Source organism: Tamandua tetradactyla, chromosome 20 (genome assembly GCF_023851605.1).
Source record: "Tamandua tetradactyla isolate mTamTet1 chromosome 20, mTamTet1.pri, whole genome shotgun sequence".
Taxonomy (NCBI): Eukaryota; Metazoa; Chordata; class Mammalia; order Pilosa; family Myrmecophagidae; genus Tamandua; species Tamandua tetradactyla.
Window position 1 is genome coordinate 24021992 of NC_135346.1, and position 144179 is coordinate 24166170.

Genomic DNA, 144179 nt, shown 5'->3' on the forward strand with positions numbered 1-144179 from the left:
ATAAATCATGGACTATAGTTAATAGTATAAATATAATAATATTCTTTCATCAATTGTAACACACATACTACACTAATGCAAGGTATTAATTATAGGGTGCGTATATGGGAACTCTGTATTTTCTGCATTATCTTTCTAGGAACTTACAACTTCTCTAATAAAAATTTTTAAAAAAAGAATTGATATGGATTGAGGAGATAAATTGGTCTATATATGGACCATATTGAGAATGGACCATTAACAGGTTCTTTTGGAACCAGTAGCCTCCAAAAATTTAGAGGTAGTTTAAAGTTCAAGACCTTCTCCTCCACAGCTTTGCTACCAGGTTATAATGCAAGCAAATCTTAAACCAAAATATTCCATAAATACAGAATTTATTAGAAAACATATACAAAAGGGTTTAGAACCTATTTGGCAATCTTCTTGAATCTCAACCCTGTCTTTTTAGTATCACACTTTGCATGAAAATGCCTCTGGAGGCAAATGATAATATTCTGGGGGCCTGAGATGGTTAATCTCATGGTTTCCATCAGGCCAGGACCGAGGGGTGCTCCAATCAGCAACCTATGGGCCCAGCTTTGGCCGCCACTCCAAAGGTTCAGATGGAGTTGCCAACAACTCCAGGCAGGTTGGAGTGGCTTATAGCAAATTATCACTTCCACTGAGGACAACTAAAAAATCCAGATAACATTAAAAAAAACAACACAAACACCTGTTTAAAGGCCTCAGATTTCTGCAAAACCAAAGAGGACAACAGGGCAAAAATTCCAGGAGGGGAGTAGGTTGCTCTGCTTTCACAGCTTTTTCCAGGAGGATTTGTCAGTTGGGTATAAGGTCAAAACACTGAGAAGGGAACTTTGGTCCCAGCAGAGCAGGCTGCTGGATAATGGAAAAAAGCAACAGAGATTGTGGTGGCTGTGTAGCCCTGAGGCGACCAAAACTGGTTTCTCGAGTGGTTTTCCCTTCAGACATTTGATGGATTCTGAAGCTGTGCAGGATGGGTGACGTGGGAGCTAACTGAAAGATCACTGAAAAACAGAGCAACATTTTCCTTAGGTTCCTGGTTTTAAGGAGAAAAGCCCTGCTTGTTAACGTAGTTACCAGGGAAAAGAGGTAATGATGAGCTGACCCCTCTGTGCTGCCTTTCCTCAGGAGCAGTTGCTACTGCTGGGCATGGCCAGGAGCTCAGAATCTCTCTTAGCCCAGTTGGAGTCCCTGCACTGGTGGGGTAGTGCACAAAGGAAACCAGACATTTGGCAGTCATGTGGGGCTGGAATGACAAAATTGGAGATGCAAGAGGCCTCAAATACACAGCGGGTTTCTCCTCAAGAGGTGTGTAGAATTCTGAAGCTGCACAAAACAGGAAGACTAAAATTTAAAAATACCTGCAATTTCAAATGGGCAGTTGAGGAGGTGAATATGATGGTCTGAGCTGAACATCCATTGACCTTCTAATCTCTGAGCAGCAGAGCTCATCTTTAATCACTATCAAGGTGTATGGCAAATATTGCATATTGTCCAGATTACCTTTGATAACTCGCTAGGTATATATCAGCCCAGCACAGCCAGTTTTCCTCTATTGTCCAAATATATTTATGCTTCTTTGGATTAGTACCAGAGGGAGTGGTTGGCTTGCATTTCAGGACCATATTTTAGGGGAAATCCTTTAAGCACAAGCACCACTTTCAGTGTAGAGAGAGGCCCGTGCTAGGCAAGGGGCATCCTGCAAATGACTCCAGTGAGGAAAGATCACGTTCACTTCTCCCTTTTCTCTTGCACTCCAAACATACACTAATTGAGGGAGGCAACCAGGCAGAATCACCTGCACCACGGACATTATTTATAGTATTTTCCTTTCTCTCATCTTTGGACTGGGCCCACAGTGTATCAACTGAACCTGTTCAATTAGATGCATGCAGACAGCACTCCATGCCCGAGCTCTTGAAACAAGTAGTAGCTAACACCTACTCTGTGCCAGGGACTACACTAAACACTTTCTATACTTCATTTCATTCAATCTAATTTAAATTTTTAATTTTTAAAATCAGACAGTAAAATTTGGTATACAATTCTATGAATTTTAACACATGTATAGAGTCATAAAACCACCCTGCAATTAGGATACAGAACAACAGTCCTTCCCTTGTATAATCCCTCATGCTATGCTTCTGTGGTCACATTCTCTTCCCACCTCTAACCCATGGCAAGTACTGATCTGTGATCTGTCACTATAGTTTTATCTTCATGAGAATGTCACAGAAATGGGATCACACAATATTGTAACCTTTGGGGAATGGCTTCTTGCACCCAGCATAATGTGTTTGAGATTCATGTAAGTTATTACATGTATCAATAGTTGGTCCCTTTTTGCTGCTGAATAGAATTCCATTGTGTGGATATACCACAGTCTGATTATTCATTCACCCACTTTTCTGGATATGTTTCTCTAGTTTTTGGCAATTATGAATAAAGCTGTTATACATATTTGCATGCTGGTTGTTTTGTGTGTGTGTGTGAACATAATACATATTCACTTGGGTAAACATCCAAGAGTGAGTTGTTGTGTCCCATGGTAAGTGTATGGTAAGTGTAAGCATAAGAAACTACCAAACTCTATTCCAGTACGGCTGTACCATTTTTCACTGCCACCAGCCATGCATGCAAGTTTTCGTTCGTCTTCATCTTCATCTGCACCTGATATTGCCAGTATTTTTATCATTCAGTAAGTGTGCAGCATGTAATCTACTTCATAGTAGATACTATTAATATTTTGATTTTATAAATGAATAAAGCAAGGCTCAGAGAAACTAAGTAAATCACTCTGGGCCTCACAGTTTTAAGGATCAAAGACAAGACTCCAACCCAGGCTGGCTGACCCCAGAGCCCTAGAAATATTCCATGTTTTGGTACAGAAGCAATCTGTCAGAAAAGACGTTATTCAGATGTGACTTTTATTCACAAGTCATAATGTTTTAATACATGTTGTTGATATTTTTTCCAAAGTTGGCAATACCTCATATAACCATGGGTTTTGTGAATGAGCTGGAGGGTGCCTTCAATTTTTCTTTGGGGGAGGTGGTAAGAAAGGGTCTAGCACATAGATTAAAAATAATGATTTGAATTTTCTCTTGCATTAAAAAACGTACTCAGTGAAAGATAGAAAAGAAAAACAAAAAATGCTGCTTGTGACCTTTTACTTTACTTCTGCACTTTCCTCCCACAGGGTAATCATTGTTTTTTTTGTTTGTTTGTTTTTTTTGCCGGTGAAGAAAATGCTAGCTCTTAAAAGCCATTTTTATAGATTTGGAAAGAGAAAAGTTTTTTGTTCTCCTTTCCTTCCCCCAAGTTTTCTTCTTTTTTGTTATCCTTCCTGAACACTGGGCTTAGGAAAATTTCATGGCCTCCCTGAAGACAGATGAGGATCCGTCCTCAACATCAGTAAAGTCATAGAACTAAAAGCTGATTGCTGAATCCATTTACAAAGAAGAGAAGAAAAAATGCTTTTAAAAAACAATATGTGGGGTGGTGCAACAGTGGCTCAGTGGCAAAATTCTCGCCTGCCATGCCAGAGACCTGGGTTTGATTCCTGGAACCTGCCCAAGCAAAAAAAAAAAAAAAAAAGTGTACATTCTAAGCCTGAAAAGATCAACCACTTGCTTACAATATGGTTAGATTGTTTTCCACGGGATTTTTTTGTGCTCCATTTTTTATGTGCTAGATACTTGGATTGATTATTTTGTGACTACAGGCAGTTGATAATGAAGTAGAAATATATGATGCTCAAACATGCAGACATAGGTCAGAAACCAATTCTCTTCCTTAAATAGGTGGATTTTTACCTTTGAGGGCAAGAAATAATTCTTTGACTTTTCCATCATCAGGTCCATCTTAGCACATTCAATTCTCAACTCTCTGTTTGAGTTTATACTGGCCTTTGCTCCTTCTGAGAGCTTCTTCTCTCTCCACTTCCCCAACTCTTCCTCCACTTGGGAAAGTCCTGCTCTGTTGTGCACAGGGTATATTTTTGCAGCCATGTACCGGAACTTCAGCGCTACTGGGAAATTCCACCTTCAAAAGGCTTTATTCATAAGGGAAGTACATGCATGCACTCTTCATGGGGGCTTTTTCAATATTTCATTATAGACCACAGAGCAAGGAGTGTCTCCTGGGGCAGGTCACACAGAATCTCTGGACTCTGCTGCTGTGTTGTATCTCTGTGGGTCTAAGGCATCCCCTTTACTTCCTCTCCTCCATCTCTTCCTGGCTGCATCTTCTGCTTCTTTCAGGTAAATTGGTCCAAAGCTCCCATTATCTCTGGAGGAAAATAAGACTGGATCTCTTCCTAACACCACAGATAAAAGTGTACAACAGATATAGTAAAATCCTAAATATAAAAGACAAAAGGATGACTGTAACAGAAGAAAATATAAGAGAATAGCTTTGTTCTCAGGGGTGGAAAAGGATTTATTAAGTACAACATCAAACGCACAACCCTAGAGTAAAAAAAAAAAGATTAATGTGATTATCTTAAAAGTAAGAATTTCTGTTTAATGAAAGACAAAACGACCAAATGGGAAAAGATATTTGGCATGTATGAAACTTTCATCTACAATATATAAGGTACTGCCACACACCCACAATTAAAAGACAGAAACCCTTGTAGAAGGATGGGCAATGGATATGAGCAGGCAGTCAATGTAGGAGGGCACTGAAAAGGCCCAGAAGCACTGAAGAGATGCTCAAAATCATCAGCACATAGATAAATCAAAATTGGAATAATAATGACATATCACTTGACCGGCAAAAATTGAAAGTGGGATTAGGTTAAGAGCTGGCATGGAGGTGAGTATGTGAGAACCCTCAGGTGTTATGGAGTTGCTGATTGTGGCAGAAATTTTTTTAGAAATTGTAATTCTTTAAAATTTTTATTTAAAAATGTTCCCCTTCTCCTCCTCCCCTTGCTCCCCTCCCCAGTAACCTCCAATCAAGGCAGAAATTTGGGGGAGTGACCTGGCACTGTTTGATCCAATTCAGCATGTGTAATTCTGTGAGCCAGCAATTCTGTTTCAGGAGTGTATACCAAATCAATTCTCACACAGCTCTAGAGGGGCCAGGTATGTGGATGCAAACTGCAGACTCTGTGGTGGTAAGGAGGGGAGGCAAACTGTCTCCCCCTCAATGAGAAAGCGGGTGGCTAAAGCGTGATGGATGTGTCCACACAGTTACAGGCAATGGATTAGATGTTCACGTAGCAACATGCATGGATCTTAAACATGGTGGTAGTGAGAGAATATCTAATATCATTTGTGTAAACACACACTCACACAACGTCGTTCTATTCATTTTGCATTTAAACAAAAATGTACACATTAAACAGACTCAGAATAATTGAGGGAGTGGGCTGATACAGAAAAAAAGGAAAAGCAGGCCCAAAGCCCAATTTAATAAAAGACTGACAGTATGGGGAGCTAAAGCGGAAAGAATGCACAGAGATCACTCTGGTCCAGCCCCTTAATTTCCACAGATGTGGAAACCACAGCCCAGGAGGGGCAGGGGCATCTCCACCTCCTGACCTGGCATCTAGGACCTCTCCTCCCACACTGCATTGGAAGAGCCCAAACTGGAGGAGGTACAAGAATGCAGGGAAGCAAAAGTGAAAGAAGAGAAGAGGGAGAGCGGAGAGGGAAAAGGTCAATGGGGGTTGGTCAAAGAAACAGAACAGAAATTAAGGCACAATGAGAAGAAAGTGAAAATAGGTGATCTAAGGGATGGAGCAGGCAGGGGCGAGAGGCCAAGGGGAGGAAGGGGACCCTACTGCTGGGATTTTTTTAGAGCTTATGGTTTCCACTGAGGTGTGAATTAATCGGCCAGTACCAGGCTCACTGCAGCTGTCAGGGAAGCAGCAGCAACAGTTGGAGCAGCTGCCCACACCACCTGAGCCACAGGCACAACGGCAAGGGAAGTGCAGATGGCAGGAAGTCTCTCTGGGCCCGAGCCAGGTTGGCCAAGAGCACGCTGTTCTTGCTCACCTCTTGAGACGTTAAAGAATCTTCCCAAGGCAGCACAGTGACCTGGCCAGGAAATGATGCCCAGCCCCCATTCTTCATCATCATCATCATCATCAACAACATCATCATAAAGGCTACCATTTCTCTGTGTCAGGCACTTTGCTGGGGGCATTACATGTGTTCCTTTCATCCTCACAAAAACTCACAGTTAAAGAAACTGAGATTTGACCACCAACAACTAGGGTCTCAGAGCCAGGAAGTGGCAGAAAGACCCTGCTCTCCGTTTATTTCTTCCTCCCCTTTTCTTCCTTTTTTTTGGGTGCATGCTCCAGGAACCGAACCCAGGTCTCCCACATGGAAGGGGGGCATTCTAACCACGCGACTACCATGCACCCCCTATTTCTTCCTCCTTTAAAAACAGAAGTATGGAGTGCTGGACAGACTTTGCAGGAGGTGTTAGTGACAGGAGGTTTTGTGTTTTCTCTTCTTCTGCAGATAGTGGGCACGTGATTGGGAAGATGGGAAGATGGGCTAGATAGGAGCCTGTGCTCTCCCAACCGCACATCTGGACAACAGCCTCTGTCCCCTGCCCCCAATAAGTGCTCAGTCCCAGTTACACAGACAGCTCACAAAATACAAAATAGAACTTTCCTTTGGAGATTTTATACTGTTTCCTTGTGTAAAATGTATAATGGTCAGCCTCTTTTCCTTCAAGTCTCCTCTCAGATGCTGCTTCAGCTATGAAAAGTATTTTTCCAGGCAAAATAAATCACTCTTTGCTTGGTGACCTTAAAATCTTGCGTTTCAGCCTAAAGCACTTGTATGCCTTCTCCAACAGAGCATGGGATTCTTGAGTAAAAGAACTGTGTTTCAATCATTTTTGTAACTCTGGTGCCTAGCACAACATCTGGCATAGAGAAAGCATTCAATAAATATTAATTGACTGAAAAGCAAAAAATTTAAATGGCATTTGCTGGGGCCACAATAAATCAGCAATATTCAATGTTGTTCCCTGTACTCAGAAACTCAAATGAAGAAAATATTCTCATCCCAACAAGCATATCCGTATTTTTTTTCTATTGGTGAGAAAACAAACTAACAGGCATATGATTTTCTTTTGGAGAATAACTATTAAAAGTAGTTTATAGTATGTAAGCTAGAAAATTGGCCTTTTTTTTATCACTGAAGTGTCATTCTGCAAAGAAAAAAATATATATATATCTGGGTATCCTTTTTTTTTAACATTTTTATTTCAGAATTTTACTCCATAGGTAACAGAAAAGAGATGACAAATTATAAACTATTGAAAAATAAACAGAGACATGACTTGCTTTAGAGATAAATACAGGACACGATATTGACATATTTTGTAGCTTATTATGAAAAGTATGATTACAAATTCATTTTGTTTTTGATCTGATCATTGTCACTCCTGTTTCATTATTAACTGAAATTTTACAGCATGATTCTCACTGACATGCACTGAGATAAAAATATACTATATTTTCTTCATCTATCCTTGCCTTGTTGTTTGTTAAAAACATATCATGGGATAAGGTGTGGCAAGATGGTGGTGTAGTGAAGTGTGGAATTTAGTTTCTCCCCCAGTGCAGCTAGGAAATAGCCAGGAACTGTAAGGGACAACTGCTGGGGGGATATCAGTGACTGTACACACATTGTACACCAGTCTGGAATGGGTGGAATGGCTGAGGTCCCACGCAGAACTGCAAGTCTCCCAAGCTACATGCGAAGGCCAGTACCCCACCCCCCTGCACAACAGGCTGGTTTCCAAGAGAAAAAAGAAACAAATCCTACTAGGCATAAGGACTGTAACTCAACCAAGTTCCAAGTGCAGAATTAATTAACAAATTTGGACTGCTGAAAATAAGCCCTAAGCACAGATAAAACTGGAATAAGCACTAAAGGAATCAGGAGTTTTCAGCCTGGCAGAGATGGGTTAGGGCTGGCAGGAAAAAGGAAAAAAAAGCAGCTTTTTGAGTTGGACAAGACAAAATACTGAAAAAAGGGCTGGGCTCTAAGAAAAAGAGGGCACATAATGCCAAGGGACATACAGAAACACGTACCAACTCTATTTCTTGATTGGCAAACCCAGGAGCTGGGAAACAACTCTGAAAATACTTTTGTGTTTGCTTGTTTTGCTTCTTAACACCTCATTAGATGGAACTGAGAGTACTCTCAGGCTCCAACACTGCCCTAGGCAAGGGTGAAATTAAGGCATGTTTGAACTAGTAGTAAAATAACTAGTCAGGTGAATGGGGATAATTCCCTAAAGGGTGTACCGTCCCCAAGAAAAGGGTGGTGGGGCCCAGCTTGAGTGGCTAACTTCTTTCAGGGAATTCAGGCCCAGGGGCTGGAAAACAGAAGCAACCTAAGCTTGTTCTCTATCTCAGCCTCTTTCTCAGCCACACCACTGGCAGGGAGAGGCTGCCGGGAATTAAAGGTACCACATCACTTTATGCTGCGGGAAGGTGTAGGCTGGCAAGTGCCACATGCTGGGCAGGATAGGAAAAGCACAGCATCTAGAGGCTTCATAGGAAAGTCTGACAACCTACTAGGTCTCACACTCAGGGAAACTTGATACTGGCTACTCTCTCCTGCTGAGACATGAGCCTGTCTGGCCTTGGAAAATCTGACTGGGGTCAATCATATCTAAGAAGATCCTCTTCAAAAAAAGGTTCCATACAGTCAGGACAAGAACCAGAAAAACAAGAGCTGAAAGAGTCTGACCAATTAAATAGAAGCTGTGCTAGAGGTCTAGAATAAGTTCAACTGAAAGCCAATGAACAGATAGAGAACAAAGCCAACCAAAAAGAAAACCCTAGGTGAAAGAGTGAGAATGACCTCCTGAATAAACTAATTAAGGAAATCAAATGCCTTGACATCAGCAAAAATAATAAGTCATATTAGGAAAATTGAAGATATGGCCCAAAGGAAGAAGCCAATATTCCAAATGAGATACTGTATTGAAACAACTAATTAAGGATATTCAAACAGATAATTGCATAAAAAATAAAATCAACAAGTTGAAAGAAGCTATGGCAAAAGAGATGATGAATATAAAGAAAACATTGGGTGAACATAAAGAAGAACTTGAAAGTTTGAAAAAACAAATGACAGAACTTATGGAAATGAAAGGCACAGGAGAAGAGAAGAAAAAAACAATGGAGACCTACAACAATGGATTTGAAGAGGCAGAAGGAAGGATTAGTGAAATAGAGAATAGGACATCTCATATCCTACACACAAAAGAAAACATAGGGAAAAGAATGGAAAAATAGGAACAGGGTCTCAGGGAATTGAATGACAATATGAAGCACATGTATATACATATTAGGGGTATCCAAAAAGGAAAAGAGAAGGGAAAAGGGGCAGAAAGACTAATGGCAGAAATAATCACTAAAAATTTTCCATCTCTTATTAAACACATAAAATTACAGATCCAAGGAGTGTAATGTATACCAAACAGAACATATCCAAGTAGACAATTAATAATCAGATTGTCTAATGTCAAAGACAAAGAGAAAATTATGAAAGCAGCCAGAGAAAAGCAATCTATTACATACAAGGAAAGTTTGATAACACCATGTGCAGATTTCTCATCAGAAATCATGGCAATGAGAAAGCAATGGTATGATATATTTAAGATTCTTAAAGAGACAAATAGCTAACCAAGAATTCTATACCCAGTAAAACTACCCTTCAAAAATGAATGGGAGTCCGGAGAAGATGGCGGCTTAGTAAGACGCGCGGGTCTTAGTTCCTCCTCCAGAAAAGCAACTAAAGAAACAGAAACAATACGAAACAGCTCCTGGAGTCACGACAGAGACCAAAAAGACAGCGTACCCCATTCTGGAACAGCTGAACGGGCAGGGAGAATCTGCTGCGGTGAGCTACCCGAGGGGCGCGCGTTTTCCCGGCCGGGGCGGCTGGCGACTGGGGTCCCCTCCACGCACGTGGCTCACCGGCCTGACTGGGAACGTTGGATAGCGGGGCCCTCCCGTCACGCTTGGCGTTTCGGGCCAGCTGGGCAATTAGGACCGGCACTCTCCCAAGCCGCGGCGGCCAGCGACCCCCACCTCCACGCGCGGTTTCCCGGGCCAACTGCAGTGCAGACAGACCAGCGCCACGAGCGCCACCTACTGGGCAGGAAAAGAAAAACAGAGCCCAGAGATTTCACAGAAAAAGCTTTCAACCAGCTGCGTAACACACCCAGGGAAATCTGATCAAATGCCCAGACACCAGCAGAAAATAATGGATGATGCTCGGAAAATTGAAGATATGGCCCAGTCAAAGGAACAAACCAATAGTTCAAATGAGATACAGGAGCTGAGACAACTAATGCTGAATATACGAACAGAAATGGAAAAATTCTTCAAAAACCAGATCAATAAATTGAGGGAGGACATGAAGAAGACATGGGCTGAACAAAAAGAAGAAATAGAAAATCTGAAAAAACAAATCACAGAACTTATGGGAGTGAAGGACAAAGAAGAAAAAATGGAAAAAACAATGGATACCTACAATGGTAGATCTAAAGAGGCAGAAGCTACAATTAGTGAACTGGAGGATGGAACATCTGAATTCCAAAAAGAAACAGAAACTATAGGGAAAAGAATGGAAAAACTTGAGCAGGGGATCAGGGAACTGAATGACAATATGAAGCGCACAAATATACGTGTTGTGGGTGTCCCAGAAGGAGAAGAGAAGGGAAAAGGAGGAGAAAAACTAATGGAAGAAATTATCACTGAAAATTTCCCAACTCTTATGAAAGACCTAAATTTACAGATCCAAGAAGTGCAGCGCACCCCAAAGAGAATAGACCCAAATAGGCGTTCTCCAAGACACTTACTAGTTAGAATGTCAGAGGTCAAAGAGAAAGAGAGGATCTTGAAAGCAGTAAGAGAAAAACAATCTGTCACATACAAGGGAAACCCAATAAGACTATGTGTAGATTTCTCAGCAGAAACCATGGAAGCTAGAAGACAGTGGGATGATATATTTAAATCACTAAAAGAGAAAAACTGCCAACCAAGACTCCTATATCCAGCAAAATTGTCCTTCAAAAATGAAGGAGAAATTAAAACATTTATAGACAAAAAGTCACTGAGAGAATTTGTGACCAAGAGACCAGCTCTGCAAGAAATACTAAAGGGAGCACTAGAGTCAGATACGAAAAGACAGAAGAGAGAGGTATGGAGTAAAGTGTAGAAAGAAGGAAAATCAGATATGATATATATAATACAAAAGCCAAAATGGTAGAGGAAAATATTATCCAAACAGTAATAATACTAAAAGTTAATGAACTGAATTTCCCAATCAAAAGACATAGAATGGCAGAATGGATTACGACCCAGCAATACCACTGCTAAGTATCTACTCAAGGGACTTAAGGGCAAAGACACAGACGGACATTTGCACACCAGTGTTTATAGCAGCATTATCTACAATTGCAAAGAGATGGAAACAGCCAAAATGTTCATCAACAGACGAGTGGCTAAACAAACTGTGGCGTATACCTATGATGGAATATTATGCAGCTTTAAGACAGACTAAACTTATGAAGCATGTAATAACATGGATGGACCTAGAGAACATTATGCTGAGTGAGTCTAGCCCAAAACTAAAGGACAAATACTGTAAGGTCCCACTGATGTGAACCGACATTCGAGAATCAGCTTGGACTATATCATTGGTAACAGAGACCAGCAGGAGTTAGAAACAGGGTAAGAAAATGGGTAATTGGAGCTGAAGGGATACAGACTGTGCAACAGGACTAGATACAAAAACTAAAAAATGGACAGCACAATAATACCTAAGTGTAATGTAACTAGGTTGGAACACTGAATGAAGCTGCACCTGAAATATGGTTTTTTGTTTGTTTGTTTGTGTGTTTGTATCTTTTGTTTTTGTTTTTTTTCTTTTTCCTTTATATATATATATATATATATATTATTAGTATTATTATTTTAATTCTCTTCTCTATATTAACATTCTATATTTTTTTCTGCTGTTTTGCTAGTTCTTTTCCTAAATCGATGCAAATGTACTAAGAAATGATGATCATACATCTATGTGATGATACTAAGAATTACTGAGTGCATTTGTAGAATGGAATGATTTCTAAATGTTGTGTTAATTTCTTTTCTTTTTTTTGATTAATAAAAAAATTTAAAAAATAAAAAAATAAAAAAAAATAAAAAAGGATTGCCATGGGAAAAAAAAAAAAAAATGAATGGGAGTTTAAGATATTTTCAGACAGTTACTGAGAGAGTTTGTGACTAAGCGACCATGTGCTGGTTTGAAAGGATGTATACCCCCTAGAAAAGCCATATTTTAATCAAAATCCCATTTCATAAAGGTAGAATAATCCCTATTCAATACTGTATGTTTGAAACTGTAATCAGCTCTTCTCCCTGGATGATGTGATTTAGTCAAGAGTGGTTGTTAAACTGGTTAGGTGACAGTATGTCTCCACCAATTTGGGTGGGTCTTGATTGGTTTCCTGGAGTCCTATAAAAGAAGAAACATTTTGGAGAATGGGAGATTCAGAGAGAGCAGAGAATGCTGCAGCACCACAAAACTACCTAACTCATTCTATGAAGCCAACATTACCCTAATACCAAAGCCAGACAAAGATACTACAAGAAAAGAAAATTACAGATCAACCTTTTTAATGATTATAGATGCAAAAATTCTCAACAAAATACTTGCAAATAGAATTCAGCAGCACATTAAAAGAATTACATAAGACGACCAAGTGGGATTTATTCCAGGTATGCAAGGATGGTTCAACACAAGAAAATCAATTGACATAATACATCATATCAATAAATCAAAGTGGAAAAACCACATGATCATTTTGATTGATACAGCAAAGGCATTTGACAAAATTCAACATTCTTTGTAGATGAAAACACTTCAGAGAACAGGAACAGAAGGGAACTTTCTCAACATGATAGAGGGAAAATGGGAAAAACCCACAGCTAACATTATCCTTTAATTGGGAAAGACTGAAAGTTTTTGGATGAGGAACAAGACAAGGATGCCCACTATCATCACTGTTACTCAACATTTTGCTGGAAGTTCTACCCAGAGAAATTAGACAAGAAAAAGAAATAAAAGGCATCCTAATTGGAAAGGAAGAAGTAAAATTCTGACTGATTGCAGATGGCATGATGCTATGTGTCAAAACCCCCAAATAATGCCACAGTAAAACTACTAGAGCTAATAAATGAATACAGCAAAGTGACAGGGTAGAAGATCAACAATCAAAAATCAGTAGTGTTTCTATACAGTAGTAATGCACAATCTGAGGAAGGAATCAAGAAAAAAATTCCATTCACAATAGCAACCAAAAGAATCAAATATTTAAGAATAAGTTTAAGTAAAGATACAAAAGACCTAAACACAGGAAATTGTGAGAAATTGCTAAAAGAAATCATGGAAGACCCAAACAAATGGACTTTCATACCATATTCATGGATTAGAAAACTAAATATAATTAAAATGTCAATTCTACCCAAACTGAATTATATATTCAATGCAATTTAATTAAAATCCCAACAACTTACATCATAGAAATAGAAAAACCAATAACGAAATATATTTGGAAGGACAATGTGCCCCAAATAATAAAAAATATCTTGAGAAAGAAAAATGAAGTGAAAGGTCTCACACTACCTGACTTTAAAGCATAATGCAAATATACAGTTGTTAAAACAGCATGGTACTGGCATAAAGAGACATATAATGACCAATAGAACATAATTGAGTGTTCAGATATAGACCCTCTCATCTGTGGACAGTTGATCTTTGATAAGGTGGTCAAGCCATCCCAACTGGTACAGAGCAGACTCTTCAATAAATGGTGTTTGGAAAACTGGATATCCATATGCAAAAGAATGAAAGAGGACCCATATCTCACACCCTATACAAACATTTAACTCAAAATGGATCAAAGACCTAAACATTAGACCTAAGACCAAAAAACTTTAGATGAAAATGTAGGGGAAAGTCTTATAAATCTTGTGATAGGAGGTGGTTTCCTAGACCTTACACCGAAAGCATGAGCAATGAAAAAAGAAATAGATAAATAGGATCTCCTCAAAATTAATCACTTTTGTGTATCAAAGGATGTTGTCAGAAAAGTAAAAAGGCAGCCAACACATGGAAGACAATATTTAGAAACCACATGTCAGATAAGGGGATAAGGGTTTAATATCCAGAATATATAAAGAGATTCTACAGCTTAACCACTAAAATACAAACAATTCAATTAAAAAATGGGAAAAATACATGGACAGACACTTTTCAGAAGAAGATATGCAAATGGCTAAAAGGCATATGAAAAGATGCTCAATTTTCTGGCTATTAGGGAAATGCAAATCAACACCACAATGAGCTATCATCTCACACCCACTTGAATGACCATTATCAATACAACAGAAAATTACAAGAGCTAGAGAGGATGTGAAGAAAGAAGCACATCCACTGTTGGTGGGAATGTAGAATGGTGCAACGGCTCTGGAAGGCAGTTTGGCAGTTCCTCAGGAAGCTAAGTATAGAATTGTCATATGATCCAGCAATCCCATTATTAGGTCTATATTCAGAACTGAAGGCAAGCACAGCAGCAGACATTTGCACATTGATGTTTATAGTGGCATTATTCATGATTTCAAAGAGATGAAAACAGACCAGATGTCCATCAATGGACAAATGGCTAAACAAGCTGTGGTATATTTATGTGATGGACTACTGCACAGTCGTAAAATAGAATAAAGTCACGAAGCATGTAACAATGTGGATGAACCTTGAGGATATTATTCTGAGTGAAATTAGCCAGAAACAAAAGGACAAATACTAAATGGTCTCACTAAAATGAACTAACATTAATGAGTGAACTTTGAGAGTTAAAGTACACAGGTTATCAGGAGATAGAAAAAGGGTAGAAATTGGGCATTTGGTGCTGAAGAAGTACAGCATGTGCAATGGGACTGATTGTAAAGATTCAAAAATGGATAACACAATGCTACCTGATGGTGGTGAAATAATATAAATACACTGAATAAAGCTGAATGTGAGTATAGTTAAGGGAGAAGGGCTGGGGCAAGAAGGAAAAATAGAGGAAAAAGACTGAGATCGTATAACTTAGGAATGCCTGAGTGGACAATGATGGTGATTAAATGTACAAATATAAGAATGTTTTTTGCATGAGAGAGAATAACATTGCAAGGTGTTGAAAATGGGATGGTATACAGGAATAAATACAATCAATGCAAGCTAAGGTCTACAGCTAACAATAACATTATAATATGCTTCGACTAAGTGTAACAAAGGCATTATACCAAAACTAAATGTCAAGAAATGGGGGAGATGGAGGTGGAGTATGGGATTATTTGTGGAAATAAAGGAAATATCCTCATATAGATTATGGTGGTGAAGGCATGGTTACATGACTAAAGCTGTAACCATTGATTTTTTACTTAGGTTGGATTGCATGATGTGCAAATAAAACTGTTTAAAAATGGACAGCGAGATACAAGTGCCGGAGAAAATGTGGAGAAAGAGATGAATCTATTCACATTTGGTTTGGAAGCAGAGTGGTATAGCCCCTCTGGAGGGCAGTGTGGGGTTCCACAGGAGGATAGGGGTGGAACTGCCATATGATCCTGAAATCCCATAGGTAGGAATATACTTAGAGCAACTAAGAGTGGGGCTCGAGTGGACAGTTGCACACTGGTGTTAATGGTGGCAGTGTTCTAGATTTGTAATGATGGAGGTGGTCTAAGGGCACATTGACTGTGGAATGGAAGGGGGAACTGTGGTGTATACACACAGCAGATTACTGAGTAGGTGCAAGAAGGAATGAAGTTGAGTGGCATGTAGCTAGGTAAATGGACCTTGAGGACAGAATGCTGAATGAGAATGTCAGAAACAAAAACACAAATATTATCATGCCTCACATATATGAACTAGCTATAATATACAAACTCAGAGAACTGAAATCAAGAGCATGGGTTAACAGGTTGTGACCTGTTGTAAAGTTCCTAGATTGTAAGCTGTTTCAGCAATCACTTCTATTCCAAATTTGTAACTGCTATTTCTAAATTCTGAGATGCTGAGCTATTTGTGTAGAACCTGGTCATTCCCTGGAACTGTCTTAGTTGTGACACCTGAGACTCAGATTTAGAACCCTGAAGCTATGAAAGTCAGGATTACCCCATACAGCAATTGCTACAAAAGTTGAAAAAAATGAGCAGTCCTCGACTAGAGATATGAATGAAGCTGATCTGGAAAGGACTAAGGTAAATCAGAATACAGGGGAAAGGATGATATGGTCTATATTTTAAAACTTCAACTTCTTTATGAGACCAAAGGAAGAGATGTTTATTGGGTACAAAATTTATATTTTTGGTAGTGTATTATCTAATTTAACTTGTCAGTTTATTTAAACACCATAATTACATGGAATCTTAAATAGGGAGTGAGATCTTGTTGGTTTGCATAGGTTAGTGTGGTATCACAATACATTCTAGAGTAATTTCGGTAGGAAATAAAAACGTATTTGCTAAAGTCCCTTGGGGGGACTGGGGAGGAAGGAAGAAATATTAAACTTCCCCATCTGGGGAATTCCTGATATTCTCACAAGCAGTGGGGACAACCAAGTGAATAGCCTGAGTCCTCGATCTTGGGGCTTGCCCCTATGAAACTCATTCCTGCCAAGGAGAAGCTAAGCCTACTTATAGTTATGTCTAAGAGTCGCTCCCAGAGAACCTCTATTGTCACTCAGATTGTGGCCTCTCTCTCTAAGCCAACTCAGCAGGTGAACTCAAAGTTCTCCCCACTACGTGGGACGTGACTCCCAGAGATGAGCTGGGGTCCTGGTATCACAGAACTGAGAAAAACCTTCTTGATCTAAAAGGGGAAGAGATAAATGAGGGAAAATAAAGTTTCAGTGGACGAAAGATTTCAAATAGAGTCAAGAGGTTATCTAAGAAATTATTCTTATGCATTACATAGATATCCCTTTTTAGTGTATGGTATAATGATGTAGCAAGAGGGAAGTACCTGAAACTGTTGAACTGTATTCCAGTAGCCTTGATTCTTGAAGATGATTGCAAAACTATTCAGCTTTTACAATGTGACTGTGTGATTGTGAAAATCTTGTGGCTGATGCTCCCTTTGTCCAGGGTATGGACAGATGAATAAAAAAACAAGGGCAAAAAGTAAATAAATAATGGGGGGGGGGACAGATACAGGGTAAAAAAAAAATTGGTAAACCGATGCAAATGTACTAAGAAACGATGATCATGCATCTATGTGATGATGTTAAGAATTACTGATTGCATATGTAGAATGGTATGACGTCTAAAAAAAAAAAAAAATGGTCAGCACAATACTGCCTAATTGTAATGTAATTATCTTGGAACGCTGAATGAAGCTGCATCTGATCTATAGTTTTTTTTTTGTTTGTTTTTTTTCTCTTATATATTTTTGTACTTTTTATTTTTATTTGTGTTTTCTCTCTGTGTTATCACTTTATTTCTTTTTCTGTTGTAGTGCTATTTCTTTCTCTAAATCGATGCATATGTACTGAGAAATGATGACCATACACCTATGTGATGATATTAAGAATTACTGATTGCATATGTAGAATGGATTGATTTCTATTGTTGTGTTAGTTAATTTTTTTAATTAATAAAAAAAAAATTGGTAGATTGCAATACTATTGGTCAAAGAGAGGGAAGGGTAAGGGGTATGGGATGTATGGTTTTTTTTCTTTTGTCTTTTTATTTCTTTTTCTAGAGTAATGCAAATGTTCAGAAAATGATCATAGTGATGAATATACAACTATATGATGATATTATGAGCCACTGATTGTATACTTTAGGTGGACTGTATGATGCATGAAGATATCTCAATAAAAGTATTTTAAAAATATATATATATATAGTAGACACAATAAAGAAGGAGATGGCAAAGCATACTAAAATCACAACCCAGAGGTATGACAATAATCTATAGCCACCACAACTGTCAACAACTCATCCAAAAGGGCAGCTAACTCTGTACTTATAGGGCAGAGGGAAGACAGTCTGAGGGCTGTGTGCAAATCCCAGCACAATCCCTCATATTCTACCACTTTTTCTCCCACTCAGGATTTTGGAATACAAATATGAAAGAATGAAGTTATTATAGGAGCAGCCTTCGATCTCCTCTAATTATTTTTAGTGTACTTCAATCACAAACAGTAACAATTGTTGTTCTAGTTGACTATTATTAATAATGTTAACTGAGTCATTGGGCCTCCCCTACCTGAGAATACAAATGGGACCATATTTATAAAGAAGAATTATACAGTCTTTCAGACTACTAATTTCTCAGAATAGAATTTATCCCCACTATAAGTCATCTTCAAAGATGCTTCACCTGTGCCCACACATGGCTTTGTCTCCTATAGCCACCGTGTAACAACTACCAAGTTTTCTTCTCCTGATTCAATTCCCATTTGTTAATGTTAATTAGAAAGTGAACCTAACATAATACTATCTGAAATAGTATACAAATACCTAGAAATAAATTGATAAAAGACATGCAAAAATTCTACACTGAAAACTCCAAGTGTTGAGAGGAATTAAAGACCTTAAAATACAGAGAAATATATCTTATTCTTGAATTTTAAAACTCAATATTATCAAGATAGCCAGCTCCCCAAATTATAGATTTAATGCAATTGCAATAAAAATACTGGCAGAATTGTTATTAGAAATTGACAGATTCCTAAAATGTACATGGAAATTGAAAGTTCCTAGAATAGCCAAGACAGTCTCAAAGAACAACAAAATTAGAGGACTTTGCTGCCATATTTAAAAATTTATTATGAAACCACAGAAATCAGAAGCATGTGGTATTGGTGAAAGCATGGACATAAAGATCAATGAAATAGAATAAAGAGTTCAGAATTAGACTCATTTCTATGAGGCTAGTTGATTTTTTACCAAGATGCCAATATAATTCAATGCAGAGGAGACAGGCCTTTTAGTACATACAACTGGAGAGAAACTATATAGTTGTATGAGAAAAAATACTTTGAAACCTTTCTCACAATATATACAAATATTAATAAGATATGGTGGGCGGGCCGCGGTGGCTCAGCGGGCAAAGTGCTTGCCTGCTATGCCGGAGGACCTCGGTTCGATTCCCGGCCCCAGCCCATGTAACAAAAACAGAGAAACAAAATACAATAAAAACAAGAAGATGTTTCCCTTTCTTCCTTCCTTCCTTCCTTCTATCCTTCCTTCCTTCTCTCTGTCTTTCCTTTAAAAAAAAAAAAAAAAAAAAAAAAAAAAAAAAAAAAAGATATGGATAGTAGCCAAAATTGAAATACTAAAACTATAAAACATAAAATAAACAATAGGAGACTATTTTTAAGACTCTGGGGTAAGTAAAGATTTTTTTCTGATAGGATATAAAAGATATTTTCATGAAAGAAAATACTGATGAATGAAATAACATCGCAATTAAAAACTTCTATTCATCAAAAGACACCATTAAAAAACTAAAAAAAAATTTACAGCCACAGACTGAGAGAAAATATTCACAATACATGTATCTCTCAAAGGGCTGGTATCCAGAATATGCAAAGAGCCAGTTAATTAGAAGAAGATAAAGCATTTTAAATATGGAGAAAATACATTTACTTTACAAAAGAAGATATTTGAATGACCAATAGCATATGAAGAAGTCTTCAGCATCATGAGCCATTAGGTAAATGCAAATTAAAACCATAATGAGGCCTGGCCCCTCCTCAACTCTGTTTTTATAAGAGTCCCTGCATGTCTATTTACAGGTATTCTAACACATTTTCCACCTGCTAACTGTATGCCATGGCTGGGGAGAAGAGGATGTCGGGTGTGTGCCTGCTTTCACTCTCTAAGGTCTGCATGGTAAGGAAGCCTCACTCCTGGCCCTCTCCTACAATATGTCTATACCTAAACCCCTCTAGTGGCCTAAAAAGCATACTAAGCCACATTTTACTGTGTGACTGGCCTTTCCCGGGGCATTCCCCTCCAAGGGGAATCTGATTTCCTTGCTACATGTTCTTTCCCTATAGCTCGTCATGGGAACATCCAGAGCTAGCACCCAGGAAATCCCCTCCCTAGAATTTCTCTTAGGCAGTCATCTAAGCAGTAAAAGCATGGACATCCAGAAAGATGAGTGGGTCAGCTCAGTAGCTTCAGGATGGTTCTAGGCCTTCCCATCCTGAGTCTTCATGGAACATGAGGATGCCCACGGATAGGGAGCCTGATTCAATGGGCCCAAGGGATTGCGGGGGTGGGGGCAGCACCTGTAGGGAAATCTGCCCTTTTCTTCTCTCTCTTCCTTAGAAATGGGTGGTGCTTCCAGCATCATCCTACAATACGGCCTGACCAACATACTGTCTGGAGGACAGTCAACACTGGCCCACAAAAAGGACAGTTAGCCATTATCTTATCTTACAATCACCTCTTTTGTAACACAGAAGGAAAGTGGCAGGAAATTCCTCACATCCAGCTTTTATAGCCTTTTATCAGGACAAACCCATTTGCTCTTGCAAATTATGTTATGCCCAGGAAAACTGTCAAAAACATCTTCCTCATGACCCTTCTTTGCAGAAGGAGGCAAATATTTTCAATAATACTCTTTTAAACAGCCTCCTAACCCCAGAATCTTTGCTTAGTCTCTATTGAAACCTATTGCAACTAAATATAAAACTTCTCTCCTAGATTATGCCCTCTTTTTAGCCCTCAGGAGACAGGAAACTTCGAAAACAAAAGGTCTCCTCTTTTTCTTTTTCCTGAGAAAATGGGAAATGCCAGCAGTCAATATGGACTATTAAAGATGGGGAAACATAGCCCTCCAATGGGATTCTCAATTACAATTGAGACTACTCAATTAGGAAAAATAGTCAGAAAGTCCCTATGCTCAGACATGTACAGCTCTCTATCAAGACAAGGACCTAAGGAAGACTTGTCACTTGTGTTATGCTCATGTCTTAATTTCCATTAGAGGAGAAAATACTTGTTCACCAAAAAGCATGAGGAAATGTACCATCAAGCTGGTTAAGTGTAATAAGCTAAAGGATATCTCTCAGAAGAAAGAAGAAAAACTGGCCCTGTTCCAGGGGAGGTTCATGGAAGCCTTAAGAAAAGCATGCTAATGTAAGCCCAGATTCCTGGGAAAGTCAGATTTTACCGGCCACCCATTTCATCAGCCCATCTGCCCCAGAAATTTGGAGAAAGCTGCAAAAGGCCCACAAACTCTCACTAATGGCCTATTAGAAACTGCCTTTTCTGTCTTTAACAATGGAAACAAGGTCAAGAAGGAGGAGAAGAAGGCAAAGAGAGGTAAGCAAAAGATCAAAGAACAAGCTCAGCTTATTGGAGTTGCAGTTAGCAGTGCCCTGTCCTCTTGAGACCACCAAGTTGAGCTTTCCTTCAACTCTGAGTCAGAGGGCTACTGGCAGAGAGGGTGCCAGCAATCCCAAGACAACCTCTCAACCTCAGGACCCAAGGTGGCCTTATACCAGGTGCTGCCACCATGGGCTTCAGGCCTAGGGACTGTACTCCAGAAGGGGTGCGGGGGACAGCCCCGGAGCTCTGCTTATGGCAAGTGAAGGAGGCTGAGGCTGCCCGAGGCCACATAAGGCTCTGCTGACTTCACATCTGACCAGCTTAAAGGAGCCCTAGGTGACACTCCATGGCACAGTTAAGATTATTACATACTTAATTAACATTGGTGCCACTCAGTCCTAAATTGCCACTCTGGGCCTACCTCCACTTGCATTTGCCTAGTTATGGGAGTTGACAGTAAAGCCAAAACTGAAATCTTCACTACCCCTCTCCTTCATAGGTTCAAGGACATTCTAGTGTCCCGTTAGTTTCTCATTGTCCCTGAATGCCCCACCCCCTTCTGGGGACATCTTTTTCACTTCCTGGAGGCCACCTTAAGACTAATAAACCCAACTAGAGTTTATCCCCTTGTTTGCCCTGAGGCCCCTACTAGATCAAGGCTTCTTAAGCAAACAATACCTGTCTGTAAGGGATGAAAGCATTCTAGGGCTAGTTCACAAATAACTCTTGACTGCATGCAAGTTTTCGGTCCAAAATCTTAAAAAACGCATTTTGTATCCCTCTTCACCCTAACTCTCAATACCTAATTGCTTTTAAATGGCAGGGACCTAAAAATAAGATTCACACCCTACTTGTTTAGACAGTGCTGTTACAAGGATTTCAAAGTAATCCCTGTATCTTTAAAAATACCTTAGCAGCAGAATTTACTGGCTTCCAAACTACCTCAGAGTTTAGTCTTGCAATATGTTAAGTTTGTAAACTAACATATTCCTAACATAAGTGAATTTAGTTTTTTGTAGGCATTACTAACTGAACAGATATGCAAAGTTGCAGAAAGATTTTTAAAAAATGAATGTTGTTGGGTCATGTGACAGTGGCTCAATGGCAGAATTCTCTCCTGTGATGCTGGAGACCTGGGTATGATTCCCCATGCCTGCCCATGCAAAAAGAAAAAAGATGCTGTAATCATTAATGACCACAAATCCTGATTGGATATGGTAAGTTGCAGAAGGTTTGAGAAAGTGAATTTTCTAATCATTACTGACTACCAGTCCTGAATTTATGTGGAAAGTTGTGGAGAATTTAAGAAAGTAAGTTTTGTCACTTCTGACTACAAGAAGTTATAGTTTATAAAAATAAATTCTATCTGTCCTAGTCAATGCTGCTCTCTGTTAAACTATTCTTAATGAAAATTTGTAGAGTTTTTCTTAACTTTCTGAGTACTCTTTCTAAAAGATAAAATTTTTATATCGTATCAGAATAACATCCTTGTTAATGTTTATGTTAACCTTATCAACCTTTATTTCAGAAGACAAGTCTTACTCTTAAAGGAAAACTTTCAAGAGATTCATTTTCTCATCTTGTAAAAGTTCTAAAATAATTTGACATATTACCTTAAAAACAAGTATTACAATAATTAAGAGATTTCCCATCTTTCTGTTAGCCAAATTTGCCTGGGTGAAATATTATTCATATATTTAGAAATTGTTTCTATCCTAATATTGATCTATATAATGTTAAAAGTTACAAATCAAGGAACATGCAAATTTGCTTGTCAGTTACACTACTTCACTCTAAGGCTTTTCTAAAAGTACAGGTGGTCAGCTATACATCAGAACTTCACCTTCAACAAAAGGACTTCAAAAGAGAAGCAAGGCAAGTATAAAAGTTATGTTCTACCTGTTAATTAACATAACCCTAGTAAATGTGCAAAATTAAAGCAGGACAAAATTTCTCCTATAGTTGCAGCTTACGACCCCAATACAAAAAACAAAACAAAACAAAAAATTGTCAGATATTTTTATTTCTGAAAGTAAATTCATTTAAAAATTCTTATAAAAAATAAAGCTTAAAGTGTAAGCTCTTACTACCATCACATTTACTCCTAAATTTTAACGTTATTTCTAAATTTTGAGATGCTTTGATCTTAGTGTAACTTAGTAGTTCCCTAGAACTTTATGTATCTGTAACACCCAAGACTCTCGCTCTGAAATTCAGCATTACTCCATTCAGCAACATGTAAATAATGCTGATCTAGTTATGACTAAAATAAATATAATACTATCTATATTCTCAAATTTCAACTTCTGTGTAAGCCAAAAAAAGAGCCAGAGAATTTTAAGCAAAATAAATAAATAGATAGATAAATAAATAAATAAATTATATACCTATATATGCAAAGTCCCTTAAATTAAAAACAAAAACAAAACTAAAAAGCAATAAAACTATTAAACTTTGCCACCAGAGGAATTCCTTCTGGTCTCTTATGCAATGAGGGCTCCCAATTTAATAAGCCAAAGCCCTGCCCACAGGGTCTTTAGCTCAGAAATAAAAACTAATCGCCCTTACCTGAGTTCTAGAACTAGGAAAAGAGAAAAGGCTATACCTTCCTGGTCCTGCATGCTCATGCAGCAGTGTAGAAAGAGCGAAACTTTCTCCCAACTTAAAACCACCAAGAGATACTCAGTTTCTTACCATGCTCTTACCAGCAAAAAATAGTGATAATTCATTGCTTTGCTCTTACCAGCAAGTCATGCTCTTACCAGCCAAAAATAGTGATAATTCATTGCTCTTACCAGCAAAAAATAGTGATAATTCATTGCTTTGCTCTTACCAGCAAGTCATGCTCTTACCAGCAAAAAATAGTGATCATGGTCTTACCAGCCAAAAATAGTGATAATTCATTGCTCTGGCCATCAGAAAAATAATACTAACATCTCTTGTGGGAATAACCGGCCACCACAGCAGCCAAAGCTGCAGCCTTATCAATAGACCTCCTTCTGAGCCTCATTCCTGCACCCCTTAACTTAGCCCACACACCCTTATTCAACAGTTAAGCAGGAACAAGCTGCCCAGCTAAAATTTACTCTTGGATCTGAAAGATGGTCATTTCCTTCCCTTGTCCCCTTCTGTCTTGGCTAATATCTCTCTTAGGCCCACTCATTTCGATCCTTCTCTTGCTATTAATCAAAGTATTTTTAAGCTTCTCACCAAGTTTATTTCCTCCAGACTAGAAGCCTTTCACACCAAACCAATGCTAATGTGATGATTTGCAGCCATTCCAGCCACCCCTTTAGACTCCTCTCCTCTCAATTTAAATGAGATAGCCAGAAAGTTCTGCACCTCATCAGGCAGGGCTTACACCCCATGACAAGCAGGAACCAGCTACAGAAGACAGGCCAAGGCCTCACAGCACCCTTTAACAGTAAGGGGCGAGAACCCTCTGAGGGGGAATTGAGGCAGGCTAGAACAGGGAGAGAGGGGAGAGAAAAAACTGTGAAAGAGCCTGTAAGCAAGGATGGCTAATCAAGGTCAGGAGGGCCCCTGTCCTGGACAGACAACCTGCCCAGACGCCACCCACTTATGGGAAACACCCAGTAGTAGCAGACCCATCTAAAGCCAAGCAGCCCCAACCTGGGTGAGTCATCCACAGAGAAGGGTAGAGCCACCCATCCACCCAAATGCACTATTTATCACCAGGCGCCAGAGAAAGGAGGCAGAAGAAAAAGCTCTGAGCAAGGCAGGGGGAGGGGGCTTAAGTAAAACTAATCTATAAAAGCAAATGGCCTCACATTGTCTATTGTCTTTTGCCTTTCTCATCTCTGTCTTTGTGAGAGTGCCCACCTGTCCTCTTACATATGTCCCTAATAAATTTCCTACTTACTTGCTCAAAAAATAATAAAATAAAGTAAATGGCCTACCTTGTAATCTATAAAGTTCTGTACAAGTGAAAGTTGACGGGAGGGGTGGCAGCAGTGGTGGTGGAAAGGAAGGTGATGGGGGCTGGGTGGCATGGTGGTGGCCCTGGCAGTGGTGACAGCAGTGGTTGAAATGGTGGCAGACAGGGCCATTGTAGCCGTGAAGTAATCTAAGAGCCTACTCTGATGGTTGGCCCTTGCAGGAGTCTCTCTGAGGTTGATAACAAGCATATTTTCATTCCCAAAGCATACTCGCTCTCAAGAAGACCTTTAAATATATCCTCACTTCCAGCCCTATCCACAAGACTTAGGTAATATTAGATCTGGAAGGGACCTTAGAGAATATTATATTTTGTCCAGGTTTAAAAAAAGAAAACTGAGCCCTAAAGAAGATGAAGCGATTTGCTTAGGATCACAGGAGCACAGGGTGACTGTTACTTATAATGGTCAGGACTAAAACCCAGCCCTAGCTACCTAAATCTGAATACAAATCCAAGATTTGACACTATTTAGCTACGTACCTCAAGGTTCACCCCATTGAAATTCAGTTCCTGTACCAGCAAATATGGGGGAAAAAATCTGTGTTTTAGAGATACTTTCAGGAATAATAAAATAATACTTTTGAAAGTGGTTAGCAGATGACTTGACACATAGACGGCCCACAGTAACCTTTCTTTCTTTTCCCTCCTTCCCTCTCTGTTCTCTACACCTTACTGACAGCTCCTCGGGTATTTTTCCAAAATGTGCATTTTGTTGCAAGTAACAGAATTCTATTTGCATTAGATATGCAAAAGTAGGGGATCTATTATAAGGATGTAGGGGTTCCATGTGGACCCCAAGGTCAACAACTCAGTCAGGCTTCAGGGAAATCACCAAACCAGAAGCCAGAAGAACAGAGGCCCCTTTTTTCTATTTCTCTTTCCTGATTGTCTGTTCATACATGCTTCCTTCTCTTTCTCCCTTCCTTGGCTCTCCATACATGTGGTGAGAGAAAATGGACAGCCTACAGTTCCTAACAGCTGTCTTCCATTTGCCAGCCTTCGCACAATCATAATATCTTAGCCCCATTCTCAACTTCTTGGAAAAGAGACTTTTATTATCTGGAAGTAAGAATGAGCCAGTGGAATCACGTAATACAAAATGACTGTCAGGGACCCACCACTCAGGTGCGAAGAATTATAGAGGTCATTGTGAGTTGAACAGAGACTCCCTAAAAATCTACTACAATGTAGTTGTACAATGTGTTGACAACTTCTTGATAGGTATCTCAGCAGAATCTCCGTCTACATTTCAAAGGCCTCAGCTTCAAAGTGTAGCTCAGAGAGGGACCACAATGGCGATAGCCTGTGTCTCTGTGTTGATACATTGAGCATTTGGATTTTCCCATTTCCAAAGCTCCACAGTGGCTTCTAAGTGGTCTTCCAAATACTTAAAGTCACGGAACACATTTTCTCAACTCTCTTTCCTTGGCTTAGTCATGGAGTAGATGAGTTCAGATATTCTTAAACCTGAGCTTATGGAAAAACTATTCTTAAGAGAATCATTTAATTTCAGATAGGACGTGGATATAAAATAAAAGGCCCCTTTCATGGCATTGCTATGGAAATTTGCCTTGAAATATGCTATATCAGGAATGATGTTGACTTACTTTTTTTCTGTTGTTGAACAATTATTCTGAGTCCAGTTATTAGAAATGCTCCAGTTTAGCAGTCACGCTTTCTGTCTGTATATATGCCTGCCTTTCTGATGAATGAATTATGTATGAGCTAATTATAGAAATTATGTATTTTTGTAGGAATTAACATGGTCCTTTATTAGCAAAACCAATTGCCTCTCTTCAAGATTTAGATTTCATGAATTTTTTCCTTAATTGAAACCACTGATTTTAATGGAAAATTAAATGAATAACATGCTTTCTTAATGAATATAAGCTTATGTTATGCAAATACTGAAGAGTCATGCATTACCACAGTCGCTGAACACTTCATCACCAGTAAAAGAAACAATCTTAGCACAAGACTCTTTTAATTCCAAATGATGACAGTCCTGTTTTGCAGTTTTGCTAATGTAAGCAGAAAAATCTTCCTGTAACTTTCAGGCTCAATTCTAAATTAGGTCATTCTTTTCTATAGGTACTCTGTATGTTTTGAAAAGTCTGAATTGATTGAAATTAAAGATTCATATTCCTCTCCAAGTTATAGGTCTTCCTCCTCCTAGGACTATTTATACCACTGTTGGTATTTAACTTGAAGGCTAGAGTTTTGGTGCAGATGAGTGGGGATGAAGAGTTAACTGTGAGAAAGAGTTAAACAAAGGAAATGGAATGTATGTCCATTGCCTCCACTCTGCAGAGTAAAGCTGAAAGTCTAAATAGGACCAAAGAGGACCCAACCAACCCACCATGATCTCTTCCTTTCCTTACACTACTGGTTCTGTGTCTCTGGAGAATTCTGACTGAAATAGTCACCTTCTAGCTATGAATATCATGGGAGGCTTCCCTTTGGTGAAGTCGTTATTTGGGGGAAGTTTGTTATTTCTCAAATCTTATCACATTTTCCACAATCCACCCACTTCAGTGATGACCTTTTTATTACCCTCAGAAAACTGAACCAACCAGAATAATATAATAGGTTAATGACTTTGTATTCAGCTGCCTAAATCAATTTATCTTATTAGACATGTGCTGGAATTCCTTAAAAGTCCATATTGCATTTACTGACCATTTAATGTTGCGTAATTATAACATTCAAGGTTAATATGCCTTATTTGACACAAGAAACAATTCTTGGAATCAATAAAGTAGAAATAAATAAGGGTCCAAGGATGAATTTACACTTCTATTAGCAAGGAATGCCTTTAATTTTATGTCAATCAATCCATTAACATTTATTGAGTGTCTTTAGTATGAGCCAGGAGGGACATACAAAGAACATAATATAAGTGCCTAACCTTAAGGGGATTTTAGTCTATAAAGAAAATAACAAATACACAAAGCATTGTATTGTATTGTATTGTATTGGGTTGGGTTGGATCAGATTGAATTCTGTGCAACCCATACAATAAGCATTTAACCCCCACTGAGGTATCCTGTTGTGCAAGGTTGTGTGGAATGAAGAGAGTAGAAATATTAATAAAACGTGTATCCTCCCCTTTAAGTTTTACAATTGAGGAGACAACAAGAACAAACTAACCAAAATACAAGTCATCCTGTAATATGCGATACAATAAAGTTAAAAACATAAATTTGCAAGGAGGGTTAGATTCCTTCTATCTGTGGTGATCAAAGTAACCTTTGTAAGAGTGGTTAACCAAAGAACAGACTGGGAGAGGGAGAGATATTCAGGTTGAAAAAACAGCATGAGTAAAGACCTGGAGGTGGGGAGGGAATGTGCCAGGACGTTCATTCCATCTAGAGCACAGTGTACAGTATGCGGGAGAAGGCTCTTTGCGTGAGATAAATTAGGCAAGGGAGACTGAGGCCAGAGTCATGAAGCATTTCACTGTCTTGCTGAGGAATTAGAGAGTCACAGAGTCCAAGGACTCCAGAAATTGAAGGGCACTTTGTGTTCAAGTACTGGAGCTTTTATCACAGGAAGCCACCATCCCCTCTCCCCCAGGTTATTGCACCAGTTTTTAACCGGCCTCTTATTTCCTATTTGGGTCTCCTCTAATCCATTCACTTGCCACAGTCAGAGTGATCTTCATAAACTGTAAATCAGATCACTTTCACTCTTCTACCCAGAATCTTTTCTTTTCTCCTTTTCTCTTAGAACAAGTTCAAAATCTTCATATGACCTCCAAGAAGGCCCTGTAGGGTATGTCCCCACCTCTCTGGCCTCATCTCGTGCAATGACACCCCCTAGTTCTCATAATACTCTGGTCCCACTGACCTGCTCTTCCTTGATTCTAGACTGCTCTATGGTGTCCCCGTTGCCAACTGCAGTGCTAGGAAATAGTAGGTGGTCAATGTACGGCTGTGGAATGAAGTAGGGGATGCAGGCATGAATGAATGAATGAATTACGGATGGATGGATGAATGAATCACTTCTACAAGGTTCACCTCAAGTGCCATTCTCCCTTCTCATCATGCAATGATTGCCAAGGCCATAAAGTCCCTATTCTGCTTGGAGAACAACAGACAAATGGACACAGATGGGAAAAGATTCTGAGGTGAAGATAAAAGAAGCTAAGGATGTTCACATTTTCCAGAAATTGTAAGCCAGTTTACTAGAAAGAAGGTTGGGCTTGGGATGTGAGGAGAGTAGAGGGGGATGACATGGGTCCAGTAGAGAATGGAGCAAGAAGCCAAGTGAAGTACTCATGAAAGTTCTGCAGAGGAGCTATGATGGCTGGTCAAGAGGATGAATGGATGGCACAGGGTAGGAAGACTATGGACTCAAGACTTAGGGAGGGCATGATGGAAGGTCAGGAGCATTTTAGGGCAGGAATGGGGGCTTTGCTGGAATGACCTTCCAAGGGGCCCAGGACAGGGGGGTGGGCAAGGGAAGCCAGAGAGGGGAATACAACCTGAGAGCAGAGAGGCTAGAGAGGGAGTGTGGGAGAGCAGGAGGCACTCGTTCATGAGCCTGTGATCACAGAGCAGATTCAGGTCAGGATCACAGAAGAGAAGATCTGCTTGAGGCAGGGCTGCTGGTGGCTGGGGTGGAGAAGGCAGTCACAAGACTCAAGGTCAAGGAATTGTTGGGCTGAAGGCTGAAGTCACCAGGAATACTACTAATCATCAGGCCCTTTTATGGCACATAAACTTGTCATGCCACAGCGATTCGTTGGTTTACTTGTTTACTGTCTATTTTTCTACTGCCCCAAACAATTAAAATCTCCTTAAGGAAGGGATCCACCTATGTTACAGTGTGATACCCAGTGTCTGTCAGAATCAGAGATACTTATTAAATGTTTGGAAAATGTACAAATGAATGGTGAAAGAATGTACCCCATCACTTCTTATCTATCCTTTATAATTTGAAGATGACTCTGCTTATAGCCCGAATACGGTACAGGTGAAAAAAAGTTGGCATTGCAGAGTTGTGAAGACATTGTTTAACCAAGCTGCTAAATTCTGGATTATGTACTATTGTTTGCATTGCTCTTTAGCTGCTTCATTTGCTCTTTCCTTTCAGAAACTGTGTTCTTCATGGGCAAGAGCCAAGCTCCTACAAATATTTTGTTTCTATCCTGAGCACCCAGCATAATGCTGGGAAAACAACAAGCAGATGTGGAGTGGCCTGGAGGGTAGGTAAACACACCTCTGTAGTCAGAGAAATCTCCTGACCAGTCTTGTGATTTTTCAGGGTCTTACTCAGTTTTCTCATCTGTAAAATAGGGACAAAATAGGATATACCTCATAGGGTTGATATAAAGCTTAAATGAGAGAATGTATTTAAACCATTTATTGGTGCCAGGTACAAAGTACTCACATGGTTAAAGATTAAAGGTAATTTTTTAAAAATTCTTTTGTCTGGACTGTGTGAAATACAGCTGTATTGGAGTTCACCCTGGTTTGCAGCAATAGTACTCATGCTTTACTTGATACCTTGGCTACAAGGTGCATTTCCTTTTCAGGACGCTTCAGCCCTGTGATCGCTGACTCCACCTCCATTATTACCAAGGAGCAAGATGAGTTCTCAGGCTGCCTTAGGGGAGCCTGAGACCTCAGGGGCGAGGTTGGGTGTTCATGGCTCTATGGTGCCCTCTGGTGGTGGTATTTTGGGCTGCCCCTTCCCTTCATTGACCTTCCCCAGGGCCAACAAAAACATACAAAGATAAACTGTAGGAAGACCAACATTAAAGAGAGTCTCTGGAGATTACAGAGTGTGGCAGGGGATGCAGTATCCCTGATTTTTGTCTTTGGCTCAGTTTCTTTTGTCTGCCACACTCCCACCTCCCAGCAGGGAAAGGCTATGTGAGGTGCAGTCTGCATCAGTGAAAAATGGAGACTCTTCAAATACTACAGAATCTTGGAACTCGGTTGAGGTGGTTCCGAGACTCTGAGAGTGGCAGGGTCTAGCCTAAAATCACTTCACTAAAATTATGACTTTTGACTTCATAAGCCCTAGATGATAGCCACCTGCAGACTGATTTCCTTCTGCAAGGAAAAAATCAAGTTGTTCACCATAAAATGTCTCTTATTCCAGGAAGACTTCCTCATTGCCTCAGCTGAAATGACTCTAAATGTCTACAGTAGACCTAGGAGTCATCTTCATTTCTTCCCTTTCCCTTACCATTCACATCCAATAAACAAGTAGGACCTTTTGTTTTCCATGACATAAATCCTAATCTGTCCACTGATTTCCATCTCATCTGCTACTAGTTAGCACTGTTTGCTATCTCGCTTGCTTGGATGATAGCAGTAGTCTCCTAATGGTTATCTGATTCCTCTCTCCCCTCTCCTTCTTAATACTCTCCCCCAAGCAGCCAGAATGAGTTGCTGTCAGATCTCAGATCAGCCCTGTTTTAAAGCCCTTCTCATGGCACTTACAATGCACCCAAGCCTTTCCCCATGGTCCACGTGTCCTCATCTCACTCCCACCACATTGCATACCAGAGCCGCCATCGTGCTCCACTTTCCAGCCAACCTGACCCCTTTTTCTGTGCCTCCTACGTGGTCAGGCTGTGCCTTTGTATTTGTCATTCTCTCTACCTGGAACATTCTTTTCTGCATTTTTCTTATGGATGGCTCTTCCTCTTCATTCATTTCAGTTCATATGTTACATCATAAAGAGCCTTTCAAAAGCTACCCTACCTAAAGCATTCCCTGTTCCCATCAATCTTCTTCCTCTATTATTCTTGATCATCTCTCCCTATTAATTTCCTTCCTCGCCATAATCACTCTCTGTAATTACCTCATTTATTTGTGTAATGAATGTCCTCCATCAGACTATAACTTCCAGGAGGGTGGAGATATTGCTTGCCTTACCTCTGCTGTATTCTTAGTGTCTGGTATAAAGCAGAAGCCCAAGAAGTGCTCGCTGGATGGAGGAACAGAACTTTGTATCTTGTGGAACTTGCTTCTACGTTCCCACAACCTGGCCCCGCCTGCAGCTACTCACTGTGCCACGTCCAACCACAGGGAACCAGATGCCTAATCAGACTGTGCTCTTAAGTAGGTCGGTGGGGTGAATGAGCATGTACAGGCTTCTCATCTTCCCACTCGTGTGCCTTGTGTAGGTATTTATATATGCACAGATGAAATTTAATTTATTTACTCAAGATCACATTTCTTCCTCCTTTTAAATTACGTTAGTGAGTTAGAATTCCTTCCCTTATTTGTCATTCTAAGTCATAATAACAAGATTTGCTGGTGCTAAATATCATCTCATTACATTAATACAAACTTGACATTATGTTTATTTGGCAGTGGTTTCTCCTGAAACTAAGCATTTAGGAATTATTTCCAAGAAAAAATAATCAAATAGGGAAAGAGACCACAATGGCCATTAAAATTAAAACCAGAAATCATTCTGTTGTGCACTATTCTTCTCCAGTTCCATCTCCAGCAGTGACTAGGAACAGGTCCTTAAGGGTGAGTAATAAGAATGAATGTCACAAGAGTCAGAAATAATGAACCAATATCTTGCAGAAACAACTCCAGCATATGCCACCACATAAAGACAGCTGAGAAGGAAACTGTGCCTATGTGAAAAATAAACACCCCAGTAAAGAGATATGTAGAACCACAATGATACATATACACAGCATCATGTCTCTTTTTGATTCAACAACAATAATGAGGTTACACAAGAGTGAAATTTCAATCATATCTGGCCCTCAGTGAAAAAGGTGCTGAATCACCTGCCCAGGGGCAGCTGCAGACATTTAGCACTTTCAAAGACATCAGCAAGCTAATAGAATTACAGCCTGGCTCAGTAAGCATGCATCCCTTGGCTGTGTCAGTCTTTCATTACCGAAAACCTGCTTTTCTCAAACGTACACCATAACATACTGTCTGTACGCTATTTCCCTTATATCTTCACATCCTTCTCTATCTATGACATATGCAAAGCTAGGAAATGAATTGAGAGGGGCAGGGGTGGAAATTAATGACATCCTCCTAGATTTGTTCATCTCTTCTTTCTTTTTCACCCCTTAATTACACTAGGATTTCATGCCCTGGGTCTTATTTCCCACTCAGAGTAAAAAGCATTTGGGTCCCTTAGATGCTAAATATTACTTTCTACTTTCAAATAATTTTATACTTATTTTCATATAAAGGTTTTCTCTTAAGTCTGTTAAAGATACATGCTTCATAATTTTAGATTTGAATGTTCTATGAACACTTGTTTCAAATATATATTCAGAAGGAAGGGGGGACTAACAGCAAGTTAAAATCAAGTTTAGTAATCACATAACCTAACGTGCTGACTGAACTGAATAAAGACTTTGAAACAAGGTCTTTATCAAAAGACCCATCAGAGTGACACTCACCCGGATGGCCTAACTTTCCTCTTCTAGAGCAGGTCAGAGAGAGTTTATCTGCTGTGGTCTGCTGGCTCAAGGGAAGAATCCAAGAAGTAAGATGGGGCTCGGTTTCAGATGACAAAGTTCAAAAATGAGTTCAGTTCATGGTAAAACACATGACTTTCGGCCTCAGCTGATCTCAGAGAACAGGCAGTTGGCTTGATACACTCAGAAAACGCCCATTTATCAGTGAAGTTTCCTTCCAAGCTACATTTTACAGAGTCCCTTTGCTAGTGCCTTGATTGTGCAGTTCAACAGTTTTGATCCAGATAATGTGTCAGACAAAGATCACAAACGATCTATATGAAAGGCTAAATAGTGGGGGAAAGCAGTGTGTGCTAGGAGTCAGAATTAGATCAATCACATATGAACTTTGGAGAAATCATTTAATCTGGCTAAGCTACCACCCTGTTAGTTATAAAATGTAGATAAATAATGTTTGCCTGATTCACCTATTTACCTGGGTGTGTGTGAGGTTCAAATAAAAATGAGAACTGTATGAAAACTCTAAAGGACTACAATATATAAGATACAATGAGTTAGGGTTGTTGATGACAACATGGCTCTTGGGGTATCCAGAGGTTTGAGTAAGACAGTCTCTGCTCAAAAACCTCATAAAGGAGTGGTATGAAGGAACTAGATGCTTCATTTCACTAAGGAACAAGCAAGAAGATGCTTTGGCCCTGTTCTAGTTTGCTAGCTGCCAGAATGCAACACACCAGAGATGGATTGACTTTTCATAAAAGGGGATTTATTTTGTTAGTTCTTCAGAGGAAAGGCAGCTAACTTTCATCTGAGGTTCTTTCATACGTGGGAAGGTTCAGGGTAATGTCTGCTGGCTTTCTCTCCAGGCCTCTGGGTTCCAACAACTTTCCCTGGGGTGATTTCTTTCTGCATCTCCAAAGACCTGGACTGAGTTTCAAATACTGAGATGAGGTATGATGAGCTTCTTGGGCTGTGCTATGTTGCGCTCTCTCATTTAAGCACCAGTCAATTAAGTCAAGCATCATTCATTACAGCAGGCATGCCTCCTAGCCGACTGCAGATGAGGTTCACATACCATCAGCTCATGTCCACAGCAACAGAACTAGGCGCCTTCACCTGGCCAAGTTGACAACTGAATCTAATTCCCACAGCCCCCAATATAATATTTAGTCAGTACCTGAGTCAAGGATCAAGGCTTATCTAAGTTTCAATACAGCCAACATGAATGTTCAGAATGTGATGCAAGTAAAGTGACTTAGCCCCTCTGAGCCTTGGTTTATCCCTCTGGAAGATTAGGGTATTGGACTAAATGGCTTTGGAGTAATGCAGACTTGGATTAGAATTTCAAATCAACTCCTGGTTAGTTGTGTGCACTCAGGCAAGTAGTTTTACTTTTTAAAAACCTTTAATTTTTAAACAAACCCAGAACAATGACTATTTTTGGTGTATAGTTCTATGAATGTTTAACACATGTATAGATCCATGAAACCACCTACACAATCAGGAGAGAGGACAATTCCATTACCCTATGAAACTCCCCCAGGCTTTCCTTTTGTAGCCACTCCCCATCCCCCAAAACCCACGGTGGTGACCAAACTGTTCTCCAACCTTAGTGTTCTGCCTTTTCAGAAATGTCATATAAACAGAGTCAGGCAGCATGCAACCTTTTGAGACTAGCTTCATTCACTAAGCACAATGCCTTTGAGAATCATCAAGTTGTTGCATGTATTAATGTTTGTTCTTTTCTAATGCTGAGTAGTATTCCATTATACGGATGTACCATGATTTGTTTACCCATTTGGATTGTTTCCAATTTTGATTATGAATGTGCCTAATGAGACTGTACTCTTACATAGGTTGACTGGGTGAAGACTTGGTTCCTCCCATGTTGGTGTCTGCTGGCTGGCTGGCAAGGAAGTTTGTGGTTCCTTGGCTTTTCTGTCACATGGCAACACACTTGGTGGCACCTTCTCTTTTCTCTTCTGGTTTCCATTGACTTCCAGCTTTTGGCTGTTCCCTATGGCTTTTCTTCCCATGTCCAATTTCATTAGCTTATAAGGACTTCAGCCACAATCGACTAAGGCCCACCTTCATTCAGTTTGGGCACACCTTAATAATAACCACTTCAGTGGTCCTATTTACAAATGGGTTCACACCCACAGGATGAGAGGTTGGAACCGGAACATGTCATTTACAGGGGACATGATTCAATCCCCATCACCCCCCAACTTTCCTACTTCAGTCTCCATTTTACCTCTCATCTGTTCTTTCTGCCTTCAGGGGTTTGTAATTCACTGCCAAAGAATTCCAGGTCAAGTTTTGCTAAGAGCAGAACATGCCTACCAAGGAGATGATTCAGGTAAAGTTCTTAGCACAGAGCCTGGGACTAGTACATGCTGTACAAATGTTGGCCTTAACTGCTATTTTTAATCATTAAAAATAACTGATTTGGGCAGTGCCAGTGGCTCAGTGGCAGAATTCTCGCCTGCCATTCTGGAGACCTGGGTTCATTTACTGTTGCCTGCCCATGAAAAAAATAAACAACTGATTTGAATTTGTACTTGACCCCAAAGTTATTGTATTCATTCATTCACTTCTTCATTACTTCATAAAATATTTATCCTTTTGACAGACAGTTATATGTTTATACCGTAAACCATGAACTTTACTAGAAGCTGAAGACGCAGCAGAAAACAGGGCAGGTTTAATCCTGCCCTCAACAGTGTATTATTAGAATATGCACTACAACTCGTTCACTCCAAGGGTCCGAACTCAATTCACCACAGACACCTTGGCCCAGATGGACATGTATTTGATTTAGAAGCAAAACACTATAATTTATCCTTTTTTCCCCATCCTGTCCAGATTCTGACAAAGTAACTGTGAGCTCATTTTCACAGCTGCAATAATTGACATGTGATTTCTGAGTGTGTAGAAAATCTGAAAGAGGGAAGTGCTAATTCTGGAAGGCCAGTTGAGGAGACCGAGGGAAAATGTGTATAAGTGGCTTCAGAGTTCTTCCAGCACAAGATATGCCAGTAGTTGGGTTTTTGTTTATTTTTTGTTCACACCAGTATAATATGTAGAGTGATAAAGTAATGCCCACACAGACACAAATACAAGCACAACCTATTCTGTTGCCTTAATGTAATTAATGGTTTTGACTTTTGTCATCTTCAATTCTTAATGGAAATGGGGGTGGGATATATTCCATGAACCTCTTATCACTTGGGAAGGATTATTTTCAAGTTCCACTTCCTGCAACTTAAAAAGGGCCCCTCATTCACAAACTTACCATTCTGCATCAAACAAACTTTCCCATATCTGCATCATTGCTTTCACGTATATATCCTTTAGCCTCTGTAATTATCATTTAATAACTCATGAGTGTTTTTTAATCTCCTTCTGATCAAATTAGGCAATTAGGGAACAAGTGGGCACATCTTATTTCTGCCTTTTGCTATCCCCATTGGCTAGATAGAAATGGAGTTATGTACCAGTACAAGCTAATTAAGTGTTTTCCTCTTTTAAATCTGTCCTATGACAATTAAGAAGCTGTGTTGGCTGTTGAAAATAAATATAGTCTCCCAGCAAAGCCAATTCACTACACATGGGCAACAAGGGTCTCTGAAACCAATTTAGTACACAGACTAATAAGGCAAATAGCTCTTTTCTTAATATATACCTCTTAGATGGAGCTAATTCTATTTACAGTGATAAAATCTTCCCAGAAGATACCTTCTGACCCTTATAACCTCACAGTAAACATGGCAAGCTGGCTGATCTGCATCATTCTTGTGAACCAAATCAAAGCATTAGGCCAGTCTCATCAGCTCCAAGATCAGCATATGTAATTAGCTTCACCATTTTCATGGATTTTATACTTCACATAACTCATATAATTTGAAAAGGTATCATGATTTTTGGAAGTTTATACAGATAAGCACAGTGATCTTGGCAGCACTGTCCTAATATTTTTCCAAAGGTCTACAGAGTAATACCACCAATTTTGTAGACACTTATCTTCTTTACATCAACCCAGAGAAAATCCTAACTTTGCAAGCTAAATAGTACTCCTATGGAAGCTATAAATTAAACCTCCCATTCTGCCACACTTTTGGCTGCTAATGCTTAGTTTTCAAAATCCATTGGGCATTCGCCTCTTTTTGTTCCTTGTTGATAAAGCAAGGGAAACTATCCATTGGCCATTGATGACAGAATAGAGTTGCTTTGGTGTGAAGAAATTTGCATTAGTCATGACACAGTCACAATGTTGAAGAATAAGTGTACCAGTAGGCACCGAAGAGTTATCATGAACTAAATAAAGGCTCCATACAAGGAGACTGAAATCTGCTCAATACTATGATTGGCTGGGAGCTAAGAAAATGGGCTGATTAGTTGGCTGGTTAATTCCTTAAATGATTCCTGCAGCAAATATTTATTGTGCACAAAATAGGCCAGGCACTGAGCCAGGTCTAGCATACAATATGGCAGCCCAAGGCTGACCCAAATAAAAAATCCCCCATATCTTGTGATAAAATTCCTCATCTACTTATATGGTTACTCAATTATTCAGCAGCCAATAACTGAACATCTGCTGTGTACAGTTTTGTATTTGTGTTTAGGGAATGAAAAATAGTAGCTAACATGTGTTGCATATTTACTATATCCTATTCTATAAGCCTTTATTCTATAAACCATGTATTAATATGGTTTATCCTCATGTAATATACCTATTATAAGGGAGAAATACATTTTCTTCCCATTTCTCAGATGAGGAAATGACATCATACTACTAGTGAGTGGCATATCAAGGATTTGAACTTGGGCTCTATGGCTCTACAGCCCATCACGCCACCAAATTGCTTTACTGAAAAGGTGGAAAGCTGAATCTTTGTTCTTGAAGAGTTTAACATTTACCTGAGCAGCCAACATTTCTTAACACAAAAAATGCAGAAGATATTTTCAAATTACATATGCATGACTGTGGTTTATGGTTCCAAGGGGAGGTGGCACAAAGGTGTGGTCCAATGGGTCAGGGAAGGTCTGGAAAAGCTCTGCAGTGATGAGAAGCACAGGCCTGGAAGTCAGAGAGCCATGGGCTCAGACGCCACTCTGCACCCCTTCCGTGTTCTATTGTGTTTCCTCGTCTAAATGCAGATGCTGGTGTGTGGCTGCCCAGGGCTGTTGTGGAGAGCAAATGACATAATAATACATGTAAAGCTCCATACATAGTAAGTACTCAGTAAATGTTAGCTCTTCTTGGAAAGTTTTGTGAGTGAATCTTAGTAATTTTAACATGTGCAGATTGGCAAAGAGAGATAGGGAGGTGGGAGGGGGAGGGCAATATTTGCAGAGATTCAAAATTAGAAATAAGCTAGGAATTCTCTACTTCAGCCTTTTTATTGCCTTTTCCTTTTCCCAATTATGGCTTTTGACGATCATTCTGGATTTCCTGGACTCTAAATAACAAAATGAGGGAAATTGTGATGACAACACACACACGCATGCATGTATGGAAATGGTTAACCTACCCAAATCTATATTTACACACAATTTAATGCTCACTGAGCCAGATGGGGCTCACCTCTAGCAGGTAGGTAAGCACTTGTGAAAGCTGGGTAAAGTGGATTTCAGTCTTAATAAGGCTGAGTAATTCACTAGCACATTATGCTAACTGGCACACTCATTGCCAGAAAGAATGAAAGCAGTTTCCAGGCAATTAAGCAACCAATTGAGAAATATTTGTTGAATGTTTGCTCAGAGCCTAATGTTGTGCTTGGTAGGTTTGCTCTTTCTAGAGAATAGATGGACATTTGTGAGAATCTGGTTCATTACCCATCAGCATGCAATGTGGAATGGTTAATCTAGCAAACACCGGCTGGGACCAATGAAACAGAATGCCTGCTCTCCGGGCACTCAATACAAAATAGTACAATAGGTACATACACTGCAAAATGCACGTCAAGTTTCAGCCAGCTCTATGAGTTTCGTTTGAAAAAGAAACCTGGCCCTGGCATCCTGGGATTGACAATGCTTTCTTGACCAAAAGGGGGAAAAGAAATGGAACAGAATAAGGTATCAGTAGTTAAGGGCTCAAATAGAGTCTAGAGGCTATTCTGGAGGCTACCCTTACGCAAGCTTCAGCCAGTTACTGCTAATTGTCGTGGGGATGTCACCCCAACCAACATCATGCCTGTTGATCCGAAAGTACATCCAGGGCTCTGAGATCCTACAGAAGTTGCACTCATTAAATTTACTTTTCAGAAACCTAAAACCTTCAGATGGTTCCTAGGCCAGATAAATCCTGAAACCCAAAGGTGCCAGTCTCTCTAGGAACATCAACCAGTTCCATCCCCCTATCCCATATTGTTGACACCTCTTTTCCATATGAAAAAGTTAGAATAGGCTTACATCAAATAAAGATTGGGAGAAGGAGGAATTATAACAGAGAAGGTATGATTTACAAATGAAAATGACTACTGAATCATTATATTGATATTTCTTTTTAGTCTCCAGTATCTTGGAAGGTAAAATCTAAAATTGTGGAACTGTAGCCCATATCAAGCTTTGAAATTTATTCTATAACTAATTGTTAAAACGTACTTCAAAATTTATTGCTTTTTTGTATATATGTTATATTTCATAATTAAAAAAAGTTTAAAAAGGCAAAAAAAAACGAGGGGGGAAACTTTAGGCCCTTTGTTAAGTCTTGGAAATTGTTTCCACTGACCTCAACTGAAGTATCTTGGTAACAGCAATTTTTGTCAAGTCTTCTTGGCATCGTCTCTGGATTAGTTATTAAGAATTATAATAACTGCATTGATGTAAATAGAAGAACAAGAGAGCGGTGATGCTAATGAGCAGTGTTTGCTGTGAACACCATGCCAGGTCCTGGGAACGATGGGAACAAGGCATGGATCCTGTCTGGGAGCATCTAATAAAATGTGATTTAGTTCTGCTTCAAAGAAGTTAAAATTGACAGAATACTATTTAATCCTGGAGTTCTTCAAATGCTTTTTAAACTCTGTTTGCAAAAACTCAACTAAATATGTTTGTTTTTGGTTGAATGCTGACTTGGAATGTTGAACATCATTGATATTTTTGCCAAGAAGAAAGCTGAGCTTACACCATCTGACTGGGAACTTATTAGACTTTCAATGGGAGTGAATGAACATGCTTATCCTCAGTTCTAAAGTCAAGATGAAAACTTTAACTTTCAGGCTAAAGAAAAACACTATTTTTGTCCACTCACTTTTTGGATGAGTAACCTCCAGGCAGACTGAGTTGCCTCTACATTTTCTGGAGAAAACAGGTTCTCAACTGGTTACTTAGAGCAAAGGGCACAATTTCCATAGCAGAATTCAAAGATACCCCCACTAATCTCCAAAACAGGGACTACTGAAGATGAGAAGAACTTTGGGGTCAGACCCATCTAGGGTCAGGATCTAGTCACTGGGTGACCTCTTTGAGTCACATTTTTCTTATCGTGGAATCATATTATTATGGGTTGGCATTCAGATGTGTGAAGTGCACTGAGTAAGCCTGGTATGAGTGCAGATACTGGAGGCACACAGAGCGAGTTCCTCTTCTTCGGTCTACCACTTATTAGTTTGTCACTCTAAGCGTATCCACTAGCTTCTCGGTGCCACAGTTTCCTCCTTTGGAAAAAGGTGTCACACAATAGTTACTACTTCAAAAGGCTGTTGGGAGAATTGAGTTATGGTAAGTAGAAAAATGTATGCAAAGTATGTCAATACTTCCATGTGTCTCCGAAGTGATTGGCTGACATATTGAATATACCAAGACTTTGGCCTGAGCCAGGTTCAGCAACAATTTTTTCATGAATCCTCTTTCAGATATCCCAGAGAAATGCCAATGCAAAGACATTAAGGTAAAGGCATCTTTTCCTCTCTTGTTCTTTTTTTATCTTCTTCAAGGAAGATTATAGAACTCTGGCATCAAAAACGGTTACTTTAGCATCACTGGTATTATTTTAAATATGAAAATATTTTAAATTTTAAATATTAAAATATGGGATACTGTGTCCCATTTTAATACCTACTATTTACACAATCCCATTAAATAATCTCTTCAAACACCATCCTCTTTGTATAACACTGTACATTTTTACAGATTTATTTATTTCCCCTGAAAAAGAAGCGGGTCAACTTCATGATAAGCAGCACTTCTAGTCCCATGCCTCCATTTTCCACAGTTGATTCAATTAGGGAAGATAAATTAGTTTCATAATGGTCAGGATATGGGCAGTACAAAGCAGAGCAGCTTGTGCTCAAGACTCTGAGCTATGAAAATGAAAATGATTTGGCTTCCAATCTTGACTGCCACTTGCTAGTCGTATGAAGTTGGGTCTGCTGCTTAACCTCTGGAAGTTTCAGTGTCCTCATCAGTAAAATGGGATAATGGTAGCCACTTCCTGGGATTATTATTATACAGGTTCTCTCAGTGAATAAAGTAGGCGTGAAATGCAAGCTCTGGAATGTGTAATGTGGATGAGTTCAACTAAAGTCAGTTATTATTATTTGTATAATCATTAGCTACTACCCCAAAGCTACTCTTCTCTTTGGACTGTGGAATAACTGTTATATGTTATAATAGGATTTTCACAACCTGATATTTTCTATTTCATATTTCTTAAAAATGAGTATCCGTTCAGTAGGTCCAGCTGGAGACCACAGTGCATCCCTGAGACCACCAGAAGTTATCACCTCCTGGTTAGGTCTGAGCAGAAAAACAACAACACTAACCTCACCCCTACTTGCAAACTGCCCTTGGCGAGTTTCCCAAGAGAGACAGCACAGGGCAGAATGGTTAAGAATCCAGGCACAGCATTCATGCAGAAATTCTGCTGGCTCCTACCTCTCTACCCCCTGCAGAACTGAGCATGAAACCATCTCTTATGAGCCCCATCTGGTACTGATCATCCCATTTCCTGTCCTTTGAGTGCTCATGAACACTGTGAGTGCTGTATGAATTTATGCTTGCAGAGGGCTCTTTGCATGAGCTTTGCCTTTTGAAAAGAGGGCCTCTTTCGTCCTTGTGGCTTCCACAGAGGTTAAGGGCAATGGCTTTGCAGTCAGTTAGATCTGGATTCAAATACCCAGTGTACCCCTTAGTATCTAGGTTACTGAACTTTGCTTTTCTCGTGAATGGGGAGCTGACACGTGGAGTTAAATAGAGGTTGGCACATAATAATCACTCAATAATATTGGTGCACAGATTAAGAAGTGGTTTAGAACTTTGTGATCGACCTCTTTTATTCAGTGTACGGGCAGATGAGTAATAAAATAAAGACATGCATGAAGAAAAGAAAGAAAGAATGGGTTATAGAGCCAGATTGCCTAGGTTTAAATCAGAAATCTTTCCTTTGCTAGGTGAGTCCCTGATCGCACATGCAACCTCTCTGTGTCTCAGTTTCCTCATTTTAAATTCATATAATGAGGTATCAAATTAATCAACACATGTAAAATGTGTTGTACATAATGCATAGTAAGTTCAATCAATACATTTTAGCGATTTTTATTATTATTGCTATTGTTATCAGAATTAATAGCAATTTACAATATTTGTTGAAATTTAGATTTTGATTATAGTAACTGGATGTATTTTGTAATATTACATTTTAAAATATGGGAGGGGGTGTGTGAATGTGCATACGTATATTGGGGAAATGTATTATTCTGCTGAGCCAGTCATTTTTCCATGGAAAGGTATTTTCCAGATTATTATAAACGCATATATCTGAATAAGGCAAGAAACACTGGTCAATTATCCACTGCATTTTAAATGTATTCTTCCTTGAAAATAGGTTTAATCTTATTCAAATTAGAAATGTTCTGCGTCTCCTTCCCAAACCATTCCCAAACAAAGGTCTCCTCTAGGCAAATGTAAAATTATCTGGGGAAAATTTTTGAAGATAAGAAAATAAAACTTCACATTTCTACTTATGTCCCTCTATCAATAGGTTCATAATTAAATAATTTCAACTTTAGACCTATCTATGAAGTGTTCAGATCATTCCCTTTGAAGGAAAAGGGGGAAGGATGGAGTATCACAATCACTCTGATGATTTGAGGTGTGAAAAGTTCTTAAGTCAGTTAACACTGGTATGATAGACGAAGGAAAATGTGCCTCAATAAATCCATTGAACAAAGTATAGCAGGGAGTACATTGAAAGGGGTAGGGGATGCCTTCCAAGAAGACTTATTTGATTGAACACTAACAGACCAAGAGTGAAAATCAACACCTTGTGATCAGTAAGTTCAAAGAGGGGCTTGAGTCTCTCTTTCTGGCAGTACTAACAATCTCACCATTCCAGCCTCCAAATTCTAGAAAAAAATAAAAAGAGTAACAAAAAACAGATAATCTAGAAACTTCTGATGTTATGCCTGGAGGAAGGACAACCAAACTCCAGTGCTCACTTGCCAAGTCCGGCAAGTCAGCACCCTGTGGTAAAGGCAGGGAGGGAGGGAGGGGTCTTCCCCAGAGGCTCAGCAGTTGGGGTAATGTGATTTTCCTCCAGGGAGCAGCAGGACACATGGGTCTCCTGAGAGACGAGGACCTACCTGGCGTGTTGTGGATCATGTAGCTGAGGATGCCCTCGTGGTGGAAATAAGTGAGCTCTACGACAGTGTCAGACCCCATGACAGCCTGGAAGGTCTTCCCAGCAGCTTGACCTGGTATGAGGTTTTCTGGAATGATGATAGTAGATCACTGCCATCCTGTGAGTCTCAGGGTATCTTCATTCTCTCCGGGGAGATATTCAAGAGGGATCACCCCCATTCCAACCAGGTTACTTTGGTGAATGCGCTTATGACTCTCGGCCAGGACACCTTTGATTCCCAGCAGGAAAGGGCACTTGGCTGCCCAGTCGCCGGAGCTGCCTGAGCCATACTTTATATAGGTCAGAAGGATTAGGTGAAGGACTGCCTGCTGGGACCACTCGGCAGCACCAAACACATCAAGAATTTCTCCCGAAGGCAGGTGTATAGTCTGTGGTGCCTGCTTCTTAAAAAATTTGTTTAACAAGCACACATTGGCAATCACCCCCCTGTGCCATGATGGTGTCATTGCCTCGGCCATAGGAGCCGAGCTCTGGTGGAGTCAGGCCTTTGTCAGTTAAGTAGTGAGCAGCAGGGCTGTCTTGCAATACTTCCAGCCATAGAGATGTGGTCAGTTGTTACCAAATCTCCCAAATTTAAGAGCCCATAAGCATCCACAATAGATCCAAAGTCAAGTTCTCAAAAAAAAAAAAAGAGTGGTAGCAATTTAATGTATGTAGAGTTGGGATTTCAGTAACACAGCTTATCTGATAGCGCTGCTAAGGCATTCCCGCTTTCACTCACAGTTTTTATTTTCTGATAGACCTCCTTAGACACCCTAGGGATGCTTACGCTCCACCACCTGGATATCATCTCTAGTTGGCCAGATGTCTTTCAGAAATACCTGTTGACCCTTTGCATTTACCCCTAATGGCTCTTGCTCAAGGTTCATCCTGAAGGTCCCAGCAACTGCATATGCTATTACTAAGGGAAGTGAAGCTAAATAGTTGGTTCAAGTGTCAGGATGGACTCGATCCAAATGTCTGTTTCCAGATAGTACCCCATCGTCTACAAGGTCTGCCAGTGTGATGGCTTCTACCCCAGGTTCTGGTACAGGATGACTGTTATCAATGCAGGCCATGCAGCTGTAGCCCATGGTGTCAAACCCAAACTCGGACAGATATGGCATGTCTCCACTTTCTGGTAGATAGTGGTAACCACACCACTTCTAGGGGACAGGCTCATTTAGATGTAAGGCTTCACATGCAGGCCAGCAGCCACAGCTTTCGTTGCTAACACTCCTGCTCCAAATGTCCAGAGAGATTACTGGTGCTGTGCAGCTGGTAATGGCAGCAGGCAACAGGACCATGAGCCAGTGTGAATTCATTACTATTATTACAGTAAATGTCTTATGGTCACTATGATGGTTTGGAGCAATCTGGAATCCTTTAATCCCTTGCTTGGCTCCAAGGCAGCTCTCAAAGTCCTTTATCATGTCAAACACATTAGCTTTGTCCTGAGGCCTTTAGGGTCCACTGCAGCAGGCACAACCTGGGTCAAGTCTGTAGCATGGGAGGTATCACTGAAATCTTGAAACATTCCTACAGCCTGAAGAGACTTTTCAATATGCTTAACTTTTTCTTCATCATGACCTGTCTGCAACAGGTACATCAACTGGAAAAAGGCAGCAGTCGCTCCATATTCTGGGTATATGCTGGCAATTGTAGCTCAGTTAGCAGATGGACAGCTGGGTAAAGGCCCATAGAACTCGACAAGTTTGCCTTCTACCCAAGCCTGGCAGAGGTGCTTGGTGATGGTGAGCACAATGTTGGTGGATGTTACCAGGAGGTAGGATTTCCCATCAGCCTGTAGCCAGTTACCTGGAGAAGCACCATGCTGATTGGCTGGTCTAGTATGAGAGCTTCTGCTTCGATGACACCCATAAGCCAACCAAGAACTCCTAGTCCATTGGTCACAGTAGTATGCAAATCCCTGCCTACAAGCTGTCTGGGTAATACTATCCATCCTGATCAAATACCACTCTGGCCAAGTACTCGAAATTCACCCTGTGGATGATTCCTGAGCCAGGGGGTAGAATCCTTAGGTTGCAAAAAGCCAGGGAACCCCCACTTCAAAAATTAAAATTGTTCTCTATTTCTTTCAAATTCCATGTCTTGATTCTTCTGTAAACTGTCTGCCCTTCTCTTAAAATCAACTTGGGTGGAATGATCAATTATGAGATCAACTGGAGAGATAGGGTTTATTTTCTCTGGATCACCTCCTAACTTTTTCACATTTCAAGCATTGCAACAAAGACAACCACAGCTGGCACGCCTGTGAGGTCCTGCAGGATGACATGGGTAAGATTAAATGGTAGTCTATGTTCTTATGCTGCAAGACATTCCAATTTAGGATATTTCCCTGTGACTTTTCTTCACCAAAAGTTCATCACAACTCCTAATGGCTGCCTCTAGGAGAACTCTGATAGAAAATGGTATGCATCCATATCTTGGGTCTTCCAATTTATTCAAATTGAAGATTTTTTTTCTGGTTTTACAGGATCCAGTGGCTCAGCAATGTGTGTGAAAGGGTTGCTCATGATTACTGATGGAAACGTATCCCATGGACTGCACAGCTGGGGTACTGTGACATACACACCACCACAGATGTGCTGGGTGTGCTCCTCTAATTTAAATTTTAACTGGGGAAATCTGATAGGCAGCTTTAACGCAGATATCTCATAGTGATGTCAATCAATCAATCGGTCACACTTCTGGCAATAGCCTGCCACCTCCAAAACATATACTATCCCTGTCATTTCTTTTCTTTACCCCATATAAGGTCTTAAACTTATGTAGTCCATTGAAACATGAATTAAAGAAGCAATGGATATCTTGAAACAGTCCAGTAATAAATCTAATTATAAAAATTAGCTTAGCTTTTGGAGTTGGGTGGGGTAGAGACTAGGAGGTGGTAGTCGGGGGGGGTGGGGTGGGAGAAGGAGGAGGCAGCGGTGAATCACTTATAAATGCACCAAGGCAGGACCGGAAGCGTAAATTCCAGGAAGGTGGGCGAGTGCTGTGCTTTCACGGGCCTCTGCATTATGAAACAAAGCGTGCCATGAAGGACAAACAAGTGACACACTTTATACATTATGGTGGTTGGAATAAAAACTGGGATTCCAGAAAGCAGAGTTTTCAAATGCATGGACACCAATCTGCAGAAACAGAGAGAACTTCAAAAAGCCAATCAGGAGCAATATGCAGAGGGGAAGATGAGAGGGGCTGCCCCAGGAAAGGAGACATCTGGTCTGCAGCAGAATAATGCTGAAGTGAAAACAAAAAAGAACAAACAGAAAAGACCTGGAAACGGAGATGGTGGCAGTGCCAGTGAGACACCTCAGCCTCCTGGGAAGAAAAGGGCCTGAGTGTATCCCGCTGTTGAAAATGAAGGAACGTGGATGAACAAAGTTGAAGTTAAAGATTCCTGTAGGATTAAAACCATGGCTTGTTGATCACTGGGACTTAATGACAGGCCAAAGCAGCACTTTTATCTTCCTGCCAAGAAGAATGTGGATTCCACTCTAGAGGATTATGCAAATTACAACAAATCTTGAGGGAAAAAAGAGATAATAAGGATATGCTGTTAATGAAGTTGTGGCAGGGATAAAGGAATACTTCAAGGTAATGTGGAGCACTCAGCTACTCTACAAATCTGAGAGATCACAGTTTGCTGAGATCCTGGCAGCTCATCCTTATGTACCATGTCCCAGGTGTGTGGAGCACCACACCTACTGATATGATTTGTATGGATTGGAGCAATGCTGGCCTATACACCTCTGGATGAGAAGAGCCTTGCTTTGTTACTGAACTATCTTCATGATTTCCTAAAGTATCAGGCAAGGAATTCTGGGACTTTGTTTAGTGCCAGTGAAGTGTCTCCTCCTGAGTCCCATCGGAAAGCTGTGTGAGACCGCTGACACTCACGTTTGAATCTCTGTTAACACATTTTTGTTCCTAGTCCTTGTCTTGGACAAATGATGCACTTTGAAAATGTTAGTGTATAACAGAATTGATGTATGTTTGTTTTCTGTTTAATTTTTTTTTTTTTTGCATGGGCAGGCACTGGGAATCGAACCCGGGTCTCGGGCATGGAAGGCGAGAACTCTGCCTGCTGAGCCACCGTGGTCCATGCTCTGTTCAATTTTAAACAGAAAATAAAAGGGGGTTATGCTCCTTTTTTCTTTTTCATTACAAAATTGCTACCAGTGTATTCAGTGATGCACAACAGAGAGACATGCTGTGGAGTGTTTTATGGCCTAATTGAAAAAGCTGCTTTTGAATGCTAGTGGTTCTATTCCTTCCACACAACACACTTTCATGTGTTAATTCTCTACGACAAAATGCTCTGATTACTGCCAAAGGCCCAATTCAGTGCATATAACTGAACACACTCATCCATTTGTGCTCTTTTTTCCTTTTCTTTCTTTCTTTTTTTTTTTTTTTGGTGCTTAAAGTAAACAAAATCCTTTGAAAGGCATTCACGTTGCTGCGTAGGCATTTTATCTTTCTCAGATTGTTGGAGAATGGTGGCTCATCTCATGGCTTTTGTGTTTGGTCTAATGCACGTTTTAACATGATAGACCAATGCGTTATGCAGCTACAGTTTTCTGGAAAAGTCACTCTTTCAGGAATTGTTTTTCAGAGCGTCAATAAATTTTTTCCTTGAATTTCAAAAAAAATCAACTTAGCTTTTAATTCCCCACTTGGAGATAAAATATTTTGATTCAGATATTGCTAGATACTTTGTAAAGGTAAAACAAAATTTATTTTATAATTTATTCAAAAAGAATAGAAAAAAACTAACAACTCTAGAATTGCTGAGTTGAAGCAGTGAATTGATTTTCTAGAATTCTCGTTTTCTAGAATTTATAATTTTTTTAACAATTTTGAGGTGTTTATCAATATTATATGGAAATAAAATTATCCCTTCAAGTTTTTTGAAATGTATCACATGGTTCTTTGTACCAGTGACCTTAAATTTTTATAAGGTTTTCCTATTTAAGAAGAATATAATTGTATGGTATCATATATTATGTGCAAATCAGTTAAATGAATTACTATTTAATTAATACGCAAAGTTAATATTAAGACATTAAAACCTGCTTATCATAGTCAACATTTTATAATCACACAAATGCTAAACTCAAAGTTTATATCAACTCAGAGTTGTTAGTTGCTCAAAATGATCACTTATGAATGGCACGTCTATGTTCAAATGGAATTAATTGTGTCCATGGCGGCTTATTCACTCCAGATGTTTTCTGATCTCATGTTATAGCATTTCCATTCTCATGTAATCGTTTACATCCATATATGCAAACTCCCTCTGATGAATTTCTCTTCTTGGCACGTGATATTGAATTTTAATTTTTGTTTTTCCTTAAATAACATTATATTGAAAGCAAGGTTTTACATTTAAAATGTCCATTAAATGTCATATTTTTTGCTTTCCTTTGATTTTTTTTTTTTGTTATTAGAAGGGTAAGTCTTCAACTGTACTATTGAGTAATCATTTCTATTGCTATATGTATGTATGTGTATGTTGAGTTTACATATTTGAAGTATTTTGATATTTCAAATATTTAAAAATAATTTCAATGTTTATAATAAAAATTCCATTGCATTTGAAAAAAAAGAAATGGTTTAGATAATTCACTTTGGACATCTGGAAAAGCTACAGTCAGTTGTGATGATTTTATTCTTTCTTTTAGGATATAATTCTGGAAAAAGAGAGCTTCTTTCCCCATTATCCTTATATATGATTATATTTGTTTAGAACCTATGTAAGGTAATCAAACTCTAAAACTCCAATGCCACTTTAGCTGTTGGGAATAATCTTGTAATCTCTTAAATTTACAAAATAACTTTGATTGTCACTTTTTGACAAAACCAAGGAGCTTCAATTCTGTCCCTCTTTGTAAAGGAATGAAATTATGTAGGCAAACAGTATCATTTGCAAGAGGGACTCAAAAAGAAATTTTAAGACTTATTTTGTCAGCAAAATAATTCTTTTTTTTCTTCGTTGAAATTCTACAACCACTTTTCATGTGTTCTCCCAGTCCATTTCCTTACCCCCCCACCCCCACCACACACACCTTTTTCTTAAAATGGCTTCTTTCCAGTCTGTGGGAGAAATACTATAATATTGGTGACAGCCTTTCTTAGCTGCTGAGAAATTTAGTGCCTTGGAAAATGGCTAAATCTTCCACTGAGCTGATGTATGGCTTTTCTGAAATATTTGAAAGTCACGTGTGTGTATGAAGAGGTTGTGATATGAATTCCGATTTTGCTCAAATCTTTGCCCATACTCTTTCCCTGAGTTTTTTACAGGCAGGCCTGGGCTGGCTAGTGAGTGTCACGAGTAGGGATGCGTCTGGGAATCCCAGAACTCTCAGCTTGAAAAGATCTCAGTATTATCTGGCATAACTCTCTAATTGCCTCAGTAATTTTTAAAATTGGGGGTAACATGGATTTCTTTATGAGGTTGAAGGAAACTGTGAAAAAAGTACATGTATGTGTGGACTTACATGTAAATTTTTTCAGTTTTAAAATTTTTTATTGTGACAATATATTGTCATTTTAGCCATTTTAAAGTATATAATTCAGTGACATAAATTACTCGGTTCACACACAATTTTGAATATGGTCCTGGGAGGGCTCACTGATGCATCCCCAGACTTCTAAGCGACAGAGCCTGCAGGCTAAACGCTCCTATGCAGATCCTGTGCCAGCCTGTCTTTAGGTAGTGAGAGCCCTGCTAGGCCATAGGTTATATAATAAACCCCTCTCTGGCCCTCTTCTTGCTCTATGCGCACAGTGGGGCAAAGCCTCTATAGAACACGAAGATGTGTCTGCCCAGAGCCCATGTCACTTATTCATTTCTAGGCCACTCTCTGGGTACCTAGGCCCTACTTCCTGAGCCTATTCCAAACTGCTTCTCAGAGTTTATTGTCTCAAGGGTGCACGATGTGACCAGAGTCTCACCTCTGGGTGTTTGTTCTATGTTGGGAAGGGTTGAAAGCTTGGATGTTCAGGATGTGATGTCTACACACATAACCCTAAGCTCCCTCACAGTACAGAATCGAGTCAGGTGAGGGGGATAAAAAGGAGGGGTTTGGACCTGGGGACCCCATTTGCACTCTTGTTCTCAACACAGCAAAGGGAAAGGGACTGGCTTTTGCACATCTGTTGCTTCTTTGTTCTTTACCCTCTCTCCTGGTTAATTCCTATTCAACCTTTAAGCCATAGTTAATCATCAAAAAGGCATTCCCTGGCTCTTGATTTTAATTAGTCCTGGTTAATCCCCAGCACTGTATATTTTTCCTCATAGATTAAAAGTTATTTGCGTGATTATTTGTAATGTTTGTCTTACTTACAAATTGCTTTTTTGGTTATTTGTTTAAAGTCTGCCTTGTTCACTGCTGTATCCTCAACACTGAGCTTGGTGCCTGGTACACATCAATATCAATAAATATTTATGAAATGAATGAATGAATATTACCTTTGGGAGCATTATCTTCCGTATCCTAAGAAATGATCCTATTCTGGTTTTTGAATAGCAGGCTTCTTCCTTCTTAACCTTGCAGGACCTACGAGCCAGTGTGAATGTAGGATGGCCATGTGATATCAGTAAAATGGTAGGCCATTTGAGCTATTGGGTTCCCAGACCCTGGGTTGATTTCCTTTCCTCTAGTGGACTTTGGGAGATGCAGCCACTGTTGGAAAACGGCTGCAGAGTTACACTTCTTGCGTGTAATAAGGCAATACAAATGTAAGAACCACCACATAGCATCAAGTATCCTTTTTATACTGTGATCACTGATGAACACCCTGATGGAATAATCAAAGAAAAATTCAAAATCAAGTGCAGACAAAAGCAGTCAAAATCTGGCATAAAGTAGGAAAAAAAACAAGGGGAAATTTCTTATTTCAGTATTCCCCTAAAAAAATAAATAAATAAATAAAGGCAACCTGGCCCCCATAAAAAGTGAATACCCTGATTTCAACCCATTAGCAATTGAATAATGTCCCAATGACTCAGATCCTCTTTGCTCTGATTGAGAAAAGAATTGCCAAAGAACAAATATTATCTATATGACTAAATATTGTCTGGATGCTGTGGAACTGGTTAATCAGAAGAAGTTCAGCTAGATTTTCTAAAGATTTGATAGGACAGAATCAAGTTCAAGATTTTCTTTGTGGAATCACAGGGAGAAGGTGAGTCCGCGGAGTGAGTACATGGGCATTAGTAGTCACAGTTACAGTGTATTGGTTGTTTACTATGTGCCAGGACTTCTGCTGAAGGCTCTGTATTCACCATCTCATTTTTAAACAGAATCCTGAGATAGGAATATTATCATCCCATTTTACAAATGAGGAAACAGAAGCTCAGAAAGGTTTGTAGATAATTTGCCCAGTGTCACATTACTAATAAGTGGCAAAACTGAGACATAAGCCTACATTTTTAGCAGTTCAAAACCTTGTTAATGAGAGATGGGGCAAGACAGTGGCATAGCGAGGTGCAGAATTTAGTTTGTTCACCAGAGTAGCTAATACGCAGTCAGGAGTGGCACAGAACACCTGCTGGGGGAGCATCAGCGACCAGACACACAGCGCACAGCAGCCTGGACCAGGCAGAACCGCTGAGACCCCACACAGAGCTGCAAGTCTCCTGAGCTGTGGAGGCTGGGGCCCCTCCCCCAGGGGCAGGGCTGCCTGGTTTCCAGAGGGGAAAGACTTTACTAGTAGCAATGGTTAGCTCAACCAAGCTCCACTTGTGGAATTAATTAACAAATGCTGGCTACTGAAAACAGACTTCTAGCACAGATAAGCCTGGAATAAGCACTAATGGAACTAGGGTTTTTGACCCATCAGAGAGGGGGCAGGACTGATGTAAAAAACAAAAACAAAACAAACCCAGAGGGTTTTTGGGCTGGACCTTGAGAAAAGAGGCACATAAAAACCTGGCGATACACAGAGTCATGTACCAATTCAAGCTCTTGATTGACAAACCTGAGAGGCAGAGGTACGGCTCAGAAAAGGTCTTTTTTTTTTTTTATTTTGGCTTTGTTCAGCTCTTCAACAGCTCATTAGATAGAACTAGAAGCATTCTCAGGCTCCAGCACTGACCCCAGCAAGGGCAGAATTAAGCTTGTCTGAGAGACAAAGTAACTAGTCAGGCAAAAGCAGTTAATTCCCTAAAGGATGTATCTTCCCTAAGTGAAAGGCAGGACCCAGCTCAAGTGGAATCCCTCCTTTAAGGAATTCAGACCCCAGGAACTGGAAAACTGAAGCAATTAAAGCCATCATACTACCTCACCTCTGTCTCAACCACACCCAGGCAGGGAGAGGCTGTTGAAATTAAAGGCACCACAATATTTTAAGCTACTGGGAAGCCCCAGGCAGACAAGCACCACATACTGGGCTGGAAAAACAGAGAGACTAGAGGCTTCATAGGAAAGTCTGACAACCTGCTGAGTCTCACCCTCAGGGAAAACTGATGCTGGCTATTCTTTCCTCCTGAGATGTGGGCCTATCTGGTCTGGAAAAATCTGACTGGGGTAATGTCTGAGGATACCCTCTTCAAAAAAAAGGGCTCCATATAGGAAGGACAAGAAATGGAAAAACAAGAACAGAAAAATTCTGATCAGTTTAACAGAGCCTATGTAGAGATGTGGAATAAGGTGAACTGATGTCAAACAAAAGATAGAGAACAAAGCTATCCAGCAAGAAAACCCTAGATAAAAGAGTGAAAATAATCTCCAGATAAGCTAATTAAGGAAATTAAATGCCTAGCCACCAGCGAAAAATAATGTGCCATACTAGGAAAATTGAATATATGGCCTACTCAAAGGAACAAACCAACACTTAAAATGAGATACAGGAGTGGAAACAACTAATTCAAGATATTTGAACAGACATGGAAAATCTCATCAAAAATCAAATCACTGAGTTGAGGGAGGATAAAGAAGACAAAGGGTGAACTAAAAGAATAACTTAAAAATTTGAAAAAACAAATCACAGAACTTATAGGAGTGAAAGCACAATAGAAGAGATGAAAAAAAAAAGGAAACCTACAACAATAGATTTGAAGACGCAGAAGAAAGATTTAGTGAACTGGAGGACTGGGCATCTGAAATCAGACACATAAAAGAAAATAGAGGAAGAAGATGGAAAAATATGAACAGGATCTCAAGGAATTGAATGACAACATGAATGCATGAATATATGTGTTGTGGGTGTCCCAGAGGAGAAGAGAAGGGAAAAGGAGGAGAAAGACTAACGCAGGAAATAATCACTGAAAATTTCCCATCTCTTATGAAAGACAAAATTACAGATTCAAGAAGTACAGCATATCCCAAACATAATAGATCCAAACAGACATACTCCAAGACATTTACTAATCAGATTGTCAAATGTCAAAGACAAAGAGGCAATTTTGAAAGCAGCAAAAGAAAAGCAATCCATCACATAAAGGGAAGCACAACAAGACTATATTTGGATTTCTCAGTGGAAACCATGGAGGCAAGAAGGCAGTGATATGATATATTTAAGCCTATAAAAGAGGAAAACTGCCAAGCAAGAATTCTATATCCAGCAAAATCATCCTTCAAAAATGAGAGGGAGGGCAGGCCACGGTGGCTCAGCAGGCAGAGTTCTCACCTACCATGCCAGAGACCTGGGTTTCTGGCATGCATTAGCCTGCATTAGCTGGAAAAAAAAAAAATGAAAGGGAGATTAAAATATTTTCATACAATCACTGCTGAGAGAATTTGTGACTATGAGACCATCTCTGCAAGAAATCAAGATAGGAAAGGCAGGAGAGAGAGGTCTGGAGAAGAGTGTAGAAATGAAGACCATCAGTAAAGGTAAAAAAGGGGGAGAAAAGGGGGTGCAAGAGTAGTTCAGTGGTAGAATTCTCGCCTGCCATGTGGGAGACCCAAGTTTGATATCCGGGTTCATGCACTTCCAAAAAACAAACAAGGAAAACAAACAAAAATTCAGCAAATGATGCTGCAATAACAGGATACTCACATGGAAAAAATATTGAAATGTGATTTTGCCATACAGCATACAAAAACAGAGGAGGAAAATTAGATATGACATATAAAATCCAAAAGACAAAATGGTAGAAGAAAGTACTGCCTTTACATGATAACATTAAATGTTAATGCATTAAATTACCCAATCAAAAGCCATAGAGTGGAAGAATGGATTTAAAAAATAGGGCCCATCTTTGTGCAGTCTACAGGAGACTCATTTTAGACTCAAGGACAAAAATAGTTTGAAAGCGAAAGGTTGGGAAAAGACACTTCATGTAAATAAAAATCAGAAAAGAGTAGGAGTAGCTACACTAATATCTGACAAATTAGACTTCAAATGTAAAACAATTAAAAGAGACAAGGAAATTCACTATGTATTAATAAAAGCAACAATACAAGAAGAAGACTTAAAATTCATAAATATTTATGCACTGAGTCAGAGTGCTGAAAAGTACATAAAGCAAACAATGACAACACTGAAGGGAGAAATAGTCACCTCTACTACAATAGTTGGAGACTTCAATTCCCCACTCTCATCAATAGATAGAACATCTACACAGAGGATCAATAAAGAAACAGAGAATTTGAATAATACAATAAATGAACTAGACCTAACAGACATTTAAAGAACATTACACCCCACAACAGCAGGATATACACTTTCTCCAAGTGTTCATGAATGATTCTCAAGAATAGACCAAAGCAAGTCTCAATAAATTTTAAAAGATTGAAATCATACAAAACACTTTTGTGGATCAAAATGGAATGAAGTTGGAAATCAGTAACAGGCAGAACACAGAAAATTAACAAGTATATGGGGCTAAACAACATACTCTTAAACAAACAGTGGGTCAAGGAAGAAATCAGAAGAGAAATCAGTAAATATCTTGAGGCCAATGAAAATGAAAACAACATATTAAAATTTATGGGATGTAGCAAAAGCAAGGATAAGAGGGAAATTTACTGTCTTAAATCCCTATATTAAAAAAGAAGAAAGAGCAAAAATCTAGGAGTTAACTGTTCACTTGGAAAAGCTAGATAAAGAACAGCAAGTAACCCCAAAGCAAAGAAAAGGAAAGAAAAAAATTAAGTTTAAAACAGAAATAAATGAAATTGAGATCATGAAAGCAATCAAGAAAATCAACAAACCAGAAATTGGTTTGTGGAGAAAATCAATAAAATCTATGGACCCTTAGCTAAGCTGACAAAAGAGAGGAAGAGAGGGAGGCAGGGGGTGGAGAGGGAGAGAGAGAGAGAGAGAGATGCAAATAAATAAAATCAGAAATGGAAGAGAAGACATAACGATTGACCTTGCAGAAATAAAGAGGTAATGAGTGGATACTATGAACAACTATATGCTAATTAAGATGAAATGGATGAATTCCTAGAAAAGCATGAACAACCAACACTGACTCGAGAAAAAACTAGATGACCTCAACAAACCAATCACAAGTAAAGAGATTCAATCAGTCATCAAGAAGACCCCTTAAAAGAAAAGTCTAGGACCAGATGACTTCCCGTGTGAATTCTTCTAAACATTCAACAAAGAATTAGTACCAATCCTGCTCAAACTATTCAAAAAAAATTGAAGAGGAGGGAAAGCTACCTAACTCATTCTATGAAGCAAACATTACCCTCATACTAAAGCCAGACAAGGATACTACAAGAAAAGAAAATTATAGATCAATCTTTTTAGTGTTTATAGATGCAAAAATCCTCAACAAAATACTTGCAAATCAAATCCAGCAGCGCATTAAAAGAATTATACACCATGACCAAGTAGGATTTATTCCAGGTATGCAAGGCTGGTTCAACATAAGAAAATCAATTAATGCAATACACCATATCAGCAAATCAAAGCGGAAAACCACGTGATCTTCTGATAGATGCAGAAAAGGCATTTGACAAAATTCAACATTCTTTCTTCATAAAAACACTTCAAAGGATAGAATAGAAGGATCTTCCTCAACATGATAAAGGGAATATATGAAAAACCCATAGCTAACATCATCCACAATGGGGAAAGACTGAAAGTTTTCCCTGTAAGATCAGGAACAAGACAAGTGTGCCCTCTATCATCACTGTTGTCCAACATTGTGGTGCAAGTTCTACCTAGAGAAATTAGACAAGAAAAAGAAATAAAAGGCATCCAAATTGGAAAGGAAGAAGTAAAACTCTCACTGTTCACAGATGACAGGATATTATATTAAAAAAAATCCCAAAAAATCCACAGCAAACCTACTAGAGCTAATAAATGAGTACAGCAAAGTGGCAGGGAATAAGATCAAAAGCCAAAAATTAGTAGTGTCTATACAGTACTGATGAACAATCTGAGAAGGAAATCAAGACAAACATTCCATTTATAATAGTAGCCAAAAGAATAAAACATTTAGGAATAAATTTAACTAAGGATACAAAAGATCTATACACAGAAAACTGCAAGAAATTTCTAAAAGAAATCATGGAAGATCTAAATAAATGGAAGGGCATACCATGTACATGGATTCGAAGACTAAATATAGTTAAAACATCAATTCTACCTAAATTGATTTATATACTCAATGCAATACGAATTAAAATTTAAAAAACTTACTTTACAGAAATAGAAAAACCAATAACCACATATATTTGGAAGGGCAGGGTGCCTTGAATAGCTAAAAATACCTTGACAAATAAAAATGAAGTGGGAGGTCTCACACTAGCTGACTTTAAAGCATATTACAAAGCTACAGTGGTCAAAACAGCATGGTACTGTTGGTAAAAATTCAGAAATGAATACCATAATAGTACCTGATTGTAGCACAATAATGTAAATACACTGAATGAAGCTGATGTGAGTATGATTGAGGGAATAGTGCTGGGGGCACATATGAAACCAGAAAGAAAGAGAGGATAAAGACCGAGATGGTATAATTTAGGATTACCTAGAGTAGAGAATGATAGTGATTAAATGTACAAATAAAAAAATGGTTTTGCATGAGGGAGAACAAATGAATGTCAATATTGCAAGGTGTTAAAATGGATAATATGGGAAAAAGTACAATCAATGCAAGATAGCATCTATAGTCAATAGTAACACAGTAATATGCTTGCACTGAATGTATCAAAGTCATTATGCCAAAACTAAAGGTCGACAGGCGTGGGGCATGGGGGACAGGTACAGATTCTTTGTAGAAGAAAAGGAAATGTCTTCATATACATTACGGTGGCAAAGACATATCTATACAATTAGATTGGATTGTACAATGTATGAATAGAACTGTTTAAAAATGAGCAGAGACAAACAAGGGCCAGAGAAAATGTGGAGAAAGAGATGTACCTATTCACTGTTGGTAGGGAAAGTGAGATGCCATCTGCTTGGAGGACAGTGTGATGGTCCCACAGGCAGCCAGGGATGGGGCTGTGATATGATCCTGCACCCCCCCTGCTCAGTATATATCCAGAGGAACCAGGTGTGAGGACACGAATGGACATTTGCACACTTTTGTTTATGGTGGTAGTGTTCACGATTCACAGTGGATGGAGGTGGCCTAAGGGTACAATGACTGACGGAAGGAAGGGGGAGCTATGGTGTATACATATAATGGACTACTGAGTGGCTGCAAGAAGGAATGAAGTTTTGAGGCATGCAAGTAGGTGAATGAACCTTAAGGACTGTATGTTGAATGAAATGGCAGAAACAAAAAGACAAATTATCGCCATGCCTCACTCATATGGACTAACTATGATATAAAACTCAGTGAACTGAAGTCGAGAGCATGGATTATCAGGTTGGGATCTATTGTAAAGGGTCCCAGATTGTTAACTCTTACAACAGTCACTTATATTCAAGAAGTATAACTGTTATTTCTAAACTCTGAGAAACTGAGCTGTTTGTATATAACCTGGTCACTCACAGAAACTTCAGGTATTTATGTGACACCTGAGACTCAGAGTTAGAACACGGAAGCTATGAAAATCAGCAGTACCCCCATACAGGAACTGTTTAAAAAGTTGAAAAATGGATTAGATTTCAACTAGAGATATGAAGGAAGCTAATCTAGATAAGACTAAGGTAGATTAGAATACAGGGTAAGGGATGAGATCATCCATATTTTAAAACGTCAACTTCTCTGTGTGAGACCATATTTTGGGTGGTGCATCACCTAATTTAACTTGTATGGTCAGTTAAGTTGAACACCATAAGTACATGGAAATCTTGGATACATGAGAATTTGTTGGTTTGTCCAGTTTAATATGATGCCCCAATATGTCCCAAAGTAATCTGGACAGTAAATAAAGAAGTATTTGCAAAGTCCCCCTGAGAAGAAAAGAAGAAATATTCAACTTCTCCATTTGGAGAATTTCTGATATTCTCATAAGCAGTGGAGAAAATCAATTCAATTGGCTCAACCCTCAATCTCGGGGCTCACCCCATGAAACTTATTCCTGCAAAGCATAGGCTAAGCCTACTTAAAATTATGCCTAAAAATCATTCCTAGAGCACCTCTTTTCTTGCTCAGATGTGGTCTCTGTCTCTATGCCAACTTGGCAGGTGAACTCACTGCCTTCCCCACAACATGAACATGACTCCCGGGGTGTCAATCTCTCTGGAAATGTGGGACAGAACTCCTGGGATGAGCCGAGACCTGGCATCAAGGGACTGAGAAAGCCTTCTTGACCAAAAGGGTGAAGGCAGAAATGAGACAATATAAAGATTCAGTGGCTGAGAGATTTCAAACAGAGTTGAGAGGTTATCCTGGAGGTTATTCTTACCATTGTTTAGATATCCCTTTTTAGTTTACGGTGTATTGAAGTGGCTGGAGGGAAATACCTGAAACTGTTGAGTGGCATCCCAGCAGCCTTTGATTCTTGAAGACGAATGTATAAAGATATAACTTTTGCAATGTGATCATGTGATTGTGAAAACCTTGTGTCTGATGATCCTTTTATCCAGCGTATGGACAGATGAGTAAAAAAATATATGGATAAAAAAATAAATAATAGGGGAGGTTAAGGGGTAAAATAAATTGGGTAGTTGGAAATGTTAGTGGCCAATGAGAGGGAGGGGTAAGGGGCATGGGATATGTGAGTTTTTTCTATTTATTTATTTTTCTGGACTGATGAAGATGTTCTAAAAAATGATTATGGTGATGAACACCCAACTATGTGATGATATTGTGAGCTATTGATTGTCCACCATGTATGGACTATGGATGTGAAGATTTGTCAATAAAAATATTCTTTTAAAATAAACCTTAATAACAGTTTCATATGCTACTACCCAGTATATTAATATCACCTTATAAAACAGAAAGAGATCATTACAAGTCCATTCCTAATGAACAGGAGAAATGCTAGACTGGGACAGTCTTAAGGAGATGCATAATCTTGTTTATTTTCTCACACCAGACACCAAAGAAGACGTCATTGGAACCCTGCCATGCCAGCCTCCATTATGTAATTTTTAAAAGGCTATGACTGTGCTTGATTATCTATTCTTCAAAACAAACTACCCCAAAACACAGTGGCTTAAAACAACCATTTTATTTCACTAATGATTTTGTAGTTTGGGAATTTGGGAAGCATTTAGTTGGGTGATTTTCTTCTGAGACCCTGAATGTCACTTAAGAGAGCTAGAGCAGCCACTGCAAAAATGGCTTCTTTACACACATGCCTGGAATCTCAGTGTTCCTAGTTCTTTCTCTCTCTCACTCTCTCTCTTTCACTTTCCATGGCTCATCATGTTTGTTCATTGTCCAGGACCTCTTCATGTGGCTTGGCCTCTCATAGCGCAGTGGTCTTAAAATAGCTGGACTTCTTACTTGGTGGCCGACTTCTCCTAGAGCATTATTCCAAAAGCAATTGTTCCAAGAAACCCAGGTAGAAGCTTTGTTAGTTCCAGAATGTCACTTCTGCTGTACTTTTTTTTTTTTTTTTTTTTTTTGCTCAAGTAGGTCACTAAGGCAAGCTCAGCTTTAAAGGGTAGGAGCGGGGAAGGAATGGATTTCCCCTCTGAACAGGAGCATGTGAGTTCAGCAAGAAGGGATTCCATAGTGGCCATCTTGGAGACGATCTACCATAGGCTGTCTCCTAAAACCATTCTCATCTTACCAACATACACCCATAGGAATTTTATAAATCATTCACTTGTTTTGGGGAGGATAGTTCAGAATAAAGGCCTCTTAGTGGAAAACAAGAAAGGTAAATGACATTTAATAATCACTTCCTGCATGCCAGGATATGAGCAAGGTGTTTTACCTGCATGATTTCACATAATTCTTCAACTCTTAAAGAAGGTCTAATTATTTACAATGCTACTGAGGAAGAAACTGATGCTTGGAACATTTAAGTTATTTACCCAAAGGCACATAGGAAGTACAATCTCAGAATTAAATACTTATCTTCTGAATCCTAATGTTTGTGCCTTTAGTCACTACACAGATCACATAAAGATTTGTGGGAAAGGTGGGATCATGGCTGGGGTTAGACACAATGTCAGGCAAATTTGAATAAGGGCAGGAGGGAGAAAAGAAGGCAACAGTATGAGCACAGGCAAACAAGTGGGGACTGTCCTGCTCAACTGTCAAGGAGTGTGAGGAATGGAATTGGACAGACTGGCAAGGGACATGTTCTGGTGGCCATGAAATCCAGGCTGAGGAGACTGTCCCACTGAGACAGGATGGTCAGGAAGCCCATTCACTCAAGAAGAAGTCTTTATATCCAAGACTCAAGATCTTAAGTAACTGATTCTCTTTTCTTCTACTAACAAAAGTTTGCTTCAGCCATCTTTCTCCACAAACATAACTCACTTTCAGAAAGGAAGGAAAGATCAGAAAAAATCAATGAGTTGGGCCAAACAATGCCCCATTTCCACTCCAGAATAAAGGATTCCCTTTGTGTGTGAAAAACTCCATTTCTCCTTTTTTTTCTCAGAACTGACACCACTTAGGAGAGGAAAGGGAGCCATTAACTGGTGAGACAATTTTGAAGTCAATTCTTCACTTTGACACAAAGAGAAGATCTAATAAAGCAATGTCCTAGGTAGACATTTAAAATACCAAGCTTTTGTAAAAGTTCAAGATGAATCAGTCCAGATACATGATTTTGCAACATAAATTTTACTCGTTTATTAAAGTACAGTGGTTAAGAGTACTCACTTCAGAATTGGACCCACCTAGTTTGAGTCTAGCTCCATCACTTGCTAGATGGCTACTTTTGGATAAGTTACTTCCTTCTCAGAAACTCACTTGACTCATCTAAAAACTAGAAGAAGATTAATACCTAAAGGAGACAATGAGGAATTAATGAGACATTCAGATGAAATGTCTGTACAGGGCCTGGCTTATAGAAAGTGCTTGATGCAGATTAGCTATTAATATTCTAATATTCTCTCAGGTCTCAGGTTCCCAGATAATTTGACTTCAGAGTCTAGTGCTTGCTCCATTGCAGTTGATGCCAAAAATCTATTCATGAGACTCAAAGCTATCTGATACTCGGTCTCGTCACTGACCAGACGGGGGTACAAGAGGCGGTTGAGTTAAAACCTTTTCTGATATTTTAACATAATGATAAAGTATAATAGTGTCATCTCATGGGGCTATTTTCAAGGTTAAATTATATAAATCATGCAACAATGCTAGGCACAGATATGATTGTCATATAATAAACAGTTCATATATTATCAAGTATTATTATGCATTCAAATATTCATTGAGTGTCTTCTGTGCAGCAGAAAATGCTCTAGGGGTTTCTTTAAGACAGATGGGACTATGCCCATAAGATTTGCTCCTTGTAGCCATACAAAACCTATTATTTCAGCAAATGGCTAAAAGTATTGATGAAGTACATATTGTTTATACTTAGGGTCAAGGAAAACCCAGAGAGTGTGGTGATTGTGAGGGCCTGAGTCAATATCTGTGGTTCTAGTGGCCATTCCAAACCAGGAAAGGTGCTTATTATCCGGGAGATCCAAAATATGATGTAGGCAGAGGGAGAATTTAATTGAGGCTGAGGGAGAAAACAAAAAGATGACACATAAATAATGCCAGATGTCATGCAAATGAGAAGCTAGGATATTTAGGGAGCAAAGTGAACGCTGAGTCATGTCAGGTTGAAGACCACAATTGAGCACTGTGGTACCCACAGCATGGTGCAAGAGTGGGCCGGTTGGCCTACAGGAACCGTGTAGGACCAGATCCAAAATGAGATTTATACTTTCCAATAAATTTTAAGTCTCTCATTTTTTTGAATGAGGTTCAAGTTCAGATCTGGAAGACTGTGAAAACAAAAGTTTTAAGAAATAGATCCCCAAGCCATTTTTATCCTCAATTGTCACTTGCATAACAACTGGAGTATAAATTTGTTGGCCTTTAAAGCATAGGAATGCTTAGACCTATTTTATGCTAAGAAACAAGCCATATGGCATTAGAAGATTTAATTTAGATGCTGGTCACGGGTATGCATTTTCATTGGAATGCCTCTAGCAGTGTATTTGCTGACAGAGACTGTAAATGGATTAAAGAGGTAAGAGAGCCTGAATGATAAGGGTAGGTTAAGAGCAACACGGCTGCCCCACTCCCCTCCAACCTGCTCTGCTAGTTCTGCATACTAAACATTAGAGAGGGTGAAATGTCTGACTTTGAAATGACCTTGAATTAAATGCTCTTTGTAAGCACATAAAAAAGTCTTAAGTCAGAAATTTGTTGGTGCTCCCATAACAAAAGTGGAGGCTTCCCCTTGTAGTCACAGAGGGAGACCAATGCAAAATAGTCAGTTAAATAATCACTGATATGATTATATGAGATATAACAAATGCTCAAGTCAATCACTGCAGTAAAAAGAAAAATCCAAACCAGTTGCCTGGATTGAACAGATGAACCTACCATTTCATTGCCAAAGCTTTTGGCTTGTCAACTGATTAAGGCCAACCCCTTCATATTTCAGATATTTTACAGAACATGCATATTTTCCCCCTCGCGCCAACAAAACCTCCTGGCTTCATTTACCTACGTCTTCAGTCTTGATTCTGTCATCCATTGTTATAACTCCCTTACAAATTTACTTTGTTCCATTGTCCATCAAGCCCTTCTCCTCTGCTGGAAAAAACATCAACCCAGTTGAACGTCATCTGCCTTCTCCAGGCTTTCAGTTGAGTAGATGAATATTACCAGATAAACTCACAAACTGAGCTCTTTTCACTTTAGTTCTTGGTTTTATGCCTCCATGAGTTATTCAATGCACTCCAGTAAGCTTGCAGATTCTCCAGTAGATTTGATTTCCTATTTACTAAGAAGACTATTTCATGTCTTCTCCTGGGTCCTCATGTCTCCCACATTCTTTCTTCCACTGCTGACGAGCCCAGTTCATACTACAATTAGAAATTAGAAGTCACCAGGGAAAACTTCCTCACCTTTCAACAACAAAAGGACCTAACTGACCTACATTTGCAAGTATCTTCTCCTACTTCCCTCCAGTCACGGTGAGGTTAGAATCCTTCTTCTTATCAAAGTCAACCCTTCCTATGTGCTCCAGATTTCATCTCCCTTCCTTGCCTTAAGTTTGCTTCCTTTAGCAAACAAACAAGCCCCAATACCTTTAATCATAAAATCAACGAATAATAAACTCCAAAACTTTCTCTTGAACCCACATATTCTTCCAGACTTGACCCCATTTCTCCATATTCTTTTGCATCAAACTTCTGAAAAGAGTTGTTTACATATATTCACTCTACTTTCTTACCTTCAATTCACTCAAATTTATTACCAATTTGGCTTTTTCCCTTACATTCCAATAAAACTGTTCTTGTTAAGGTCTCTGGTTCCATTTTTATTAAAACAATGTCCTCATCTCAGGTGCTTTATCAGTGGCATTCATCATAAAGTACTCTCTTTTAGGATGTACTATCCTCTCTTGGCTTTTATGATATTAGTAGCTCCTGGTTTTCCATTTTCTCTCTGTATTACTGCTGGCTCCTTCATATCTAATACAGCTCTATATCTAGTGATTTCATCCATGCCATTCATTGAACTTCTGCATTGCTTAGTTACTCCCTTTCCTTTAAGTCTCAATTGTGATGTTGGTTTTCTATAGAGGACTAAGGAGCCACCTACCAACACTGGGTTATCTCCTTCTGGACTTTTTTACATAATAAAGAAAGAAACTCCCCCCTTCTTTAAGTCACTGTGACTTGGGGTTTTACTATGATATGCTGACAGTCCTAATCCCAACTGCTATAGTAATCAAAGACATGAAGCTACATACCACTGTGACAAACTTGTTTTTCCTGTGTTAAATATGGTTGAAATAATAGAATGAAAGCAATAGGTGACAAACTAGAAAACATGTCTTTGCACCAAAATCTTTTGAAATATACATAGAATACATTCCTGAAGATTAGAAGCAACCTTTAGGACAGAGGATACAGGATGGGAGTTTTCATCTTCAGACAGGTGAAAGCACAGGTGTTTCAAGCATGACTTGATGTGTGCTTTTTGTTAGATTAGGTTTCAATAACGAACAACATGAAGAACGGCTTTTTTTGGCATGTCACTAAATTAAAGATATTGACAGTAAATAACTTCTATACAAAACAATATTTTATGAGGAAAATATTTAAATATATTCACTGAGAGAATGGCTACTCTGACTAGAATTTTAAAAATTATTTCTGGAATAATGTCACAAAGATAGCACCAAAACTTGAAACCCATTTAGCAGTAAAAGAATAATGTCAAGAAGTCAAAGCTATGAGTGCACAAGTGGCTACACACTGACATGATTAATTTTATAAAATGACCATGATAATCTTCATACCACCTAGACTTTTCACTTAACAGAGATGTGGAACTTAAAGATAAGATATATATTTTTCTTTTTCAAAGATATAGAGATGCAAAATTGAATGATCTTTTCTGTAATGATAAGGAGCTATCAGTTTTAGGTAAGCTGAAGACATTTTTGAAATATAAACACACGCAGTCTATCCCTTCACCATAAAAGTAACATTTTAACAATGTGTGGAGAAGAGATGTTTCACAGGAGAAATTCTTGTTTGGGATAGAACGTTTAGAAAACAGATACTTATAAATGCTTCCATGGTTATCTGATCTGTAGCTAAACATGATCATGTCCCACCTGTAAAAACTCTCATATGCACACTCTTACAAAAACTAGAAACAGAATGTATGAGTTCTTTACTGTTGTATTGCCACAAACTCAGCAGGTTAGAACAGCACCACACATTATTTTCTCACAGTTTCCTCAGGTCAGGAGTCTGGGCATGGTTGAGGACTTCTGCTTAGGGTTTCAGAAAGCTACTATTAAGGTCTCAGCAGGACTGCATGATCATCGGGAGCAGTGACTATGGAGGATTCTACTCACAGACTCATTCAGGTTGTAGGTAGAATTCATTTCCTTGTGGCTGTTTGACTAAGGGACCAAGTTTCTGGCTGGCTGTTGCATGGGGACTGCCCAAGTCCTAGAAGCTGCTTCTCCACCATAGCCACTTACTTTCTCAGGAGCTCAAAGAGAGCCTCCCCCTCCAGTCTGCTAAGACAGAGTCTTATGTAACAGAATGTAATCACAAGAGCGATAACCATCGCCTTTGCCATAGGCCATTGGTTAGAAGCAAGTCACATGTCATGCCCACCCTCGAGGGAAGGGGATGATGGCAGGAGGGAGGGAATCACCAAGGGTCTCACCTTATGGTCTGTCTCATGTGCAGAATTTTCAAATCACTTCGCAAGTCCTCATAATATAGAGTCTCATTGGCTTTGAATCCATTTGTGTAAAATATAAGAATGCAACTCAAAGAACTGCTACCTGACATCAGGGAATGGGAATTTACTCATTAAATTATTACAAAAGCATTTGTATAATTGGTGGATGGTATTGAGAAATGACTAATTTGATTTAAAGTGCAGCCAATATTGTACTTCTTTAATTTTAGATCTATTTATCTGGGAGAGATACCTTTTTTTTTTTTAAGTTTTACAGCCATCAAAACCAAGGATCAAAATAAACTGAACTCAGTGATAGCTGAATTGCTGAATTGCAAGTATTAAATCAAGATTCTCAAATATAATGAGGCTTATTTTATCACACTGGATTTAATAATAAGTTGCTGAGATAAAATTTTTGAAATCAATAAGAAATGAGCATTTAAAGATGTAAAATATTGTTTATGGAATCAGTATCTCATCTTTGTTTTTTTCGTGTATTTTAGTATATATATATATATATATATATATATATATATATATACACACTATATTTGTAACAAAATCCATATGGACAACACAACTTTTAAAGAAACATGTATATATTGGGGATGCATGTTCATTTTTTTCTAGTAGGCATGTAACATAGAACAAGTTCAGAGACTTCTATTCCATCTCTGTGCTTCTCCAGCACAGTAGCCACTAGCCACATATTTTTATTGACTACTAGAAATCAGGCTAATCTGAATTGAGACACACTGCAAACGTAAAATATATCACAAATTTCTAAGACAGTTAAAAAAAAGGATGTAAAATATCTCAATAGTTTTTTAAAACTGATTACATGTCGAAATGAGAATACTTTGGATATATTGCATCAAATATAATATATGATCAAAACCAATTTCGCCTATTTCCTTTTACTTTTTTAATGTGACTCCTAGAACAGTTAAAATTACACACATGGCTCTCACATTGTAAATCTATTGGACAGTGCTGACTGAGAGGATCTGATGGAGTGTTAGAAAAAACAGAAAGGCTGCTTAATTGTACCTTCTGGACCAAGCAGCAATGGGATTAAGCCAAGGAACTTGTAGGTAAGAGCTGGCCTCTTCTGAAATGCAATGCTTCATGTTTCTGTAGGTAATTTTTCCCTCACTTATCTATAGTGATTCATGTAACAATTTAATTCTCATTTGAGGATTGAAATTGATTCTAAAGAGACAAACTAATTTTCTCTGTGGTCCAAACTCTCTGCTCTGTTCCTGGCCATCAGATGAACTGATAGTGCCTGTTGTCATAACATAGAAGTTTAGATTTGGGTTTGAGGATTAACAGCTAAGTTCATGTAGGAAAGTATCCTAATAGCATGGGAGTATTTGTAGAAATCGACCCACATCACCATGATATAGAATTTTCTTTTATTAACTATTAATAAAACTGCACCAACTATAGCAAAGTAAAAGGTACATTTTGCCAAGCTATGATATATTTTATGAAAACGTGCCTTATAGTTTATTTTAAGCCACTGTTTTGTTCAATCCACTGTCAGTTCTAATAATTTCCTTTGTAAATCGATTTATGAATGAACATTCTACTTAGAAACATACAATTTTCGTTTCTTCCCTGGATTTCAGACAGGATCCTCTTTCTAGACCTTTATCCAGTTGTGGCACAGCTTCCCCTTCACTTTCTTTCTAAAGCAGCCTTGTACTTGAGTTTCTCTGATCAGTCTCTCCTCCCTGGTAAGTCCAATTTTCTGCAATTGGACTTCCTCTGAGCTGCTCTTAAACTTTGGAAGCCTGTGATAATATTTTCTCTGGGGGAATTACAATAAAGTCTACTTGTTGAAAGTCTTTTTGGTGTTGATCCAATGTCTATTTTTTTTCTATAATTTCCTATTATAAGCCTTGAATCTTCCCCTAGGGATAAATAGAATGCACTCTTTCTTCCACATATAATTCTAAAGCTTGTAGAGTCTTTCTCCTCAGGGCTACGCAGTTTCTCTGAATATTCCTCTCATTCATTAGACATACATATTGGGTGCTTACATAAACACATCAGTAAACAAAACAAAATCTGGTCTTATGGACAAATGAAGTGATTTCAAAGCTTTTAAAATATATTCAAGACAGGGGTGCAAGGGTAGTTCAGTGGTAGAATTCTCTCCGGCCATGCAGGAGACCCAGGTTCAATTTCTGGCCCCTGCACTTCCTAAAACAAACAAACAAGCAAAGAAAAAAAGAAAAGACAAACAAACAAGCAAAAAAATTCAACAAATGGTGCTGTAATAATGGGATACTCAGATGGAAAAAGAATGAAATGTGACCCCTCCCATACAGAATACACACACACACACACAAAATGTATTCAAGACATGATTAGACAGAACTTAATCCAATACTACATATGGGATCTGACGAGCATGGAGTGGAGTGGAGTATCTCCTCTCTCATTATGGGATTTATACCCCTGTTGAACCCAAGTTAACAAACTCTCCTTTAGTTGGTAGATCTGTGAACAGGAAAGAGAGTACCACGAGATCAGCTTTATGTATTTATTATGATGATATAATAATAACTATAATATATATTTATATCTTTGTATCTTTGGAGATGTCCTGTCTCCAGCTTCAATTACTGGGGGTTATTGAAGGTAATGTCTTCTAATTACTTCCAGCCCTGTCCAAGGCGTACAAGAAACAGTGTTGGTTGACCAGGGCTTCATGGGAGTTTGGCCTGTGCACTCTGTTATGGCTATATTGAAATTCTTAATAATTTTTTAATGAAAAAATTTTCTGTATTTTCCTTATAAAGACTCTATAGCCAGCCCTATGGCTGACTTTTAAGGGGAAACCATTTATGAAGGGTCAATTTGACTAGAAGTCAGAAGACCTGAGTTCTGCCCCTGGGTCTGCTACCAATTAGCTAAGTACAATGATCAATACTCATTTATCTCTCCACCTCTAGGATCCTCTCTTGCAGCTCAAAAAATTATATAACACTGCTTTAACAAGAGGGTTTATGTAGAGGACATCTAATGCTATTACATGCCAAGCATCCATTCCCCACATTTCTTCTAGAAATGTCCCCTCTAGAGCTATCCCCTCTCACGCTCTCTGTCCAAGTAGTTACTAGTTTCAGGGAACTGATCCCAAGTGACCCCTTCCATTCTGCACCAGGATGACTCTGTGACCCAGGCCTGGTCAACCAGCATATTTTACACACCTGCCCCCCAAAAGTGGTTGGCCGAGAAATGGGCATATGGCCTACTCTAGGCTAATAGGATTTGATTATAGGATTTTAGTGGAATGTTGGGGATGGCAGTTCTCTTCCTTGGCACTGCTGATAAGAGGCAAGAGGATTGGAGATGCTGGTGATCGCCTGACCTCCATAAGGGGAAATCTGCCTGAGAACAAAGGAAGGTCAACGGAGAGATAAAGAGAGTGAGGCCAAGCCCTGAGGACATAGTTTGAGCCCCTGAATGAGCAGCTGGGCCTGTAGCCTGGACATAAAGGCCCTGAGCCTGTTGACTGGGGTAGCTATCCCTTGCAACCAAGAGAACATCTTACAAGAATGGAGATTCTTCATCATTTGATCTCTTGTGCATAGCCTACTGCAAAATAAACACTGAATGAATGAATGAAAGGATGTTATAGGATGCAAATCTACCTGGTGCAAGAAGAAAAGTTTTTGAAGCGTGCAATTTATTTTCTTTGTTTATAGATGTATTATAGAGGTCATTAAGAATGAGGAAGCATGGCTCACTGGAGAATCACTATGCAGATAATCACTGTTAATGACTGCCAAAGTCACCCTAATCTAGCTAATGAAAGCAGGATTTGAGCCAAACATCCAGGAACTGTATTCTGAAGTTCAAAGTCACTTTGTAAAACTCATGATTTTGACTTTAGTGTAAGAATACATTTATTTTTAAATTAAAATATGCCCTTGTGTGATACATGGAGGATAAGGCAATGTGGCCTTTGGGCAATGAACAGATAGAGCTAAAAGAAACTAGAAACTGTCTGTCTACACCCTGCCAACTGTGTAATCATATATGTTGAAAGATAATGAGGTAGGTTAACTCAGTTATTATATTTAAAATGCCTGGTCTGAGTTTAAAAACTCAAAATGCTATTATTTCCTTGATATTGCTCTGTTTAAAAATGCTTCTTTGCTCCTAAAAAGGTCTTCAGGGTCTCCTTTGGGCCATGAGCTCACAATTTCCCCTATTAATTAGTAGATAAGTGTATGAAAGGGGCAGGGTGAAGAGTCTGACTCAGGATAAAGACAACATTTAAAGCTGTGGTGACCATCAAACAGTGGAGATGGACATCTCAGAAAGTACAGAGCTCATTGTTCTCAGAGGCATCTGGTCCAAGGATACGCCACCTCTGTGGGAACACTGGAGAAGGGTAGAAGGTAAGTGATAAATGGGCAGTTTCCTAAACCTGCAAATCTTGAGACAAGTCAGAGGATATTTTACTACCCTAAGTTGACAGTGACTATGCACATCATTTTGGTGGTAGATGGAAGAGAGGCAAATTTGGACACTTTGACAGTGATGAGTCCCTCGCAAAGATTTCAATGATTTATCTGACTTTTCAATGTATTTGAGTTAGCTCACCAGTTTTTCCCTAGCACCTAGCAGAGCTCATGGCACAAAATGAGTATGCAATAACTATTCATTAAATGCCTAAATAAGTAAATGAATGTATCCCTCAGCAGGTATGAGCTTAGTTTCCGCGCATTCCTTTTGGTCCTTACTTTTTTGTTTAATAATTGTGTAGCCCTTTCTGACACTTCACATTATTCAACTTGCACTGCAGTATTTAAATTATCTATTTATGTCTTATTTTTAAAAATGGAACATGAGTTCTCTAAAGCAAGTCTTGTATTCCCTTACAAACCCTTACTTACTGTGCTGGTTTGAAAGGATGTTATATCCCCTAGAAAAGCCATGTTTTAATCTAAATCCCATTTCATAGAGGCAGAATAATTCCTATTCAATACGGTATGTTTGAAACTGCAATCAGATCATCTTCCTGGAGATGTGTTGTAATCGAGAGTGGTTGTTAAACTGGATTAGGTGACGACATGTCTCCACTCATTTGGGTGGATCTTGATTAGTTTCTGAAGTCCTATAAACGAGGAAGCATTTTGGAGAATGAAGGAGATTCAGAGAGAGCAGAGAATGCTGCAGCACCATGAAGCAAAGAGTCCACGAGCCAGCGACCTTCAGAGATGAAGAAGGAAAATACCTCCAGGGGAGCTTCATGAAACTGGAAGCCAGGAGAGAAAGCTAGCAGATGACGCTGTGTTCACCATGTGCCCTTCCAGCTGAGAGATGAACCCTGACTGTGTTCACCATATGCCTTTCCAGATAAGAGAGAAACTCTGAACTTCATTGGCCTTCTTGAATCAAGGTTATCTCTTCCTGGATGCCTTAGATTGGACATTTCTATAGACTTGTTTTAACTGGGACATTTTCTCGGCTTTAGAACTGTAAACTAGCAACTTATTAAATTCCCCTTTTTAAAAGCCATTCCATTTCTGGTATATTGCATTCTGGCAGCTAGCAAACTAGAACACTTACTCAAGCACTCAAAGTCACCCATGTAGCATAAGTTATTGAGAACATTCATGGATACTACAAATAGTTGGTGTAAACTTTTGTTTCCTCTTTAAGAGGGTCCTCAAACCCCACTGCACATATTACATATTTCTTCCCCTCCAGCTCAGGATATCTAAAGTTTCCAAATTCTAACTGCCCTCTGTACTGTTTCTCAATGCATTGGGCCATTGGAGACTTGGTGGATTTAAAAGTCAACCCAAGTGCAAAGAGATTAGCACATCCTCACATGAAATAGGTGGTACTTGGAACTTAAGGATGGTTTAAATTAACTCCCTCTTTTTGGCTGTGAGTGCACCAAGGCCAATCCCGAAAGTGAAAATGTTTGCCCAAGGTCACAGAACAGCTGTGAAGACCCTGGCACCCTGACCCCAATTACACTCCACCTTGCTGTCACTCAATGGTGTGGTTCTATAAGCTCCTGGATGGAGGACAGTACATCCATAATGGCTTTACTTTTTATTAACTAGATTTAATTTTTTTAAATATTGCTTTATTAGTGAAGTTATAAGGTATTTTTTTACAGATTCTTTTTCAAATGCCCCATCAACAAACACAAAAGAAGAAGGATTGCTTTGAGTAGAAAATGCTCAGGGGATTATGCTTCCCTTTTCTACAAATCAAAGAGATGAAAGATTGGATGTCAGGGCTTGTACCATACAAGCCCTTTCTGGAGGGACTGAAAAGATTTTATTATACTCTCTGCAAGTTAGTAATTGCATTTCAAAAAGAAAATAAAAATGATGAATATTTCCCCTTGAGTTCAAAGACACCAAGTAAATTCAAGATCCTTATCACGGTCTACAAGGCCCTAAAATAATTTGGCCCTGCCCATTTCTTTGCTTTTTCTCCCCCTGGTCTCCCCTCACTTACTCTGCTCCAGCCACCCTGGACTTCTTCCTTGCCTCACAGCCTTTTTGTGCTGCTCCCTCTGCCTGGAAAATGTTGATCCAAGATCTTTAAACATGCCCTCTTTTCACCTTTGAGGTCTCTGTTCAAGTATGTCCTGCGAGATTCTTCAAAGTACGCTCTTTACCTCCACTCGATTTTATTTCCCTTACAATATATTTCAATAACTGAAGTTTTCTTGCATTTTTTTTTCTTAGCTATTTTCTGTCTTGCTTCTCTGGACCAGCTCTATGAGAACAGGGAACTTGTCTTTTATATTGTATTTCCAACTCCCAGAAGAGTACTTTGCACGAGGTAGATGCTAAATAAATAGTTATTCATTGCATCCTATAATATCTCATTCTATGGTATCATAGGCAGAGAGGCCAAATGGTATGGGAAAAAGGGAAGCTGGCCATGTGGTTCATAGCTAAAATTCTAAAACCACAATGTCACCAATACATGGTTGACTGAAAGACGGGATGTTTAGTTAGTTATTTTCATCCTTAAATACCATTTCTGCTTTTAAAATGGTGGTAGAAACATTTTTATGCAGACCCTTTTTATTTTTTTATTTATTTACTTATTTATTGCATTGGCAGGCACCGGGAATCAAACCCAGGTCTCTGACATGGCAGGGGAGAACTCTGCCTGCTGAGTCACTGTGGCTTGCCCTATGCAGACGCTTTTTTAAAATTTTTTTTTTCCCTTTATATTTGCATGTATCAATGGGGTGTGATAGAAGGAACACTGCTTTAGTTAGAAATAGCAAATAGGCTTATGTCATGTGGACCAATTTCAATTGGTAGGTGGTAGCTATGTGGAGGGCCTAGGTGAGAGGTATTCCAAAAATAAATCCAATTTTGCAATGTCTGGTCTGTCCCCGTTTGGAAAGAGGTTGTGCGTGATGATGAGCACTGAGCTTTCCAGCTCTGCTGGATGACAGCTTTTTGATGGGAGAACTGGGAAAACAGTTAAATTGAAGCATACAATTATCCAGGCTAATGAAATCCAAAAGGAATCTCACTTTCTCCTTGGTGCAATGGTAAAGAAATCTAGATTGTGCTCTTAACCATTTTTGGCATATGACTTTGCACAAATCAAAACTTCTTAAGCCTCAGTTCTCTGAATTCTAAACTGGCTACAATAATTTTAGCCTACTTAAGATCATCAAGGGATCAAATTTTGAAATCTCTCCAAAACCTACATAACTTATGCCACCCAAACATTGTTCTTTTTTGGGAAACTGGGAGCCTCCAGTTCATATTTGCTACCTGAGTGTTCTGAGTTTTCTTAGCCTTACCCTGTGGGCAACTTTGGGGCTGCCATGTGGCCCCTTGTCTCCTTCAGCATTTTTCCTTGTCATTTTAAGTATGTTCTAAGCTCTGATGTGCATGTACAGCAGAGGCTTTCAGTTCCCTTGCTGAACTACCCAGGCATGAGGCCCAGGCCTTGCTGTGTAAATGTATTGTCTCATCTAGGAATTTGTTTTGGAATATGTCGTGGGCTACAAATTGTTAGCTTGGAAGTGGATAGATTTATTAGCTTAATTAATGCTAGGAAAGTAAACAATGCCTCCTTAAGGATTAAAGTTTTAGTTTGGAGACTCTTTTTTTGGGGGGACCACATGTATTTTTCTGTTTCCAAGGTTGTATGCCTTTCATCTCTGGCTGGTGTTCAGACTTGTTGCAAGTTTTTCATAAAACATCCAAAAGAAAAATGAGAAGGAAGGTACCAGGGAAACCAAAACAGAGCAAAGTGGTAAGAAAATCTTTAAGACCTTCAGGAGCCATGAGGGAGACAGAATAGAAGGTTGCACTGACTGATAAGTAATAGGAAATCACTGAACCACAGTAGACTTCACTTGAATTGACCTGTGTCAACTGAAGTGAACACCTGGGGTAAAGATCCTGAGCATCTCATGTCAGAGTCTAGCAGTGGACCGAACTCTATTTGCAAAGGAGATAGGTATGACAGGATTTTACAAGTTTAGCACAGAGCAAAACATCGTCAGCCCAGCCCAGGAAATTGCATTGCAGTGGGCCATTACTTTGGTTTTGACACTGCTTTTATAGAAGGGACACCCTACTGAATCTCCTTTCATATCATGACATTTTAAGAGTAACCATTGAGCTCAACTTCTCCTTTGGGTGAGTTTTATCAGCTGGTAGCAGGGCCATTTAGAGCTTTAAGTAACACTCTTGATTCTCCTTCCTGTGGGAAGCTTGCTCTGTGAGGTCTAAGAATAACCTGAGCCTGTTACTTGATTCCCATTGGTCTAGCTGGGGATTTAGCAGCCTGTTTGTGCAGGTGATATGCTAGGAGGGGATGCATTGTCCACACAACCTGAAAGGAAACCAAAAAAGAATTGATACAGTAGTGCTACTTCTAAAAGCTAATATTAACTGAGCACTTATTCTGTCCTAAATCCTTTTGTATGGTTGACCTCATTCAACCCTTAAAATAACCTTATGTGGTCAATACCATTATTATCTCTGTTTTACAGGTGGGAACCTGAAGCTTGGAGACATGAAGTTATCTGCCCCAAGGCCCAGTTACTAAGTGACGGAGCCAGAATTAGAGCCCAAATGTGTCTGACACTAAAACCTGTGCTCTTAACCTCAAGACACTATTGTTGCCATTATCTACACATACCAAGGAAATGTGTTGGAATCCTTGGATCCACTACTGCTCTGGATATTTCATTTCTTTATCTCAATTATATTATGTTGTTCCCCCTTGTCTCCAAATGTTTTATTACTATGTTGATGCAGCCCAAGAGTTTTATCAGCTGGTAGCAGGGTCATTTAGAGCTTTAAGTAACACTTCTTGATTCTCCTTCCTGTGGGAAGCTTGCTCTGTGAGGTTAAGAAAATTGCCAGAGATGGGAAAAGAGGGATGACTGATTTCCATTGCCTGTCCTTAGGAGGACAACAACTGGGCTGAAGAGCCCCAAAGGAGAGGGTGAGCTCAGTGAGGTGGGGGAGGTATTTTATGCTCCCTCCTATGGGAGTCTGCCCTCCCAGGGATCTAAGGAAGCCCTGTAATTTCTATCAGAAGCATCAATTCCTCTAATTCAGCCTGTGAACATGGATGGAAAAGAGTTACTCCTTTGTTTTCACTGTCACCTTACTGAAATTTAGCATTTCCTTCAATTATACATGTAGACAACAAATCACAATAGTACCTATGATTTTGTCACCAGCACAAATCAGATCTTTTCATATCACATTTCAGATGTTGCACACATCTAAACTATGTTCAACTGCATGCAAACTACTTCACCTAAATACTGCTCCACCTCAACACCACTCCAAAAGTTTAGAAGCATTAGACCTGCCCCTAGATTCTGATATTTAATGTGTGTATATTTATATATATTGTGGTGGTATACATATACCCCAGGAAAACATGTTCTTAAAGTTACTACACTCTTGTGGGTGTGAACCCATCATAAGTAGAACCTTTTTGTGAGGCTACTTCAGTTAAGGCAAGACCCACCTCACTCAGATTGGAAGAGAAGGGAGATACCAAGAGATACTGCCACAGGCCTTGCCATGTGGCAGAGGAGCAAAGCATCATCCACAGGCAGCCTTTGGGAAGAAAATATTGCCTTGATTTGGACACTTTCATGACCTCAAATATAAACTATTAAATTTCCATTGTTTAAGCCAACCTATTTCATGGTAGCTGCTTTAAGCAGCCTAGGAAACTAAAACATGTGCGTGTGTGCATATACATATAAAACTATCACAATTTTTTAAAATCCTGATAACTGTATTTAAATATAATTAGCTTCATTTGAACTTTTTTTTTTAATTTTAAAACATTTTTCTGAGAAACATTTTTCTGGCATCACCAGATGGTCCAAAGGGATCAATGGCACAAAATAAGGTGAGCTCCTGCTCTACTTCACTCACTTAAAAGTAGTTTTATGTATTACTCACTTAATTTGTGCCACCCTGATGTGATCAGATAGGTACTATGAACCATTATCCCCCATTTTAAAGATGAGGAAGATGAGGTACCAGTATGTTAATGAAGTTTTCCAAAGCAAATTCCAAAGCGTGCTCATTGTCTGGACTTTTTATTTCAGCTCAGCAGCATCCTCACCTGTCTGTGCTCCCTGTTTCACAAGGAAGAAGCCAGGGGATGATATGTTCTCCCAAATCCCTTGGAAGCGGATTCCTGGGAAGAGCTTACTGAAGTGAAACTCTGCTTGAGATGCAGAGGTGAACAAGCGGGGCAGGCCCTTGGTTTTCTTCAGTAGCAACAGACACATGTGCCGGCACTTGCCAGACTCGAGGTCTGCATCCGCTGTTGGGTATTCTCCTGATAATTGTCCACTTCCGTGCTGCTGGGATCTTGAGCTGCTGTCCTGTGAGATTTCTGTAGTTTCCTGCTCTGATGGAAGCCAGCCGAGTTTTCCCTGACCTTTCCTCCCAAGTTCTTTCACATTTTCTGTAAATCAATGTATTAACCTCATCTAGTTTGAAATGCCTGGAGGGGTTTCTTTCCTGACTGAACTCTGCCTACTATGGGCCAGGAACAAACAGTTAACAGCAGAAGATACAATGGTAAATATATTAGTTAGGATTCTAAGAGGAATCGGATGGGAAAACTGAAGAGGTTTAATAAACGCACTGTTTAAGATGGTGGAGAGGATTTAAGTGAAATGAAGAAGGGACAACGACGCACCCCAGGCTTGCAGGAGCAGGGCCGCTGTCACCCCCTCCCAGCCAGAAGGGCTGACCTCCTGTTAGTTCAGCCACCCACCCCTACCCCTGCATTCTTCAAACCTGACCTGAAATCTGAGGGCAGGGGAGCATGATTGCTGCAGCCAATCCGGTCAGCCTCTGGGGCACAGAGCAGAGTGGAGGGGCACAGAGAGTGGGTCTGGAGGGCAAACAGAGAACACCCGGCATAGTGACAAGGACAGACATCACTCTATGAACCTGTTTTCATGGTTTATGTTTTAAAAAGAGGAGCCATTAACCCTGATTACATCATAATGCTATAAATTAACTTTTTCTGGGCTGAGAGTAATGTGATTCACGTACAAATAGTATATCAATTTATCAGTACATTAGTTATATTAGTAAGAAATGAAGCAGAAGAACATGAAGATTTTAAAATATCCCATGAAAGTGAGGCTGATTTATTGGTATGTTCGCTTTCCTTCTGATGAGTTCTCAATTCCACCCTAATAGGCAATAGAGACCTTGCTTAGGATGTGATCTGTAAAATGGGGGCCATCCAAAGCTATTCTTGAAGGATGTTTCAAACTCAGCATTCCATAACTCTAGATTCCATAACTGTACAGTTATAAAGCTCACTGCATATGGCTCATTGTAGGGACCAGTATGCTATGCAGCTGTTCATATCTTCCCATAGGTAATCGACTATCATGTGGAGTGGCTGTCCTGTTCGTGACTAGCGTCCAAAACATTTGGATTTTCTGAGTAATTCTGAATAGAATTAGGCTAGAGGGCATTGGAAAGAGTGAGTCATTTGCGGTATCAAATGTTATTTATATATATCTTTCCTTCTTTAATCCATTCTCGATTTTCTTTGTAAGGATGTATTTCCACTGACTTTAGTTAGAAAAGAGCATAAAATTACAACATCTTGCTAGTTCTTTTCAAGAAGACATTAGATGCATTGTAATTGACTTTAATCAATTTTCCTGGTGACAACCCTTCTTAATCTCTCACCCATACAATCTCATCATCTTTTGCTCCCAAGATCCCCAATCCTTATTTATACAATGCTAAAGAGAGCAGGTAAAGAGAGAGACAGATAGAGGTAAAAGAGTGGGAACGAGAGATAAATGCCCAATCTTTGTAGTGTATTTTGATGAAACTAAAACCTTATGATTTGGTGTGAATGTGTGTGCATGTGTGTGCGTGTGTGTGTGTGTGTGTGTGTGTGTGTATTCATCTAGCATGCTGGTTTCATACACGCATTTGGGAAGTAAAGCCTCCATTCATTGGAGATATATTCAAAGTTCCCTAATAGTCAAAAACTTGCTTGGATAACACAAAGAAATGTCAGTTCTGTGATAATTTTTTCCACATTCATTACTCTATTTTCTTTATCTTATTATTACTGTAATTCACTCTCTGGCCCATTTGGAGATCTTGTGAGAGGAATGGGACGATATTAACAGCAGTGAAGTCATATACTCACTTAACCATGTCTGCCAAGACCTCAGAGGACCTCTCAGGTCTGATGCTCTCACAGCAGACTTCAGGGGAGAAAATTATGAAGGAAAAATAGAAACCATCCTCCTTAAGTCCCTGCTGCATGCGGCTCCCTGTCTGCAATGCTTTTTCCTAGCCCTCACTTTTTCTTATCCTTTAGGTCTCAGCTTCAATGTCATCTCCTCAAAAGGTTCTATCCCCAGAGTCTAGAACAACGCCTGGCACAGATGAGTGGATGAATGAATGAATGAACGAATGGTGGGAAGTGGGGAAAATAGAGAGGACCAAGTCAAGGAAGAAAAATATGCAAGCTAAGTTATAGTATTGTGTTTGTTAATCCACTTGTTTTAGAATAATGTATCTGAGCCCTATTGAGAAGATATCCTGAATCGAAAGATGTCATAGTACATGACACATGTTGCATCAGCTTACCCAGCAAATTATATTCCCTGAGACACATCAGGTATCTGCTGGGACATAAAAGTACTCGTGTGACTCAGGATGTAGAACGTGGGTATCTCACTCCCTGTTCTATTATCTCCAGCAACCAAAGAAATGAAATAATTTCTCTCCCTCCAGTGGGTTTTCATCTTTCCCTTCTGACCCTTAGTACTGTCATACAAACATGTCGATGATTTTCAAAAAAGTCCAACAAAAAAAGCTAAAACTCTCTGAAATATATTTAAAATGCTGAATTCTTAATTTATTCTTCCCTTAACACATAGACTAAAGTTCTTCAAAATTAACCTGGCTTCATTTCTCCCTTTCCTTTCCTCCCCTTATTAATTGTGAGGACTCCGTGTTGTGGTTATACAACTTCAGAACTGAAGGTCTACAGGTGAGGAGGACAGGGAAAAGAGAGGACATGACAATTCACCAATGATGAGGATGTGAGGAATACACGCCCATACATTCAATCCAAATAATGCGGGAAACACCCCGATTTTAATGTCTGAGCAGCACACTGGCTTAGTGATCATGAAGAGCCCAAATCTAGGAGACCTTGGTTTGAAATCGAAATCTACCATACTAGCTATGTGATCTTGAGCAAGCTCGTTAATCTTTTTGTGCCTCTCATAACTCATTATAAAATCTGAATACTATGTAGCAAGATTGTTATGAAGATTAAATAAGAGGACTAAATATTATATGAAGCTCTTAGCATAGAAACTGGTATGTACTTAACATTTAATGAATATCCTCAATTAAAAAAAATAAGTATAGCATAGTGACAAAGTATTTGGGCACCCCAGTCAGAAAATATATAGGTTTGAATCCTGACTTCACCAATTCCTAGCTGTGTGACCTTGGGCAAAATATTTGTTTGATTTCTTTACCTACAATACAAGGGGAAGTACCATATTACCTTAGTAAAACAAAGAAATAGCCTTATAAAGAGTCATTTGGGTTTTGGTCTAGATTAGAAAGAGAGGGTGGGACAAAGGGAAACCTCTGTTAGGCTGAGTAAGAATAGAACTAGGAAGGTTGTTTTAGGTTTTCTTTTCTTTTCTCTTATAATGGAGGCCACCTTGGTGAAAATGGAGAAAAATGTTATATAAAAATATTTTATAATATGAAAAATCTCACCCATCATATTAAGGCTGTCATGTTTTTACATTTATTCTGTGACTAAGCATGTAACCAACCTGCACATGCCCACATAAATCACCTCTAATTACATCATCAGGAGACACTATGCCCATTATCCTAAAATCTGCCAATCTTTTATTTTTGGCATGGGCAGGCATGGGGAATCGAACCCAGGTCTCTGGCATGGCAGGCGAGAACTCTGCCTTCTGAGCCACTGGGGCCCATGCATGCCCATCTTTTAATACGAAAAACTATAAGGATTACTGAAGTTCAGAGAGCGAGATTTTGGGCCTGATAGGCCATCTGATCTGCTTTGCATCTAGCAATAAAATTTCTCTCTCTCTGAAAGCTGGTATCTCAGGAATTTGAGCACAATGGGCAAAAGAATCCATACCTTTGTCCAGTAACAATTTGGTAACTCTGGTGCAACAAAAGGTCCTAGGAAGCAAAGAAGCCATCTGTCCAAGGTTCTGGGGCCCTGGCAGAACAGGTAAGCACAGAAGTTGAGCTTTTGCAGCTGCTAGACATTCTAGACATGTCTAGAGGCTCAGCAATGAGGATTTCTCTGTTTTTCCGGCATGCTACACCTTTTTGGCACCTTAAGAAGTTTCAAAAAAAAAAGAAACTGTTTCTAGTTCCAAGTCTGGACATCTGACTGGGGTGAATGGGTCATCATGGTAAAAGTGGATCAGGGGGCGGGCCACAGTGGCTCAGCGGCAAGAACACTTGCCTGCCATGCCAGAGGACCCGGGTTCGATTCCTGGTGTCTGCCCATGTAAAAAAAAAAAAAGTGGATCAGGGAGTTTATAGGGCGTTTCGAGTCCCCCTGGACCTGGCTTTAAAGCCCAGTCCCACTTCTAGAATGATCCCCTTTATTCTGACTTCTACCCTTTTCTCTGTTTTCTGGGTACCATTCTCTATGGGGTTTGAAGCCCTGGCCTGAGTTTGTCTATTGAGTATACTCCTGAAAAATAAGTAATCCAACAATTAATTGGTGTTCAATGACATTAAGTAGGCCTGTTTAAGACCATGTGGTACCCAGATATAGTAAGAGGTCAATGCTTGTTTAATTGTTAATCAATGTGTTACACATTTAATGCCAATTTAATTGTTAGTTGATGTGTTCGGTCTAGTTATTAATTGGTGTGTTGTTTAAATATAATAGGTGTTAAGTGTGTGTTTAAATTTGCTAGTTGGTATCCTGCTGCATTTGTATTGGTCAGGTGTTCCTAATTGATTACTGATTACAGAAATTCTTTTAAAATGGAAACTTTGGGCTGTACTGACAATTGGAAAGATTTTAGTTGTGAGTCTGTGAGAAAAGGCTTATTTTGGTAACATAATCTGGCCTCAATATTATTTAGAATCAGGAGAGAAAAGACCTGAGAATGGCTATATAGAAAAATACTACCATTACAGTTAAAGTTAGAGATATTACAAATAAAGTTGTTCTGCAAAACAGAGCAGAAATGGGATGAGATGATATAGATTTTATTTGTCCCTCTCAAAAGTATTTCTGTGTTTCTGTTTCTTGTGTAACTAACCTTCTCTTTGTGTCTGTCTACTTGTTCAAGGTATATTACCATATCTCTGGATGGTAATAGAAAAAAAAAGTTAAAAAGTTCTATTGGAATTGCTTAAAAAATAAATAAGTGCTTTTATATAAATATATAAATTAGTATTCCCAAGATTCCAGAGAAAAAGAAAAAAACTCTCTTGGCAGCTTGGTGGCAATGTTCAAAACCTCAGATTTGTAATTATAGTAAACAAACCTAAGCATTAGAAAAAGCTGCCCCTGGAATTTTCCTAAAGCAGCAAGAGGCTACCAGACAGCTGCCTGGAAAAAGCAAAGACCTTTTCCAGTTGTCAGGTCACAGCCTTAAATGAAACAGATCTGACAATCGGAAATAGTTAAAAGGAGTGATAGGAATTCTGAAATTACATGACCCTCACCTTTAACACTTTTACATCCAAGTTCAACAAGTCAGGTATCATTCTTTCTGTCCCTGTTCCCAGGGCCTAGGCACCTAAGGCAACTAGGAGGGAAGGCTGGGCCCAGAAAGATAAGGGAGGCATGATTTAGAGTTCTTTTTAAGGATGCTGGAAATTTGAAGTGGCAGGCGAGAAGAAATGTTGCAGAATAGACCATGTTTGTTAAAAATTATTTTTTCCCAGTAATACCTTGCAATAGTAACTGTATTAGTTAGGTTTCTCTAGAGAAACAGAATCAGCAGGGAACACTCGCAAATATAAAATTTATGAAAATGTCTCACATGACCACGGGAATGCAGAGACCAGAATCAGCAGGGCAGGCTGTGAAGCCGATGATTCTGATGGAGCCTCTAGATGAACTCCACAGGAGAGGCTCACCAGCCGAGACAGGAAGAGCCTTTCTCTTCTGAACCCTCCTTATAAAGCTTTCAGTGATTATATTAAGCATTGCTCATTGCAGAATACACTCCCCTTTGGCTGATTACAAATGGAATCAGCTGTGGATGCAGCTGAAATGATCATGATTTAATTCTATGAAATGTCCTCATTGCAACAGACAAGCCAGCACTTACCCAACCACCACTTGGCCAAGTTGACACATGAACCTGACCATGACAGTAACCATAGTAATTGGATCATTATTAAAATATGAATAACCTTAGGATAGAAGTAATTGAATAAAATCTAATTACCAAATTTCAATAAGTAAAATGAAAGGTCTTTGAGGGATATGGAAAAGTTTTCCAGGACTTAGGCTTGGGGCAAATTAAACAATTGTGGTATATTTTACAGAACTTGATAGTCAATGTACTTTTAAGGTTGTTCATAATTTTAGGATATTATGAAAACAAAGAGATTTTTTAACCTCTAATAAAAGTAATTTTATGATAAATTTTTAAATGGAACAAATGCAATTTTATTCTGCTTGTGTATATTCTCCCTAAACTTGTACTAGCTTACTTATAAAATAAGCTAGGATTATAGATACATTTTCAAAATTCCTCTTAAAAATAGCCTAACTAGACAGGTTATGTTACATGAGCTGAGTGATGTACCATTACTCTCATGATGACACATATATAAAATACAAGAATATGCTGATGCTTCAAATATATCCTGTTTAAAAATAAATTAAGTTTAGGGTGGGCAACGGTGGTTCAGTGGCAGGGTTCCTACCTGCCATGCCAGAGACCCGGGTTTGATTCCTGGTGCCGACCCATGAAAAAAAAATGTTTAGTAAGAAATAGAAATGAAATTTTTTATAACATTGATTATCTGGATATCAAAGAATCTGGCTTTTTAATTACTTTGCCACTTGTTACTTCAGTATGTAGAAGAATTTGAATTGTAGTGGCTTTGTTAATGTCAATCTATTTTTTTGTGTCATGCTGTCATGAATAGGGAAGACCTAATTCTTAGCCTCAAAGATTTCATATTCTAGTTAAAATATATGTGTTTTAGGGCATAGTTTAAAACAGTAGTAATAAAGGAAAAAAATGCTAGAAAAATTTAAAAAGCAGATAAATAAAGAATAACCTAAGAAAACCTCATAGAAAAGATATTTGTAAGACCTTTAAATAAGAAAATAGCACTTTAATAAATAGAGCTCTGAACTAGGCTTTTTATAAAGCTATAATTTAATTTTTTGAACTACCATATTCCTGGTATTATTTAACATTTGGGAATAATGTTGAGAAAAATCTGAGGGTTTTTTTTCTGAACACAAATCCCTTAAATATCGAAAAGCTGATTATATTTTGAACTTGGGGATTTCTGATCTTTGATGATAGTACTGGATTGAATTGAGAGATCTTAGGCATATTTTAAAGAAATCATTTGTGTGTTGTGAGTATAAAGTATATAAATGCCTGGTTGTGTTCTAAACCCACCCAAGCATAAATTTCTTCCCTCTTCCATTATTTTGTAGTCTCTCTGTCTCTTCTCCCCTTTATGAATACTGTTATGAGAAGATATATGCAAGTTCAAAAAGCTTTGTGCATTTGTTATCAAATTTATTTCTGTTTATGTGCATCTGAGTAAATAAAAGCTATAGGTGGAATGGATATGGAAAGTTGTAGAAGGCTTGAGGAAGTGAATTTTGTTTGTTATACTCATTTTGACTACAAGCCCTGAAAGAATATGAAAAGTGTTATAAAGTTTAATAAAGTAAATTTTGTTTGCTGTAGTCATTGTTGACTAGCCCTGAATGAAAATGGAGAGTTGTAAAAAAGCTTATAAAAGGGAATTCTCTCTGTCATAGTCAATCCTGACCAAAAATTTAATAAGCCAGTTTATCATATATTTGGAAAAAAAGAGAAAAAAGCTTTTGTGCCAAACTAGGTATTCATATAAAGCTAAAGTGTACTTTTCTCCCTGTTAAAATAATGTGGATTTTTTGCATATTCTTAATATAAAGTTTTACAAGTTTATCTTAATCATTCAAGCACCTGTCTAGAAAACAAAGATTTTACATCAGAGTAATACCTCTGTTAATGTTTATATTGGCCTTTTCATCCTTTATTTCAAAAGTCATGTCTTCTCACTTTTAAAGAAAAACTGTTACACGGAATTTGTTCTTTCACTTTGTAAATTGAGGTGCTAATATACTTTAACATATTGCATAGGAGGTGTTTGGTAAGTATTACAGAAGTTAAAGAGGATTTTCTATCCGGGTGCTAGCTAAATTTGTATAGGTAAAATGTTATTCATATATTTAAAGATTGTATAAAATTCCTAAAGAATTGATGATGTTCTCACTGCCCATGTTATATCCTGATACTAATCTGTGCATTAGGCAATGGTATGATGTTGTTAGACATGGTTTAAATTATTCTTAGAAAAAGGCTCCAGATCATGGAAATAGCCTAATTTACTTGTCAGTGACACTGCTTTGCTCTAATGCTTCTCTAAAAGTATATGTGGTCAGCTATAGGTCAGAGCTGCATCTTCAATAAGACAAAGCTTTAAAAAAGAGGCAGGACAAACACAACAAATTCTATTTTATCTGTAATTAACATAACTGGAAAAATTATAAAGGTGAAGCAGAACAAAACTTCTTCTATGGTTTGACCATATAAGAACTGTCAAGTGTTTTTATTTCTGAAAGTAACTTCATTTAAAATGCTTATAAGAAAATTAGCATTTACATTGTAAGCTCTTACTGCAGTCACATTTGCTCTGGACCTTTAACTGTTATTTTTAAATTCTGAAATGCTTTGCTCTTTGTATAACCTGGTAGCTCCTTGGTCCTTTAAGTATCTGCGTAACACATGAACACTAACTCTATACTTCTGAGAGTCAGCATTTATCCCTACAGCAACTGTTTAAAAATGCTAATTAGGCTTGGATTAGAGGTGTGACTGAAACTGACCTGGCTAAAACAAAGGTAAATAAAAATACAGGGTAAAAGATAAAATTGTATTTTCAAACTTTAACTTTTGTGTGAAACCAAAAGAAACAATGTTTATTTTGTCCAAAATTTAAATTTTCTGTAGCAAACAATCTAATCTAACCTATCTGGTCAGTTTATCTAGGCAACCTAATTCAGCTTTATTGACATGGAACCTAAAATAAGGTATAAAATCTTAATATTTGGTACAAGTTAATGTTATACCTTGATGCATTTCATAGTATTCAGGGCAGAAAAATAAGAAATCATTTGCAAAGTCTCTTAAGGGACTGGAGACAAAGTGGAACTATTAAACTTCCCCACTTTAGGAATTCCTGGTATTTTCTTAAGCAATAGGGACTCCCGACTTAATAAGCCAAGGCCTCAATCTTGAGGCTTGCTCTTATGAAACTTATTTCTGTAATGGCAAAGCTAAGCCTACTAATAACTAATGCCTAAAAGTCATCTCCAAAGAATCTCTTTTGTTACTCAAACATGGTCTCTCTCTAAGCCAAGCTCTGACCTTCCCCCTACATGGGACATGACTTCCAAGGGTATGAGTCTCCCCAGAAACCTGGAACATGACTTTCAGGGACAAGCCTGACCCTGAAAACATGGGACATATCTCCCAGAGATTAGCCTGGCCCTGGCATCATGGAATAGGTTGACCAAAAGAGGGAAAAGAAATAGAGTTTCTTTGGCTAAGAGTTTTCAAATCAAATTGAGAGGTCATTCGGGAGGTTACTTTTATATAGATTTCAGCCAGATATTGCAAACTGGCAAGCCCCAACCAACAATATCCTTCAAAACCCTAAAAGATACACTGGGTTCTATAAAAGTTTTATTTATTAGGTTTGTTTTTCAGAAACTTAAAGCCTCTGGATTGTTCCAATGCCAGAGAAGGTCTGAAATCCAGAAATACCGGACTCTCTAAGAGCAACAGGTTTCCTCCCTCTGCTCTATGATGACAATGTTCTTTTCAGCCATGAAGAAGTTAGAAGCATAATCTAACTTGGATATCCCTCAAGACTGAGTGAAAATTATCAAATAAGAGGGAAGAGCTATAATCGAGAAGTTATATTTAAGGGATAATTATGATTACTGGATTATCACATAAATATCCCTTTTTACTTTCTGGTAAATTAGAGTAGACAGAAATACTGAAACTCTGAACTGTAAACCAGCTGCCTTGATCTCTGATAATGATTGATAGCCTTTATTTTGTGCCCTGTGTTTGTAAAAACATTGTTATTGACCCTCATTTGTACCCTATACCTCATTTATTACTAAAAATCACATCCATCATATTAAGGCCACCATTTTCTAACTTAAGTTCTATGACTACGTATGTAATCAATCTGCTCATGCTCAATAATGAAATCACCTCTGATTACATCATCAACTAGTTGATATTCTGGAGAGACTGGCCCCTCTGGGTTTCAAGACTTATCTGGCCTAGGATCCCATCTGGAGGTTGGTTACTTTCCAGGTTTCTGGAAAGTAATCATAATGCACAGAAACTTTGTAGAATCTCAGATATAGCCCTAAGTGTTCTTTACGGTTGGCAGGAATGGTTTTGGTTGGGGTTTGGCAAGCCATGATAGATAGCAGTGTCTAGCTGAAGCTTGCTTGAGAGTAGCCTCTTGACTCTATGCCTTAAAATTCTTAATAATTGTATCTGTGAAGTTGTTTTTTATAAGAAAGTCCTAAGAGATGATGGAGTATTCTTGTGAGCAGAGGAAAGAAACAAATAAACATGTAACTAGAGACCAGCCATTCTTCTATCTACTTTACTGAATAAAATAGTTTTCCCCTAGTTAGGAAGCAAAGAGTTCCCTTCACTGGCATTTGACTTGCTACAGGTAGTTGTATACAATGCAAGGCTTTGTAGCTTATGTTCCAGAGGCTCTTTAAAACATACACTATGTGTATTTCATTCTGTGAAATGGTTTTTAATATTTGATGCAGTTCAACCCAAAAAATGTTGTTTATGGCTTTGAATTACAAACCTCTTGGGAAAAAAGTCAGATTTGCCTTATCCTCAGGCCAGTTGATGCGCCTACAAAGTTGCTGGTCCTAAGGACCTCTGGCTCAGGAAGGCAAGACTACCTCAACCCCTGGCTAGTGTGTTCCCTTGTCTAGGCCAGGAGAGATTCCTTTCTAGTGCTTGATCCAGCACTTGAACTTGGTCTTTGAGCGACAGTTCTAATTAGGAGGATTGGACTGGATATTTAAGGCCATGTTTTTCAATTTCTAGCATCTATAATTAAGAAGGATAAACACTTAAGAGGGGATAAAACTGAGCTCAAACTGAACATATGTAGATATTTGGGACACAGGGAATCAATCTTCCCATTAAAATGCTAATAAATGCAAAATTTCCCCATCCTTAATTAATTGGTTAACTAAACAGTGAGATGGGGTGAAATACAAGCCTGAATATTTAACATAGAAAATCAAGAAGGTTGGATGCATAACAATTACATAATTAACTAACAATAAAGAACATTTGAGTTTCAATAAATTCTTATTGGCAGCTCAGTAATATCTACCAGAATCTGTTTCATTTCATTGCAAACTGGGCCGTTCAAGTTTAAACAAATTTTAACATTTGGTCTCTAATATCAATCTTCTTATTAAAAATGTCCAAGATCAACATGATAAATTTTAACTACAAGAGCAAGGTTAATTAAGAAATAATTTAGCCAACTAAAAATGTATTAGACTCCTTGCCCAAACATAAAAGATTTGATTATCTGAATTTAGTATGTTACTTTGTAAAAGTTACTTTACTCAAGAGTCATAATGAAGAAGACAGACATAGCACAAGATTATAGAGGCAACAGGCCACCTGAAAGAAGGTAAAATGTTTAATTATAAATTGAAGGCAGAAATAAGTTACCAAGGAGATAGAACTAGGTGGAGGAAAGGTTTCTAAGGCATTGGTTCTCAAACCTGAGTACATGTTGGAAGCACCTGGGTAACTAAAATATACTAATACTTGAGTCCCAACCCATAAGATTCTTATGTAATTGGTCTGAGGCATGGATCAGGCATCAGCATTAAACCTCCCTCCCCAACAGCTCCCTGTCTCCCATATCCACGATTCCAACATATAGCAAAGTTTGAAAACAAAAGACCAGAAGTCTGGAAGACACCCTATAATTGGTTCCCCTAAAATTATGAGGATAAAGGCAATTATAGTTACATTGGAAAATTTGGGGACAAAAAATCCAAATCCTTCAAATTAAAAATAAGCAAACAAAAAATAACCTACTTAAACCAGACTTGGAATTTGTCTCCAAAACTTTTTGTTTTTTCATAATGATCCTCCTAATTCCAGCCAGATTTTAAACTTTATCATGCCCGAATACCCAAAGTTATGTGTCTCTGTCGATCAAATACAGAGACACTAGTTTTAGAAATGAAACTTTTGAAATATCTTTAAGTCTTTAAGTTGGATTCCATAGTATAGGAATTGCAAAAGAGTGCCTCTAAGAATATAGGAGAATGTTGCAGAAGCAAATTTGAAAAGCAATACCTAACCCAATTTTCCCAGAGTGGGTTCTGTGGAACATCCTCAAAGAGCTGCATTTTGAAGGGGGTTTCTTTAGATAAACACATTTGAGAACATGGCTAACCCCTAACCTTGAAGATTTCCAGTTTACATTAAGACCATAAAGACTTCAATAAATTCTAAAGAAACCTATTCAATTATATTTAACCCAGCATTTCTCAAATTCACTGTGGACCATTTTGTACCCAAGTAATACATATTAACATCCCCCAAAAGCACAACGTAGAAAATGTTGAAACAACTAAAGACCAAAACCAAAAGTCTCTAAAATCAAGAAATGAACTACACGTAATTTACACTGCATTTTGAGAATTGAAAAACAGTCATGTTTAGGTTCCTCTTTGAAGCAGGCTGAGAACATTCCCAACTTGCTGGGACATTAAGCTCAATTCTTAGGACTGAGTCCACTGTTACTCCCCTTATCCCACCCCTGAAATGGGGCAAAATTTGAAGATGTACACTGGCCCCAATCAAGATGACAGAATGAGAAGCTTCAGTGCTCTGTCTACCCACAGAGGCTTTGAACAACCAGCAAAAACATCGTTCTCAAAGCTCCAGAAGACAGTTAACCCTGTAATAACAGGGTTGGTGGAGAATCAGGAAAAAGGGTAATTAAGAGCCATAGGATGTCATGGCCTCTTCCCCACCTGCCACCTGCTCAGCACAGAGTTGGGCAATGGTCCCAGTGCAGATCTCCTGTTCCAGTTCCACAGGGAGCAGAATAACCCTCATGAAAATAGAGGGAGCATGTATGTTTGGTCCATCCTGTCTGCTGGTGGTCTGATGGACTCACTGTCCCCAAACTTACCCTGCATGTAGAAGGTGGTTCACCAAGTTCTCCTACAGAATGCTGTGAGGAAGCAGTCAAGTGGCTGCCTGGGACAATGGATGGTTGGCCGTAGGACATAAATGCAGTACCCAGGACTATGAGGAAACAGGAGGTAGGGGGATTCCTGAAATAAAACATGTACTTCCAAGAGAAGGTATGTGCACAGAAAGGACCAGGGAGGTCGCTGCACTTTGGCCTGGAGCTATCATTGTATAGAAAAACTCTGAAGGAGAACACTCCCACAGGTCAATCTGTAAAGACTAGGAAAAACGGTTTCTTTTCTTCCTTTTTTTTTTTCTCTCATTAGCTTGTGGCTTTCAAGGAAAGCTCTGTCATAACAGTAGCTGTCTACAAGCTTAACAGATAACTTAGAGTCTAAATTACAGCTATAATATGTTAAAATTAACAAAAGATTTCAAAGCCATAGAAAGAAATAGAAAGCAATGGCCCATTCCAAGGAGAAGATTAAAGCATTAGAAATCAGCATTCAGGAGGACCAGACTAGGTCATACCAGACAATGACTTTTAAAAAATGATCCTAAATATGCTAAAGAGCTAAAGGAAAATATGGCAAAGAGCTAAAGGAAATCAGGAAAATGATAGAGGAACAAAAACAGAATATTTTTGAGCTGAAGACTAAAGTAAATAAATTAAAATTCCCTAGAGGGGTTCAATAGCAGTCTGGAGATACAGAAGAATGACTCAGTGAACTTGAACGTAAGATCATTGAAAACATCCAGTATGAAAAAGAAGAAAGAATGAAGAAAAGTGAACAGAATCCGAGAAATCTGTACTGATATGCACATTATGGGAGTCCCAAAAGGAGAAGAAAAAGAGAAAGGCACGGAAGGAATATGTAAAGAAATTATTGCTGAACACTTCCCAAATTTAACAACAGACATGAATACATGCATCCAAGATGTTCAATGAACTCCAAACAGGATACATCCAAGTAGAACCATGCAGTGGCATATTATAATCAAACTGTCAGATGCCAAAGATAGAGAATTTGGAAAGCCACAAGAGAGAAAAAAATGTGTTAACAGGGATCCTCGATAAGATTGTATGCTGATTTCTCCTCAGAAACCATGGAAGCAAGGAGGAAATGGGAAGACATATTTAAAGTGCTGACAGCCAAAAATTACCAATGAAGAATCGTATATCTGGCAAAACTTTCTTTCAAATAAGAGGAAGGGATTAAGATATTCTCAGATAAATAAAAGCTGAGGGTTCATCACCACTAGACTGTCCCTAAAAACAATGCTAAAGGAAATTTTGCAAGTTGAAGGGAAAGGACACTAGATAATTGACTGAAGTTGCATGAATAAATAAAAATCTCCTGTAAAGACAACATTGGCAAATATAAATGCCAAACAGTACTATTATATTTTTAATTTGTAACTCCACTTTTTACTTCCTACAACATCTAAAAGGCGAATACATAAAATATAATGATAAATCAATAGTGTTGAACTCATAATATATAAGTTTGAGATTTGTGACAAGAACTACATAAAAGTGGGAGATGGAGTGGTATAGGAACATAGTTTATGTATGTTATTGAAGTTAAGCTGATATCCAAGTAAATGGGATTGTGGTGATAGATTTCAGGTGTTAAATTTTAGGCCCTCTGGTAGCCACAAAGAATAATCTTCTTGGAAGTGTAGGATTTTTTTTTTAATTATAAAACTAATACAGGATAAAATAAAAAATATGAATTAACAAAAAGTTAATATCCACTGTAGCCTGCCTCACCAATCTTCTTCTCCCCACAAAGGAACCATTAATAAGAGTTTGTGGTGCCTTCTTCCATGCCTTTCTCTATTCTCAGATCTAATCCCTCTTCAGCCTACTTATGAATTGCTAAATCGAATACCCATTTCTTTTCAGCCCTTATATTATTTGATCTCTAAGGAATATTGTACACTGTTAATCTTTCCTTCTTAAGACCTTCTCTTTTCTTGCTTTCCATGACATTCTACTTTTCTGGTTTCCCTCCTACCTAGCTGACCGTTCCTTCCCCGTGCTTGTTACAAGCCCCTCTGCCTTTGCGCCTGTCACCCCAGAGTTCTGTCCTATGCAGCGGTCCTTGCCTCAAGGCAACCAGGACCATAGAGCACTTCAGTTCCAGCCCCTATTAGCTGGGAGCTGGCATGGTCCAGCATGATCACATTGTCTCTTATTTTGTTCAGTTGTTATCTATAGGTTGGTGATTCTAAAATCTGCAGCTCTATCCCAGACCTCTTTCTTGAGGACCAGAACTCTTTACCACCAGCCCCTTGAATATTACCTCTTTCTTTCTTGCATTAACCAGACTCAGCACGTTCAAAACTCATCCTCCCCTCCCCCTACTCCAAACCTGAGCTTCTCTAGTTTTCCTTGTGATGCCCAAGTCAGACATCTGTAGTTATTTCTCAACACCCCTCCAAACACACACACCCACACACTTAGCAGTCAACCTCCAATATCTCATTATCATTTTTTAAAAAACTTCCACCTAAATATCCTTTCATTTCACCTATTTAAACACCATTACCATTAGCTTACTACAGTGGAATTTCTATAGCAGGCTCCTAACTGGTCTCCATGATCCCCGTGCTGCTCTCTTCCAGTCTACCTCCACACTGCAGCCAGAGCAACCCTCCTAAAGTCTGCCACTTCCTCTCACTTGAATCACTTAGTGGTTCCCCATTGTCCTGAAAATGAAGCCTCATCCTCTTACCGTGTCTTATAAGCCTGTACTGTCTGTGCTCTATCAACCCTCCCACCCCATCTCCCTTTCTGCCTCTCTCTTCTTTCCATCACATGGTCCAGCTACGCGTACACCTTACAGCTCCTCTGATGTGCCAGCTTTCTCTTATCCTGACACTTTCTCCCTCTTCCTCACCTGGTTGAGTAAAACTATTCCTGTACAATGTCATTTCCTCTGAGAAGCCTCCTCTGACTGCTCCTACTACCTGATCCTATAGCACTTTGTGCTTCCCTTGTTATGGTAATTAGTAATCTTAACCGAAATTGCTTTTTAAATCATCGCCCATACCAGAGAGTGTGCTTTTTGATGGCAGAACATTGTGTGCTTTCATCACTATCTAGTACAGTATTCTTGGTAAAGATGGATTAAATGAATAAGTGAAGGAATGAATGTACCAATAAACAAATGACTCACAAGTTTTATGGCTAAAGAACATTTAGGTATTTGGACTAAACAATAATTAGTCTAGCAGAAGAAAACGTTCTTACTACACTAAAAGTTTTATCAGAATAAATTGAGGCAGAAGCATCAGGAATTAGGGTTCTGAACTAGGGGAACAAGGAGAGAGTAAAGGAGAGCAGAAAACCAAAACAATATTTTTTAACTAATCAGGATTCCAAACCTAATCATTTGAGGTAGTACTTTCTGTCTACTTGCCCAGCCCAATGCAATAGCAACTTTTGCCAGGTAGAATTGCAGAGAGGTACTAAGGTTTAGACAGCTAGATGTCTCATATATCTCATAAGTATGATGCATGCATGATTTGGGTTGGTGAGAAAAAGATGATTTAAGAAAATACCACTCCCTTATAATCTCTGCAGGCAGGCATAATAACGTGAGAATAATCAAATAATCAGTAAGGATAATCAAATGTTTCAAGGCAAGCATCATCTTTGTCATTCTCAGCTGAGGAGTCCTCGTCTTTGAACTTCTTAGCGACATGACTTCGCCTAGAGGGGTAGGCATATCCTACACTGCCAGAGAATAGGATATGAGGTACAGCAGCAAAATCCTTACATAGAAGTATAGGAACTTTGGGAAAAAAAGAGAAGTATTTTCTGCATTTTATTAGTAAGGAGACCAAGGCAGAGAGAGTAAAGAAGTGGCATGTTCAAAGTCATCTCATCCTGTGGTCTCTGAACCTGAAATATTAACACCTTGACTTAAAATCCCAGAGCTCTATCTTGACTTAAAATCCCAGAGCTTGACAAAAATTAGAAACACTAATTTCCTGGTAGAATTCCTTCCTTTCCTTTTCTTTGTTACTTCTTTCTGTTTTTTACTTTTATTTTTATTTTTTACTTTTGGCTCGGTAGTTGGAGAACTATACACAGTAGACTCAATCTTCAAGGATGTTTTTTATGACACCGATAAGAGCCATAATGTGCTATGTAGGGATTCACCTGGGGAAAGTTACCAGGAAGAGCTAAAGAGAACAGTTTGATTTGTTCTATTTATCCTGAGAACAGAAAGCGGCAGCAGTTTCCCCCAGAGATTGGGATAAATTATAATTCGCACAAAAGGAGAAGTGAAGTTACCTATGATGAGGCTGTTATTGGAAGCATTGGGGAAGCTGCAGGCACTGGAAGCAGCCCTAACTCAAACTCACCAACTAGCTCTGTTACAAATTCTAAGGGAAAAGCCACAGAATCAGCACCAAATATCCCGGGGGACAGGATGTGTGTGTGTGTAGGGGGGGAGCACTGCTTATGTGCCCAACTTCACACTGTGCCCAAAGGGTGTGGTGATATTTTCCAAACCAAATAGTAGGGCAAATGGTGTAGTCATAGAAAAGATCATTTGAAATTTGGGTTGTTTCATAACTACTGTGCCATGGGTGGTTATAAGAATCTAAGTCATGGCCCTTACCACCCAGATACTGCAATCTAGCTAGTGTAACAAGTCACAAACAAGACAGTAAAATGAAACTGTGTATTAGTCTCAGCTGAGTTCCTGTGGTGGCTTGGAGGTATGCACCCCAGAAAAACAGGCTCTTAATCCATTCTTGTGGTGTGAACTCATTGTAAATAGGACCTTTTTATGAGGTGATTTCAGTTAAGGTGTGACCCAACTGAATAAGAATAGGTCTTAATTCTATTACTGGAGGCCTTATAGAGAAAGCCACAGAAAGAGAAAGCTATGAGGAGAAGCAAAAATCTGGAAGTGAACAGAAACCGGGAAAGACGTTGCCTTGTGCACTGCTAGATATCAAAAAAGCCGAGGACTGAGGATTGCCAGCAGCCAGCCCCAGAATGCTGCAGTCTTCAGGGAGAAAGCATCACTTGCTGATGCCTTGAGTTTGGACTTCTAGCCCCAAAGCCAGGAGCCAATAAATTGTTTTAGCGAACCCCTGTGTGTTATTTGTTCTTGCAGCTAGAAAACTAAAACAGTTCTCCAAAACTGAAAACAAAAATTTAAGTTAACAATAATTATCATTAAAGGCCCTCTGTGGGACACATGGAGTATGAAGGCTGACCAGTTTGAGACAACTCTGAAGGACTACTAGGAAGGACTCTTTGGGCTTGGATTCTTGCAAGTGGGAGGCCCTGGCTGCTCTGTTTCTCTACTCAAGCTTCCCTCTCTACCTCCACAGGCGTCAATCCCATAGGCACTCCTTAAGGATCATCCTGCATACTAAAATCTGTCTCAGAATCTGCTTTCTGGACATCTAGGCCATGACAGGAGTAGAGAGCTGCTTCCCCTTCACCTCAAGTCAAGCAAGGGTTTTCTAAGAGGACCACTTGGATACCGTGATGTGGTTCTCCTGAAGTTTTGGAAACATAATGGTTTTAACTCCCTCATGTGAAAGAAAGCCATGAATAAGAGGAGGCAAAGCTGAGAGAGAGAGAGAGAGAGAGAGAGAGAGAGAGAGAGAGAGAGAGAGAGAGAGAGAGAGAGAGAGGGAGGGAGGGAGGGAGGGAGGGAGGGAGGGAGGGAGGGAGGGAGGGAGGGAGGGAGGGAGGGAGGGAGGGAGGGAGGGAGGGAGAGAGGCCTTCCACTGAGGATAGGATGAATCTATGAGGAAGAGAGATCAAAATAGCATACAGAGTAATGAGACCTATGCAAATAGCAAGCCAAGATGGAAATCACATTTCAACTCATTGCCAACTCCGATTACTTGGTGGTGAATGTCTGGATATTAGGGTTGAAAAGCAGTTTTCATCTATATCTGGATTTAGTGAGAAAGATGCTAAAACTGATGAGCAGTGTCTTGTAGATGTAAGGAACACAGGGAATTGGCAGCATATGTCTGCCATCTCTGGAACAGACTAATAAAGAAGAGAAGTTATATAAATTACTAATTGTTTGACATACAGGAAACTATTATAATATGATATGCCATTCTCCATGCTGGAAACAGCAGTAAATTTTTTGAAAGATAGATCAGCTCAGGCTGCTCTTCTGATCAAACTCATGGATTTGATTCTAATGACATACCCATTAGAATGATCCCTAAGGCCCTGCATGATTTGACTTCTATCTAGCCTGCCGGACGCACTCTCTACTCTGGTTCTCCTGACCTGCACAGAGTTTCCTTTTTCACCTGTTTTTTCCATCTCAAAATCTTTATTCACAGATGGTCCCTCTGCCTGGAATTTTCATACCTCAAAGCATCTGAGTCCTACTTATTCCTAAGCCCCTAGGCTCAGGTGTCAACTCTTCTAAGAGCCTTCCTTAAATATGCCTCCCCACAAAAAGTTGCCCCTTTGGGGGCATCACTCTATCTTGGATCACATGCATGTATTACAGTGAGTTGAAATATCTGTTCTTCTATTTGACTGTAAGCTCCTTGATGGCAAATATTAGTTCTTCTTAACCTTTGTTTCCCTTGCACTTAGCACTGTGCCTGGCACATAGGCACCTAATGTTTTTGAATAAGTTATTGTTGGCTAGAATCATTAAGGAAACTTTTATTAAATGTGTGGGAATTAAAAGATACTGCTGAAACTCTTGGGCCAAGCAGCTTCGACAGGAAGACAGGAATGTCCATTGTTCCCCACGAAAACCCAGAATCCAAATTCCTGGAGGATCCTGAATGGATATTATCAGAAACTCAGATTTGCATAGCTGAGAGCTTTTATAGATGCTACTGTACTCCATTTGGACCCCTCATTATTTGAAGAAGGAAATCTTACCTGACAGAATGGATTAATGTTCAGGCAGACTGTGTTTGCACAGCTGTGGAGTCTTCCTCAGACAAGATGTTTGAGCTCTCCTCTCTTTATGTAGGAAATCTGGTGACTGGGTAACAACATTAAACCATTTAGACAGAGCTTGGAGAATCGTGGGAAGCACCATGTCCATTAAAGGACATCTTTGACAAAAATCCCTTGAAAGGTTTCCCTATTCTTTCTGCGTCTGTGTGTGTATATGTGTGTGTGTTCACGTGAAAACTTCAAGTTGTAAATAAAGCCCTTAAGGATCCACCATGGATGGCCAGACGTCTAGACAACCCAACAGAAACCTGACCACATGATGGACCCCATGGGCAGCTCCCAAGCTGTCAAAACAATTTCCTGTGGAGTTTGTCCTGGAGGCCTTCCTTTAGTTTAAGTTTTCTTTGTTCTACAACCATCTTGCTGGATGAAGAACTACAACGATGCGATTTTGGAGAAATTGGGTTCTGCTGTAGCTGCTTGGTGTGCTTATTTAATATAGTGCTCACAGAGGTAATCCACATGTTTAGATCTGCCAAGGCCATGTGTGACCTTAGGACAGTTGTTAGAAATCTTCCCTGCAAGCTGAAAGGCACTGTAAAATGCACACAGGGTGTCAAAATATCAAAGTGATGTTTCTGGGGCAATCCTACTGGCTAAGCCTGCGGCTTTGAGGGTTTTGGTGTTGTAGGTCCCTCCGTCTGTGGAGTCACAGGGGAAGGGTGCTTTGCCACCTCCATTGTTCTATCTGAACTCTTTGAGGTTCATAAGTGATGAAGATGGACTTGAATGGACAGAGAAACGGGGCTTTGGGTCTTAATGGCTCCTTAAATTCATATCACACCATCAACCCTGCAAGAAGGGTGGAGCGAGCTATGGTGATTTGAAGCTACAGGGCCCCAGTCTTGGGGCTGGAGCTCCTTTTAGCAGCAGTTACAATGGAAGGATAAGGGGAATCAAGGGTCATGAGGTGCTCAATAGCTGTGCTTTTTGAAGTTTTCCATGGTATCTAGCACATTATTTGGAACAGATTTTTGGTTGAAGAATCAAAGTCAATTGTTAAAAATATAAAATGAAAAGAAGATTGAGCACATTAAAGAAAAACTAAAAACACTTCTCAAAATTGTCTCTTTCAAAAGGACAAAAGGCCCATGTGTCCCAGAATCTTTGGGTCTGGTTGGGGTAACATTTTTTGGCTCTGGTAGACACATCTTTTGTTCAGAAGAAAAGAAAGGGAGAGAGAAAGGGAGAGGGGGACAGAGAGACAGGTATCAAACTGCAAGTCAGAGTCCTCAGGGCTCAACATCCTGAATAAGCCTCTGTGATCACCCTTCAGCAGGAATATCCCAGGAGGTCCAAACTGGTGCAGTTTTGAGAACCAAAAGTGATCCATGTGGCACCCAAATCCCACATGGCCTCTGCTATTTTGAGCACTATTTTGTTTTCTCTTTGTCTATGAAACTAACTATGAAAACTGAGGACAAGAGATGTAAGAAAGTATTGAAAGGTTGGAACTAAAGAAAAATGAGGGCTAAAATAGCTTTAGGGTTCAAAAGAATTAAATCCATGTGGAGGGTGATTACATATTCACGGTCAAGTTATCTGATCTGGCTTTGCACATAAGCTCCTATTTCTCCTTCCACCTCCTTCCCTTCCTCTCTCATCTTCTTCCTTTAGAGGCCACTGTGGTGAATAAAGGTTATTCTGAGCCCACCATCCTTCTGTGCAAGCTCTTGGCCCCAGCTCTCAGTTCATTTGGTTTGGGCATCACTAATGGCTTCCAGGCTATGCACAGCCAGGACTGACTGACTAGAAAACTCCAGTTTCCAGGTCATGGTGATTGACTCAAGGGCTTGCAATGAAAAGATACAATTTTTGCAGGAGCTGTTGGCAAAAAGGGGACTCTCTGTGGAGGTTGCTAAACTGGAGGAGAGCCTGCCTGAGGAGAATGCTGACAGGGAAAAAAGCAGAACTGAGAGACCAGACAAGAGAGAGCGTGGGTGGCTTGTTAGAGTCTGAGGCCGTACAGCTGGCTTAAGCTAGAACCACCCCTGGGTTTCCAGGTAAGTGAGCCAATCAACTCCCTTTTTATTTTTTTGCTTAAACCAGTTTAAGTAGGTTTCTGTCACTTGCAAGTAAAAACCAAAAAGTTGTGCCTAATACAGAAATAGGGAGCAGAGGAAGAAGTTCTTAGCTGCAAACCCAGACAATCCTAGCTCGGTTAAATTTCAGAAAACAAGGATTACTTGGAACCCTGTAGTTACAGTTGGCAAAAAGGAAAAAAATACTTTATTATCTTATCGAAGCTTCTCCCAAGCAAAGCTCAAAATTTTTCACATGTGTCTAGATTCTTTTAAGGGGTCACTGGGGCTTACTGGATCAATCAACCTTTTACCTAGTTCTTTCCTTCGCCTCCTCTGAGCCTCATCCAGTCCCCCCAGTGGAGTCTACTGCTCTCTCTTTTTCACCTGGACTTCACCTTGTCTACTGCCTTTCTCTAGTTTAACATCCAACACAATGTCACAGTTACATGCTTCCTAACCCGTCTACTCCAACCTGTCCTTAATCATCTGTATATTCCATAAACCTAGCACCTGACCACAGTAAGTTTTGCACTGAATTGGGATTTGAATCGAATTTACTCTCTAAACCCCCACCCCCCCCACCCCCACCTCTGCCTCCTCAGATCTCTCAGACTTTCTGCCTCTGACATCAGTCTGATACTTATTGTTTCCTACCTGCCATTATCATTTATGAAAACCTAAGTCTATAAATGTGTTTATATATTTGCTGAGCACTTATCACTTTATTTGCTTTAACTCATTTAATCCTCACCCGCCTCTCCATCTTACAGATGAGGAGACCATGGCCAGAGAGGCAAAGTGCACAAGGTCACCCAGCTAGTAAAGTGGGGCAGTCAGGGATTCAAATGCAAAAAGCATCCTCTCAATTACTCTCCTATTTGCAGCTGGAGTAGGATAAGTTCCTGTGGGCTTAATATGCTTCTTTGTATTGTTGAATACCCTTACAAAAACATTATTAGGTAGGTCCAGACAAGAAAATGAGGCTCGTGAGGTTGTCATTTGCTCAAAGTCATGGGGCTGATAAGTGGCACTGCTAAGATTCAGTCCCAAGTGGTCTGAACTCAGAGTCCACATTCATCAAATATTATGGTAAACAGTTCCATTAATTGATTACTGTTCGTATTCGAAGCAACTTCCAGAGTCATCTGACCTTTAATTACCATTTATCATTGTTCTTCTTATTTAATAGGTATAACATACTTACTTCATATGGCTGTCATGAGAGAAAGTATGTAAAGCTCTTCGAGTCTTTGGCATGCAGTAAACGCTCAGTAAGTGGTAGTTAGCATTATTGTTTGTTGAATGCTTCTCGTGCCAGGTATTGTATGAAGCATTTTACATTTATTATCTCATTTAATTCCCACATCAATCTCACAGGAGGTAACTATATTTATCATGCTCATTTTATAGATATAGAAACTGAGGCTCAGAGAAATTTAGTAACTTGCCAAAAATCATACAGCTAGTTAGTTAGTACTCAAAGCTGCACAATTACTAGTTTTCTGGTGCAACAGTATGGTGATAGCACTGATTATCTTTCGTGCTAGAAAAGTTTTGGAGAAGGGAGTAGAGAGCCTGATCATCACTGGGTGAGCTGGACTCTTCTTCAGTCCTATCAGCTCCTGGACTTTTGGTGGTTCATTAGTCACATAGGCCTCAGCTTTATAGATGATATTAGAAGAGCTTGCACCTCTGTAGTCACAACTCTGCATGTTCAAACTTGGGGGAAAATAGCTGCTCAAAGGGGAAAGGAAATGTGCATTTATTGAGCTTCTACAGTATTCCATGTACCAAGTGCTAGACACATGACATTAACCCATCTGAAGCTTCTTTTCACTTGGTTGATTAGTGTTATTTGTTTTTCATGGGGGTAAATTGGCACAAAATGAGGGAAAGAACTGGCTATTCTCTTGTTAATATAGCCAGTCACAATAGATTATTCAGAATACAAAAGAATCCATGTTGAGTCTAAATGTATCTAGACCAGCCATCTGTATAGATTAATAAACCAGATGGCTGTCTGAGTTACTGCAGTGGAAAAGAAAGTGACTTCCTTCACCATAGAGTATGTCAATCCAGAAAGTTTAGGTGACAATAGGTTTCTTTACCTTGTCTGACCCAATTTCTCTGCTCTTTTTAGCTTGACAGGATTAAATTTACTCTGCAATTGCCAAATCTTCACTTCACCTTGAGCTATTTAGTCATAATGTTGCCTATTATATAAAAGATTAAAAAAAAATAAACAACCAAAATTTGATGGTAGAAAATGGCATTTGGAATAATGGATTAATCAGTTCTGTCCCTTTCACTTCAGCAGCAAAATCAGGCCTCTTGTTTTGGGAAATATGCTGGAGGGGCAATTTGCACATTGCCAGGCTGTTTTTCTTTTTAACATCACAGCTGACTTGCTGTGGCAGAGGCTGCTGCAAACTGCTGGCACCACTGCTGGTTACAAAGTGTGTCTGCCCAACCACTCAGGGTAAAAAGAGCTATACTGTATTCTTTGATGGTGGGCTTATTTGCCAGGGAATGGACTTGCATAGGAACAGCTGCGATTTGCCTTCTCCCTTGCACACCCTCATGCTCCAAACAAAGTGCATGTATCAAAGTGTCTTTGTGGAAAACAGCAGTATAGAAATTTCTACTCTCTTCTTCACTGGATACTGCTGCTCGAAACTTTCAGCTGCTGTTTCAGCCACGTATTTTCTTTTGCCCTTGCTCCTCTGTGCACGTGGCACTGGAAACCCAGAGGAGGTGTGGATATTTCACCTCTCCTACCTACGTGCTTGAGAAACAAATGGTGAAGGTTGCCAAAAGCTGTTGAATCCATTATGAATTGCCAAACACTCCTGCCCGCCCTCTTCTAAACAGGAAAGAGGAAAAATCAGAAGGGCTTAGGCAAAGTTATAAAATGTAATTCTCTCTCTCCTAAAAAATCTCTGACCAGTACTGTACTCTGTACTTATTTTTTTTCTGCCTCCACTCACAGATGTCAATACTTGGTGAATGACTTTCAGAAATTTACTTCATTTGCAACTGAAGCCAGAGGGGAGGGGTCAGCACAAACCACCCTGGCCAGCTGACAGCTCAACACTCTCACCGAGGAATGCAGCTCCATGCCAAGCCACTCCTGGGTGCCAGGACAAGAGAGCAAGTCAGTTTTTTTAAGGACAGTTTAAAACAAGAATTAAGCCTTCACAGGACTTACCTTGTCCCTCTTTCCAGATCCTAGCTCAAATAGTCAAATTCTCACATTAGAGGAAATGGACAATGATTCAGATTCAAAGGCAAGTGAAAATGGGGTATTTGATTCATTTCAGAGTTGTTTGGGGGAACAACATTTTATTCAGTGAAACAAATGAAGGATTTCCTTCTCAAAACCAGCTACTGATATTAGTGAATATCTACACAGGAAGGAACTAAGGGAGGAACAGGAGGAACTAAGAGAATAGGATTATAATTATGCCCATCGTAAATTGTTACTCTCAGTTCTATGAGACATTTGCTCCACTTCTCATTCATTCGCTCTTGCTTTCAGTGCTAAGAATTTATAGTGGTTCGGAAATAAAAATGCTATATAACGGTTATTGAGCGTATATTAAAATATTCAATCCTCACAAAAGCATTATGAGGTTGATACAATTCTGATCCCCATGTGTTGGTTTTAAACTGTTAAGAACCCCAGAAAAACCTGTTCTAATCCTGATTCAATCTTGCGGAAACCTTTGATTAGATAGTTTCCATGGAGATTGACCCACTCAACTCTGGGCATGACCTTTTGATTAGATCATTTAATGGAGGTGTGGCTTTTTGATTAGATGGAGGTGTGACTCCACCCATTCAAGGTGGGTCTTGATTAATTTACTAGAGTCCTTTAAAAGGGGAAACATTTTAGAGAAACCTCAGCTGCAAATGCTTGGAAAAAAGATTCTTCAGAGCTGACAGAGATGCAAACTTCTGGAGATGCTTGGAGTGCCAACAGAGAAGATGTATAGACGTGGATGTTTGGAGATGCAGAGCCCAGCAGACATCACCATGTGCCTACTCATAAGATGCTAAACAAGCCAGAACTCAGAATCGTGTCCCAAAGGAGCTAAGTGAAGGCCCACAGAGGCTTAGAGAGGAAACCATGGGCGTAAGAAGCTGGAAGCTGTTTGAAACCAGGAGCCAAAGGGCCAGCAGACACTGCCACATGCCTTCCCAGACGACAGAGGTGTTCCAGACCCATCGGCCTTTCTTGAGTTAAGGTATCTTTCCCCGGATGCCTTAGTTGGGACATTTTTATGGCCTGATAACAGTAAACTTGCAAGTTAATAAGTTCCCTTTTTAATAGCCAACCTAGTGCATGGGTCAGCAGGCAGAGTTCTCACCTGCCATACCAGAGACCTGGGTTCAGTTCCTGGTGCCTGCCCAAGCCAAAAAAAAAAAAGCCAACCTATTTCTGGTATATTGCATTCTAGCAGCATTTTAACAAACCAATACACCCCATTTTATAGAGGAGAAAACAGTGACACGGAAAGGTTAGTTATTTGTCCAAGGTAAAGAAGCTGGTGAGTATAGAGGAAGGGTGTGAACTGAGAGAGTCTAACCAGAAATGAACATGCTCAATAACTCTACTCTACTCCTTGGCCATGCTGGTAGCGTAGCACTAGGGGAAGGCTTTGTAGCAGGCAGGCAGCTACCCAATGAGACATTTCTGAGTCTGAAGACTCTATTTGTATGCCATGGCTGCCTTCTTTACAGGGATGTTTTGTGAATGAATAAGGGAAGTATCCTCCTGGCAAGAAGAAATAGATGACTCATGTTGAAGAAGGAGGGAGGGAGAAAGCCCTTTCAAGTCACAAGGGTCCCCCTTTGTGCACGGGAGGAGGTCACTGGATGCATCACAGGAGAGAAATGGATCTTGAGAGGTCACATGGATAATCACCCCACCTTTGAGGAGGACCACCTGCTGCTAGAAAATGATCTAAAAGAATCTTGCTGCAGGGAAAGAATTGGGTTACTTGTGTTACCAGTGCCTGAGAGCATATGCTTTATTAAGATGACCAGATGTCCTGTTAGGTCAGGACTCTCTGGGGTTTTTTAATGACCTTGAATTGTAGCCTGGCAATATCCAGAACAGGCTGGCTTGTTCTAAGTGTCCCCTAGACAAGCTGTAAAGTGCTTTAGGTTAACTTTGGGTATTGCCAGTTTGCAAGCATGGAGGTCACCAAGTAAGTCAGAGTGCTTGATAGCCTGGCAATAATGTAAAAATTCCTGTTCCTTTTCTGTCTTAGAAAATTTATTTATTCCACAAACTATCCCCAAGTGTTTTTTCGGGCCAGCTGTTGAAGATAAACAAGGCATGGTCCTTGTCTCAAGGAGCTCACACGGAGGGGAGTTAAAGCCCAGTGAGCCCCCTGAGGGGTCCTCTGCTACTCACCACTAAGGCTGTGCAAGATGTAGGGTGCACAGTTTTCTTTTCCTCTCTTCTCTGATCCTTTGTCCCCTAGATCCCATTTTTCCCTTCTAAGTTGGCTGGTTGGTGACTCATTCTGACCCAGTGTTCGAAAATTTTCAGATACTAATAAAAAAACAATAATAGCTCACCCTTATTGAATGCTTACTGGATTTCAGGCACTGTTCTAAAAGCTCTGCATAAGGCTCGTTTCATCCTCGTAGCAACCCTTTGAGGCAGTTTACATTACTAAAACCTCATTTTTTTACATAAGGAAATTAAGGCACAAAAAGGCAAAATTAAGGCACAAAAAGTATTACCAGGGTTTGGACCCAGGCAACATAGTTTCAAGCAAGGCAAGCCACAGCTGCCCACTGTCTTGTCATAACAGTGCCATTGAAAGATTATTTTAAGAGTACATAGAGAGAAGCTGCCAAGGTTTAGGGGAGGGTCTAAGTAAATGACTGCAAGGGTCAGCATTCAGTAAGCATCTATTCTGTATCAGGCTTGCTACAGAGATGATCTCAACTCCTCAGAACCTCTCTTCTGGTGGGTACTATTTTGCAGATGAAGAAGCTGAGGCTCAGGGACAAGCAAAAAGTCAAGTAAGCAGGATTAGGCAGAGTTGGGATTTGAAGGCAGTTCTGGCTGATGTCCTTGAGCTCTTTTCATTGCACCATCCTGCCTCCTAGTGGTAAATGGAGTGGCATAGGGTATGAAGACATAGTCTGCCTCAAACTGAAAGAGGCCACTGCTAAGGTGGTAAGATGAAGACACGACTTCATAGACAGTCTCAGAGATCCTCCAATATACCCCCTTTGCCTAATGGATTAAAACCCCTGCAATAAGTCCATTGAAATGGTTGGAGACCAGTTTGGAATTTAGAATGACTGCTTCCCTCCAAGAAAAACACAAGAGAAAATTTTGCTTGAAAGCCTAGATGGTAATCCAAACTCTGAAAAGGCTCTAGAGTATAAAGCTGTCCTATTAATCCTTTGTTGATGTCTCTGCCTAAAAAATAGCCTTGCTGGCTTGAAACTGTCACTTCGCATTGTTTGTTCATGTCATTCAAACAATAATTTGTGCCATTAGGGGGACTTACACAGAGTTGGAATAAGCTCCTGGAATGCAGCACCAGTATTGGTGGAGTCTTGCTGCCTCCTCGGTGATGCAAGCTTGCCAGGTTGTCCGTTTGCAATCAGACAGCAAGCTGTGGTTAACAGAAAGTAATATGGACGGTTATACAGAGATACACACGGACATGCATAGACACACACACAAAGCATGTGCACAAAGCACATACTCTTCTCTTGAGGGTGTTCTGTCTGTTCTAAAAGTTGTGCAAACCTGCCACCTCCTGAAATGCCATTATTTGACGTGCACAATGTATTTCTTCATGTGCCAGTGAGTCTTTTTTTAGTCATGATTTTTAGAACTTCTATTGTGAAGGGAGTTTTGCCTTAAGAGCAACTAAACTCCTCCAGCCCAACTATATTCCTCTAGCCCACTCTTTAAAGGCAAAGAAACAAAAGAATAAAAATAGATTATAATAATTGAGTGTATTCTCTCTGTTAAGAATTGAGCAAAGCACTTTATACAAATTTGCTCATTTAATCCACATAAAAACCCCAATGAGGTAAGCACTATAATTAACCCCATATTGAGATGACAAAATTGCAGCTTGCCCAGAGCACACAGTGAATTGGCTGGGACCCTAACTCTGGCCTGATGGACCCCTTGCTTTGTCTCATTGACCCTGCAGCTCCCTGTCTCCCTATGATTTTTCAAAGTATGCCAGACCCTGTTAAATTGAGAGTAAATGCAGTTTAATTGCTTGTGAGTTTCCCTATAATTCTTTCAGGAGGACACCGAGGTATGATTTAATTTTCCCAAAGACTTAAATATTAAGTTCATAACCTGCCACTCACATTTCCTCTTTGCCTGCTTAATGAGAATATTTTCTTTAGAAAAAGATGTGTAAAAAGAAATATGGGCTCTGTGAGGGAGGCGTGTTGATTGTTTTTGTTAACTACTGTATCCCCAGAACTAAGAACAGGTGACTGATACAGTATAACTGACCAGTAAATATTTATTAAATGAATGAGCAAGAGGATGCTTAATAGGTTATTTTCCCACTGCTCAGGATGCCTTAGAGCATGAGGTGTCCCCTGTGATTTCTGGTTCTTTGCCCTTCATCTTAATCTCCTAATTCAGCATCACCAAAGAAAGAACCTTCCTTGGAGGATGAGGAAAAGAAAGAGGAGGCAAAGTCCAAACGCTTTTTTGCAGACAGGGGGGTGGGAAATAGATGTGGGCACTCATAGACTGACACTTCCGTCCCTGTAGTCATAAAATGACTGCTGTGCATAGAGTACTTTCCCCACTACTGCAGACTTCTTAAAGATGTACTAAAACCCTCTTTTCTCAAGCAGGCTCATCAGTCACCAAAGAACTCTTCCTTTCCAGAAAGAAATGACATCTATAAACCATCGGCCTGGCTTGAAACAATGCTTTTGTCATAGTTCTTATTCGTCTTCATTATTTTATAGCTTATTTGAAGATTCAAAGTAGCATTGAGTAATTTTGTGCAAAATAGATTTATGATCCGTTTTCCTTCCATTTGTAGCCCAGCCCTCTTGGTTGGTGCTATATTAAACCGAGAGGGCGCACTTGCCGAGGCTGTCCTCCTTGCACACAGTGAAATTCTTACCGTCACATTTTCTGCCCAGATATTAATAAACAAGAGTCGGAAGGGAAATAAATGTACGAAGTGCTGCTGCTCAGCCTTTCTAAGCCTGTGGAACTTCCCTCTTCTGCTTTGGCAGAAGATGGGATGATGATTAGGCACGCTAGGAACCCCAGCTGTCTTAGGGAAAATCCCTAAAGGGAGAATCTGCCTATGAAGACGAGATTTTGCATACCCAGATGGAGCCAGTTTCCTTGCTACCGCACTGCCATTATGACTGGGCACATCGTGGATAACAGGGGGCAGATGGCTCTCAGGAAAAATGAAAAGCTCAGGGGGCACCACACATACGGTCCTGTTTCCCAGACTTTGAAGGGATTCTGTCCATGAAAGTGCGTCTGTTTAATCTCTCCTAAATTAAAAGGCACATTACCCCCAAAGTTGGCCTTTATACCTTGGCAGATGCAAATGTTTTGCAGTCTTGGGGCCAGAGGAACGGAAAGTTGCTCCTGAGAAGAGAGAGTTCAGGGAATGGTGTTCCACTGAAGTTGTGTACAAGACTCCTGCCTTTGCCAGCTTCGTGCCTGCCCTGGAACGCATTTCTTTCTTCTTGGTTCCTCTCTGGAGAGAACAGTATCTCCTAGGACCAAGGAGGAAAAGGAAGACAGAAATCCAAGAAAATAAATATTTGCTGAGGTGACCTTAGGAGCACAGGAGCTCCTGCAGCCCAAGGACTGAGCACAGTGGCTCTAGAGCAGAGGTTCACCCAGGGAGCCTGGGAACACACTCTGCCCACTGGGTGTTTACTGGGCACCCACAATGCTGAAGGGAACACATTAGAAATAGATGCCAACATTTAAAACTTAGGATATTTCACATTAAAAATAATCTGATTCCTACTCTAAAAAAATCAGAAGACCTGGTCCCACATTCCTGAACCACAACAATACGCTAGAATTAAGTAGCCATCCTCTGCAAACACACATGTGCTCTGGCATTTGCCATGCTCCCTGGCTTATGGCACTCATTTATTTTGCCAGCCTTGGCTTACAAAGCCATCAGCCCCTTTGTCTTGGGTTCCAAGCCCAGCTCAGTCACTTACAGGTTGTGAGTCTTTGGTGATATCACTTAAACTTTTAGAATCTTTAAAAGTGTTAGATGAGTTAATAAGGTATGGCATTTAAAGTGCATAGCCCATGTTGAATGGTATAAAAAATATATATTATTTGGTGCTTCTTCATCCTGCTCGGCCTCATCATCAGTTTCCCTTCTAAGTACCCCCCTCTCCCAGTTAACGCTGCCCTGGGCATAAGTGCACTTAGCAAGGACTGCAGCTCTGGGCGGTTTGGGATCATAAAGTCACCGCTGCTTCTACCCTTTTGCTCTGTATAATCTACTAGCAGGGTAGGGGTTCCTATGTGGTTGGGATGAGAAGATGCTGCCCTCAGTTTCTCCAAACGGCCCTTTGTATTTCTGCTTTCCGCACCCTAGAAATTGAGGCCTCCAATCCCCAGTCCTCAGTGTTTAAGAGAAAACCCTACTCCTCCTTTCTGGATCCCAATAAAGGCAAGAGCCCAGGACCCACATCTGCACCCCTTACCCCCACCTCCTCCCACCCTGGGTCCTGACAGGAACCTAGATGAGGTCAGACAGGGCCCCTCCGCTACCCTCATTCTCTCCTCTCCTCCTCCAGTGTCTCTGATTTAATAAAGCCATCCTTCCATGCCTTCGCCACTGGCTATTTGCGTGTCTGCACCTCACCACCCAAAGAACTGTCGCATGACATCGCAAGAGCCCAATGCCTGGCACATAAGTACCTAATACATTTTCACCATTAACGTTGTTCGTATTAAACAAACTTGTTGAAATCCTTTTACCACTTTTCCTTTTAATATAAGCCACAAAATAGGAAAGACTGGTGACATGCGGGTCTCCTGTTGCCCAGCCCTTTTGAGTTGCCAGATGTCCTCTGGAACAATTGGCCCAAAGTCATGTATAAACTAAGCAACTGTCTATTTCAATTAACCATCATAATGCGACAGGACTGAAAACTTAGGGTCCCACGGAGAACTGCCATGGTATGGGGCCCGCTGGAGGGGGATGTGGACATCACCTGCCCCAGTTGGCTGGTGAGGGGAAGATGCCCCCCTCCCAGTCGCCATCCAGAGGCAACGCAGCAGAGTGGAAGGCCACGAAGGTGGGGGTGGGGGGCATCTGGGATCACATCTCCATCACCTCGACGTCACTTCGGTCACACAACCCCCTCGGAGATTCATTTCATAATACGTAAAATAGAGATGGTGACAACCTGTCCTGCAGAGCTGCTGTGAGTATTAATTAAGATAATTACATGATATGCTCAGCACACAGTCATGGTCAATAAATGCTAACAACAAATCAGAGGCAAGAAAATTAAAACAGGTCAACTATTGAAAATAGTTAAAGTTTTTGCAGAAAAACAATAACCCACAAGAGATTACGATAACTCATATTTTTGTTAGGAAATATGATACACACAGCCCCAAATTCGATTAGTGCTGCACACTTTTTGAGCCCATTGTATTGATCTATTTCCTGATCCCTAGTTCTGCTAATGCTTGAAATTAGAATTCCTGAAAATGCCCCAGGGGAGCTTGTTCATTTCATATTTTACATTTGAGAAACATGATCTCTTTCTAAAACAAAATGTATTCTTCCTCCTTTTAATTTGAATACAAAAATTCTGCTTTAGCCCTGTTCTCTGTTTCAGTCTAGTCTTAGCTGATTAGAACTGAGATCGGCAAATTATGTTTGTCATGTTACATTCATAATACATTGCCACTTGCTAATGTTTTGAAGTTATTTGGAATGAGTGTTTATTAGTTCTTAAAGCAGTCAGTACATTTGCTCAGGCCAGTCCCTTCTCTCCTGAGAAATCTACAGCAGCAGCCACTTTCTTTTTGACTCTTTGACAAGTAGAAGCTTATGACAGCATTTTATTCACCTATAGAGAAGCTATCTCTAGTAATATAAGTTTCTTTCCGTCAAAACCTACAAACATTATTGAGTGCCTACTGTATACCAGTTACTGTTCTGAGAGTAAACCGTAATGCATTTATATTTGCCTGGCACTATGTTTAATATGGCTTTATAATCTCATCAATTCTGTCCATTAATCTTGTGAGGTAGGAATTTTTAATGTCCCTATTTTATAGAAAAGAAAAATGGACAGAGCAAGCTGGTAATTAATACAAGGAACTCAGCTAATGAGGGGCTAAACCAGAACTTAAATTCCTCTTGTCTGATTGCTGAGTCTAGTTCTTAGCCACCATACCAGTGTTTCTCAAAGTGAAATCCTGACTTTGAGACCAGCTGCATTAGAATCGCCTAGGATGATTGCTAAATTACAGGAGGAAGTATCGCCCTAGACCTGCTGAGTCTAAGTTAGCATTTTTATCAAATTCTCTGGGGAACTCCTATATACACAACAGCATGAGAGCCACTGACAATAGATTTTGGATTCCAAATCTAAGAACATAAAGTTGAGATGAGAAAGCCACTTTTTAAAGCAAAGGTGAACTTTCAAGAAAGGAGAAAGAGCCCACCCTTTAAGAATGAGTTGCAAGAGAACATCGAGGGTTACTCTAAAGAAGTGTTATATAATTAAAGTATACTTGACCTCTACTTCTGTACAAAACTGTAGGCACAAGGAATGTGATTTCACAATACAGTTGTAGACAGAGTAGTGCTGAGAGTCACTTCCTAGAATTTGGAAAATAAAAATCCTTCCAGCAGGAGGGAGTTCCAGAATTTTCAAGTAAGGGGACAGCAATTGAGAACAGCCATGTGGTTAGAAGGGGGTCTTGGAAATTTGTTTATTTGGGTTGGCTTTGGGAGACCTGATAAAGACGAAAAGGGCCATCCCTTATGTCATGACTGTTTTTCATTCATGCTTAGATGGTGAGTCTCCAACATCGTATGATGGTGGTGAGTAAGTGAACTGACTTGCTTGGGGCTGACATTAATAAATCCTTGTACTGGGGTGACAGGCATCAAATAATTGCAAGTGTGTGCCCCATACAACCAATTACGTCTGCGATGACAGCAACCTCCCACAGCTGATTAAAACACTGAATGAGTTTCCTTAGTCCTGAGGAGCCTGGGTTCGCTTTCCTCTGCTTCTCGGAAAACAGCTCTGAGCCCCTGGCCTGTTGATAGTGAGTCACCAGTGCCGGCTTAGTGTACAAAGGTGTAGCTTCCTTTCCTGTGACCATGTCCCAGGGTGACTAAGAACATTGTTTAAATGCGAATCCTGTATTAAGACAAAGACAAAACTGCTTCATCATTGGAAAAAAAAAATAGAATACTGTTTTTTAAAAAAGAGCAAAGCAAAACTCAACAAGGAAAAAGTAAACCTTAGAGACAAAATAACACTGTTATGTGAAGAACTGATGGCTTTTTTTAAAAATGTAAAACTGGCATAGCTTAAGAACAAGAAAACCATGATATTTTGAGTTCTAGTGCTTATCAATTAGGTTCCTAAAAGATTGAAAAGAATATAGTTTAACTGCTAGCTAAAGCCCCTCTGACTTTTCTTACCCTGAAGTTTTATGATTCCTTATTTTGAAGACCTGCAAAATAACAATATTCATTTTGAAACAGGACAGAGCTTTTGAGTGCTTCTCTGCAGAGCAAGCACTAACCAAGGACACCAACTTACAGATCTAAACCTTAATTACCTAATTTCCAGCAAAGCTGCCAATTGGTTAAGCTTATTATTGAGTTTCTCCACATGCCACCTCTCTTCACCCTCCAGTTACTCATTCTCTCCTTTTCCCTGTCCCTTGCTCTTGGTGACTTCCAAAGCCCCCTTTTTAAGCATTGATAGCTGCAATGGACATCTGTTGATTTCGTTTGTCCATGAACCTTTCTCTGTACTCTGATAGTACTGGCATTTCCATGTGATAATTAACCCATGTGATAATGGCAAGGCTATTAGCCATGTGGAGGGGAACACATGACCAGGCCAGCCAATCAGGAGATCCTAGACCACAGGCAGATCCAAGAGTGGGCAATGATGGACACAAGACCACAGTGCCTTCTATGAATGAATAAGGGTCCTGGGAAGAGGGACTCCCTGTCTTTATTTGGAATCACTAGCTACAAAGGTTCATGTGGTTGCTGGGGAAACAGCTTCCTTTCACTGGAAACTCTAGCTGTGAGAATGATAAACCTGAAGTTGCTGTGGCCATTCTGGTTGGTCTACGGACAGAGCCGAAGCTGAGAGATGGAGAGCTTGGCAACATTTGCTAGGATTCAGACGTGTCTAAAGCCAGCCCCCCCACCCCCATCTTATATTTCCCTCCTCTGGGAACAAATAAAACTACCCTTTTAGCTTAGGCTCGTTTGAGTTGAGTTTCTGTTACTGGCAAATAAAAGAGCCCACATGCTTTGACTGTTTTCAAGGTTTTAACCATCTAATGAGGGAGGGAATATATAACAGTAGAGGAAGGTGGGCTGTGATATGTGCATGGGAGACACCTCCAGAACACACCCAGGGAGCGTAAAACAAAGAGGATGATTAATTCCAGTTGAGGACGCTGATGAAAGTAGTGATGGAGGGAGAGATGGTATGGAGAGTAAGGAGAATTTCCAGTGGAGAGGAGGGTGAGCGTGAAGGAGGTGGGATTGAGGAAAGGAATCCTGCTCAGAGGGGACAGCAGGAATAAAGGCATCGCCTGTTCAAGGATTGGTGACTCATTCAATGAGACGGGGCCTGAAGGACGTGGCTGTGTCTCTGGAGCAGGTGGTCAGCGGGCTGGAGTCAGATGTGGGGGTGGCTTTTGGAACCCATTCTAGGAAGTGAAGCCTTTATTCCATAGGCAGCAGGTTGCTGCTGGTGTTATAACAGGGTTCACATGATCCTATCTATAGTTTAGGAAGGAACCACGGCTCTCTCCCTGCACTCAGTCATAATTTCCTGAAGGATGGCCTCCCTAGCCTTCTGAGTAAATGCATTTCCTCTATTATCTGTGCCTGGCATCTCATTCCACCCAAACAGAAGGTGCAAAATCTGAGCAATGAGTTTCTGAAACGATTCTGAGACTCAATCAGAGGATACAGTTAGAGAAGGCAGCACCCACTGGTCATCAGGCCCATGGGCATTGGCAACAGCTGTGACTTGGACAAGTTAATTGATCTGATCTAGTGGACCTTCCTGAGGCCTCAGCATACTCCTTAGACCAGGGAGGTAATGAAAGTGTTGGCTGCAAACAGCTTACCACTCTCCTAACAGCTCACTACTGCCCCCTTCTCCAGAGAGTTTCCTTTAGCAGATGGGACATGCCTAGTAGGTTATTGCCTCCCACCCCACCCCCCAAACGGCCCCAACCCCAATCCCTACCCACAGGCAATGACTGGGCTGATATGTGTTATGCCACAGCAGTTTAACCTGTAGCATTATCCACATCTCATCATTTGTACACAAAAACCCAGCACATGCGCTGTTTCTAGGGGATCCAACCTGAGACACATCTTATCATCTGAGAAATGGGGTTACTGGTAAGGATTAAATGCAGAAATATGAGTAATAAATAATTAATATAAGTAAATAAATAAGTCAAAAGTTATTATAAATAAACTAGAACTGTGTCTGGCACAAAGCAAGTGTTGAGTAAGTGTTTGCTAGTATTGACACTATGTTCTCAAAAATCTTATGAATCTCTTTGTTCCTCTGTGGTCTCACCACTGTTGCTTTAGGCCAGACTTTCTTCATTCTTTATTTTGATTACAGGAACAACCTCCTTACCTGATCTCTCTCCCCTCCTTTCCTATTTATCGTATGCCAGGTACTGATCAGGTTTGAACTAGAGCATGTTACCTGAGATTCTCAATTTTTTCATTTGTAATGTGGAGCTACTGTAAAGTAAACCCACAGCTTAGGGTAGCGTGGCGATTCAATGAGAAAATACACTTAGCTCATGCCTAGTAAGATTCAATAAACTTAGCTTCCCTCCAGCCCTTAAAGAACAGAGATACCCCAAAGGTCTTGTTCACTGGTCAGTCTCCTCCATTTGACAGATATCTTATTCCTCTAATTAAACTCCCAGTAATAGAGCTTCTCTAGCAATATTAACCTCATTCCCCCCCCAAAAAAACCTTTGTGTTCCCTGCATGTATTATTATAATGTGCCCATTGCAACATAAATCTCATCAAACCAAGAATTGGTATGAAAGGCTATGCCATCGATTACCAGCGAGGAGACACCTCGAGCAGGGTAATGGTCTCTTGTTGGTTGAGGCCTCCACACCCCAGGGTGCGCCCCCGTTCAGGGGCCGAGGGAGCCAGGCGAGCGCAGAGTTTAGACCTGGTTATGTAAACAGTTCTTTCCCTTTCCTTGATCTCTGTGAAAAAAAATATTTTTCACCCTGCCTGTTTCAGTTCAAGTTCAGGAGTTTCACAATTTCCTGGGCTCCTTTTAAGGTTTGATATTGTTCAAATGAATTAAACAGAAAGCACATCGAATTTCTCCTGGATTCCCACAGAATGCAGGCAGAATGCGTTCACCACAAGGCTTAGTGAATGTGCTTGGTCCGGGGAGAAAGGCTTCCCCAGAGTTCTAGAATACTGGGAGAAAGGTGGTGTGCTGTGGTGTGTGTGTGTGTGTGTGTGTGTGTGTGTGTGTGTGTGTGTGTGGTGTGGTGTGGTGTGGTGTGGTGTGTGTGTGTGTGTGTGTGTGTGTGTGTGCGCACGCGCGCGCGCGCATTTTAACTCACTCTGAGCCACTCCTATTCATTCACTTTACTTTTGCATTTTTTTTCCTCTGAGTTTAATTTACCTTTTAGCCTGGCCTTTGAACATGGTTGGAAGGAGTTTTCCCTTCCTGAGAACTTAATTATTTTTATTTCAATACAAAACACCAATGGAGCATAATTCTCTTTATCATGAGTTTTCGCAGTGATTTTTTTTTCAAGTGATTTGCTAAGACAGCAATTTCTTTTGCTTTATAAAATCCCATTTAAAAACTGTCAGGAATCACAGTTATTACCAGTGTTTAAATAGGCAGGAAACAAATATATCTTAACCTGAATTTCTTTCCTAGTATTTGAACTTCTATTGGTTTTACGATCCTTTCATGTAATTAGGTGGCTTAGTTGAGAAAGGAGTGCCTCTGACTGAATTTAAAAATAAATATTAATACAAATGGAACGGTTAGAAATGAATAAAGAATTGCCTTGCAATTGTATAATTTGGAAGTAATATTCAGTATTCTTATAATATTTGCTCCAGAAACCTACATTCAAGGATATTTGAAGGAAGACCATAATGGTCATTATAACTGTAACTTTATAGATTGCCCCTTTCATTCCCAGCCATAAAAATGCTCTGAAAGGTAGTAACTGAATCAGTAATTGGAAAGCCCAACTTGAAAGGAAAACTTAATGTCTTAAAAGTGGGGAAACTAGAGGGTAAACTGTCATTGTAGTCTTCACAAGGATACAGAAAAAGGAACTGTGTGCTTCATCACGTATTTCTCCAACATTTATTATGTACCTGCTGTGTGCAAAACTCTCAGTTAGGTGCAAAGTAGGAAAAGACAAAAGAAAAAGGATCCAGCATGGTCACTGGTCTCCTGGTGAGACGGGAGGGCACTCACACAGTATGGCGATAGCCGAGCAGCCGAGGGGGTGAGGTGGGACCTGGGAGAAAAGCTCTGAGGGTGGTCTGAATATGAAATTATCCACACGCAGCCAAATGTGCCCCAGTAATCAAGTCTATGTTAGAGAGTCCTGCTGGGAAAGCAGATGGATGCTCCTCTTGGCATTGTCCATCCTTCTATCCTTCATTAATTTGTCCATCCATTTAGCAAATTCTTGTTGAGCAGGATGAGAAGTCACAGTGCTGGGTATCGAAACAAATGGGAGTTTTGCTAGGAACTAAGAATAGTAAGATGGACCAAAGAGGGCCACATTGCTTACTTTCTGGCAGGTGAATGGGATATTTAGTAATGACTGACAAAAATTCATTGACTGTATTGTGATAGGAGCTTCAGAGAAGAAGTACAGGGTGGAACTAATCAAACTGGGGCATCAGGACCACCTTATGCATGGAAGGCCTGTCAAAGCGAGCTGGATGGAGGGAAGGAAGGCATCCTGGTGGAGAGAATGGGCTGTGAATGCCGAGGGGGTTGCAGAACCTAAAAACTGGGCAGTGTGGTTGGGGTATATCACGGGAGAGGAGATGAGGTTCTGTTGGTGAGAGGGGCTTCCGAAGGGGAAGGGCCTAGACCACTCATGAGAGTTTGTATGTTATCCTAAGAGGTATAGGAGGTCCCCCAGGGGTTAGAAGCAGGAGAAGGACCTGCTAACATTTGCACTTTAAATGCTCTCTTGGGCTTCAGTATGGAGAGAATAGATTGAAAGGGCCTGGATCAGGAGAGTGACATAGAAATGGAGTGGGGTCGGGGGAGCTTGGGATGCAGATTTGAGAGAGGTTTAAAAAGTGGCATTGCTGGCAGGATTGAGCACTGGCTCCCCCTCCCTTTCCACCCACCCTTAGGACAGCATTTCAGAGCTGTCCTCCAGAAACTAAGTGCAGAGCCCAGGGAGGGAGGCAGGGAGACAGCAGGGCTGCCTGGGTTCATCCACACAAAGGGGGAATTAGAGTTCTTGGACCAATTCTGAGGAGGTGGGGCTAGTGTTATTCTTGCCCAAGTTTCTTCTTGTGTGACTGAGACATTTAACTGACTTGCCCACTGATACCCCAGGAGAGAGTTGGAAATAAACTCATGTGCCATATAGTATAATCACAACCCACAAAGTCCTTAAGACTGGATTTATTTTAGTGATGGTCTGATATATCCCACAGAATCTGAGAGTGGAATATAAAACCAACATGCTTTAGATATGCACATTGATCTGTCAAAAGGAGAAGCAATAATGTGGCAGAAAAGATGAGTTTCTACTTCAGTTATCTGAGAAAATAAATTTTTTTAAATGTGGCCTTTTCCAATCTAGCCAATCACTGAGACCAAGTCTTACAGCTGAGATCAGTTACATTCCTAATTTGCTTTTGAAGTGAATTTACCATTTGGGTGATCAAATTCATTGAGCTATACAGCTATTTGGTGCTGTACAGACACAAGCCCAACAACTCTCAATAGGACAAGGGGTTTTTCTTTGTTTAAACTGCTGAAGACATGACTCAAAATGATTTAGAGGAAAAGGAAAAAAAATTCGGATAATTGACTGACTGGTTGGTGACCTGGAAATATGTCTTTAGATAATGGAATTGCATCCTATTTTCTATAACCAAGTAAATTTTGGAATGTATGGGATACATGGCATAATAATAAAAATAATAGCTACTGTGTATTGAAACAGATGCTGTGCCATGTACTTTATATGAACCCACTTATTTAATCTTTAGATGAGCCTTATAATGTAGCTGCTTCGATTTCAGCATTTTTCCCAAATAGACCTGAGGCTTAGGAAGAAGAGTGAATTGCTTGAGATTACAGTTCATAAGTGGCAGGGCCCAAATTTAGCGTCTGGCCTAATTCTGGACTCTGAATCTCAACCACTCCCCTCTGCCTGCTGCTTCTGCAAAAGGCTGAACGAAACTCCACAAATCATTCCTTTGTGTAACCAACAGAAATTTTCCCCATCAGTAGAATGGGGCCAATTGCAGGTAGCTGCTAATGTCATTATTTGAATTCTTATTACTATTTTTATTATACTAGTTCACTTTTTATATAATGACTTTGTAAAAAAAATTTACACTTTTGTCTCAGGTTAAATGAGAGTTATCTAAACGAACTTGGCTGAGATTAGGGCTAAAATGTTCTTATAACCGTTTTTTTTTTTTTCATAATATGATAGAAACAGAAGAAAATCTGAAGAAAGACCTAATCAAACCTGGAGCTTTGACATCCATTAATATGTACCATGTTAGTTGAAGAAAGGGTCAATTTAGATCATCTGAAAAGCTGCAGTTTCCATTGAAAAAAAAGGAATATGTTATTATTTCACCCCAGATCATTTTATTATGTCTAAAAAAAAAAAATCTGACAGAAGCAAAATAAAGAGAAAGCTGACTGACAGGTTTCCTGGAAGCAAGGAGACTCTTTTCCTATCCTGAGCAGAGGAGAGGGAAGTCGGCATATGGGAAAGGCAGAGACCTTGGAGGCAGTTTAGGCCCCAGAATCAAATCTCAGCCCTGTCTCTAAAGAAGCATGGCCTTTGGCAAGTTTCTTATCTTGCTGAGCTTTAATTTTCTCATGTATAAAATGGAAAACTATACCTTCTTAATAGGACTGTTGTAAAGATTTAATAAGATAGCAATAACACCATTGCTATCGGTGATATTTTATTATGGGCCAGGCATTACTTATCTCAATTAATCCTAAGAAACAAAATAAAAGAACTGTAAAGTATCATTATCCCATGTAATAGATGAGTGAAGGCTTAGAAAGGCTGCATGACTGTCCGTGATCATTGAGCTGTGAGGAAAAGAGCTGTGATTCACTTGATCTGCTCTGAGTGCCAAGACCAGGTTTCTCAACACCATACTATAAACTGCTTCAGGGCCACGGGAGGAGCTCCCCTGTACTGAACATTTTGTACCAGGCTTGCACTCAATGCTCTGTGCACATTATTTCCTCTAACGACAATTGTAAAAGGAAGGCGCCGTCATCCCCACTTCCTAGAGAAATATATTTTGAGGTTATAAAACTTAAAAGTCGTTTGCCCAAGGTCATAAAAGTTAGGTGACGAGCTGAGATCTGAATCCAAATCTGTCTTAAACGTGTGTTATTCCGTCTTCTTTTAGACGCTTAATAGAGCTAGCACAGAGCTCACTGCGTTGTAGACGGCGTGGGTGGTTTTTGTTGAAACTCTTTGGTGTGTCATCAGCTGCCGTCTCCACAGAATGGCTTGACGGTGGCTGCTAGAACTGAGGAGGTGGGAGAACTACACTAGCTCTTCTGAGTCAGAGGAGTTCAGTTCCACCCTCCACTCCTTAAACCCAAAGGCTTCCCTTTTATAACCTTTCATAGTAGCCCATCTTCAAAGTTAGAAAATGTGATTATCAAGGGGCAAAAATGCTGATGTGTCTGGTCAACATTTAATACTCACAAAGCATGAAATAAATATCAACCATTTATATACTGTAAGATTCTTGGGCTTCTTGGTGAAACTTGCATACCATATATTTACCCTCTGCTAGGACCTCCTCCCAAAGGGACTTCCCACAGGGGCATTAGGAAATACTATTTTCACCAGGATTGATGTGGTGGGACCAGGGTATGGCTCAGCATCCTGATTTTCATATCTGATGTTATAAAAATGGTCTTCTACTCTGCTGACCCATTTTTGTGTCCTTTTTGGGCACCACAGCTTCAGGAAAGAAACACTTCACACAGTTATTTGTTAAGGGTAATTGTCCTTCCCATGTAACTATCAAGTGGAAAACAGTTGACTGGAAGATGAGTCTCAATCTGCCACTTCTAACGAGCTGTGCAGACAGGGACAAATCATTTCTTTTCCTGGGATCTCAGTTTTGCCAAATGGCAAAATGAAGTGATGACTTGGATGCCTTCTACAATTATTTTCAGAATGAACAAGGAATTTAACTTCCTCTTTTCTTCTGTGAAGATGCTCTTCTTGCCACACGTGTGAGGTTGGATCCTTGTATGAGTTAATATGGAAAATGTGCACAAGACCTGAATCTGCAGGCTTTCATACTGTCTGAATGTGCCCTAAGTTACCAAAACTGCTCTCAGAATCTCATCTGCCTGATTCTGGCTGAGGTTCTTAGTTAACCGGAGAGGTTGCTTTAAAAGCAAAGTATATTTGTCCAACTTCAAGTTTATCAGAATTTGTGTTCAGTCTTTTTTCACACAATAAAGGTTTTTGTTGGGTTATAATAGCAGTAATTGCCAATAGAAAGTGAACTTAAAAAGGGAATTGTGTTAGACATAAGACAGGTGAAAATACAGGACGTATTTTGTACTTTCTCTCTAACAAAACTGATATTTTATAAGTGGGATATCACAGGCTAATCTTAAAATATTACTCTGAGACCAAAGAGAGGGTATATAAAATTGAAAGCAGAATAAGAAGTTATTTGACATAACTTCATTCATAGTAACCAAATTTTGAGCAGGGGAAAACGAAGCCATTCAACGTTTAAAGAGATGTTAAAAATTGTTTCTTTTTACTTACATATCTTTTTTACAACTCAGAAGAACTATAAAAGCTTTACCTTTTGGGCCATTTATTTTCTAAAATCATCATTTTGAGTATCAATATCTAACAAGTGGGGCCTCACTGCTGGCTGGGCTCTTTGCTATAGTATTGGCCTCACAATTCCTTCCATGTAGTATTTCCTAAACTTAATTTGTCTCAAAGACTGCTCTTCAAAGAGGACAGATTGTCAGTGCAAAGGCCCATCTTGTTCTCCATCTTTCCTAGCACTTGTTTCTGGGTTCTGAAAATATGTCATTTCAGCACAGATTGTGTCTCTAAGAACTACCTGAGCAGACTTGGGTTTGTCCAGCCCGCTGACTGAGACCATCTTAACAGTCTCTGGGGATTGCAGGCTTTGATAGATTCAGCAGTGGATGAACTGATTGTATGTGTTGTGATTAGTTAAATTGCCCTGGATAAGAGCACACTGTCAATTCAGTTAGTTGACTGAGAGACATTTAGTAGGTCCTGGTAGGTGAGCTGTTTCTAATTCTGCCAACATTGTAAATAATTTATAGAGATAATCAACATGCCATTTAAAAAGTCTGTAGGTGGCTCAGTGGCAGAATTCTCACCTGCCATGCCAGAGACCCAGTTCGATCCCTGCTGCCTGTCATGTAAAATTAATGAATAAATAAATAAAGTCTGTAAACACTGCCTTGCAAGATGTCATTAGTACTACTGAAGTCAGAAAATAAAAATAAAGATGATTTGGAGTTGCTAAAGAGGTTAGAAATATTATTGATGCTAAATAAGATTCATCAGACAATGAAAATGAAACCTCATAAGCTTGTGAATAAGAATCACAGGCATAAATATATAGTATTATTTAGAAAAGTAAGGCTCACCAGCATAAATACCATTGTTTTGGAAATATAAGAAAAAGTTAATTAAATGTAAATGGTTGATGCATCGGATGATAAATAAAGACGTAGAGAAGAGTCTTTTGAGGAGTCCAGTAAAAGAAAAATCACATCGCAAGAGCAAAGAGTCTGACATTAGCCTGCTTTTAATCACTGATCACAGTCAAATGAAGTATGTACAACTGCCTTTGCAGTAGGAATCTGTCCTCTTTAGTTTTCCAGACCTAATTAAGCACAGCAACACTGCATGGAAAGAATTCTAGGTCTAATATCATCTAGATCAACATCTAGACCCATCTACAAACACACACACACACACCCAGTCTTAAAGTGTGTGTTCTAAGGATTAAGAGCTTTTGTAAACAGAGCAGTTTCTAAAACCTAGTCCCAAAATGACCCTGTGAACAAACTTTTGACCAGACCTTCTTAGCACAAACTGGTATGCAGGAAATAGATCATGGACAAAATATATCATGAACCACTCACAATATGGGTTTACCTTCACAGTCATTTTAGCTGAAAACATAAACCATTTAGGTCAAAACCTCATTTCATCATGGTAGAAGAGTCACTTGAATGTAAATATTTTCATAGGAATTTTGTATGGTAGAATTCATTTCTTTTTTAAGAAACTAACTTCTAAGTCATCTGTGGTTTCTTATTTTTCCCCAAGCCTTTGCTATAATCCTGCAGAACTCTTGGTTGCATCCACACATGTGAGGTAGGTGGAGGAACTTAAACCATTGGGACCACAGGAGAAGAAGTGGAGTGTCAAGAGCCTTTCATAAATATTTATTGAGCACCCAAATACGCACATGGTCTGCTTTCAATGCTAACAGAGATGCAAATACAAATTGGTTAATAACACCACAGTTCTCTGCATTGGTTAAATCAGTTCTGGAAGATGGTGTATACTTTCATGTTTCCTGTTTTAATTGTTTGACCTGAGGGTAAGGCAGATGTCATATGGGAGAAACAAAAAGGAATAAGAGATGTGAAGCTTGAAGAAGAGACTTGGTGAAGACAAGGTGGTAACCTCCAAACCCATGAGGTGTGTTTTATTCTCCCAGCTCTTTGCATCTTAGCATGAAGTTGAGTATTCAGTAATTTTTTATGGAATGAATTTCTGAGGAGAAATCAAGTTAGAGAGGAATTCAATATGTTCTGTGCAGATCAAGGGAGTCGAATGAGGAGAGAAGTTATATAGCTGCTCATTCTGTCCTAATACAAGGAAGTCTTTTCTAACACTGGTTCATAAGGGTAGAGGCTGCCTGAAAAGTGTGGAGTTTACTAAAAATAGAAATATATGTTCAACCAATAACTGGGTAGTTATTTTAGAGGACATTTCTGCTTGGGGTGGAAGAGTGAACCTAATAACTGCTCATGTTCTATAATGGTATAATTAGGTTTACTTGACAACTTTTATATCAATTATCTTGAAGGTTTATAGGAAAATATATCTGCATATTTCTTTTGATTTCCCTTTTCACTTGTATTTACGGGAATAATGCCTGATCACAGACATAAAGACTCTTGACTTGGACCCTTGATTTGTGCTCCTGCTGGTTTTCATTCTTAACGGTTGTGGTACTTAGGTTCAGGTGTCAACTTGGCCAGGTGAAGGTGCCTAGCTCTGTTGCTGTGGACCTGAGCCAATGGCATGTGAACCTTATCTGTTGCTGATTACATCTGCAGTTGGCTAGGAGGCATGCCTGCTGCAATGAATGAAGTTTGATTTAATTGGCTGGTGCTTAAAAGAGAGAATTCAACATAGCCCAGCCCAAGCAGCTCAGCATACCTCATCTCAGCACTCGCAGCTCAGTCCAGGCCCTTGGAGATGCAGAAAGAAATCACCCCGGAAAAAGTTGTCGGAACCCAGAGGCCTGGAGAGAAGGCCAGCAGAAAGTGTCCTGTGCCTTTCTACGTAAGAAAGAACCACAGTTGAGAGAAAGTTAGCTGCCTTTCCTCTGAAGAACTAATGAAATAAATCCCCTTTTATTAGAAGCCAATCTGTGTCTGGTGTGTGGCATTCCAGCAGCTAGCAAACTAGAACAATGGTGAAAATGATTCATTAACAAACTCAAGCACAGAAATCCAGCCTCTATATCTTAACATAAATACATAAATAAAATATATGACCTACGCTGCACAGATCAAAACGTCTCTTGGAAATTTAACTACTGCAGGGAGCTGACTTCCTACAACTGGTGTTCCCTGCTCAATTTTAACCCTCACTCAGATTTTACACTTCCACCCTGTGTAGACTGACCTTCTGAAAGCAAGCCAGGCAGCTGCTCATGATTCCAGGCCAAGGGGCAGAGTGTCTCCTATGACTCTTACAGCTGCTGCTTCCAGAACAGTAAAAAATGCTCAGGAATCCCACAAATCAACAAACATAAGCATAATCGCCAGCTGGACCTGGAAAAGTGGAATAAGAAAGAAACTTGATGAATTGACCAAATCTAATTGGTTAAAATCAAACAGAATTGACCTCATATTCATGACAGAAAAAGAAAAGGAAAATTGAAACACAAAATAAAATTACCACATTTTTCAACCCACAGAAATTAAATGTTTAAATTATAAGTGCTAAAAAATTCTCATAACTGTTTTATGATATTTTACATTACTAAAAATTTAAATTAATGACCTTAATATTGTATTTCATTTTGATTACCTTAATGATATTAATTATCATGAATTCTCAGCTATTTGCTGCACATGTATGTATACATACCAGGTTGACTGACATATAGATTAAAACCTCCTGACCCCACCTGAAATATTTTAAGTGGTTCACATTTGAAGGAAGCATCTGATCCTACAGAATGAGGATGATATCAATGATAATTATAAACATTTAAGCAATAATACATTAAACTATGTGCTTTTAGTAGTGCAATAAGATAGGTTTTATTCTTATTCCTATTTTTAAAATCAGAAGACTGAAACAGAGAAGTTAAGCAATTCACATAAGCTCACACAGCTACTAAATGGCAGAGCTGGGATTGGAACCTCTTAACTACCGCCATCTCCCACCTTTCTACACTCACTAAATGAAAGCATTAAGAGGCTTATTTTTAGCACAGTCTTCGCATATTATTGAAAAGGAAACTGGGCCCCTGAGAGAGGGAGTGATTTCAAAATAGGTCTTCTGACCCCCAATAACAGTGCTGTTTTTGACCGTCTTCAGTATGAGTTACCCAGTCTACTAGGGCACTGGCTAAATGTTGCCAAATATCTAAACATGGTGTATGCAACATGTCAATGGCACCCATCTGTTTTAGTTTGCTAAAGCTGCCAGAATTGAACACACCAAAGATGACTGGCTTTTTTTTTAAAACGTGGGCAGGCACCAGGAACCAAACCTGGGTCTCTGGCATGGCAGGTGAGAACTCTGCCACTGAACCACCATTGCCTGCCCAATGATAGGCTTTTAAAAAAGGATTTATTTAGTTAAAAAATGTATAGTTCTTCAGAGGAAAGGCAGCTAGCTTTCCCCTGAGGAGTTTCTCTGTCACATAGGAAGGCATACGGAGATATCTGCTGGCCTTCTCTCCTGGCTTCTGGGTTCCAATGACTTTTCCAGGGTGATTCCTTTTTGCCTCTCTAAATGTCTGAGGAGAGCTTCCAGTACTGAGATGAGGCATGCTGAGCTGCTGAGCTCTCTTCTCACTCTCTCTTTTAAGCCCCCAGCTAAGTAAACTAAACCTCACTCATTTGGAAGGCACTCCCCTTAGCTAACAGCAAATACAATCAAACTCATTTGGAAGGCACTCCCCTTAGCTGACAGCAAATATAATCAGCCACCGATGAATTTCACATACTGATGATTTAAGTCCGGAGAAAGAGAACAACAGGACATCATCACCTGGCCAAGCTGACACCTGAACCTAACTACCACACCATCTTTCTGACTGTCTCTAACCCTCATTGAGAATGGAAACTATCCACACATTTACTGTCTACAATTGTTGGCATGACTTTACTATTCTAGTATCTTCATCACCATAATTTTTGCTATTCCAGGAGACTCTCGCCCAGGAAGAAAAAGTTGCAACAAACTTTGTTGTTCATTCCAGGAAAATCCTGAAAGATCAATCCATTCTTGAATTAAAAGCATCAAATAATGGTTTATGTGCCAAGACTCTTCAAAAATCTTGCTCAAAATCCTCCTTGTATCTAACAATCCCACCTTATTTTATCATTATTCTTACTCAATCCTGACTAAAACCCCTGCACTGAAAGAATTGCCTTAAACCAGACTTCAAAACTGCAAGAAATATTCCAACTATGCCCTTTCCTCTGTAAGAGGCTACTCAGAGTCTGTGAGGGTTGTTCTCCATCACAGCGTTGTGGAAGAAACTCAACTTTGATTTATCGCCAAGTGGTTTAGCTGATATTTTGGGGAGTAAGCATTAGATATATCTTGGGGAAGTTGGGTAATTCTTCCAGACAGCTGTCCTTCCCACACTTCAAAAGAAAAAAAAGTAGTTAGGATTTGTACAGATGCTGAATACTCAAAACTCTTCAACATTTTAGCAAATTCACCTGTTTTCTCATCATTATCCAACTGCAAGCAAAATATGTACTGTATTTAAATATGAGTGATTCATGCTGTATCACCTCATTTTAATTCTAAACGTTTGTCCTTTGCTTAAAATTTCCATAAGACTTCATAAAATTCATGTTTTGTTTGCTTAAATGTATTATTGTGGATTAAAAGACCATATCTTAATAGGAGACAAAAGAAAATATCCTTATTCAGATGTCATGAAGAATTCATATACAAATAAAATTGGTACATTATGGAAATAAATGTCAACTTCTTATCAAAAATGTTTTACTTTTTGTTTTATTTATTTTTTTAATAAACGTATGGTGTTAAAGAAGCATTTGAAATGTGTGTGCAAGTTTAAAGAACAACAATAAAGAAGTACCCATGTATTCATCTCTGAGGTTAAGAAATAAACGGGACCTCAAATATTCTTGTTCTCTTTTTACAATTTATTATCAGTTTCTAGATATATTTTATGAGGATATTTTTCAAACTTGCTGGACAGTGACTATGTAAAGTTTTTCTTCTAGTCATATCCGTACAGTCTGATTTATGATGAGCATCTTATCTGTTTAGAAAGGGGGCTGGCAATAAACCCATCTGATGAAAAATCTTAGGAAAAAGCAGAAAAAGCCTTGGTCATTTACTCAGTACAGTGAATCCTTCTTTTTCTCTCCCTTGGTCCTTAAAGAAATTGTTCTTGCATGCATCCTTGCTCCGTGGCAATCTGTACCAGTGCTCCCACCCCAAACCCATTAGGAGTCTGGTCTCTGCTCTAAGACTTTTAGACTTGGGTGAGGACAGGGTGTTTGTCCACAACCCTATCTCCAGCACCCCTTCGTGACTCGTACATAATTCGTACTCAGTCCACGTTAATTACATGAATGGCTGCACACTCAGAAGAGCTAGTTGAAGAACTAACAGTCTGCAAACCTTGAAGAAACCTTTGTTTGTGCTTTAACATTCTCATTCACTCCTTCCCTTCTCCCCCTTGGCTCTTCATACTCTCTTATTGCTGGTGCCTTAGATGTGTGCCCCTGGTATGAACTGTAGGCACTAATCAACTCTCCCGGTTGAGGGCAGAATAAACAGATTGCGATCCCTAGCTTACATGGTTTCTTTGAATTTTACTTGGCTTTTTAGTCATTCATTTTCCTGTAGAAATTTGTACTAGATTTTTTTTTTTTAATTTCAAAACGAATCATGTTGGGCCACGGTGGCTCAGCAGGCAAGAATGCTCGCCTGCCATGCCAGAGGACCTGGGTTCGATTCCCAGTACCTGCCCATGTTAAAAAAAAAAAAAAATTTATTAAAAAAAAAAAAGAATCATGTTGCGGCATGCTAAGGTAGTTCAGTGGTAGAATTCTCACCTGCCATGCGGGAGACCTGGGTTAGATTCCTGGCCCATGTACTTCCCAAGCAAACAAACAAACACTTCAACAAATGGTCCTGCAATAACGTGATACTCCATGGAAAAAGGATGAAATGTGACCCCGCCATACAGCCTGCAAAGAAACAGGACAAAAAAAAAAAAAAAGAATCATGGCTTTTGTAAGAAATAAAATAACCCAAAGATATATAAAGAAATACCCTTTTTCCAGTCCTACCTTCCTGAATAAATGATGTTAACAGCCTGCAATTTTCTGATCTTAAATCAATGCTTTCAAAACCACATACAAATCTATACGTAGACACACAGGATTTCCCCATCCTGAATGATGCCCTCAGAAGGCACTGTATTATACACAGTGTCCTGTAACTTAGCTTTTTCACTCAACCAACAAATCATGACCAATCTATAAAAGGCTAAATAGTTTTGTTTATGGCTACTTTAATTCTATCCTATACAAGTGTTGTAATCTTGTCAACCATTCCTCATTATGTGGACATTCTGGTTGCTTTCAGTATTTGGTCATGTCAAACAATGCTGCAGTAAATAAACGTGTGTGTGCGTGTCTTTTTCCCCTCTATTTTTTTGTTCCTTGAACTACCAGAGATAATAGAAATTGCTAGTACTTCCTTTTATTGCAGTTATTTCTCATACAGGGGTTTATTTAGGTAAAATACAATTCCCAATAGGAATATGGGACATTTCAACTCATATCTAAGAGGCCATGGAATTCTGCTACAATGTAAGTGAATTAAGACTTTTTCATTTCATCCTGTGCTACTGCGCACACCATCAAATTAAGGTAATCAAAAAAAAAAGAAACTTTCTGTGCAAGGAAAAAACAGAGACCTAAAATTTCTTGAATGGTAACTGCTATAGTTGAAAAAATTACTTTACTACAAAGTAAATGAAGCATTTAATGTCCCAAATCTATTTGTGAACGATATATATTTAGAGTCACAACCCATCTGGATATTCACAAACTTGAACCTCTCGGATATTCATGATACAGGAGGGAAGTTCAAACATCAGGCTGCCTACCACAGAAAGTCTATAACTGGAGTGGAAATAGTGCAGATAATCATAGCTCTTACCACCGTATAAGGAAAACCCACAAAGCATGCAAAAATTGTTTGTATTATATTCACAATGTTTGTGTGACCAAATAGGATTCTTAAAACTAGTTGAGGATCTAAAATGTGAAGTATGATGCCTGTTCATGAAAAATACTTACAATGTGAATGCTCCTTTTTACAAATTCTGTTTTTTTTTCACATCTCCCTAACTCACTATTAAATTCAACAATCAGAATATTTTTACTATTCACTTTTTCAATTTTTCAAGTTTGAGTCCTTCTTATAAAACACATTCTATGGTATATGCTAAGCCTATAAAGAATGAGGCGCTCTTCATGTTACCCCAGCCTACAGGCACAGAAACAAGGGATTGTAATGCAGCATGATGAGTGTTATAATGGGGGAAATACAGGTACCTTGGAAAGGGACAGCTAGCACAGACTTGGGGTCAGGGAAGACTTTTCAGAGATGGTGATGTTTAAGGAGAGGCCTAAGCTGAAGAACAAGTGAGTGTTGGGTGAAAAGTATTTCAGGCAGAGGAGACATTTTTGGAAATCAGGGACCAATCTAGAACTCTAATTCATGAAGGCATTAAAAGAAGTGCAAAATGGATAAAGTATAGAAACTAATTGGAATAATGAGGGATCAGGCTGTGGCTACAGGAGAAAAGGACAAGATGGGATTCTAGTGTATGCAAGATCATGCAAGGTGCAGTGCAGAGGAAAGAAATGGTTGCACCAGAACAGAGACCTGGAGACCAGGTAGGAGGCTATTGCCGTGTGCCATGTTTTAGGTGAGATGATGGGGGACTATACTTGGAAATTGTAGGAGAAAAAGAAATGGAATCAACTTTCCAAAGTTATGCTGGGGGTCTCACTTATTTGAAAGTAGAACATCTGATAATCCTGAACTTGGTTTAATTACAATTTCTTTTCTTGAAAAGTAGATGAAGCAAAGAGGGGCATTGCTCCTTTGGATTTAATTCTCACCAATATGGGGGAAATGATTGATGATGTGATAGCAGCTCAGGTACACAGGTCTAGTAGCTTACCTGACTTACCTACCAATCAGCCAAAAAATTTCAGCTGACACTCAGTATGCATGATTAGAAATTGATCCAGAAATATAGAATTTTCTCTATTATCTAATAAGTTTAATTTCATTATTATTGATATTAAGTTTAATTTCAAAAATCTATATAGGAGTTTGTTCTCATGTTCAAAATAACACTATACATAAAGACCTACACATTTATGGCCTAATGATTTTAGACAAGGGCACCAAGTACATTAAATGGATAAAGAATAGTCTCTTAAACAAATGGTACTGGGAAAACTGGCTGTCTATGCAAAAATTGAGAAGAACCTCTAATTCACACTATACTAAAAAATTAATTCTAAGTGGGTCAAAGACCTAAATATAATAGCTAAAACCAGAAAACTCAGAAGAAACATAGGGGAAATATCTTCCTGACTTTGTGTTTGTCAATGATTTCTTAGATAAGACACCAAAAGCATAAGCAACAAAAGAAAAAACAAACTGGACTTCATCAAAATTAAACATTTTTGAGCATCAAAGGGCATTATCAAGAAAGTGAAAAGACAAACTTCAGATTAGAAGAAAATAAATATCTGACAGGCTCTTTTATTTTTTTTTTTGGCATGGGCAGGTTCTGGGAATCAAACCCAGGTCTCTGGCATAGCAGGTGAGAATTCTGCCACTGAGCCACCATTGCATCGCCCTGATAGGCTCTTAATATCCAGAATATATAAAGAACTCCCGCAACTCAACAACAAAAAGACCAACCATTCGATTTAAAATAGGCAAAGGACTTACACAGAGATTTTTCCAAAGAGGATATACAAAGAGCCAATAAGCACATGAAGAGTTGCTCACCATCATTAGTCATTAGGGAAATGCAAATCAAACCACAATGAGATACCACTGCCCATACACAAAGATAGCAATTATTAAAACATCAAAAATAATGTGTTATCAAAGATGAGCAGATATTGGAACACTTGTACATTTTTTTGGTGGGATGTAAAATGATGCAGCTACTATGGAAAACAGTTTGGTGATTCCTCAGAAAGTTAAAAATAGAGTTACCATGAGACCAGGAGAAAATAAGAAAAAATTAATCAAAATGGTTACTGATGGGAGGGAGATTGAATGGGGGACAAGCACAGAAATGTGACTGTTACATAATTTCCACTTAGGAAATTATTTCACTTGGGTAAATTATTTATATATTCAAAAAAAATTAAATCAAAAAAAAGAAGAAGGAGTCTTCTAAAAATTGAAAGCATAAAACTGGCAGAAACAATGAAACCCAATGGAAAGTTGGTAATATAATCACATAAAGAAAGAAAAGAACTTCAAGAAATATTGGAAAAAGTTTTTGACTGTACATCTATAGTGGAAATATTCTAAAGATACATAAAGCTGCAATTAAATGTTAAATTTCTATCAGTAATGTTATTGTTAGTAATATGGATGCTATTTTGCAACTATTTTTTTATATATTGAAGGGTAAAAACTAAATAATTATGTTTAAAGGGTTGTAAATAAAATGAAAGTAAAACGTACCTGCTACATGTTATTGCAACCCTGTTGTTACATATATACTTGGAGAAACTGAGAATGGGGATACAAATGGATATTTGCATACTGGTGTTTATGGCAACAGTGCTTGTGTTTTGTAATGGATGGAGGTGGTTAAAGATACATTGACTGATGAATGGAACAGGGAACTGTGGTGTATATATACAACAAACTACTGAGAGTTACAAGAATGAGTGAAGTTGTGCATGCAAAACTAGGTGAATGAAACTTGAGGACAGCATGCTGAATGAAATGTCAGAAACAAAAAGACAAATCATGCCTCACTCATATGGACTAACTATACTATAAAAACTTGGAGAACTGAAGTTGAGAGCATGGGTTATCAGGTTGGAGCCTATTGTAAAGGTTCCTAGATTGTAAGCACTTACAGCAGTCACATCTATTAGTAACAGGTGTTTCTAAATTCTGAGATCCTGAGTTATTTGTGTATAACTGGTCATTCCCTGGAACTTCGGGTATTTGTGTGACACCTGAGACCGAGTTAGAGCATTACCCCATACAGTAACTGCTAAAAAAGTTGACAAAGTGATCAGACTTCAACTTGAGAAATGAATGAAACTGATCTTGATAGGAATAAGGTAAAGCAGAACACAGGGAAAGGATGATATTGTCATATTTTAAAACTTCAATTTCTGTGTGAGACCAATGAAAGAGATGTTTATTTGGTGAAAAATTTATATTTTTAATAGTGCATTATCTATCTAACTTGTAAGGTTAGTTTATTTGAACACCATAATTACATAGAATCTTGAATAGGGTGTGAGATCTTGTTGATTAATACAGGTTGGTGTGATGCCCAGATACATCCCAGAGTAATCTGGGCAGAGAAAAAAAGGTATTTGCAAAGTCTCCCTGGGGGACTGGGGAAAAAAGAAAGTATTATGTTTCCTCATCTGGGATATTCCTGATAATCTCACAAGCAGTGGGGACAACAAATTCAATAGGCTGAGCCCTCAATCTTGGGGCTTGCCCCTATGAAACTTATTCCTGCAAAGGAGACACTAAGCCTACTTATGATTATGCCTGTGCTGGTTTGAAAGGAAGTATGCCCCCTAAGAAAAGCCATGTTTTAATATAAATCCCATTTCATAAAGGTAGAATAATCTCTATTCAATACTGTATGTTTGAAACTGTAATGAGATTATCTCCCCGATGATGTGATTTAGTCAAGAGTGGTTGTTAAACTGGATTAGGGGATGATATGTCTCCACTCATTTGAGTGGGTCTTGATTAGTTTCTGAAGTCCTATAAAAGAGGAGAATGAGAGATTCAGAGAGAGCAGAGAATGTTGCAGCACCACAAAGCAGAGAGTCCATGAGCCAGTGACCTTTGGAGATGAAGAGGAAAACGCCTCCCGGGGAGCTTCATGAAACAGGAAGCCAGGAGAGAAAGCTAGCAGATGATGCAGTGCTCGCCATGTGCCCTTCCAGCTGAGAGAGAAACCCTGAACTTCATCAGCCTTCTTGAACCAAGGTATCTTTGCCTGGATGCCTTTGATTGGACATTTCTATAGACTTGTTTTAATTGGGACATTTTCTCGGCCTTAGAACTGTAAACTAGCAACTCATTAAATTCCCCTTGTTAAAAGCCATTCCGTTTCTGGTATATTGCATTCCAGCAGCTAGCAAACTAGAACAGATTTTAGTTTCAAACATACAGTATTGAATAGAGATTATTCTACCTTTATGAAATGGGATTTATATTAAAACATGGCTTTTCTTAGGGGGCATACTTCCTTTCAAACCAGCACATTCCACTCTCTGGCCCCTAAAAAAAGACACGTTTTTCCCATATACAAAATACATTAACTTCATAACAATATCAGAAACCTTAAACCTTTCAGTAGCAATACAATGAAGTACAAAATTAGAGACAGTATAAAATCTCATCAAGTCAGTTACAGGCATGGTCTGTCCTAAGGCAAAATTCTCTCCATTTGCTCTGTACCTTTGAAAACTCATAACAAATTATTTGCTGCCAACATACAAAGGAGGAACATTCATAGGATACGTATACACATTTCCATAGGGAGGAAGGAACATAGGGGTCACTGGACCCATACAGTTTCGAAAATCTGCAGGGCAAAGTCCATTAGATTTCAAAGTCTGAGAGTCATTTAGCCTCAGGGCTTTAGAAAGTGGCAGTCCCACCCTTTCCAAATGCCTACGCAGAGGCCTGCTTCTCTTCAAATGCAACCTTGGGGGATTTGGGGAAGACCACCCTTTTCTCTACTCCACCCTCTCCAAGCATCAGGGCTGCACCCAGACTCTCTGCCATCTCCAGGGCACACGCTCAACCCCTCCATGTGGTGGCAACCAGGCTCTCCCCAAACCCCAAGGAATGTGCTTCACTCTCTCCAAGGCCTGAGGAGGCATGACTCTTCCACTGCACCCAGGTGGAAGGCCCATTCTCTGCCTTTGGGGCAAACTCACCCTCTCCACATGCTTGGGTGGGTCCGCTCTCCTTGCCTGAGGCTTCTTGACTTCAGACCTCAGCCTCCACGATTTTGCCTCTGAAGTTATTTTTCCTTCAATGGGTCCCTTCTCTGAACCCCCCAGTCCAGACTGGCAGCGGCTCTGTTTATACAGGTCCCACAGCACTCTCGTTGGCTTTCTATGCAGTAGTGTTGGATCATGCCCATCAGACGTAAGGAGTTTCCACAAATCCTTCCTGGATAACTCCATGTCCGATCCTGACTTTCTCTGAAATGGCTGACTGGTTTCACATTTGGTTAAGACCTCATGTGGGGCACTATTCTCTGGGGTCTCCTTTCCTGGAGGCCCAGAATTTTCCAGAACTTCAATCTCTGGTTTCTTTGTATCTAAGAGTTCAGTTCTCAGCTTATCTCTTTCCTGTTGCATTTCACTATAAGCTGCAAGGAGAAACCAGACTGCACTTTCGATGTTTAATTTGGAGATCTCTTCTGCTAAATATCCAAGTTCATGGCTTTTAAAACCTGCCTTCCAGTCAAAACCACTAGTCAATTTTGCCAGATTATCTGCCATTTTAAAACAAGGATCACCTTCCTTCCAGTTTGCAATAACACGTGCCTCATTTCTGTCTAAGGCCTCATCAGAGGTATCTTTAGAGTCCACATTTCTACCAGCAGTCTCTCCAAAGCAGTCTAGGCCTTCTCTATCAAGCTTTTCACAGCTCTTCCAGAATCTTCCCTTTATCCATTTAAAAAGCCATTCCAACATATTTGGTATTTGCGAACTGCAGCAGCAACACCCCACTCCTGGTATCAAAATCTGTTCTAGTTTGCTAGCTGCTGGAATGCAATATACCAGAAACGGAATGGCTTTTAACAAGGGGAATTTAATGAGTTGCTAGTTGACAGTTCTAAGGCCGAGGAAATGTCCCAATTAAAACAAGTCTATAGAAATGTACAATCAAAGGCATCCAGGGAAAGATACCTTGGTTCAAGAAGGCTGATGAAGTTCAGGGTTTCTCTCTCAGTTGGAAGGGCACATGGCGAACACAGCATCATCTGCTAGCTTTCTCTCCTGGCTTCCTGTTTCATGAAGCTCCCCGGCAGGCATTTTCCTTCTTCATCTCCAAAGGTCACTGGCTCATGGACTCTCTGCTTTGTGGTGCTGCAGCATTCTCTGCTCTCTCTGAATCTCTCATTCTCCTCTTTTATAGGACTTCAGAAACTAATCAAGACCCACTCAAATGAGTGGAGACATATCATCCCCTAATCCAGTTTAACAACCACTCTTGACTAAATCACATCATCAGGGAGATGATCTCATTACAGTTTCAAACATACGGTATTGAATAGAGATTATTCTACCTTTATGAAATGGGGTTTATATTAAAACATGGCTTTTCTTAGGGGGCATACTTCCTTTCAAACCAGCACAATGCCTAAGAGTCACCCCCAGAGAACCTCTTTTGTTGCCAGATGTGGCCTCTCTCTCGAAGTCAACTTGGAAGATGAACTCACTGCCTAGCCCACTACATATGGGGACTCCCAGGGGTGTAAATCTCCCTGGCCATGCGGGACCTGACTCCCAAGGATGAGCTGGTGCCCAGCATCATGGGAATGAGAGAGCCTTCTTGACCAAAAGGGGTGAGAGAGAAATGAGACAAAGTTTAAGTGGCTAAGAGATTACAAACAGAGTCGAGAGGTTAATCTGGACATTATTCTTAAATATTGTATAGATATCCCTTTTTAGTGTATAGTGTATTGCTGTGGCTAAAGGGAAGTACCTGAAACTGTTGAACTGTATTCCAGTAGCCTTGATTCTTGAAGACCATTGTATAACGATACAGCTTTTACAATGTGACTGTGTGACTGCCGAAAACCTTGTAGCTGACACTCCCTTTATCCAGGGTTTGAATGGATGAAGAAAAAAATAAAGACAAAAAAAATAAATAATAGGGAGGGGGTAAAGGGTAAAAAATGGGTAGATCGTAATACTAGTGATCAATGAGAGGGAGGGGAAAAGGGTTTGGGATGTAGGGGTTTTTTCTTTTTCTTTTTTTTCACATGGGCAGGCTCTAGGAATTGAACCTGGATCTCCGGCATGGCAGGTGAGAATTCTGCCACTGAGCCACCAATGCACTGCCCTCTTTTGTCTTTTTCTGGACTGATGCAAATGTTCTAAAAATGATCATGATTGATGAATACACAATTATGTTATGATTTATGAGCCATTGATTGTATACCTTGGATGTGCTGTATGGTAGATGAAGATATCTGTGCTAATTTGAATTTGTGGAAGCCAGAAAAGCCATGTCCTTTAATCATTCTACATTGCTGGCCAGGAGCTTTTTGATTGTTCCCATGGAGATGTGACCCACCCAATTATAGGTGGTAACTTTTGATTAGATGGCTTCCATGGAATTGTGTCTCCACCAATTCCAGGTGGGTCTTGATTAGTTTACTGGAATCCTCTAAAAGAGGAAACATGTTGGAGAGAGTCCCCATTTAGAGCCACAAGAAGCAGAGAGCCCGCACAGCTAGAGACATTTGGAGATAAAGAAGGAAAATGCCCCAGGGGAGCTTCATGAGACAAGAAGCCTGGAGAGAAAGAAGCCAGATGCCACCATGTTCACCATGTGCCTTACCAGTTGAGAGAGAAACCCTGAAAGTCATCGGCCTTCTTGAACCAAGGTATCTTTCCCTGGATGCCTTAGATTGGACACCTCTATAGCCTGGCTTTAGTTGGGACATTTTTACAGTCTTAGAATTGTGGACCTCCAACCTAATAAAATCCCCCTTTTAAAAACCATTCTGTTTCTGGTGTATTGCATTCTGGCAGTTAGCAAACTAGAACAATATCTCAAAAAAACATTTTTTAAAAAATAATAATAATTACCCTGTGACCCAACTTCTAGGCATATAATCATTGACACAAGGGAACTGAAGAGATTATTGAACACCAATGTTCATTCGCACTGGGCCAAAGAGGGAGGCACCGAAGTGTCCATCAGCAGATGAATGGATAAACAAATGTGGTACGTAGACATTGAGAGGATTGTGGGAACTTGGCAGAATAGGAAGTTCCAGAAATCAGTCCCTCCACCAGAGCTATTAAACAGGCAGGAATGGTCTGAATAACCTATTTCACAACTCCAGAGTTCAGCAGAACACTGTGCAGCATCCAGGAAGAAGAGTCTGGGAAACTGCAATATATAGCAGTGAATTGCACTCTCTGCATGGCAAGTACCATCACCCACCCCCCAGCCCCCTGGCTGGCAGCAGTTAGGAACTCAAACCCAGCCCTTGGCATGATAAGAGCCAGAGGTGTGCGGTCCAATCACTGATCGGTGCTTTTGATTAGCTGCTTCAGAACACTGGGGTCTGGATCCCTGTTCCAACCTGCTCTGGACAAAAGCAGCTGAGGAGACTTGAGAGAGCACACTTCCTCAGAGCTGCAGAGGGAGGAGAGGGAAGAGCCGCATTTGCTGGGCAGGTGCCAACTCAAGAAAGTTCAGCTTGAGGAAACAGAAAACTTCTGGTGCCCTTCCTGGCCTTTCCCTCATCCCCTCCCCAGGGTTGACCTGGGAAACTCCTGTCTGGTGCCTGATCCCTCCCAGAGTTTGCCCTGCAGGCAACAGCAGCTTGAGGCAGTGAAAACAGAGTAAGAAACACTTGAGTCTGGAGGACAGTGGCAAAGGCTTATCTGCCTTCAGTGCTGCAGAGGGACACCTGCAAGAGGGAGAAGGTCTGTTTCCTGGGAAGGAGAGGAGCATTCAAACTCCTGTAAACAGAGGAATTCTGAAGGCAACTGGCAAGCACAAGCCCAGAAAAGACAGGGACCCCTGTGCTTTCGTTTCCTTTCGGCTGACCTTCTTGACAGGAGTGCTGAACTCTAAAAGAGGACACCGGCCAGTGCAGAGCCAGCTTACGACGATAGTGAAGGGGTGGTTTCGGTTGTTGTTTGTTGTTTTTTCAGTGTTTCTGACACTGAAAAAAAACAATCTGTCATTCAAGAAACAGACATTTCAGGGAATAAATCCCAGAGTTAACATTTTAAAATATTACAATGAACAGCATGCAGCAAAAGATGACAAGATAAAGAAACAGGAAATGATGGCCCATCCAAAGGAAGAGGATAAAAATCAAAAGACTCTAACATGCAACACAATCCACACAACTGCAGAAAATATTTGGACACCACATTTCCGACAAAGGGTTAGCATCCAGAATATGTAAAGAAATACCCCAACTCAGCCACAAAAAGATCACCCAGTTTTAAAAAGGACAAAAGATTTGAATGGGCCTTTTTCCAAAGGAGATGTAGAAATGGTCAAAACACACATGAAAGATGTTCAACATCTTTAGCCGTTAGGGAAAATGTAAATCAAGCCACAAGATATTATTTCACACACCCACCCACCCACCCACAGAATGGCTACTAATAAAAAAATAGAACACTACAAGTGTTAGAGTGAATGTGGAGAAATAGGAACACTCATTCACTGTTGATGGAAATGTAAAATAGTACAGCTACTATGGAAGACTGTGTGGCAGTTCCTCAGAAAGCACAGAATTGCCATATGACCAGCAAATCTGCTACTAGGTATATACCAAAATAATTGAAAGCAGGGTCTCAAACAGAAATTTGCACACCTATGTTCCTAGCAGTTTATTCACAATTGCCAAAAGATAGAAGCAACTCAAATGTTAATCACCCAATGAGTGTATAAACAAAATGTGATGTGTGTATATATATATATATACATAATATATATAATGGAATATTATTTACCTGTAAAAGAAGATAAAATTCTAATACATGTGACAACATGAGTGAACCTGGAAGACATCATATTGAGTGAGATAAACCTGGCACAAAAAGACAAATATTGCATGACTGCATTGATATGAAATAATTAGAATAAGGAAACCCACAGTGTCAGAATCTAGAATACAGATTACTAGGGGTTGGGGTGAGGGTAGGTAATAGGGCGGTAAAGCTTAAAGTGTACAGTTTCTGTTTTGGATATGGAAAAGTTTTGGTAATGGATAGTGGTCATGGTATCACATCATTGTGAATGTAATTAAAAGCACTGAATTATATGTTTAAATTTACAGGGGAAAATTTTAGTTTGTATAAATGTTACTGGAACAGAAATTTTTGTGAATAAAAGTCCATGGGACTTTACAGCACAGTTTCCACAAACTGTGGTCTACTGTGAATAACACAATTATAAAAATGTGCTTTCATCAACTGTAATAAATGTACCACACTAATGCAGGATGTTAATAATAGGGTGATACATGGGAACCCTGTATTTTATGAGTGATTCTTCTGTAAACCTACAATTCTCTAATAAAAAAATGTGGTGCATATATGCAATGGAATATTATTCAGACATAGAAAAGAATGGAGTTCTCATAGATACTACAATATTGGTGAACCTCGAAAACATCATTGAGTGAAATAACCCAGTCATAAAAGGACAAATATGGCATTATTCCACTTACGTGATATATTTAGAATAAATAAACTCATAGAGACAGAAGATAAATTACAGGTTCTCCGGGGCTCGGAGGAAGGGAGAATAGAGAGTTATTGCTTGCTGAAGTCAGAGTCTCTACTTGAGGTGATGAAAAGTACTGGATGGTGGCAAAGGCAGCATAACATCGTAAATGTGATTAATACCACTGAATTGTTCACTTAAAAATGGTCAAAAGACGAAATTTTGTATACATATATTACCACAATAAAAATTTTAAAAGTAACACTACACGTAATGCAATATAAAGAAAAAATAATAACATTACACTAATTCCATTTGTTACTGGAGCTTGGAGGAAACACAGTTTTGGTGTGGCACTCTTTTATAGGTAGGAATATTAAGGAATGTAACATTTGGGTACCACTATCCAATAAAAGGAAAATTGGCCACACGGAGTATGCACAGAACAGGGCATCCACAGTGATAAAAGAATGTTGAGCATGAAGGAATGTTAAGCACGTGATCCATTAAAATATTTTTGAGCATGGAATGCGAGCAACACACTGTTCTAAGAGATGAACACAGTGATGAATAAGTGAGGTTCATCTATCTTCATGGAATTCTATGGGCATCAGCTAAAGAAAGCAGGGCATGAAGAAGAGACCAGCATAATATTCGCCTTGAAGGAGCTAACATGTTGTGGTGCGGGAATCAGATTTATTCTGTGAGATTACAGGAAGCAAAATTAGTGGCAATGAGTAGAACCTGGAAGAACAGGATTCCAATCCCATAACTTAAATTGTATAGGTGCACAGTAAACTGTCTGAGTGGTGTGGTGGTGAGTTCTCTGTTATAACTAACTTCTGTTGATTGAACACAATGTGTTCAATACCTGGCAGCACTGGGTATGGCATTTGACATGCATTACTTCATTTAAATTTCAAACTACTCTAGGAGATAATTATAATTACCAACCCAATTTTACATGTGAGACAACTGAAGTTCAGAGATCACCCAGCTGGAACACATGCTGGACCCTTGTCTACTGTGAACTCAACCACCTCCCCATTAATAGAACAACTGTATAAATGATTGTCAGATTCTGTAAGTATAGGGAGGTTGAACTATAGGGTCATAAGAGTCTTCCTCTTATATAATCATATTCAATTATTCCAGGTATTTCCAGAACATGATAAACATATATTAAGAACAAGCTTCAAGTAACAAAATTTTAGAGAGAGCAAATCAGTAGTTTCCAGGGTTTGGGAGATGAGTGGTAGGTGGTTGTGGTTAAAAATAGCCAATGTAAGGGATCCTTGGGGTGATGGAACTGTTTTTGTATCTTGATTTGATGGTGATCATAAGAATCTACATGTGTAAAATTCATAGCACCAAATAGTACACCCACAATTGCATGTCAAACTGGTGAAATCCAAATAAGGTTGATGGATTGTATATATTTCCTGGTTGTGATATGATAGTATACTTATGCAAGATGTTACCACTGGGGAAAACTACAGAAGAGTACAGGAAATATCTCTGTATTCTTTCTTGCAACTACATGTGAATCTATCTCAAAATAAAAAGTTAAAAATATATATGCTTCAAGCACAAAATACGACTACAGAACCACTGGCTCTTTTACTTCCCCTTTACCTCTCTCTTTTCCATCCTTCTCCAGTGCAGAATATTTGGGAGTTTATTGCAGAATGCTCCCTTTCTGTGTTTCCAGGACCATGTCAGACTCCTCATGTTTCTGTGTACTGAAGACATTAATAATTCAGCTTAGTGCTTTTATGTACATTACTCCATAATACTCAGCAAAGTGCCCTCTGGGGTATGAATACAGGGGGGTATTATACAATATCTAGTATTCTTTGGCTCTAATTCATAGAAACAGTAAGAAGGAAAAATTCATATAACCAAACTATAAAAACCAGTTTCTCCAGCATTTTATAAATACAGTATTTGGGTGGTAGTTTGAATGACACCTCCAAGTAGGACTGACTCAGACATCTAACTTTACAAAGAAAATCTGAAGGAATGCTACATTTTTATTTTTAACCCTCTGATTATAAAAGTAATACTTCAAAAAAAAGAAAGTATAGAAATTACTCATAACTCTATCACTCAACTATACATAACAATTTTACTTCAGTCACCTTGTTCTTCTTTGTTAGGTCTCTTTTGATTACAAATGTCAGGCACCTAATTCAGACCCAGTATCTTCAGGTGCAACACTACCTGAAGGCTATTGTTATTAAGGCTCATTCCCAGTTCTCCCATCACTAGGCTTTACTTGCTTTTGTTTTGGCCCCATTCTTGGGCAGTTTCTTCTTTCATGGTAGCAAGAGTGCCACAGCAGATCCAGGGCAAGTATCTCACAGACAGTTCTAGGTGGAAAGAGAATTTCTCTTTCCCCCAAACTCCAATAAAAGTTCCAAAACTTAGGTTCATTAGTTTGACTGGACAAAGAAGCCATTTCTGAATCAATCACTAACCAAATCGATAGAATGTGGTCATTTCCCAGATCTCAGTTATGGGAACATGAAATCAGGGCAGGGTATGAATAGTGTGAGATCAGAGAGCTCTTACCCCTTATAACTCTAATATCAGAAATTGGGAGAATGCACACCAAACAGAGAAAAACAAGATATCTACCTGTCTGTTGTATACAAACATACATTTATTTGGGATTTGGTATAAGGATAACCTATTCCTTCTTCCTCCTGGGTTTTAATGATAAGAAAACATAAGGACCCATATGAAAATACAAGGTATTCAAAACAGCCAAACAATCTTGAAAAGGAAGAACAAAGTTGGAGGACCTACACTTCCTGATTTCAAAATGTATAGCAAAATTACAGTAATCAAGACAGTGTGGTACTGGCATAATGATAGACATGTCCAAAAATGGAATAGAATTTCGAGTCCAGAAGTAAACTCATTCATAATGCTCAGTTGATTTTCAATAAGAGTACCAAGACAATTCAGTGAGGGCAAGAATGAGTCTTTTTGTAAAATGGTGTTTGGACAACTGGATATCTACATGCAAAAGCATGAAGATAGTATCTTACCTCATACCATATTACAAAATTAACCAAAATTGAATCATAGACCTAAATATAAGAACTAAAAACTTTAAAACTCTTAGAAGAAAATATAGGAGTAAATCTCCATGACCTTGGGTTAAGAAAAGCTCTTTTAGATGCAACACCAAAAGCACAAACAACAAAAGAAAAAACAGAAAAAGATATCACCAATATAGTGATGTAAACATCCCTTTACAAAGCCTCTCCAGAGATTTAGCAAATCAAAGGACAAATTCCACATGCTTTGAACTCTGGAGGACAGTAGAGACTGGAAAACAACTTCACAAATGCTGACTCAAAGAACAGAAAATCTCTAGTTGAAAGTCCATCCCAGACCACTCATCAAATCCCATTTTCCCTCCCCCTCACTCATTCCCACATGGCTTGGGAACCACATAGAGGCAACACAACAACAGGAGCCTCTCACCATGGACAGAGACTATAGACCGAATCACAGCAGCAACTTAGAACTCCATGCAAATACAGGCACAGGAGCCTAAGTTAACAAAGACCTGGGATAGAAACTAAGCCACTGAGGAGTGCTCCATTCACAGGACCCTCATGGGGTGGGGTATCTGGGCGTAGACTGCTATAGAAAGGCTGGTAAGTACTGTTGTGGTAAATCCAGTTTCAGTCAGCTGGAGTACCTAAAAACAAAAAGGATCTTTTTGAAATGATGCACCTTTCTAGATTGACCATACCTGGCTCCCCAGGCTGGAATACCCTAATGGGGAAGGAAGCAGAGGCAAGAAAGACTTACAGATAAAAAAAATAAGGGAGAGGGGTAGTATTAAACTGAACTGCTGTAAGATAGGATGGGTCCAGAACTGAAAAGTGTAAGGAAAATGGGGCACTAAGTGAGGGAGAGAATTTAAACAAATCATAGGATCTAGGGAGAAATTCCATACAAAAGCAGACAGAGGGCGGGCCACAGTGGCTCAGCAGGTAAGAGTGCTTGCCTGCCATGCCCGAGGACCTGGGTTCGATTCCCAGTGCCTGCCCATGTGAAAAAAAAAAAAAAAAAGAAAAAGCAGACAGAACAGATCAAGAT

General features: G+C 39.5%; 2 pseudogenes; one reads left to right on the forward strand and one right to left on the reverse strand.

Moving 5' to 3' along the window:
* Window positions 1-5859: 5859 nt before the first annotated feature.
* On the reverse strand, window positions 5860-46959 carry LOC143664299 (cytoplasmic aconitate hydratase pseudogene; annotated as a pseudogene).
* A 620-nt stretch (window positions 46960-47579) lies between these two features.
* On the forward strand, window positions 47580-48330 carry LOC143664490 (mortality factor 4-like protein 1 pseudogene; annotated as a pseudogene).
* The last annotated feature ends 95849 nt before the right edge of the window (window positions 48331-144179 follow it).